Raw genomic sequence first — 121,189 nt, forward strand, 5'->3', positions numbered from 1 at the left:
TTTTTATTTTGCATTTTGTTTTTAAACTTGTATTTTTATTTTCATTTTCATTTTGTTTTAAACTTGTTTTGAAATTTTTATACCATATGTATATGAAAAAGTTTCTACAGATTTCATATTGCATTTCTAATTAACGTATAACTTTTTATAATTCACAATTTGGGTATTTGGAAAATAAGTTTCTTCGGATTAAAGCTCATTGTAAATACCAATTCTTATACCCAATAATAGTATATTACCTATTTTTATTATTATTCAGGAAAAGTTTTTAATAATAAATAAAAATCAAAAATAAAATTTTGGCTAAATATTTATTTCACTAACAAAAAAATATATACAAGCAAAATAATAATACAAAGAAATAAAATAAGTACAAAACAAAATATGCATACAAAAATCATGCTTTAAATGTTACATTTCTATCTTTCTCTAATAGTATATTGGGTAATTCTTCAATATATTTCGGATTTTGTAATAATTCATTATATTGTTTCTTAAACAATTGTTCATTAACATACATATTAGCATGTGAAATCAAATAAATAATATAAACGTCGTTTCTTACATTTTCTCTTGACATAATAACCCATGCTTCCGCTTCCAATGACAGTTGGTTTGTCAGCAAACAATGATGTGCAAGCTGATTGTAAAAATTAAAGGCGCAGCCTTGACACAATAACACATTTTCAGGTTTCCAATTTAAAATACTTTTATGTACACAGTTTTTGTCCACAATATCAAAACCGCACTCACACTTTTCTCTTCGTCGCACTAATAAATCCATTGGTTCCTTTTGCGGTGATGGTGTAACACTTGCAATTGGTGTATCAGGTTTACATTCGTCCAATTCCTCAAATAAACGAAGAATTTCCTCTTCTTCCACCTCACTAAATAAGTTTGGCGATGGGGGCCTTACTTCTTCTTCCTCCTTTACATGTGACATTGGTGGTCTTGCTTCTTCCTCCTCTTCAATGAATAAACTTGTCAATGGTGGTCTTGCTTCCTCCGCATCCACATATAATGATGGAAACCTTGCTTCCTCATCCTCTTCAATAAATATATCTGGTGATGGGGGTCTTCCTTCCTCATCCTCCACATATATCAATGGTGGTTGTGCTGGTGTTGCTTCTTCCTCATTCATATATATCAATGGTAGTTGTGATGGTGTTCTTCCTTCTTCCTCCTCCTCCACATATATCAATGGTGGTTGTGCTGCTGTTCTTCCTTCTTCCTCCTCCACATATATCAATGGTGGTTGTGCTGCTGTTCTTCCTTCTTCCTCCTCTTCAATAAATAAATCCGGCGATGGGGGTCTTGCTTCCTCATTCTCCACATATATCGCTGGTGGTTGTGCTGCTGTTCTTCCTTCTTCCTCCTCTTCAATAAATAAATCCGGCGATGGGAGTCTTGCTTCCTCATTCTCCACATATATCGCTGGTGGTGGTGGTGGTGATTGTCTTGCTTCTTCTTCTTTCTCAACATCCAGCGTCCATTTCATTGCTGGTACTTTTAATGTTGTACCAAACAATGGTCCAGTATTTGATGCTCTCAATAATGAAGGTGATCCCACTGGTGATGTTGGAATTAAAACCGGTTCATGTCTAAGATGAATAATCTCCTCCTCAATAATTATTTCTGGAGATTGCGGAGCATCTAAAGACTTAAACTTCTTCAATGCCGGTTCAATATTAGAATCCATCTCAAATCTGCCTCTCTACTTAACTCTTAATCGACTCTACAGCGTTGATGCCTCTATGAATAACTTCTCTTCAAACCCCAGTATATAAGGAAACATTTTATCACCAACGTCATATCACATGATCATTATATTTTTTTCAAATATAAATTTCAAAAACAATCCGTGATCATAAGCACATGATATACGGAAAACACGTAAACAATATGCTATCATGTTGTAATCAAACCACATGATATTTTAAACCGACCTATTAAAACAAATATTATTTCGAAAACAACAATTTTTCAAAGTTCAAAACATCTATAATGTTAAATTCAGTTTTATTTATCATTGGTAATCTCTCGCTTGTGTATTTAACGCTCTGCCAATCTTAATTAGTAACAAGGATCTTTAATCATATAAGTTCAATACCCTATCTATCTTATTTCGTAGTACGTTAACAGTTTCTTTTATAATATCTTATCATAGCGTTCCCATCACATGTTCACAATACGTAAAATGAACATTACTTGTGGCAGTGTCATATAATGTTTATTCATGTGTTGGTGAACATCCCATCACGTGTTCACCTTATGCATAATCAAACGTGGTTAGTTATCAATCACATGTTACTTAATCATACTGTTGTGGCCCAAATTACTTATCACATAATGTTTAGTCATACGTCAATGATCCCCAATTACTTATCACATGATGTTTAATCATGTATCAAGGGTCAAAATTACTTCTTCTGCCATAGTCACATGATGTTTAGTCATGTATCAACGGTCAAAATTACTCATCATCACATGATGTTTCGTCAATCAACAAGTTTATCTAATCGTACAAAGGTCAATTCATCCGGGTTTTCAAAGCGCGCAAAACCTCAGTTCATGTCTTAAGTTCTTCGTTGATGGATGTGCGAAAACAAGACTCCGTCTTTAGTACGGACACCAACTATGGCTAAATAATGCAATAAAATAAAATAAAGTTATTTCCTATTTTCCCAAGTTCAATTCCTGTGTCCACATAAATATAATTTCATATTTTTTAAAAATTCATTAAAAAGGGGGAGGGTGTCCCTAAAAAAACGTGGTCCCTATACAGGGGTCAATCTTGGGTCCTGGGGGCCATTTCCAGGGGTCATCCATTGTGGTCCTGGGAACCAGGGACCATGCGGTAGGGAGCATCCACTGTGACCTTCGTAGTGGTCATTCAACCTTTCCTTTCGTCATCTATCATTGTGAAACACATCACGTGTTCTTTATCAATCAATTGACCTTTCCCCTTTCCTAACCCTATTGCATCACCTCCTTCCATACTCACTATCTGGCCTTATCCTTAATTAAACAAGCGATAAACTATCTCTTATCAAGGCGCGGCATCTCTTTGACGGTCATGATACTAAATCTATACTACTGACAGCCAACTAACCTGGGAACAACATGTCAAATATGTATGTACAAAGCTCTCCCGAGTGCTCTTTCTGTTAAGAAAATTGAAAGATACAGTTCCTTATGAGTATCTGAGGAATTCATATTTTGCATTTTTCCACAGCATAATTGGATATGGGATTTTGCTTTGGGGTAAGAGTAGCCAAGCACATGATGTTCTAGTTTTGCAAAAGAAAGCCATCAGGATTATTGTTGGAACACATGATAAAGAACACTGCAAACCACTATTTATCACGCTTAAGATAATGACAGTAGTTAATGTATATATTTATCAAGTGCTACTTTACACTAAGCAAAACCTGGCAAATATGACACTCAGAGATGAAGTACATACATATAATACTAGATTGTGTAAGAAAATTGATATACCCTTCACTAGATTATCGAAGATCAAAAATAGTTATTTAGTTATAGGACCAAAGCTATTTAATAAACTAACATCCTCCATACAACAGCTGCCATTTAAGGTTTTTAAGAAAAAGTTATATGACTGGTTAATAACGAATCCATTTTACTCGATTCAAGAGTTTATTGAATGTCAAGACATTGTGTCCTAGTTTGCAGTATCACTTTATTTCAAATATTAGATTGTTCATAATAATATTAACCAATAACTGATTGTCTGTATGTAATGATTATTTTATACATATATATATATATATATATATATATATATATATATATATATATATATATATATATATAGCTATGTATATTTCATTCGGACGTTGTCTATTGCTTGTAAAGCTCAATGACAATAAAATATTCTATTCTATTCTATTCTACACTTACGTAGACAATTGCTACTGCAGTTATTTACTGCTTTATGAGGAAGGTCTTATTTTAACACACAAAAAAGTCGCCGGTGTGTCTCAAACAACATCGCGTTCCTACCTGCAGCTGCTCCAAAGCACTGCAAACTACTTTTTAACTAGACGAAAGGCAGTGAAGGAAAAGAAATCTCAACAAATATTCTAATGACATTCGCTTATTGTCAACATATCTATGTATAGTAAATACAAATTTATAATTTTTGACTTTACGAAGTATACAATATAATTGTTCAATAATTAACATAAGCAGGCATTCATTAATTTATATTAATATAATAATTAATAAAACTAATAAGCAGGTGATTGATGACTCAGTGGTAGAGTTTTCATCTATGGTATTCTAACCCAGGACATGTGGGTATTCGATGGCTAATTTTGTGTTCGAAAATTTTCCCGGTGGTACTCTTGGTTCCCTTTCTTATATTTGTTCCATCATCACTCATTAACGAATTTAGTTTATCAAAACTCTATAGCCATATATTCATTCTGTCCGTCAGTGAAACAAACAGTCTCAAGAACTATCTGATGGATTACCATCAATTTTGGCCATGATGTACAGAGTCAATAGTTAAGAATCGAGTTCCCTGATGAATGTAATATTCAAACCGGAAGCGGTACAAATCAACCATTTCCGGTTTTAACGTTAATCATTATATAGTAAATATGGTAATAGATAGCGAGAAGCGGTTTCCAGTAATCGACATATATAACATTCATGTAGATAGACTGTTACCCAATTTGTACATCTGCTGAAAATAATGAGCTTAGGTATTTAGAGAGCATTTTCCGCTTTAGAAAATGTGTGCTTGGTAAAGAATGTAGAGAATTAGCTGAGTCAGGCACGTAGCTAGAATATGGTAATAGGAAGGGGGGGTCTGTCACGAAATACTATGGTTATTTACCAGGGGCTCAATCATTCTAAACTATTTTATTGGCTACATATATTGGTTCGTTTAGCCAAGATTTCTAATGGGAGGGATGATATGAAATACTGTGGTTACACACCAGGGGCTCGATCAATCTAAATATTTTACTGACAACATACCCATATTGATTGGTTAGGACAATAAAATGAGGATATGTTAGTAAGTATTTTAATAAGAAGTTATGAAAAAATCTCGAGTAAAAGAATATTAAAAAAGTATTGAAAAAGATATAGTCTTCCGAGGTCATTCGAACGGTGTCGAAAATTTTGCGCCCTACCTCAAGAACAGGAAAAATTGCGCCTGCGGTGTACCTCCACCGGGAAGTTTGAGCCCTGCGAAATGAAAGAACCTATTCGAGCTTACGCATTTGCTCGGAGGGGCTGACATTACAGCATAAACAATCTTCTCCCCACAGCCATGCCATTTGTGATTTATTTTCATTGTGGCTATATAAGGGGAGAATAATCTTCAATATAAGCCAAAAGAACACAACGGATCAACGCAATCACTGCTTCTTCCAGAGATGATTTTGGAGGAACACTGGCCTCCCCAGAGCTCTCAGAGTGTCCCCTCGGAGGAGACCAAAATAATACGTTTATAATATAATAATAAATAGAATAGTACCAGCAGTGACCCCCTCCGGAATACTAAATGTGCCCCCCGGAACATTTTTCCTGAAAGAACAACTGAACGCAATTTTGTGTTTCAAGTGTAATTCCAGCAAGTAAACACACTGTGTATAGTTTTCTTGATAATATTACTGACCTGATTTTACATTCACTTTACATTTTCTTTTCTATATTTTTTGTCCTGAAAAGCCAAACAACTCGCAAGGATTGTGAACAGAGATATCTGGGTAGAGCCAAACAGACTTTTGTAGATTAAATTATACTCTTTGATTATATTAATAAATAATCATATATCAGTCATTTATTCTTTTATTGTAAATTTTGTAGTATAATGAAAAATTGTATTTGTATGGATTGCCCTTTAGTGAACTAAAATTGTATTTTTTTTTTTTTTCATTTGTTCGGAATATTATAACGGATGGAGTAACTCACTGAGACTATGAGAGGCAAGCCTAGTTCAAGTGTGAGTGGAAGTTACTTTACACAATACAAAAATAAGTTGAATTGTAGGGCGCTAACATCCCAGTGCAAATATATAGCCGGCGCATTTTCCCCTCTTTTTGGGGTAAGGCGCAAACATCCCAGTGCAAATATATTGCGAGCGCATTTTTCCCTATTTTTGTGGTAGGGCGCAAAATTCTCTCATTCAAGGAAAATATAATGTCCGTGAAGTTAACAAGCCACTTATGTCAGACCCCAGTTTCGACTTTAAACGTCGCAAGTGCTACGCTAATGTTCGCTAGTGACGCAAATCGTTAGTACTCCACGATGTGCTTTCTAAATAATAGATATGTCTTCTAACTGCATGCCAACACGCCCACTTCTAAGAATCATCTCAAAAATGAGGTTAACCGTTAGAGCAAGTAAGTGCTCATTAGTGCCATTAACATTAACGTTAATGCCTCAATCGTACGGCCCTTTGAGTAATAATAACACCACGCTCTTTACTAGTCTCAATGCGTCCCTATATTCTCGCGAACATAATGCGCAATGTGGATGCCAAAGTTAGTTACTTTTTTTTTTTTTGCAACTATTGTTTATCTGTTATTGTTTATTGTTAGTCTGCAAAGTAGTCCTTACATTAATATGCCATTGTCCTTGATAATCATAGCGATTACAAGCAATTTGTTATTACTGTTAGAAGATATCAAAAAAGAACAGATTAATAATAATAATAATAATAATAATAATAATAATAATAATAATAATAATAATAATAATAATAATAATAATAATAATAATAATAATAATAAGACTATTCTAGCATAAAAGTTATCAATTTTATCACACTGGCAACAAGCGACGCATATTTTAACTTCATAAAAATTCGTTTCTCACGATTTTCTGGAAAACTACGTATGATAACATCTTCATTATGTCAAGTTATCTCAGTGTGATATATGTCTTACCTCTGGACAATATCACAGTAAAACAAAAATTAAATATTAGGAGTACATCGTACTTTTGGACTACATCTCATTAACCATGGAAAGATTGAGTAGTGTATACTTTAGGATGTAAGTTTCAGCTTAACTTGCATCATATATTCTTAGGATTACAAAAAGGAAATTTGTTCGTTTGCATTTAAACAAAATTCTTAGGATTACAAAAAGAAAAAATATTTTTTCCGAATTCCGGAACTTTTTCAAAATCCGGAATTTTTCTGAATTCCGGATTTTTTCCGAAATCCGGATTTTTTCAAATTCTGGAATTTTTCCGGAATTGGCCATCCCTAATTTTAAGAGTAACTGGCATTGTTCACTGAAATTGCTACAATATTACTTCAAACAAATGTTTTTTTTTCACTTACAAGAAATATGAATGGACAAAAAAAATCGGAAAGAGTGCAAAATTTGTTTATCACCATCACTGGGTGAATTGCTCAATGTTTATTATTGGTTCTTTATCTATTTATATTCTTGTATTACTCAGGGTTGGAAAAAAATATATTTAAAAAATAACAACATATGTGTTTAAAACATGACAAAGGTGTTCAACATGTTTTAACATTTTGAACAGTTTAAAACATGATTTCAAACATATTTCAAAATCGTGTAATAATGTACTTATTAAGACATTTTTGCTCTTGCAACCGATCTTTTCATTTATTTTATTCTCGTTAAGACTACACTGTTTTGGGTACAGAATATTACAGTACATATTAGTAATTCTCAACTTATTTCATATCACGACCACCCTCTTGCCAGTGACTCTCGTTAAGTACTTTCTTGGTTGTAATAAGCCTTTTAGGTAGATTTTATAATCTACCTAATATAGAGATTTCACACAATCTATCAATATACATAGCAAAACAAAAGTCCTCACCATCCTTGTATTGAGAACGGGTTGAGGGAGAATGATTAAACTTTTTCTAGTTATGCCTTTAGGGGCTAAGCTTGCGTTTCGTGGAAGCAGGTGAGATGTTTATTGCAAAATTTGGTTACTATTTTAGAACACCGATGCTAATAAAATTTATTTTAAAATAATAAATTTTCGAAAAGTAATGTTTGAAGCACACTTTATGTTGTGATAACTTTAGATTTTCTGCAAGCCTATGTAATTGTTTTTTTTTTTTTTTTTTTTTTTTTTTTTTTTTTTTTTTTTTTAGTCTCTAATTTATTGAAGGAGAATAATATTTGGGGCGTTCAGAGCACAATGGACCCAAATCCATTTCCAATAAAGTTCAGTTTATTGGAACTCATCCCCTCCCGGAATTTCAGATACTGGGGCTAATAAGGCAGTTTTAGAAATCTTTTGACAACCAAAGTCCAACAGAAGAAGCTTGAGGTCCTAACACCGAATAAATACGGAAAACATACAGATAATTAAAACTGGAAAGTTACTTAGGCCCAATTTCCAGAATTTTAAGCAGGCCCGAAACTCGAAAGTAGACACACCTTTGGAATCCTTGGGCCAAAAATATACAAGAGTGCAACATAAGCCTATACCATCTTACGGCCAATGAAAATGGATTATATAACTGATCAAAATCCATATTTATTCGGTGTAAGGACTTCAATTTTTTTTATGTTGGACTTTGCTCAGCAAAAGGTTTCTAGATCTGCATTATTGCCCCAAAAATCTGAAATTCAGGGTAGGGGGCGGATGACCTCTAAACGAACGCCCCTCTCTAGAGGCAATTATATAACATTTTAGATTGTACCTTGTCACGTAGGTTTTCTTTCTTTCAACTCGGATTCGTGGTTTTGAAAATATGGCTTTTTCCGTCGATGCATTCTTTTGGACACACCCTTCATTTGTTTAATGTAATTATGCATCATTGACTATGCCATTCGGAGCTTGACTTGTTAATCATTCCCACGCTGCAGCGTACACAATATAATGTTAATATCTTCAATTTATGAGCGAGGGGAAAATTAGCCCTCCTCCCCCATTCCATCAAAGCCCTTGTCTAGCGGTTGTCCTATGAAACTAGTCCACACCCTTTCACGTGGTTTTTGTTCAATTTATTAAGTACCCTTGGCTACGAGATACTACGTTTGCTGAGCAAGTGAACCTTTCTGAAAATGGACTTGGATCCATTGTGCTCTGGCCGCCCAATATCAAAAAAATATTTTATAAAAACTGAGTTGGTGCCAAATTTATCCAGCAACCCATGTTTGTACGAAACACATAAAATTAGTTCGTTTAGTTTGATTATAGTCATGCATCAGTAGCAAGGCTATATGAGACAGGGCTTTTTATTTCAATTGGGATCCGAACCACTAATTTTGAAATTTTACGTCGGATCGCAGTCAAAATCTACACAGCAAATTCCGAGGTTTCGTGCCTCTACTCTCAAAACTTAATGTTAAAACAGCGACTATTGTAGCGTGCTGCATACATACGGACAGATGAACAAATTGAGATCAAATTGTCCCAGACATTGACGTTCGGAACTGATGTTATAAGAAGTATAACGCTTTAATGGTCAGTTACGCGGGCCACTGTTATATCTTGCGCTTTCTCGCCTCGTCCTTTCATACAAGCTATACGAAGGTGTAAAGTTTTTTAAAAAATTTAGAGCTGTGGTGGGGAAGAGAAATAAAAAATAATTATAACATAATGAAAAATAAATTAATGATACAAAATTAATTCTTACCTGAAGTTCCCAGTTGCATCTCAACCAATTCACTGACGTTAGAATCATCGGGAGCAATTTTCGTATCAACACTTTTACCGTTTGTTTGGGTTTCCCGTTTTCTCACAGCATTGCATTTTTCATAATGATTCTTCATTCTTTGAACTAAACCAACCATTTCTTTCTTACACGTTTTGCAACGAGCTCGTATGGTCGTTTTCTTATCTGATGGAGTTTGAGTTACTTTAATAAATTTGCAGCGCAATTTAGCAAATGTTTGCTTTCTGAATACAACACAAAAATATGTTTCCACGATAAATATTTTATGTATTTTTTAATATCAGTTCTACAAGTAGTCCAAACTTCGACTACAACACTTTCTCGCAAGTTAACTGAGAAGCATTTAAACAATACAAGTTAAAAAATAATTGGGAAAAAGAGACAAAATACATTGTAGATCACCACATTGACCTGCTGTAGCCACGAGCAATAAAAACATTCACATAGGAAGAAAATGGGACTTCTGAATGAAGAGCACTTTTTGACGATTTTCTTTGATTTTTTTTACAAAAATAAAATAAAAATGTTTAAAACAAGTCTTTAAAAATACGCGTGTTTAAAACAAAATGTTTAAAACGTATACAAAATTTGTTTTAAACAAAATAAATTGTTTAAAACAAGTTTTAATCATTTGTTTTAAACAAAACAACCCTGGTATTACTACAAGAAAAAGAAAAGTAAAACATTCATCTACGTTAGCGAGGTACCGCACAACAGAACTGACGTGAGCTTCCAGTACAAAGAGATTTTCACAATTTCATCGCTAGATGTCAAGCAAATGTTTTCTTTTAAGTGAGAACCAAATAAACATTGCACAAAGGGAACGAACACCCCCCCCCCCCAAAGGCTTCTAAGAAACTCATATGTAGTTGTAGGACTGAAACTGTAAACTCCGATGACTGTCAATCGTTCGAATGTCAACCTTTCAAATTTTACAGGACGGTATTCGTAGATGGGTAATACAATAGGACAAATCTTCCAACGCTTATGGTGACGACTTCTGAAGCACAAATGCTATAACACTCATTATGTATGCCTTTACATTGTGCGTACAAGATACATAAATCCCTTTAGTACTTTCACACATACTGTCTACAAATGGGTTTCAATTGATCACACCATGTAGTAACTAATGTCAATGGCAATAAATTCTTCTGTCGAACATTTGTTTTTGTTAGTTTGTTGTACACTCATGTCCAAAATGATTGTCGCATATCTATAACTATTTTGCAGGGTACTTTTAATACTGATACTATGTGTACAATCGGGAAATGTATATTTGTGGTAAATTTCATAGGAAAATAATTATAAACACGAAAATTAGAATGAGTAAAACAAAATGTTGCTAAATGGACAAGAAAGTTTTATTTTCGTTTTATTGTTCCTGTTTACTGTTCTTTTGACATGAACTTTCTCACATACATGTCTTTGCCAATTATACACATACTAACATTATAAGGAATACCGGACGAATTCGTTATCAAATTATATTCCTACAACAACATATTGATAGACATGCGACGATCATTTTGGACATGAGTGTACATTCGTCATAAAGGATACTTCATTTTACTCATGAACTTTACTGTAGACGCAAAAGAACTGAAATACAGGAAACTGGGAGAGAAAAATACCATAACTGAACTATTTACAACAGTTTATTATCTTCACAACACTATACAATCCAACTTGTGAACACAAGAAATGTAAAAGGCATTGGATATGAACTGGAACCAACAACGAAGCGACCTCCACTGACTACAAGTTCATACATGATCAAGGAGTGGAACGCACTGGCTTCCCGTAGGTCTTCTCCCAAAACTCAATGTACTCCTTCTTCCGCTGCTCCCTTCGCGCAAAGTATTCTGGGTATCGAGCCTTCTCAAGGGGATGCCAGTAATCCAACACCCAATCTGGAGGTGTCACTTCTCTCCCGAATGCCACGCCGCCAGGAGAAAATGGAACTAACAAAAGAAAGGACATCATTCTTTTATTATTATTTTACAACCTGTTAACAATTTTACAACGCAGTGGCATCAAAGTTATTAAACCATACAATCTAAGTTAGCTAAATATCCAGTAAATTCCTCGCTGGGTCCTGGTCTCAAAATAAATTGACGTCATCAGTAGTATTGAGGGAGATTTTTTTTTAAATATTTTTTAGCATCTATTCTGCGTTATAAAATTTTAATATTTGCAATTATCTTCAAAAGATAACGAAGGATTAATTTATAATTAATTAAGCATGACACTCGTGTATCTGTACTTTACAATTAACTAGTTGAAATGTCCATTCTTTGCATGGGTCAGATAAAATATCTCTGTAAACAAACTGAACAACGAAAGAAAAAATATCGGTCATTTTCTACTACTTTTACATATCCCAGTAAACGCCCCCTGAGACCCCCTGATTCGAATTTTAAAAAATGCCTCTGATCAACAGCCGATGGGGGTTATATTTAGAAGTCAACGTCTGTGGGAGTATCACCATTGATCTCAGCGACCGCGAAAACTATGGATTTGACACTATAGTACTCATGAAGCTTGGGCTCTAAACCAATCATAGAAATATTTTGCTTGAGCTCCAACACATCGGAAAACTTCGGTACAATTCGTGGAGCCGTTTCCCGAACGCACACTTGGGGAAACATCAAACACCTGAAATTCACCAACAATGTTGCCAAACTTTGAAGACATAGTAAATGAGTATTTAAAAAAAGCATTTAAAATTTACCAATAATAACACTGCACAACAATAACCACTGTAACAATTATTCTAAAACAGTAACAATAACACGAATAGTAACAACGAAAACATAACGCAAGAAGAAACAATTCACAAAACGGAACTTGGCGCCAATCCGACAACACTGTACTCTAGAGAGATGTCTTCTGTGTAGCGCGAGAGAGGACACTGACAAAATTTGATGGGTGAAGGTTGACGGCTGGAACACACCCTTGCGCTCTATTGGGTGGTGAAATTGGTAGATCTAGGTCAAGCTTCATGACTCGGCGCGAATACTATAATCTCGGTCATTTTCTACTACTTTTACATATCCCGGTAAACGCCCCCTGACACCCACCTGGTTTGAATTTTAAAAAAAGGCTTCGTCTTGGTCTACGGCCCGGACCGAGGTACCCGTGACCAAAATTTCGTAACTCTCGGTCTACTCATCTGGTCACCAGACAGGCAGACACACAAACAAACTCTCTATTTTATTTATATTACGTTATTAGGTTCTTACAAGCAGCAGGAGTGTCATCGTTAGAAAAAGATGAACACAGATACAATTTGTTAGTTAACATATAAAGGTAACCAAGAAAGTTCTGTTGCTCTTTCACCCACCACCTTCGAACAGGGATATGACACCTAGGATGTATCTGGAAGATCAAAAATAGTCTCCATCATCATAGACGACCTTCTGCCAATGTTCTGGAAGTCCATGGATTCCATCGCGATAGAACTTGGTGGACCGTGAAACGAAGAAAGTATCAAGTGCATTTTGCACCTTTACTAGGGATTTGAACTGGTGTCCTCTAAGGTGATTGCTAAAGGAATGGAACAGCTGACAATCGGACGATGCAATGTCCGGGATGTATGGCCGATGCAATAGTATTTCCGATCCAAGCCGTAGAATAGTGTCCCGGGTCATCCTAGCCACATGAAGCTTGGCATTGTCCTGTAACAGGAAGACCCCTTTGTGGTTCAGAAAAAAAAGTGCTAGCTCCCGAGTTTTAAGTTCTTTTTGAACACGGTCCAACTGGTGATAGTACACAGTTGCATTCATGCTCTGACCTGCTGGTAGCAGCTCCCGATGCACGATGCCGTGAGCAGTCCACCAAATACACAGAAGGACCTTCTTCTGGTGCACTGCTGGTTTCGGCTGTTTTGAAACCTGTTAATGGGCTGTTAACTAATGACAGCGCTGTGGAGCTTTGTACAGGATCCACTTCCCATCACATGTCAACACCCTATCCAGAAATGACTCCTTCCTCAGATGAGATAGCAAAGAAGCACAGGTGTATGCTCGCGTTCCCTTCTGGCGCAGAGTCAAATCATGTGGGACTCATCGACCCAACTTGCAGTGCTTCTCAAGTTGGTGGATGTGCTGCCGAATGGTTTCTTCACTCTCACTGAATTGTAGTCCCAGTTCCTCACATGTTTGGACACTGTTCGCCTCAATTGCTGCCCGAAGGTCTTCATTTTGCACATGTCTTAGTCTTCCGGCACGTGGTGCGTCTTCGAATGTTTCGTCACCATCCCTAAACTTGTTGAACCACCGATGCACTGTCCGCGTAGTCACGACACCCTCATCAAAGGCCTGGCATATCTTCCGCCCCGCTGCAATGGCGTTTGACCCCAGTTTGAACTCGTACAACATAAACGCCCTTATGAATCTCCGTGGAGGTCCCATGCACACTCTGTCCTTACGAAAGTTCAAGGTGTAACTGAACTGCCACAATCAGGTAGTATGTTGGATATACCCACACCAACAATTGACCTTCGTCTTATCTCCATTCGCATTCAACTCACGGTGTGTGGGCCAATTGAACAAACATAGACCTCCACAAAAAGCGTCAGAACTTTCTTGGTTATCTTTATACAAATCAGTGATGTAAATTTTCCGATTCATAAAAACATACTCCACTTATTCCTACGCCATTGTTTAGCTGTAAAATTTATTTCTAATAAATATTGTCTGAAAGAAGTTTCATGAAGTGAACACCTAACGATTCTTCATTTCTGCAAAAAATTTTCAAAAACTATAATGTATTCTTCCCTGAAAATTCACCTTTGATCTCACAAAATAATATTTTGTTAATTTAATACGCGTAAAATGATGTTTCTTCATAGTTTTAAACACAATAAAATCAAAGCATTTCTACTTATTTTCTGTTACAAATAACCTTCATAAGGAACTGGAACTTTTATGTAGTTATTTCATTACATAGGCAGTCGTATATGTGAAGATATAGTGAAATTTTCTGTTTTTGAAATAACTAATAAATTCACAAAAGTTTCTTTTCGTTTTCTTTTACATTTTAAACAATGGGATGGGATATTTGCACTCTATAAACTCGATTTATGTTCCCTGCACTTTACACACACAAACACACACAGACAGACAGACAGACAGAGAGAGAGAGAGAGAGAGAGAGAGAGAGAGACACTATGTAAGTTTTACTTGCCAACTCGAAATATTAGAAAATTTTCCGGTTCCCCAAAGTTAATTGGAAAATTATAATTTGTTGCTGTCTAACTTTCCTCCACGGGAATTCAGTCCTCTACAGGACTCAATGTGCAGTTAAATGTAGTAGAAAAGTTTCCTCCTAACATTACTATACATAATATTCAAAATTGTCCGGATTATGACAAGTTCTTCAACTTGTTTCTATATCATGATGAAAATTTTTCCGATCCATGAAAATTCCTTTCACTTGTCTCTACAGAGAAATAAAACTTTCCGATTCATAAAAAGTTGTTTTACTTTTTTGCTTCAAAATTATGAAAATGTTCCTACTTATAAAAAGTTTTTCAAGTTTTCCATACACGACAGAAAATTCTTCGATTCATGAAAAATTGTTTCACTTGTTCCTACATAGTACCGGATATTTTCTGAGCCATGAAAATTTTCAGATTCTTTAAATGATTTTCCACTTTTTAACGTTTCTATGCATGGAGTCAATCAATTTTACGGTTAATGGGGAACTGATACTTGATTACTGATATTTGTTTAGAACGGAAAATTTTCCGGAAAAATATAAGGGAAAATTTTTCATCTCACATCACTAATACAAATACAATACATAAATAATTTCTTCTAGAAAAACAAAAATTATTATTGGCATCGAACGTACAGTACAGCCTCGTTTAAATTCGGCTCTCGTTGAAGGATTTCAGGATAATCCGGAACAGATTTGTAGACACTTTTTAAAAATTTAATGTTCACATGGATAATAATTGTTAAGTATGATACCAAAAACATAACTACAGTACGCCAAACATTCGCTTTTTATTTTGATTGAGTGTACAGTTCCTAAATAGATTGTACAGCGGGGGACACTTCTAAATGGTACACCTTAGCCGTAAATCTCCATATGGCTGTACCATTTAGAAGTGTCCCCCGCTGTACAATCTGCGGCAAAAACCTGCAACATGAGCATATAAGTTTATTGAGAAATGACGAAGTCCTTTGCTCCAAAATAAGTGTGCACGGGAGGAGGCCGAGGTTTATCCTGGCGTGATTCGTTCCACTTAGACGTTATGTTCATTCCCTATGCTGTTAGTCGTAGTTTCACAATAAACTTACATCCTCATATTGCAGGTTTTTTGCCGCGGATTGTACAATAATTTACGTTAATACTGTACATAAAATGCTTTTTGTCGAGTTTAAGAAAGTTTTACTACATTGTCACAGGGCGTTGAAGTGGGCTGAATCACCAGATATAAATGGTTTTGACTTTGGTTTACCTTTTCGTGCGTGACTATGCTTTATTCAAACGCCACACGTGTTTGAAACAAAAGACAGAAGACCAATTCTTTGTTAAGAAATTATCTGAAACGTTATAGTAATAAAAAGTTATTTAAAGATTTGTTTTGTTTATTACTCATATTACCCGGATTATACGAATTTTCGATTTTCTGGATTGACTTTGGTCCCAGTTAGTCCGGATAAATGATATTATACTGCATTTTTTTAGATTTTCTCTAAAACTACACATCACAGTTTATCCTCAAGCGTCTAAGTTTGATGAACTCGAAGCGATGTATCGGTTGACATGTCATCTATTTGGACACTATTATAACTAAACAAGGGCCACGGTGGCTTAGTGGTAGAGCATCCACCTCTGGCATATGGGGTCCATGCTTCGATCCTAGCTCGTACCAACTGAGCTTTGTGGTGGACAAACACCGTGTGTATCTGTCTTCTAGGGCTTCTCCTGCCCCCCCCCCCCCACACGCACACACTTTCTTGATTCCACCATTTCATTCATTTCTCATCATCACCGTCTTCTTTAGCCTAACCGGCATAAGCGTGGGACGTAAAACTTCAAGATTTCATTTCATTTTTTAATTACTAAACAAAAATTAAGGGTTAATAATACTTTTAGCTGTATCTCATTAACCTTATTACGTACTCTCATAATGAAGTTCTTGAAATGTTTTTTTCATCTCAGTACGTGGCATGGTCCTCGTACAGCAGCAATTTTAAGGTTTAAAAAGAAATCAGCTCTCCTGCATTTTCTCGTAAACTACACATTCAGGTTTTACACGAACCCATATTTTTTTTCGATCAAACTCTTTGATTTGCATACTGGATTCAGACCTGATACAATTGTTAGTCTTTATTACACACACACTTAATGACTGAATTTATGAAAAAGAGTATTACGTATGAAGTACCGTATTTGCGCGAATATAGGCCGCACCTTAACTTTTGACACGAGATTATAGAGAAAAATAAATCTCGAATATAGGCCACAGTACTAAATTTACGAGAAAGTTCAATTATACAGTACTTTCAGATGTATCTCTCTCCTTCCCTTTCTTTAACTCCCGCTTAACTAGGAGGTGACCCATGAAGATGATGATCTTTGTGATAGTGACTCTGAGCAGCATTCTGGATCATCTAGCGAGGACGAAGAATCAGATCCTGAGATGCTAGGAAGTGACTGTGATAATTTGGGTGGGTACAAACAAACTGCTTTGCGAAACAAAATTGCTTTTCTTTATTCAAGAACAGCTACTGTATATAGATATATCGTATATATTATATGTACTGTTTAACAAAGATACGTATTGCTGTTAATAAAAGTATTAAGTGTACAAGTGTTTTATTTTTTAAATCATTTTTGTTGATTTTTTTAAAATTTAAATCGATTTTTTAATTTAAATCAAATCTTTCTCCTCGTATAATACAAGTCGCGAACTGAAGAAAAAACTTTAGAGATTAGTACTATATGTTAATTATGCCATTTAAGTAAAGGTATTGGGGTTGAGTTTTGAATTAAGCCCCAGTTGTTAACCTATTTCAATCCCAAACAATGTTTCTTGAGCATTAAGGCAAAAGTACAGCAACATTTATCAACATGACACTTTTTTTTTTCCACAAAAGTTACTTATAATTGGCAAGGGCATAATAAAAAAAAAAAAAGTCGGAAATAGCGTTGCGGCACGAGATATATAAAAATTTTGACTAAAGTTATATAATCGAATAAAAAAAAAAAGTTTCGGAAAAGGGATCGGACCCCTCTAAATACACCCCTATTATCTGGGAACAAACAGACGCGCACCCAAAAGAATTTTCGTCTTAAATGTCCATGGTGATTTCCTCGCTGGAATAGTTAACGATTAAAAAAAATCCTGCCACGAAAACAACAAGGCAGGATTTCCCAGTTTCCCGTTGAAAACGGGATTTTCCGTAATCATTCTCTGCATAATACTCGTTTTCATACTGTGCTGTACATATATTTGAGTTGATTTTGAGTTTAAGGTCCCGTTCAGCAGCGATGCTATATGAGACTTGGACATACTGATTAACGTGGAATCCGAACCACATGAGCTCCCGCCGGGAATCGAACCCGGATCTTCCGCGCCAAAGGCGTGTACGCTAACCGCTTAGCCACGGAGAAGCTCAGTACACATATTTGAGTCTCATTATATTATGATTATTATTATCTTCCATAATCAAAATAACAGAACAGAAAGGAGATTTTACTTATTTTCACTTTAATTTATTTCGGAAAATGATTTAAATGAATGATTTTTATTTAAAAAATCAACTGATTTAAATCAATCCACCCTGAAAGTAACTGCAGTAACATGTAATTTCAACACACAATTGTATTAATTTCAATGCACAAGATACGTATACTTGTCATTTTGAAATTGATTATTTATTATCTGAGAGAAAAATATCGATTATAGGCCGCACCATGATATTTCATGCCAAAATTTAGGGGGGGGGAAAGTGCGGCTTATATTCGCGCAAATACGATATTTATTTGAACATTCCGGCTACATAAAGAACACAAGGTTAAAAGGCTCGGGATCTTACAGGGAAAGAAACATAAAATACAAAGTAATAGGAAACAACGACCTATCAATCTCTGTAGAATTAAATGGCTCCGTAGAATACACCGAAGATTTCTACCTTCTTGATAAACACTAGCCAAAAGACATCATTTAACTCCCGAAACACTAAATATAAAATGCCTTAACCTAAGAGACATAGACAATACTGCTCCATGATCACAGGAGACAAAAAATAATCTCCTGGGGCGTTTACCTTCCTACTTTATGAAAAAGCGATACAGAATAATACGCTTATGAAAACATTTTGGGTGAATTTTATAATGTAGCAAATTACCAGATTACATAATGGGAAACAACAATATATATATATCTGTGACACTATATATCATTCCTACTTCTCTTACCAAGTTCCTGATTCAACAATATTAGCGTTTAACGAAAAAAAAAAAAAAAAAAAAAAGTCCAAACATGAAAAACACGAATTAAGTATATCTTGAGCTCAACAAAATAGTATGGATGCGTAATTTTCAAAACTCAGAGGGAAAACAACCCTTTTGTAAAAATGAAAACTTATGTAAGATAACTACGTCACGTCTTAAGATGAAAATGATTCTGACTGAAGTATACCCTCATCAGTTTTATATACACCGTGTTTCAAAAAGAATGGCCTGATTTTGGACGATACATCGGACGTGCCACCAAGGAAATAACTGTTGTTTGAATGATCGTGTCCTAGTTTCAGAAAAGCACCGTTAGATGTCAATCAATGTGTCTTAGTTTACAGTCAATCAGAAGTAAGATGGCATCCGCTCAAGTGTTTGCAAAGACTGAGTCAGTGATTTCGGTCCAGCGTGTTTTCGTCAGCGTTTTGGCATTGATCCGCCTGCACCTAGAAACATTCATCGTTGGTATCGCCAATTTGAAGAGACAGGATGCTTGTGCACAGGTAAGAATCCAAGTCGGCATCGCACTTCCGATAAAATGGTGGAAAATTAGCTACCACCGAGATGTGCTGCTGGTGGTGGACACGCAGAGCATTTGTAATCCCTTCCGCGACCGATTTATTTATCCCATCTACTTCCTCAGTCCGAGTTACAACTCCGTACAGCTAAACATTATTTTTTACAGCGCCATCAGTGAAGTTGTGTGTTACAGAAATGGAGCATCGGAATTTAGAGCAACGTTGTGCAATAAAATTTTGTGTTAAACTTGGTGAATTCGCGAGCGTGACTTTTGAAAAGTTGAAACAGGCCTATGAGGAACATTGCTTATCAAGAGCACAAGTTTTCTGCTGGCACAAATCATTTTTGGAAGGCCGAGAACACGTTGAAGATGAACCTCGCTCAGGGAGACCTTCAACTTGAAAAACTGACGAAAACATTGAACGTGTGAGGGCTCTTGTGAGATCAGACCATCAGGTCAACAATAAGGATGATGAGTGAACAGTTAAATTTAAATACTTTCACCGTACATCAAATTTCGACAGACGATTTGAACATGCGATACATTTGTGCCAAAATGGTGCCCAAAAATCTCACAACTGAACACACTCACACGACCATTTCCATTACCGAATTTTTGACCTGAAAACGCATTACTGTTGTTCCGCAACTGCCCCTATTCACCTAATTTGAGTTCTTGTGACTTTTTCCTTTTCCCGAAATTGAAACATGTCCTAAAAGGACGTCAGTTTGGAACTCTGGAAAATATTCAAAAGACTGTGACCGACCAATTTAAAGCCATACCAGTTGAAGACCTCCAGCGCTGCTACCAAGAGTGGGAACAACGACTCCACCGGTGTTTAGCTGCCCAAGGGAACTACTTTAAAGGGGATAACATTGTTTGGAAAACACAAAAACTTTAGTTAGTACAAAATCAGTCTCATTACTTTTCTAACACATCTCTATAAAAGTATATATCTGATCTAATCCGTTTCCATTCTGTGTAATTACAGCAAGACAAGAAACTATTAATATCCATCATTAAGAAGTGCCGTATTGTATTTTTGAAATACATTTTAAATTGCCCTTCTACCCGCTTTAAGATATCCATTTTAATGAAAGTAACACGGTAAAAATTGGCTTAATCCAAGTGCTATGTTCAAGAATTCATTTTAAAGGATTCAGCTGTTTTCGCGTAGTAATCACAGGGACATTGTCAATATTAATGTAGTGGATGCTAGGACATGTCCACTTATTTTTATTGGTTTACATGCCAAGTTTTATTTTCCTAACTTGAAAGGCTTCTGAGGCACTATTTTTGGCATAAATTTTGAACCCCTCCTACCCTTAGGATACGTATTTTAATCAAACCGATACAATAAAAACCCAGTTTGAGGTAGGTACTATGTTGAAAAATTCATTTCAAACGGATCAGCCCATTTTCTCCACCCCCCCCCCCTCTCTCTCTCTCTCTCATATTATATATTTATCTATATATATATATGTAAGCGTTGCATATACAGTAAAAAGGATATCGTATTTATTACCACAATATGTACAATTCTGAACCAAAAATTGTAGGTATTCAATGTCACATGAATTAAACTTTCCCCTGTAGTCCTTTGTACGATATGAAATGTTTAAATTAGTAGATTGTCAAAATTCTGGTCCTGTCTTTAATTATTAAAAAGTTACATACTTTGTTTAAACTTGCATTATTAAGATCCTACCACCAGACGGGATTAAGATGCGAGTTTCAGTCTTTCATGCGATTAGTATTCAACAATAGTCAGAAATATCGTCTTTTATTTATGTTTTAAGCAAAATAAATTTGATTTAATTTTTTTAAAAGAATCATTCGATTTAAATCAATCAACCACGCCACTGATCCTCTTAATTTCTTTGAATGTTTTTAAAAGGTGATTTCAGCATGACCTCTTACAGAAAACACTCACATTTCTTTGGCTGGTAGTGTTGATTCTTCCAGAGCTCTTCTTCGCCTTCCGCCAACAGTTTCTTCACCTTAATCATGTCTGTCTCACGGCGGTGCTCCTCGAACCTCTGGCGTAGAAGCACCGCCTGATATCTGTAACAAGCTCTGCAAAAGAAACAAACAAACAATAAAATGCAATTCCAGCTTTAAAAAAAAAAAAAAAAAATCTTAAGCAACTAGGAACGAATTCAATCAAAAAGATTTCGCTCTTCTGAACAATGATCACATACATTTTCTCAGAATGTCAAATGGACTGTGCAGTATTAAACTATTTCCAGTAAGAGAATCTAAGATGAACGCAACAAACTCAAAACAAGAGTAATTAAAGACAAGTTCTGACCAAAGCATATATTATTTATTATTAAATACAGAGTGTTTCAAAAAGAACAATCTGATTTTAAAAGTCAATATGTATTGATAAAAGGGATAAATTGCAAAATATTCAAGTTTTAGCTATGCAATTGCAAATTCTCTGTGTGTCCACCAGTAGCAGCACGAACATCTAGACGATTGCTAAATTCGTCAAACTTTACACAATGTATGCGTCTGCAGCAGTTATGGCGGCTGTTATTCTGTTCTTCACTTCTATGTCGCGAGGTAAAGGGGGAATGAATGCAGGCGGATCAATGAAAAAAAACGCCGACGAAAAGCACGCTGACTCAGTCTTTGCAAACTGCAGCATACAAAACGCCTTCTGTTGAGCGGACGCCAACTTATTTCTGACTGCCTACAAACTGAGAAGACGCATTGACTGATATCTAACGGCAATTCCTTTCCGGCACGTCTCATGTTCTGTAATTATTACCGTGCAAAATCAGGTCATTCTTTTCGAAACACGGTGTAGTATATGCTTTGGTCAGAATTTGTCTTTTGCTTTATACAGGAAGTTCCAAAGCTAGAATGAGTGGTAAGAGTAATTAAGGATCACACTTACAATGATGACTTGGAAAAGCCACATAGTTACATAACTAACTACCAGTCAGATCGTCAACAGGAACTCAAAATAGTTGAAATAGGAATGGGTATTGAGGTAACGAAGATTTTATGTCGTTCTAATACGGAAGTCCTTCAGCTCTTTTACCGGTGCAATCATTTGAAAACTCTGCAAACCCTATGTTCTTCCCCTCATGGGTTTAAAAACCACGATTGCACCTGATACCTGAGACTCCGTGATTTCAGGCCACGTTTCTGAATAACTACTTGTTCTTTTCTTTCGTCTACACAGTAGTCTTGTATTAGCCTGCGATAAATTTTCACGCCATCTTAGGAAATGGTACAGCTTGAGAACCACAGGTCTAAGTCATACCGCACTCAGATCAAATAATAATTGACACTGTCCTATACATAATAGAAAATATTTTGCCGATACTTTACTACCTAGACTATAAGTGGATGTAATTTCTCTAATATCTCCTTTACCTTCAGCTATTTACTACTGCAATTACAGAAGATGTGCAAACTAGGGTACCGGTACACACTTCTAGATAATAAAGACCAGTTCTATGTGCTACCATATCAATAAGCAGTTAAAAGCTAAGCTATCACGAAATCTTCAGGATAGACATTTGCTAAGCCTATTATCCTAGGACCAGCTTACTGAAATACAAACTTATTTCGAGTGTATGTCCATTCATCTTCAACTCGTAGCCACTGCCTCAGAAGTGAACAATCAATCTTGACTACAGCTGGCCCACTGTGCAAATGACCACTATGGGGAAGACACAGCGCTCAGATTCGATACCCGTCACAGACGAACAATCGCCAGAGATCACTTTTCCACAGGATTAAACAGAAAGCGGAAAAGGCATTCAATCGATGTTAAGAACTGAACAGAATTTGCGAAATAGAAAACAGAAGGAAACTCCTTGATTTCTGCCGTGCACAGATTTTTGTTAAGAGTGATTACGGTAGACACCTACCTAACAGCTGACCAAAAAAGTTCGTGTCGTTTGAGCATAGAAAAGAAAACAAGCGCATACAAGGGGTTTACACAATATTTATTCAGGAAAATAGTCTTCATCCGCTTCCACAACCTTCTCCCATCTAAGAACAAGTGCATACATGCCATTTGCGTTGAAATTTACATCCTGCGACTCAAAAAAAACTGCGCCACTACGTTTTCAACTTCTTTCCGAGTTTTGGACTGCCAAATGTGCATATAATTGTTCATCGCCAAAAAGAGATGGTAATCTGATGGAGCAACGTCTGGGAAGTAAGAGGGTGAGGCAAAAGTTCCCACCCAAGCGACGAGATCACTTCCAGGTCATCCTCGCTGTGTGAGGTTTCACATTGTCTTGATGGTACAGAACACCTTTTCTGTTCAGGGTTACTACTGCTGAGTGAACATCTTTTGTGATGGTCTTGCCATTTTGCAAAAACTCAAAATACACTATCCCAGCAGTAAACCAACATACACATAGCATTACCTTACGCTGATGAATATTGGGTTTATCAGACAAAAGCATTGAGTCATTGGGTAGCAACCAACGGTACGAGCAATTCTTATCATCATACATCACCCACTTTTCATCACATGTCAAAATACGGTCCAAAACTGGACAATTTTTGTTTCTACTCAGCAAGGATGAGCAAATTTTCAGCCTCTGATGTCTGTTCGCGGCGGGACCTACTTGCTCATCTTCCACGATCGTCCAAGCCTATGCAAACGTAAATGAATGATTTGATTACTTACAGCAAACCGTTGAGCGAGTTCCTAACATGTCTGACTCGAATCCTCTTCAATAGCTGCGTTCAGCTGCTCCACATTAAGTGATTTTGGTCTCCCAGATCGAGGTTTATTCTCAACGCTGTAATCACCACTCGAAAAGGTCTTATATACCACTTACGTGCGGTTCGTTCGCTAACTGTAGCCTCTCCGAATGCCGAGCAAATTTTTCTTGGTGCTTCAGTACCTAAAGGCCATACCACGTTTCATTAAAATCAGAAGATTTGGCAGAGTTATCATGAAACGGACGAAAGACTCAAATGCTGACTGCCTCGCTACACTCACTTCAATTGACTGATGTTCTGAGTAATCAAGTAGCAATCATTGAAACATTTAGAAACATAGAGAGTACAATAGATGTTCATTTTACTCCGACCTCTCACCCTCGCAGTGACAGCCCTCGCCCTCGTTCACCCTCACCCTCGTGCTGGAAATCTGTCCTCGCCCTCGCGCAGGGAGTTGCCCATCACCCTCGCAGTGAAAGTTGGTCCTCGCCCTCGCGAAGGGAGTTGTCATCATATCATTGCGGGCGAGGTTATTTGAGGATGAGGAAGCCCTCGCGAGGATCAGATCCTCAATTTTCCAGCCTATTTGCTGAATTATTTCCTTAACATACGTCCTAAACAAAGAAAACTAAACATACCATCGTATAACTTAATCCAGATCACCTAAAATGGGACAAATCATTGACTACTCCACGCTTAATATTACCATGAATATGTCCAGATAAAATTTCAATAGAATTTCCTTTACAGCTTTCGGTGCAAACTGATATTGCCCATGAGACGAGACGAGAAATAAGGTTTATCATCTAGTTTCGTAAATTTTATAGGTCTCGTCTCGTCTATATTCTCGGAAAGTTGTTTATTGTCTCGATTCTCGACGACTTACTTCTCGTCTCGTTCTGTAAATTTACGTAGAAAATGTATTCCTTTATCTAGAAGTTATCAGAATCTTTCTGCGTCACGAGAGGTGTAAGAAGGGTGTGTCTAACAACATTTAAACCATATTTATTATTGAAATATATTGTGATTTGAGTATCTTTAAAGGCTCATAAATGCTCTTCATTCTGATCGTACAATTACTTTTATCAATTTATACATTTTACGCACGGATCATTTAGCACTAAAATAGTGTTTGAGACCTAAGACTTGAGTGAACTAGTGTTGATCACGAGATTCGAAAAAATTCCAAGAAATGCGTATTAGTTGCTGAGTAAGTAATATTGTCTATTGTCTAATAATAATAATAAAAAAGAATAAGAACATGTGTCCGACCGAACTTTATTACTACTGCAAAAAAATCTGTTATTATTAATTAGTTCAAGAAATTATCATATTTAATGTATTTTAGCAGGACAGTATGTCTTTAAACACATAATTAAAAGTAGAGGCTGCTCCTGAGGGAAGTCATATAGTTAAAAATTTAAAGCTTTCTTGCTTCAATATAAGGGGAGAAAAGGTAATCTCCTTTGGTGCAGGGCTCTATTGGGAACACTGTTACTGGACCCCAGGTTCCCAACTACCTTGTATATATATATATATATATATATATATATATGTGTGTGTGTGTGTGTGTGTGTGTGTCTTTAAGCATATAAAACTTGGTTTTGGGTGGGAGAAGATAAAAACACAAAGAAATCGCACCGAGGCTATACCACTCGGGTCTTCATGGACGTATCGTATCACTTAATATCTATTTTTACAACAAAAGTTGCATCAACTTCAGAACATATTGCTTGGTTTCAGAAACTTAATACAAACTATTCATTTAATAATTAAGCGCGAGCCCGAGCGGAAGCAAGCGCAAGCCTCAATAAAATAAATGAGCCCGAGCCAAACTGAAGGAACTGAGCCCGAGCGCAAGCCAAACTGAGGGAACTGAGCCTGAGCGTAAGCCCAGTGCAAAATGGCCATCTATGAACAAAAGTCATTCCGTCAAGTCTTCTTCCACCTGACTCTTTAAACATGACAGTGTAGACACTTTTTATCTAAAAAGTCTCTACCACAGGCAGGGCAACAATGAGGCACACTCGCTCCTAAACCTAGAGCTATTTCTAACCGGAAAAATTCATGAGAAACATATATTCATTTGCATTATTATTTTTAATAATTATGTGGAAGTAGACAAGAGAAATTGTGTACTGCAATTAAATGAAAAGAATGACCAATCTATAATCTTGCTACGACATCAACTTTTCATCTACGGGACATGGCAGATTCCTCCAAAAATGATCAAACACCAAATTCAAAATAGTTGTTGTTAAGGAAGCTTGTTCTCCTCCCTCGCGTGCTCTAGTTCTTGCGAAGGAAACTGTTCCTCGCTATCGCAGTGGAAGCTGACCCTCGCCTTCGTACACTCTCGCCCTCGCAGTGACAGTTGGTCCTCGCTCTCGTTCACCCTCGCCAACGCGAAGGGAGTTGTCCATCGCCCTGGTCCTCGTGTTGTTAATTTCTCCTCGCCATCGCTGTCGAAACTTGCCCTCGCAGTGACAGTTGGTCCTCGCCCTCGCGAAGGTAGTTGTCCATCGCCCTCGTTTCTGGAATTTATCCTCGCCCTCGCGTCATTGTGGGCGAGGGAATTTGAGGGTGAGGATGCCCTCGAGAGGGCCACCCTCGCGTGGGTGAACATCTCTGGAGAGTACATTCCATGGACAGATGAATAATGGTGACTTCTGGATGCTGTTTTACATTAAATTCCTAAAAGCTAAATACGTGCTACTAATTATCAATAATGATTGACTTTGGTTTAAACCAGGTTTCTTTGGTTTAAATAATTTTCACTATGTATTTATATCACATATGGACAGAAATAAGTTTGTTTCGCCTTGATATTATGCAACAACCAGGTTATGCTGGAAGGAATCACATAAGCTTAAAGCGGAATCCAAACTGCTTCTCGGCTTACTCCGGGAGATACTCTCCTCCATTTGAACTCGAAACCGAGACTATTTGGCTACAAATGCTATACGTCTGCTGACTCGCTCACGAAGGACTCCTAATAAAAATACGTTGTACTGATCTTTACATACTTGTTAATATAATTGTCAAGAGTTATTTCAGAAGAACAGAAAGATAAACAATTGCACAAGTGAAACCATTATACAGAATTACATATGGACAATTTTAAAATACTGCAGAGTACAGAAGAACTAATTTAGTCCAAGTTAGTTCACTATGACTTTTATTAGTCCAAGTTAAAACAAAAAATACGACGACTTAATTTGCATATCAGTAAAAAAGTGAATAAAGATACGAATTATTTGAGTCCACTTTGGCTCTGACCCACTTATACATAAATAGATACTAAAGATACTTTTGATTTCCATAAATGCCCCTCGTGGGGGTTTGTATGACCCCCTCCCCCCCAAAAAAGTACGGCATTTCAATGTATTTTATCAATAGCAAACATTATTAAAACGAAACAATATTTAGAATTCTTCTTTGATTGCAGTTGGATAACAATAATAACTAAAAAATCATAAAAGTAACATTCATAAACTAATAATTAAAAAAAAAAAAAAAACAGAAGTCGCTTTTGTAGTATAATCCCTTTGAGTAATGAATGGGGAATTTAGGTCTGAATATAATACGAATTATATACGGAAATGAAACGTGATTACCACAAATGTGTGTTCATCAAGATTTTAAGAGCACTTACACTTTTATGAACATTAGTTTTTTTTTTTTTTTTTTTTTGGTTTAAACCAACTCGTTTTTTTGAAGAAAAAAAAACAGTTGGTTTAAACCAGTCAACTCTACTAGTTGGGTAGTTAATTTGGAGTTCATGTGCGCTTTTAACATAGACATTACATAAAGCGTGTGCACCCATATGTAACAGCTGGTCTCGGCTCACTGAACCGTTTATGAACTCCGATTAAAAGGAGCCGTAGATCCGGGCATCAACTCCGATCAAACTCTCAACTGGAGTCTAAAAAGAATCATACAAGATACAATCATTAACATAAGATAAAATATGACCAAAAAGATTAAACAAATTTCTTCGTTTGTTACATCCACCGTCTTAATAAATTAGCATAAATTAGTTTTTAAAAAGATCAAATATAGTGCACGAGAATCGTGATTCATATTTTCTGGTTGTATACAAGTGTTTTGCAGTCTCGTAATTATAGAATATCCAGTCTCAATCCGACAGAAAAATTAAGCCACTGCATAGCTGCACAGAAGGTTATGTTCTTTTTATATTAACAAGTTCCGTTTGTTTATAAACTCTGATAACCAATAGGATGTAATAAAGGACTTCACTAGGGCCAAAGCTAGGAAAAGAAATTTTGAGGATTGAGTTTTACTGGAATTTTGGTTCCTTCTGTACATGCACTCTTAGCAGTGTGATCGACAATTACCACCATCTTGAATTCCAGTTCCGAAACACCGTTTCTCCAGTGATGCCAAGACAGAAGTATTTCTTGTACATCATAGTTTTCAACAGGGCCGACCTTACGTGGTGCGGGGCCCGATTGGGAACATTTTGCGGGGTCCCAGGTTTACAAGTAACCAACCAAAGTCTGTAGAACCAATATATATATATATATATATATATATATATATATATATATATATATATATATATATATATATATGGGGCTCTCCCTGTTGGTCTAGTGGTTAACCCATGCGCCTGTGGTGTACATACTCTTGAGCCCAATTCCCGGTGGGAGAGCACACAAAATTTAATTTCATTATCACTCCCTTTCATTAATCATCCACCTCCTAAGAACAAATCCTGGGACGTCAAATAAAAAATATATATTTTCATTTCATTTCAAAAGTTTAATAGAGATTTTGCACTCAGGATGAATAACAATCAAAATGTGAGCATAAATAGTGCGTGAAACTTAATAGAATTCTCTTCAAAAAGATACAGCTGTTAAAGTCATATATATGCTCGGAGAAATATATAACGAGCATTTCATTATAAAACTATATATATATATATATATATAATGTGTGTGTGTGTGTGTGTGTAAATTTATAACTAGCAATATTAGTATATCACATCTGAAAAGGACATAGCTATATGATAAGTTTGTCATATGACACCTCCGCAACACCTTGCATGTTTACTTACAAGCTTGATTAAGAAAAATGATTAATGGCAAAGACAATTTCGAAACATTTTCCCGTTTCTATGTTGTGGAGTCCTCTTCGAGGATGAACTAACAGTAATCTCTCATCAGGGACGGGTCCCATTTCCCTTCATGACGTTTTTCCATCTGCAAACTGTTCTACTGAAAACGCTCACCCTGTTCATTGCTTATAGCAGCTAATTTTTCAGAGAAATAGCTAAAATGAAAATGCAGACAGTGAATGAATTTTAAAATATGTATTTCATCCTTGTGCCTCGTAATTTTTCAAGTACGTTCTGTACACCAGAATTTCATAGCTTTCTTTTCTTACAAGTAAACCTATCGATGTCGAAATCTAGTTTCTTGACCAATCTTGGCAGATTAGTGTACGAAATGAAGAAACGAGCGTAAGCAAAATTTAAAGTGCTTCTGTCTGTACAGGGCCACAGTGGCCAAAACCTGATTGATTAGAATAAGCCATAACAATGTGTTTCAAGTTTGAAAATTTCACTATTTGTAAAACGGATAAAGAAATGGAAAACAAAAACACATTAACTGATACCGGAAGGAAGTAAACATCTATTTAGGGTATGCTTATCGTGGCCGCCATCTTGAAGTCGGTCATCTTGTATCTCGCTCGACTTTTTTAACAAGGAAGGGGGTCATGTAATATATCAAATTGAGTTAGAATTTTACGAGAAATACAGTGATGAAGTATATGTTTCCATAAGTTTATATTTGTAAGACATAATGAAATGAACACTGATATGAATTCGACGGTTCGAAGACTTCTTAACAGCTGTATCTTTTTGAAAAGCATTCAAGTTAGGAAAACGTAATGTACGCTAATGAGAACATCGTAGGTAGCTACTTATGAAAGGTACAATGAGCTTGAAGTTGTTATCGACTGCAGACCAAATGAAACGGTTATGAGACGACCACAAACCTTAAGGAACTGATGGAAGATGGATGACATATTTTCCATTGGATTATTCGAGTTAGAAGACAAACTGTCATAAGCAGACACCTATTCAGTACGCACTAGTATACATTCGGTTATCCTGACTTGATTTAAAAAGAAAATACATCCACAGGATTTTTCGCAGGAGGTCAAAGCTTGTCCGCTGGTTTTGTATTTTTAATATAGCTATACTAAGAGACAGGATACCGGTATGCAAAGAAATTGCACTGAGGCTGGTTTATTTAATACCATCTCGGTGTTCCCGGTAGTATCAGACGACATAATCAGTAAGAACGCAAGGAACTTTTACTTAGCGGGATAAAGGATAAATAAAATAAAAGAGGGTGTGCACCCAGAATAATGATACTTTTACACAAACTCAAAGAAAACAATATTTTTACGCCCAGGGGTGTGTGTAAGGAAATTTGGGGTAGTATTAGGGGTGTTGGGTGTGTGCAGAATATTCCCTGGACATACTATATATTTTTATAACAGAAGTTGTAAACGTTAAAAAAAAAAAAAAAGAAAGAAAGAAAAATAAAAGAAGCTACTGCAGCATTAAATTCAGAAAATATTTGCTTATGCCCGGAAACTTAATACAAACTATTCATTTACTTGTTAGGAAGAGGCCATACCAAGGGCGCCGATCCTGGGGGGGGGGAGGCAAAGCTCATGTGGGCCCCTATTGTATTTATGAATATACAATATTTGGCATAATTTGAATGCAACTGTCTTAAAATCCTCGTATATATATATATATATATATATATATATATATATATATATATATATATATATATATATATATATATATATATATATATATATATATATATACCTTCTGCATCTGAATGCCCTCCCCCCAAATTTAGAGAGAAATCGGCGCCCTTGGGCCATACCCTCCCTTGTGGAGTCCATGGATGTGCCTGTATTGCAATACGTTGTTGAGTGTACTTTGACAACCGAGAGTAGCAGAGCCATCTTAATGGTACCATAGCTACTTGGACGGGGGCCCCGCGAGCAGCATGGCGTGTATTAGGAGCAAAACTTAATCATAGGGACCATAACACACTTATTTGCTTTACGGCCAATATGCTGTTAAAACGGCACTCGAGAGTAGATTAGACTGGAGAGTACAGTAGAAGGCACTAGCACGGGGCCCGATTGGGAGCAATCGGTCCAGTCGGCTTAAGGCCGGCTCTGGTTTTCAAGATTCCTTAAATTTTGTAGCTGTTAATCCTGTTTCGTGTCTTGTCTTGTCTTCTTCACTGTTAGCAGTGGTTGATAAACGCACCAGACTTCAAAGTCCACATGTGCTGAGAATGAAGATGAATAATTTATATTACTTCTTTGAAAGGAGATGATTTGAAGAATGGCATAATTAATTTTATTGAATTATTTTTAGTTTGCTATTTTTTTTTTCGACTGTATCCTTGCTTTCCTCAAAAAGAATGAATTGGAAATATTCTGTTTATAATAGATTTTTTTAAATAAAGATTTAGTCCTGCATTCAATAAAAATTGTATCAGAATCTTGATTGAAGTCCAGTTACTACTAGCCAGAATATATTTATAGGGGAGAGAGTAATCATGAAGTTGTTGAAGTTGAACAATCAATTTTTGCCTCATAGACTGAAGAAAATCACATACGAAAATTAGGTGGTTGAGCGTGCCAGTGTCTTTATCACACCAACAGTGAAAGGTTTCTTTTTCTGTATTTGAAAAGATTTTGATGCAGTTAATCACGTGCCAAGTACTAATCTATAATAAAGTAAAATTTCTCGTCTGGTCCAAGTTTCTATGTAATTACGAGGTTTATCTTGAATATTATCCAGAATATCCCAATAAAGTTGTCCAGGAAGCTGCTATTTTCTGTCTTTCCAGGTAGATAGATCTGAATGGTACTTTGTCGTAATTGTATTATATAGATTATTTGGTGGTAACTTGAGATTAACGCATTGTCGTTCATGACATGCAGTTTTAGTCGCTAAATCAATAATATTGCCATGTCTGTCAATATTTCCATGAGCTTTCATGAAGGCAAAAGTAATTTTGTAGTTACTTTTGGACATGGAGTAATATAAGTATTTTATATTGAGTATATTCCCTGAAGTTTTAGAATTCCAATGAGTTGTGGATAATCAAGTTACCACACTTAATATGTCTGTACAAATTATAGTTTTGACGATATTTTTGTTGTTTAACCCTTTTAAATTCTGGCCTTTTTTGGCGTTTTTCTTGAGTCTCAGATAAGCAGCGACAGTATCATCCCTACTTACCCTAGGATCATGGTTCATAGCTCTTTTTTTTTTTTTTTTTTTTTCAGAATGGAACAGCTTTTCGAACAGTACCACTTACATGTCCCTATGATGTACCGGAGGGGAATACTTGAGGGAAAATCGGGATTTTTGAGATTTAAAAAAATGCCTGGGGCCCACACAAAACTCAAATTATTTTGAAAAATACTACTTAGTGTACTAAACAACTGTACCAAATTTTGTTCTCATAGGTTGAATAGTAAGGGAGGGATTTTTTTTTTTTTTTTTTTTTTTTTACCTCTGTAGGAAAGCATCAAAAATGCACCCAAAATAGGCCTAAAAACACAAAATGTAACTTTAAAATTTCCTGACACGTCCCTATTTATCCTAGGATCATGGCTTATAGCTCGTTCTCTTCAGAATAGAGCTGCCTTTTCAAAAGTACTATTCGTATGTACTCCCATGCGCAAAAAATATTGCGCGTATACTGTAACTCACGATTTTTCGCAATTATTCAATTTTCCTTATGTTTATGGGTAAAATTCAGTTATTAGTATGTGGAGATAATAGAAAGCAATCCATCTAAGGAGATATTTCCAAAAAATATAATAAAATAATAAAAATATAAGCAAAAAACAAAATTATGTTCGGTTTTGTGTATACTGGCAATAATGTTTTCGAGGGACTTTTTGCAGTAGCACAGCACGATTGCAGAGGGAATAACTTTAGTTGAATGAAGGAACTGGAAAGTGGACTAATATATTGCATTTATTGGCTTAAATCTAGGGTGTAAATTGTCTACCAAATATAAATTAGCTTCTGTAACCAAGATGTTATACGGAAGTATAGAAACAAAGAGAAAACTGTTGTCTTAAGTTTGGAAGTGACATGCTCTATAGCCATGAGCATTTATTTGTTAAGAAAAAGACAGGCAACAAAAGGTAGTCTGTGTGGTCAAGTGGGTAGAGTGGCGGACTAGTAATTCTTATATTGTTTTGACACCAGATCGAATCCCATGCGATCCCATCCAATTTTTTCTTTATAAAACATTGTAGAAAGTGTATAATTTTTATGTTAATAAGAACCGAAACAATATAATAATGAAATAACTTTTTGTTTTTTCTGATGACATATTTATTTAGAATTAGTGTATTATTACTAATAGCGATTGTTTTCAGTTTATGGTATGATATGGTTAATCATTCCCTCTCCGTCAGCAGAAGTAACTTCAACTCACTGCGAGTGTCTGTGAGTCAGGAACAGTAAAAAAAACAAAACATGCGCGACCTGCTGCCTTACACACAGCGTGGCGAACACAGTCACAGCGATAGCTCGTTGTCATGAAGAAAAAAAAAAAAAAAAGCTGATGTTAAATTACTGTTCTAGTGTTTCAGTGTGTGTGTTTCTTTTTAGAGTATTGACTCTCTCTCTCCTTTTGTTTCATATCCACAAGTGCAACAAATGCAATCATAAGTCTGTGTAAGGAAATAAAGGATGCTTTCTTTAAACAAAACTAAATTAACAGCTCTATTTGTGAGGAACACGAATGCTTCCAAAAGATGCCATGGGTATTAATTATAATCATACCAAATTATACAGTAGCGTGTAAAACTGATAATAAAATGATGTAACATGCATAAGTTTTTTTTTTCTAGCGTGACAACACATTAAACATAACAAATTAAATTTTTGGGATTACAAATTATCACCTTACGTGTCGGTATAGGCCTATTCGTTTTCACAGTCGAGCGACGAAAGAAGAAAGTGTGGGGATAGTTATAAAAACCGAATACCAGATTTCAATGAATTCAAGCTACAATGCTCCTACATATCGAAAAAATTATTTTTCGATGTCTGTCCATCTATTCGTCTCTCGGTTCGTCACGCTTTTACATGCACTCAAATAGAGGCCATACTGTTCAACGTATCTGGACCGAATTCTAGACATAACGTTTTAATAACATACTATCTTTCGAATTTTATATCCTTCGACACCTAAAAGTAAGGGTAATTTACTGAAGGATTAAAATGTAAAATAATTCAATTTTCTCAAGAAAAAAAAGCTGTGACGATTTTATTTACTTTTTATAAATATATATTTTATTAACAAATATCCACCGTATATGAATATTTTTTCTGAGAAAATATATATGGTGTAATTTACTGTATGGTATGCGTTCTTTTTCCACAATTTTCTCAACCACATTTCATAAATAAACGTATTATTAATAACCTAATAATATGACAACTCGTTCGAAGGAGTAGTTTACTCTTAGGGTGAGCTTTCCCCCGATGGTTTTCCCATTAATGCCTCAGGCAATTTTGTTCATATTTCGTAAAGAAATGTTTCATTAATAAACTAAGATACAGCATAAATCGTTTATTCCGTTAACATACAGAAGAAGTGGTTTTCTCAAGGGTTGATTTTTTTTTTTTTTTTTTTTTTTTGACAATTTTCTCAGTAATAACTGAGACAAATTTCTTCTAATTTCAGTAAAAATATTGTCTGTAACACTCTTACAATATGCATAACTCGCTTGTTCCGGAAAGAAAAATCCAAAAGAGAGAGTTTACTTTGACAGTGAAATTTTTCCCGACGATTTGCTTAAAAATTATTCGATATACTGTCAAAATTACAGATAGAAGAGTTTACCTTTGGGGGTAAGCTTTTAACGATGACCTTCCTAAAAACAACTCAGGAGAGTTTGTTGTTCATATTTTATAAATACATGTTACATAAATAACCTAGCTATATGGTATAATTCCCTCATCCGGAAAATTTAGAAGTGGTATAATACTTTTGACAGTAAGTTTTACCCTGCGATTTTCTCAAGAACGACTCAGGCGATTGTGTTCGTATTTCATAAATAAATGTTTTATGAAAACACTAACAATATAGCATAGCTTGTTTGTCCTGAAAAGATCCACAAAGGATAATTTATTCTTGGGGTGACTTTTTTCATGATTTTCTCAGAAATTACTCAGACGCTTTTGCTTATAGTTCGCATACAATTATATCCTTAATAATTCTAGTATATGGATCAAGTTATTTCTAACCAAAATATGACCAATGGGTACTTTACTTTTGGGCCTGAAGTTTCTTCTAGCAAAGTTTTCCAAAATATTATTTTATTCGCAATTTCCCAAATAAATGTTTCAATAATAGTTGCAGCCTAACACGAGTCAGTGTAAGAAATTCAACCGAGAAAGTACAGTGCGTTTGCTCCGTACCCTTTCTTAAATGTATTTTTAATGTTACACCTAGTCACAATTTTCCGAACAAAATCGAAACCTCTTTTTAAATGTGCCTTGTTGTGGTCAAATGGTTCAAGTGCATTGGTTCTGGATTTGATTTCCAGTGAGAGCTAGTATATTTTCGTCCAAGAGATGTTACACGTTTCTTTAAAGTGTTTAAATAAGCCTAACCAAGCTAATCAACAAAGAAATAATACAATGTTACGAAATTATCGTAGAAACATTGTTAATATTAGGTAGGTGCGACTGAAATGTCCAAACGATGATTGTCAATTCCAAAGGTAAAAAAGTGAAAAATACAATGCCAGGTTAATCAGTGGCCTCTAGGTAAAGCTATCCTACTAACATAAGAAGTGATTGAGACGCCAAAAAATGTTGTAATCGCTGGGAGACATGTTAGGAGAATACAGAGGTGAGAGAGAGTTTAATACTGCGAATCATGGATAGTCTTCACTTTCGTTTGAGGGCGAATATTGAAGTCCGTAGGCCTACATAGGTTTGCATTGAAATGAACATTCTTTGTTTTCGGCCGGCGGGAGCTCAGGTGGTTCAGATTCCACTTTAATCAGTAGGTCCACGTCTCATATAGCCTCGCTGCTGAAAGAGACGATAAACTGAAACTCAATGTCTTTGTTCATAAATTTCTTTGTGTATGGTTTTGCATATACGTGGCATGGATATTAAATTTTGATTTCTACGCCATATGTATCTAATTACATACACACCTATAAAACGAACACAACAAACTTGGAATATCTACATTGTTTGCGTATGGAAAATCATCACGTTCTGCTGCACAGGAGAGCCGTGTGTATGGAATTCCATACACGTGGCAATCAACCTATTAAGAAATGTATAATAATAATAATAATAATAATAATAATAATAATAATAAACAGAAAACGATACGATCATTTACATAATTTATAAACATAAGTTAACATTTAATAAGCATATAACTGCAATGGAATTAAGTTGTTTCTCTCTCTCCCTTAACGCAACAGCCCTTATTGTGCTAAGGCGTAGAAGAGAACTTGTAGCACTCACGATTTGGGGCGGTGTGCGTTCAGAACATCGGATCCCTTTGTTGTTAGTCCTAGCTTTCTAGACGGATGCAGTTATTCCCGATAGAATAGACTTTTGCATTATCCCTCAATGTGATACTTGTGGTTGCTTAACCGTATACAGACAGCTGTCCATAGAAGAATCGTTGATAATAATAATAATAATAATAATAATAATAATAATAATAATAATAATAATAATAATAATAATAAATAACAGAAACTCGACAAATATTCTTGCAAATAATAGGAAACAGTTTGCGTCACACTGTTCACTTTGCTAGACACACCAGTGTGCTGCGTTATACCAATTGTGCCACACTGGAATATAGGGTATGGCTTTTTAATTTTTTCCAACTATTCCAACTGCTTCAATTGAAATGGATCTATAACAATAAGAGAGTGAATTTAGTCGTCTTACCCTTCGATTTAGAAATAAGGTTTGCGAGAATTTCATAAAAGAATAATATACTCAGAATTGTATATAGTAGTTTGTTTTATTCGAAATTACATACTTCCTACAACTGTTTTTTGATTGAAATGATTTGAAATGAAACCTTTAAGTTTTACGTCCCACGTTATGCCGGCTAGGCTAAAGGAGACAGTGATAAGAAATGAATGAAATGGTCGAATGAAGAAAGTGGGATAAAACGGGAGAACCCCGAGAAAACTCACGCACACAGTGTCCAGCACAAGGTTCACTTGGCGCGAGCATAGATCGAACCAAGGACTCCATGCACAAGAGGAGAACGCTCTACCACTGAAACACCGTGGCCTCTGAAATTGCCTAAAGGAGAAAGGGACTACTTTATGAAAACTTGATGACAAACACATTTGTTAAAAAATACATGCTTTTCGTGAAATATTGCTTATAGACATGGGCGGATTAAGGCTTTTGGGGACCTAGAGCCGACTATTTTAAGGGGGCCCTATGTTAAGAATAGTTCCAGTGCATACATTTTCTTTGCTGCCTTCCACAGCCTCATAGGTTTATGGAACTACCGAGAACTATGCTGTAATATTTGAATGTGCTCCAAGTTTACAATAATTAGTTTAGTTAAATCCATTATTAACAATTAAATAATTGCATTCATTATTAACAGTTAAATGCTGCTGATGGAAAGACTTAAATCTAGCGATACCGCGAGCGTGACGAGCGGAAAAAAATTAGCATCGGTCTGGAGCCTATAATATAAGTTGATTACTATATTTTACTGTTAAACAGAGGGATTTTAAAGAGCCCTCTGAGCTTGGGGTCCCGAAGCCTGGGCTCCATTGGCTCCGCTCTTAATCCGCTAATGCCTATAGATTATAAATTAAAGGGGACGGGCAGGGTCCGTTCTAAAAATTCCGGCCCGTGCAGACCGCTAGCCCCTGTGTATATGCTATCTTTGGAAATACAGTAGAGTTTCGTTTATCCGACATAAAACAGACAGGCAGAATGCCGGATAATATGGGTGTGTTAAGGAAAGACCTATTAAGAGTCAAACTATGATATAATTTTACATATTACTCATCTAATAATCATGTTTTGCAAGAAACAAATATAATGCATTGACTCAGGGACGTATCCAGCGTGAGGTCCTGGAAGCTGTCCCTTTCCAAACCTCAAACACTTTTTAATAAACCTACTTTTTCCTTTTGAGGTTCTTTTATATCAGATTACTTTGAGTCAGTGTTCAAACTGTGGGCAATGAGTTGTTGTTATAATTCTAGCAAGTAACACTTCCCCAGTGTAACACTCCGATTTTGATAAAATTTGGCAGGTAGATACTACACATAAAGTAAACAAATAAGTGCTTTTTTATTTTTTGCGGGAAAACGGTTTTAGGGGGCAAAAGCCCTCACCCAAAATTTTGAAAGTTGACGCCCGAAAGGCAAAAACAAGTGGACCAAAGTGAACGAAATTGTGCACAGATATTGCAGACGTAAAATTAGGGAATACGTATTTTGTATTTTCCTGGAAAAAACGGTTAGGTGGGGCACAGACACCTCCAAACCTTTGATCATGAAATATCAAAAGTGCTAGTAACATGTAAGATGTGTGTAAAGGACATGAAGAATTGCAACGACACTTTGTGTATGAACAATACGCAAAAAATAAACGAATACGGTTTTTGTTTATTTTCTGCGGAAAAACGGTTCTAGGGGGAAAAGCCCCCACCCAAAATTTTGAAAGTTGACACCTGAAAGGTAAGAAAAAGTGAACCGAAGTGAACGAAATTGTTCATAGATATTTTAGACGAAAAATGAGGGAATACGGGTTTCGTATTTTCCTGGAAAAAACGGTTAGGTGGGGCACAGACTCCTCCAAACCTTTGATCATGAAATAACAAAAGTGCTAATAACAGTATGTCAGAAGTGCCCAAATTTACATGAAGAATTGGAACAAAACTTTGTGTTAGGACAATAAGCAAAAAATAAACAAATACGGCTTTTTTTATTTCCTGTGAAAAAAAACGGTCTTAGGGGGCAAAAGGTCCTACCCAGAATTTTGAAATTTGACGCCCGAAAGGGAAGAAGAAATCGACCGAACTGAATGAAATTGTTCACAAATGTAGAGGTAAGATGAGGGAATACGTGTTTCGTATTTTCCTGAAAAGAAAAATACTGTTGAGTGGACCGTGGTGTTGAGTGTCGGAAGGAGTGGACCGAAGCCAATGAAATTGTCTATAGATATTGGATATGATAAATAAAGCCTCTCCTGTTTCACAAGTGTCTCCATCAGATTTATTCAAATTTGGCAGATCAACAACAATCACAAACAGTATAGCGTATTTTATAGTATTTCACGAGGCAACTTTAACCCTTACAATGATTTTCCGCATAAACAAAAACACGTGCCGATTAATTTCCTGTTTGCTGTTGATGTGCCAAAATTGATAGGGACATCTTAAAAACACGAAAGTCCTTATTTTACATACAGTCTATACAATATCTACACACAATTTCATTTGCTTCGGTCCACTCCTTCCTGCACTTTTACGGTAATATTTTTTTTTCGGAGTGGCTCTAGGTTCCAACACTGTTTTTCCGTACAAATTAAAACACATTTCATTTATTGTTTTGCAAATTGTCCCTATACGAAGTTTCGTTGCAATTCTCCATACTTTTAGGAACTTCTGACGTATACTTATTTGCACTTTTGATATTTCGTAATAACCAACTTAGAAGATCCGTGCCCCACTCAACCTTTTTTTTTTTTTTTTTTTTTTTTTCAGGAAAATACGAAACACAATTACCTCAATTTACGTCTAGAATATGTGTGCACGATTTCATCCAATTCAGTGCACTTCTTGTTGCCTTTTTGGCCTTAAATTTCAAAATTTTGGGTGGGGAATTCTTCCCTCTAAAACTATTTTTTCGCAGAAAAAATACCGTATTCGTTTGTTTTTTGTGTATTGTCCCTACACAATGTGTCGTTCCAATTCTTCATGTAAATTTGGGCACTTCTGACATACTGTTATTAGCACTTTTGATATTTCACGATCAAAGTTTTGGAGGGGTCTGTGTCCCACCCAAACGTTTTCTTTTCTTTTTTCCAGGAAAATACAAAACCCGTATTCCCTCATTTTACGTCTACAATATTTGGGCACAATTTTTTTCATTTAGATTCACTTTTTCTTGCCTTTCGGGCATCAACATTCAAAATTTTGGATGGGGGCTTTTGCCCCCAAAAGCCATTTTTTCGCCAGAAAATCAAAAAAACAGGTATTCGTTTAGTTTTTGCGTATCGTATATACACAAAGTGTCGTTGGAATTCTTCGTCCTTTACACACATCTGACATATTGTTACTAGCACTTTTGATATTTCGTGATCAAAGGTTTGGAGGAGTCTGTGCCCCACCTAACCGTTTTTTCCAGGAAAATACAAAACACGTATTCCTTCATTTTACGTCTGCCATATCTGTGCACAATTTCGTTCACTTTGGTCCACTTGTATTTGCCTTTCGGGCGTCAATTTTCAAAATTTTGGGTGGGGGCTTTTGCCCCCTAAAATCGTTTTTCCGCAGAAAAAAAGAAACATGTATTCGTTTATTTTGTGTAGTATCTACCTGCCAAATTTTATCAAAATCGGAGTGTTACTTGTAAGAATATACCGTAATGCCATTGAAACCAGGTGAAATTAAAGCACACTTTTAAATGGGATTATAATTTCGTTTCCGTTTTGTTTATAACATTACTGTATTAGAACGCTACACTCATAGCCATTTGCTATTTTTTTATGTGATATACGTAGCAGACAGTTTTCCTTACATGTCTCTAGAAAATATTTTTTGATTTCGTTTGTGTTACAATGCAGTTTGACCGGTTCATAAATGAAAAGTAAGAAACGTTTAAGAGAAATACAGAACTGTCGCATTATTATTATTATTATTATTATTGATATTTTTGAAACATTAGAATTACATGCTTACGAGAATTCGTGTTGGGCCCCCTCCGAAAAGAAAAGCAGGATACGTGCCTGCACTGAATGATAAACGTATGAGTCATGGTATAGACGGGCGTGCTAGGCGATCGAGTCCGGAGCATCGAAAACAGACCACAACTTGCAGTTCTTCTTGCCAATTGATGCTGCTTTTTACCTGCTATGATATGTCGGATAATAATGTGGAATAAACGAAGGTCGAGACCATGGCGTATTGGTGTTTCATGCACCTAAACCTGTAAAATATTTGTGCCGAAAACATCTTTCACTCACTAGCTAAATTTGTGGGTATGATCGCACATCTTCCCTTATAAAGTATAGTCTTATAAAGAATATATATAGCATGCTAAAAACCTAAAGACCAAATTCAATAATTTTCTATAGTTTTCTTTTTTAACAACGGGAAACTTGTTTAATTCATCACGATTAATCACTTTTGATACTAAGATGTCTGTTTCTGTCTATATATATTTTTCATACTTTATTGGAGACAATTTTTTTTCATGAAAAGAGGTTGATAAAAGAAGCTATACAACAGCATACACCAATTCTATATAAATACGTCATCAGAAAAAACAAAAAAGTTATTTCATTATTATATTGTTTCGGTTCTTATTAACATAAAAATTATACACTTTCTACAATGTTTTTTAAAGAAAAAATTGGATGGGATCGCATGGGATTCGATCTGGTGTCAAAACAATATAAGAATTACTAGTCCGCCACTCTACCCACTTGACCACACAGACTACCTTTTGTTGCCTGTCTTTTTCTTAACAAATAAATGCTCATGGCTATAGAGCATGTCACTTCCAAACTTAAGACAACAGTTTTCTCTTTGTTTCTATACTTCCGTATAACATCTTGGTTACAGAAGCTAATTTATATTTGGTAGACAATTTACACCCTAGATTTAAGCCAATAAATGCAATATATTAGTCCACTTTCCAGTTCCTTCATTCAACTAAAGTTATTCCCTCTGTAATCGTGCTGTGCTACTGCAAAAAATCCCTCGAAAACATTATTGCCAGTATACACAAAACCGAACATAATTTTGTTTTTTGCTTATATTTTTATTATTTTATTATATTTTTTGGAAATATCTCCTTAGATGGATTGCTTTCTATTATCTCCACATACTAATAACTGAATTTTACCCATAAACATAAGGAAAATTGAATAATTGCGAAAAATCGTGAGTTACAGTATACGCGCAATATTTTTTGCGCATGGGAGTACCTATGATGCACCAGAGGAGGAAATGCAGAAATTCGTGTTTTTCTTTAAGAAATCCCTCTTTTTAAATTTTGGGGCCCTCTGAAGCCGCCCCTGTGTTAACGCAGACATCAGAAAAAAATCAGGAAATAGCAACTGGTATACTGAGTCCATGTACAAAATTCCAGGCTCCTATCTTGAAAAAGGAGGGATTCTTTTAAAAAAATCCCCACAATGCCCCATTTCACCTTAAATGACCCGGATTAAATACCGGTATAAAAATTTTCTGAGACGTCCCTAATTAACCTAGAACCATGACTCATAGCTCGTTCTCTTCAGAATAGACCTGCCTTTACAAAAGTGCTATTCAAATGTCCCTATGATGCACCTGAGGGAAAAAAAATGCAAATTCTCTCAGCTTTTCTTTAAGAAATCCCTCTTTTTAATTAAATTTTGGGGCCCTCTGGAGCGCCCCTGTGTTAACGTAAACATCAGAAAAAAAAATCAGGAAATAGCAACGGGTATGCTCACTGCGTGTACAAAATTCCAGGCTATGGTCTTGAAAAGTAAGGGAGGGATTTTTTTTTAAATTTCCTCACAATGGACCATTTTACCTTAAATGACCCGGATGAAATATAAAAATTTTCTGAGACGTCCCTAATTAACATAGGACCATGGTTCATAGCTCGTTCTTTTCAGAATAGAACCTTTCAGACGGTACTACTCGCATCTCTCCATCGTGTATATAAAGCGAGTAAATCGGGAAGAAAGGGAATGTTTTACAAGAAAAACCCTTTTCTCGCTCTGGAGCTGCCCCTGTGTTAGCGCAGACGTCAGAAAAAATTTCAGGAAATAGCAACTGGTATGCTGACTGCATGTACGAAATTCCAGGCTCCTATCTTGAGAAATAAGAGCTGAAAAATATTTACCAATGTGCTACGCATATTCCCAGAATAGTGCACATGCCTGCTTATACAGGGCCTCATATAAAAATTTCCTGAGACATCCCTAATTAATCCAAGACCATGGTTCATAGCTCGTTCTCTTCAGAATAGAACACACTTTTACATCGCATATTTTAAATTTCCTCATATACCAGAGGTGGGAAATTTGAGATAAAAGGGAAATTTCCCTGGGAAAAAACCGCATTCCCCACCCTTGTCGCCCCTATGGACTCCGCCCATGTTACAGAGCTGAAAAAAATATGGTAAATACTAGGGTATACTGTGAATGTTCGTACAAAATTTCAATCTTCTAGCTGCTACAGTAAGCCCGCCAAAAAATAATAAACTTAGGTGTAACAAAAAATATAATTTTCCCCTTATGACGTCATTACCCCGAGATGCAAAAACCCCCACGAAACAAGTTCTACAATGCTTCTATGCTTGAGAAAACACAGAAAACCCAAGGTAAAAAGCTTTATTGGTTCAAGCCCAAAAAGAAGAGACTGCTCCATGAGAACTATATAAAATTTAAAAGGGTTCATGTACAACAATGCTTGTCGAATGGAAATGCTTCTTCTTCAAATATTGACATGAGTTTAGGTAACTTGTATTTTAATGTTATCGATCTACCTGGAATGTATACTGCTGGACCAACATTGGAATTCGGGAATTCCTGTATCGTGTGTTCGATAAGATCTTCCTTAACCCCAAATATATTTAGAGATGCAGACGTAGCTTCTGGTCACCTATACATCACGGAGTTTCGTTTAAAATTATTGTTTTATAGTTTTGTAAATTTCCCCGAAATATTTTTAATCTGCACATTTCTATAAATACGCATTCCCATTTATCAACTAATTGTCCTAGTTTAACTTAGCCCAGCCCATACGGGGAATACGCCAGTTTGCACTCTTGTCTTGGCATTGGAAGCTCTTACGTTAGAATTTAATGGCTGGCAACTATGGCTATTTAGTCAAGTTTTTTTGACGGTTCGCCCATATGGAAACCAGAATAAAGTTTTTAGTAGGCTCTAACTTTCTTTCCCACTTATTGACTCCAATGCAATCTGCCTCATTAGTTTGTATCTAGAAGATTGTTAAAAATCTTCATAACATGTAGGACCAATTTAATAAATATACAGCTGCAGTTTAGGGTAGAGACCTGCACGGGCCGAATATTTCGGCCCGAGCCCAATAAAGCCCGAACGTACCTAGGCCCGGTCCCGAAAAGTTTTTTAAAATTCTTGGCCCAAGCCCGGCCCGATAAATTTTAAAAGTTTTTGGCCCGACCCCGGCCCGATAAATTTTTTAAAAAATTAGCTCGAGCCCCAATCTTTCTCAAAATTTAGTACTAAATTTGACCTAACCTCAGAAACCTTTTCTAAACTCTGGTTTACAACCTGACGCTTGCCTCCCGAATGGTACCATTGCCTCCTAGAACTTTGCCTGTCATCGGGAGAACAAAATCTCCACTCCCTGTAACAAAAATCTAACTTAATTGTTTTTAGCATAAAGTGAAGATGGCAATATTGTTTAGCGACAGACAAAACATTCTCACCCCTTTTTGTTATATTTTGAGTTCAGTGAAGGTCAAGATCAGAGCTCAATTTACCGCATAATGCCTGCAATCCTCTATAGTGAAAGTGGAGCCGCTAAGCAACACAAACTGTAAATAGCTATTGCATTTTTTGTAACATTTTTCACGGACACACTTCTTTAACGTTTGGCTTTATTCCAATTATCGTTTAACGAAAGTCAATAATTATTAAAAAATTGCAATTGATCGGCCCCAGCCCAGCCCGACCTGAAGAGAAATCAGTGTCGGCCAGCCCAAGCCCGGCCCGGCCCAAAGGAATAACAGTCGGCCCGCCCAAGCCCGATTGCTTTACGACGGTATAAAATAAGTGATTGCATACGAAAGATAATTCAGCTGATATTTAGTCTCCCTCCAAATTTTGCAAGTATAAGATCTTAAGTGTCACGTAATAAAATATAGTTAAGCGATCAGAGGGGGTTATAAGCCCCACAAAGCCCGTTTACAATTTAGACTAAAACAAGGTAGTCGGTCTGGAAGCATGAAACGAATTGGGGGAGATACTAAATGCCATCCCATGACTATTAGATGCAGATTTTCATTGCCAGTGTATTTCTGAAGTGTACAAAACCTTTACTTTATAAGTGTACCGTTACTCGTAGGAAACAATGACAAATGCTACCCTCGCTTACGCGCACATCCACAGTCGTTGACGTGCCTGGTCCTTTCAGATAGACTCACGCATTGGCCCACAGCTTCGCCCTGCGTTGACTCTGTTAGATAGTATTCGTGATTTTTAGTGACCGCCTAGCACAGGTTGTTTTTTGCGCTATAGCTTTTATGCTACACATCCGGAAGCCGTATTTATACGCAAATCGTAAAATAATAATAAATTTTCAACAATTGCTTCTGTTCCCCCCCCCCCTACTTGAATAGTAGCTAAACTAAGATATTTTCACGTCGCCTATCGGAAACCTTTTGGAGGACACGAAGAGATTAGTAAGAGAATTATAATTTTTCGACAATTCTTTCTAGTGGTTCGCTAAAAGTAAACCAGAACGCAATATCCGACTACTTACTTGTCTTCATACCATGATTCCAAGTTTCTCAATGCTCTCTTGTACAAGCTACAAACTCTTCTTGTGTGAGATGCTAATTCATTGGGTATATAGGACAGTGCCATTTTGATCTCACACACTTACTCAGTGATGCCAACCCGGAACTTTATAAAAATCCCATCTCGAAAGATACAAATTCCCATTTTGCTTTTAAATTTCCAACACGCTATACATGTCCTACAAGCATGAGAAAATGACCTAAAAATTGTGAAACTTATAATTAAGTTTGTAACTGCAATTTTAAAAGAATACAACAAATATACAAAGTGATGGACACCATGCCCGCGATACCAGAAAAGGACAAGATGCTTCTACAGTTGTAATATATATGTTTCATTTTTATAAGAAAATTATATATAATTATAATTGACTAATCATAACAAATGCAGCAAATTCGTCAGCGTAAAATTGCACTTATTGTAGACGTCTCGTTCTCCTATGTGGCTTGGTGTATTTGCATGTTTTATATCTTATTCTGTACGGATTGTTGTGGATTTATGTAACAGAGACCTCATCCAGTAACAGTCTGACTAAACGCAACACAAAACTTACATTTTAGTTTGCGATACTCGCCATAGAAATTAAAATTGCTTTCTGCGTGTTTTGCGTTGTAGTACGTTAATTTTGATAATACTATTACAAAATTTTATAATAAAAAATAATTGCCATGCTGACTGACACTAAAAATATATTTTACTTTGAATAGACCACTATGAAATGAGGTTAAAGATGAACGTTGATTTTAAAATGTTGGGGCCTTATGCAGAGTCGTTTTGACGTTATATTAGTGCCATACTAAAGAGTTCGACTAACATATGTTTCTTGCAGTAGTCAAGCCTTTAGTATGACGCTAATATAACATCAAAACGACTCTGCATAAGGCGGGTGGTGTTTTGTAGTTATGAAGCCCATCCTTTTTTTAAGTACCTTATACGTAAGTGGCTTACTAAAATATATGTAAGCAATGTGAAATATATTTATGGAAAATTCGATCAAAGACAAACAACCATTTAAAATTACAGTTTCGAAGTTTTCCTGTGCCTTGCTCTCTACAAAACTTTGTGTTGACAGAAACGGAATGAGGCCCAGCGTGTGAAGAATATTATATAATTCCTTGAGGTATATTCAGGCAGCTTTAGACTATGTACCTGGCACTACTCCAGCACTATATAATCGTGTCGTCTGTAGCACAGAATATATGTTGTAATAGTTTTACTCTTTTTAGCTGTGTATCTTGCTTCGGGCATTAAATTAATGAATAAGTTAAATGAAGTGTTTGAGTTTAGGTATGAGTATTGTTTATCGAAGTGACAAAAACGGGCCAAGTAATAATTAAATGACATTGAAAGTATCTAATTTTATTGGGCATTAGTGCTGTATCGCCGGACCACACGAAAATCGAGAAGAATAGGGAGTATTATTTAATTTCTCCTTCAAATTACTAGGTGCTGGCTCACTTGGTAGTGAGTATTGTTGAAAATGGTAATAGTTAAGAACAGCTACTTCTCATCTCCCGTGCACGAGGATACATCTTACTGTTGCACTACCTAAACACCCTAAGTACAAGGGCAAGAACTCAGTCTATTACCTACTTTTTAACATCCTAGATAGTCAATGAATAATTCCTGAAAGTGTGGCGTTTCTCGTCCTTCCCTAACTGGGAAGTACGGCTCCTTAACTTTAACCTTGAAAATAAAGTGTGGGCGTATGGCGTAAAATGTATAGTGCATAAAACGCAAACCAACTCGTGCTAGGTAGCCACTAAAAAGCACGAGAGCTATCTGAGGAAGATCGGGATGGGCAGTGCGTCCGTAAGGAGCAGGCGCGTCAGACGCAGTGGGTGTACTCATAATCGAGGATAGTGAAAAGACATTTTATATCGCATAGAATGCATTGCTTATGTGTTGTATAACTTTGGAGAAGATACTAAATGCCATGCAAAAACAAAGTACCAGAATGTACTAAATTAGGTTAGGTTAGATGTTCCTCTTTTCTGTAGTTTCAATTCGCTTTCAGACTTCCGACAAACTGTTCGCTTGTTTAGTAGACTATGTCTTTCACACAATTTCAAAAACTGATACTCGTTATTTTGTATAGCTCGATAAAACTCAAACGCGATATGTTAATCGTGTAATTTACGCACCATTTCCACGCTGCCTTTCCCACGAGTAAATCATAACAAGAATATCTCTCCGCAAATAGTCCGTTCCGCCTCCACATACTGTGCCATTCGCATCATCTAAAACAACGACGATTTTCTTAACTTCAACTATTCTGTTCGTCTTTCACCTGCTCTTCCCCAAAAAAGAAAATAAATTCTGCAACTCACCTGCTAAAGTTCCTAGAATTGGTCCCGCGATACACCACTTAACCCTTTTATTTTGTAGGTATCTCAGTTCAGTTTTTCCTGCACTCAGATACAGATACAGTTTGTTGAATTAGTAAGAGATGGATTGATTTCAGGGTAAATTTATAGAATTTAAGAAACATGGCTCTTTTTTTTTGTTTGTTTGTTATTTAGTTGGTAGTGCAGTTTAAGAATACATTGCCAATTTGTGAAAAATTTCAGGTAAAATCTTAATTTCAAAAGAAAGCGTATTTTTACGGAAGTTATTCATGTTTGAAGACGGACGTAAGGGTTATCTATGAACATTAAAACAGCGTCAAATATTTTCTTTTTAAGCTTATACTTACTGTCAATAACGCGCCTATTCCCACGGACGTACTCCGTCAAGGGGCCCTGAGACGGAGTACATGCAACAAAACTTAAGATGACCACCTAGCATAGGTTTCTGTGTAAGTTCTTTTTTTTTTTTTTTTTTTTTTTATCGGCGGAATCAGCGTCTTTCAGGTACCATCGACCTTTTTGGAAGGGCAGATGAGCGAATGGAGATCAGGGCTCATTCCTATCCTTAGGGAAGGGGGGGAAGAAACTGTTCTAAAAGGCTGATGAATCACAAGGTGATCAATGGCATGGAGATGTGAAAAGAAAATTAAGAAATACCACATCTTCTTCCCAGGAAGAACAAAAGAGAGCAATAAGTACAGTCATGGTTGTTTCTGAGGTAAAATAGTCCCCCGTTCGGATCTCCACTTCGGGAAGAATCATCAAAGGAGGAAACAATAATAACCTTAATTTCAGCTTAGTAGCTTGAAACGTACAAACTTCACGACGCGCAGGTAACTTGAAAATTTAAAAGTGGAATGGATAAATGTAAAGTATATATATAGTGAGTTTGAGTGAAGTGCGATGTGCGATGGTCGGAATAAATGATAGTGTTATAGTTTTAACAACGTATCATTGCCTTCATCAGATATTACACCACACATTACAGGCACAGATAATTACTTGATGTGTAAAGCTTATTAGACACGATCAACTTCTTGATTAGTTAAGCTTAGATTAACTGTAATAAAGCTGCGATGCATTGTTTGTTTCACGCTGGTTATAACCGCTACTAGGAGCACAAGAAAATTGATACTTGTAGTCTTACATCCATTATTTTCAGCTATTGATATGTAAAGAGGGTTAGATGCAATTCCGAAACATGTGGATGAGTCATATTTGTTACACACTAACTAATGTCAATAAAATCCCGACTTTCATTCTCATATTGGTTACAAATTATGATATGATGCTGTTGTTCGTTAAGACTGCCTTTATCCAAATTTAATTTTGGTTCTGATCAAATAGGATTCGTAGAGTAGTCTTTAAGGAATGATGAAGGGTAAAATAAACAATCCACGCAACAGGAAGGTAAATAACTTTTATTTTTTTCTTTGTACAAGTTGCGTGAAAAATAAAAATTTCTCTCACTATGTAAGGTTGGGTGTCCCCAAAAGTTGTAATGAAATGGTATTTGTATATTGGGAGACGCTTGGCAATATTCTATGTTACTTTGCCTTTCCTTACTGTTTATGAACGTACTAGCCAAGACGTAAAAGACAATTTGTATTTTAGCATGGGTCACCACTTCTTATAAAATAAGAAAAACTTACCAATGAGTTAATTTTCCTTTACATGTTCAGGTTCGTTGCTTCAGGACTTGTACTATTATGATTTCGTCGCCACAGAACACCTTATATTAAATCTAAACAATGGTTATTGTAGAAAAAGAAGAAAAATACATATATTGCAGTCATTTCTGAAGGACAACCAAGTATTGCGCTACGCAGTTAATGTATTTTTTGTGTTAAATACTGTATTATGACTAAAAAGAAGGTTAATGTTCTTGTACATAAGCAGAAACAAAGCATTAAAAATCGAATTCATGCAGCTTTTTAAAAATATATATATTAAGTATATTTTAGTTTCCTCTGTGTTAGTATAGCTTTATTACTCTATAGGATTGTGAGCGAGAGGCCATGATGGATCACCCAAAGGAAGGGGCGCCTTCAGCTGGACTGCAGAACGTGACGTTGGTGAATGAGCACTCTACTGAAGACTCTGGGGTCTCCCTCATTACACACGACCTGGCGAAGGTGAAGTTCGGAGCTGAAGGAAGGAAAAGTGACACCGGCCCATCTCTTAGTGCATATTTTGGCTCCAGCGATGGACCGGATATCTTTGATCAAATAGTTCCCCCAACGCAAGCGAGTAATTCTGCGATGATGACCAGTGTGAGCAGTGCTTCTCAGAATGTAGGGAAAGACAAGGAGCATCCTCAAATTCCTAAGCAACTTAAACCTATTCCAGACACTTCGCCAGTTACGGAGAATCCGAACGCAAAAACTGGTCGCGATGAAGTGGACCGAGCTGTTCCGTCAGTTGTGTGTACGAAATCTGAGACGAAAGAGGAGCCGGTTGTTTGTAAAATATTTTCAGAGATATCAAGTGACAGCAGTGATTCCAGTAAAGCATTTTTTGATATGATAAGTTCTGGAGCGAATACTGTCAGCCCCATGTTTCCACCATCTTCAAATGTCGTTTCTCCAGCACAGTCATCACTCGGTGTGGATCTGAATCAGCCACCACTTGGTGGCAGTAGTTGTAGCAGTATGGTAACGTCACCAGATTTTACTCCTGATTCGTATTTAACTCCTTCTCCGAGCGAAGATGTCTTCTCGAAGTCGATCCATTTAAGTGAGTCGGATCGACGTCGCGATGCGTGGATTCCTTGTGAACGGACGCGACAAGCTCTGATAGCAATGGCTACGAGCCCTCCGGGAACTTATTTTCCAGAAAGGGAGCTGCTTACAATGCCTGGAGTCGTCTTAGAGGAGGAGATGGTGAGAATCTTCATTCATTATCTTTTTGCCTTTTATTGTTGTGTTTCGCTGTCTTTTATTGTTTTATTTCCTGAGCTTCTAAGCAAAAGTATCGTTTTTCTTTTAGTTAATACTATATTTTCCGTAAATTACTTTGCACTTTTGTCTAGTTGAGAATGACCTTTTACAGTCGTTAGAATTTTTACGTAAGGTGTTTAGATATTGTACTGGACACAGACTTCACTCATAGGAGCAGAGTTGCAAAAATATTTATTGGTATTAATACTATTACTACGTTAATAAGTGATTGTAAATGCAATATTAATAATGTAGATATAATAAATAAATAAATGAAAAACAAAAGATACAGGAAAAGATGTACGAGGTTTGATTGGAAAGTTTTAAGACTGAGCTTGTAATTTAAAAATGACAATACTTACAAACTATTGCGTTGAATCTCCGTCAAAGTAGTTCCCTGCTGCCTGAACACACCGATTCCAACGGTATTTCCATTACTGAATATTCTTTCTCGTATGGGTGTGAAGAACTCTCTCCGTATTTCCCTGGATGTGTTTCAGTTGAGTCAAATCTCTTCCCTTTCAGAGACAGTTTTAATTTAGGAAATAGGTAGAAGTCAGCAGGGGCGAAATCAGGTAAAGAGGGATTGCCGGAGCACAGGAATGTTGAATTTGGCCAGAATATGGATCAATAACGCACAATATACGCCGATGCATTGTTGTGGTGGAGAAGCCAATTCCTGTCTTTCCAGAGGGCAGGCCTTTTCCTCCACAAATTTTCGCGCAAACGCTGAAGGACACTTTTGTAGTAATTTTGGTTGACTGTCTACCCACTAGGGGCAAATTCATGATACACGATACCCGTTGAATCAAAAAAAAAAAAAAAAGTCTTTATATTCGACCGACCTTGTCGCGCTTTCTTCGGTTGTGGTGAACCTGGGCTCTTCCTCTGAGAAAATTGGGCCTTTATTTCTGGGTCCTATCCATAAACCCGTTTCATCACCTGTTATTACTCGATGCTTGTTCAGGTCGTTAGCCTAATTGTAAGTCTACGATCCGAGCGCACTAAATCGCGAACTTTCCCAATGTTTTCCATGTTTTTTGACGTGGAAGGCCGGCCGAAGCGGGCGTCATCTTCGACTGAGTCGCGGCCATCTTTGAATCTATTAAAGCAGGTAAACACGTTTGACCGACTCAGACCTTTCTTTCCAAAGGTGTTTTTAAGAGTTCGTAAGTCTCCGAAGCAGGTTTCCCGGTTTTGACACAAACGCGTTGTTCCAGTTTTTTATGCGTTCTGCGTAATTAATAATCCGCCTTGACACACACACACGCCTGCACTCAACAGGTTGCTACGCTGTGCTGAACAAAAATATCGCAGTGATTCTTGTAGCACGTATCAAGGTAACACCAAGCCACCGCTTCCATGCTAACGGGTAATTACATCTACTCCTCTTCAGCAGTGGCGCCACCTGTCGTACAACTTCACACCAGGTATTAAAGAAAAAGCATCACGGCTCCTTCAGCACGCGTTAAGAAACAAAGCAAAAGTAAAATTGTTAACTGACAATACAAGGACATTACCTAAGACACTCATATATAAATTTAACATTTATTCTTTGGTAATCCACATCAAAACTTTTGTTTCAAATCGGAGAAAAGGATGGGACCTTGTGCGAATTATGAAAAATGGTTAGGAAGGTTAAAGGATCCCCAAAAATGATTAAATAACAGAAATGAGTGAACTTCAACACCGCTAACAGCCAGTGAAAAGAAAAAAAATGAAAAAATATGCCCATTACAATAGGTAGAAACGTTGACCAATTGCAAAGTTGTTATATGGACCATTTTGCAAAGTAGTGGTATTCGTAGAAGAATGAATGAATATTAATAACATGACAAAGCTTACCTGTGCATCTGTGATTCTCTTCTTTTAGTTCATGTTGATATTTCGACTCACTCTAGAGTCATGTTAACAACTTTTTAAAGGCTGGAACTCCTATAGTACCATCGTTGTCTGCATATGTAAGTCCTGTGAAGAAAATGAAGCTCAAAATTCCCGAACTCCGCTAGTCTTTAATCTTATTCACTATAACACTTCATTTGCAAAGATTGTCAGTCCTCTGACGTACGAAAAACTGCTATTTCTAGCTATTTGGTATCAAATGTTATTTCTTGATGTTAATTTTTACTTATCACTGTGCACACTGGTTTCTATGTAAATAGTTATCTAGATAGCAGTTTTTATTTTTGTGTTAGTGAGCCGTATATATTATAGAAGTTCCAGTCTGCAAATTGTTGTGGGCCGCGGTAGCTCAGTGGTAGTGTGTTCAACTCTAGTGCATGGAGTCCTTGATTCGATCCCAGCTCGTGCCAAGTGAGCTTTCTGGTGGATAAACCCGTGTGCGTGGGCTTTCTCGGAGTTCTCCCGTTTCTTCCCACTTTCTTCATTTCACCATTTCATTTATTACTCATCACCACCGTTTCTTAAAGATTTCATTTCATTTTCAAATACTGTGTGCGTGGTTTTTCTCGGTGTTCTCTCGTTTCCTCCCACTTTCTTCATTCGACTATTTCATTCATTTCTCATCATCACCGTCTCCATTAGCGTAGCTGGCATAAGCGTGGGACGTAAAACTGAAAGCTTTCATTTCATGACTTGCAAATGGTTGCGAGTATGACTCCAGAATGAGTCGAAATATCAGTGTAAACTAAAATAAGAGGATCACGGGTGCAAAGGTAAGCTTTGTCATTTCATTAAGATCCATCCCATAGTACCTATCAGTAAATTAAGGAATATATTAAAGATGGTAGAAATTAATTCCGCACTTGCGACTGTCTCAATATTTAGAAAGCTGTGATGTGTATGGCGTAAGAAAAGTTAAAGCTTTGCAAATTCTCCATTAAAGTAGGCCGTATGTATATTGAAATACAATATTTAAAAAAAAAAAAAATCTTCGTATTTTTTTTATAGAATAATAAAATGAATCGTCTGAGCATTACTTGTTTTTGTTTGTAGGTTGACACTGTTCACGAAGTAGTGAGTCACTACCTGGGAGAGGCGGAAGCTGCGAAGAGAAAAGTCCTTACAGTTAATGACGTCACTCAGGATGACAGGGGTCTGAGGGAGCTCATTCAGGTAGGTAAGATTGCTCTTTGGCAAATTTAACCTTCGAGTAGTTACCATCGCAATGGGATGTGTGGCAAACGAATCTTTGTAATTTGTGCAATGAATAGAAAGAGAATTTTAGAATCTTCAGTAAATTTAAATTAGACCCTAATGAACCATATTTAGGTACATTAGAAATGAAGGGTAAGGGGGAAAAAGAAGGAATGTCACAAAACTGCATTTTCGAGAAAACTGCGATTTAATATTGAAAACCGCGTAAGAAGAATAGGGTTAGTTACATCTTTTGCCTCTTTTTACATGGACATTTTTACATCTACGTATGCATGGCATATACAGTCAAATAGTACCAAGAGTCACCAACAGATAGGACAAAGCACATACATGGACATTCCTTGTTTTTTCCCCTTACCCTTCAAATATAATAATAATCCATAAAATACGCCCGTATCCTTATTTACTTTGTTAATAGTTGAATTTACGCTTTAATTAAAGCAAAGTTTAATTTCAATATTCAATTTATTTATTTATTTTTCTTTTAACAATATTTAATTTCACGTAATTTATAACTAAGCTAATTGTCAGATTAACACATCAAACTGAACAATGCTATGTGATAAAAATATATACCGTAAAAGCACAATCACGTAACAGTTTCAACACAATAACTGTGTCTTCATCAGACTTGCAATCCTTCCTTCTCAGAGAAGAAGCGGGAGTCTGATGGAGACACAATTAGTGTGTTGAAACTGTTACATGTTTTATATATATATATATATATATATATATATCACACAGTGTATTGTTATGAATAGTTTAATAATATGGATACAAAACCTAATAGAATAGTTATAAGTTAATTGATAATAATTCTGTGCTAATAAATTACGTACATAAAAAGAGAAGAGTCTAAAACGGCTGATTTCGAATTACACTTTTTCAGTGTAAAAATTGACACATTATTAGTGAGCCAACTTCGAATGGATAAATATTAATTTTGTGAGGACATTAACGACTGCTGGAAGCTGTGACTATTATTTTACGGTAATTTAATATTGTAAGATTGTCTATAGCTAAAAGATATTTAAGCTATCAGTCAGTTGTTTTTCTTGGGACGAGAGGACGCCGAGGTTTGCCAGTTGACACTTTGCCTCTTCATTTCGGGTCGTACTGGAATATCCACGTTTTGTCATCCGTGATAACGTTGCCCAAAAAGTTGGGATCATTTCCACACATTTACAAAACATCGTCACAAATTTTCACTCGATGAGATTTTGGTCGTCGTTCAATACTTGGCACAGGCTTTTCGCACACTTTCCTCATGTGCAAATCCTTGGTCACAATCTCGTGGACGATAGTTTTTGGAATATTTAGCATGTCAACCATTAAACGAACACTTATTCGATGGTGTGTTTGTAAAAGGTTTTTCCATACGGGTCACATTTCCGTCGTTTGAGGAGATTGATTGACGCCTACCACGGGCTTCATCGTCAATCTCTTCACAGCCTTCCAAAATGCCTTGTGCTGTCTGTAGACTTGCCTTTGTGATAAACTCTCGTCCTCGAAGACCTGTTGAAGTATGTGAAGTGAATTGTTATATGAAGAAAAGAAGACACTCTAAGAAAAAGTCTCATGAGTTATTAATGTTAAATTGTCACTCTTTTACAAAGAAGCATTTTTTTTTTTTTTTTTTTTTTTTTTTTTTAACATAAACAACCAGTTTAACAAGAGGTTTGTTTCCAACTATGAAGCTTTACGCTAGAAGTACAAAATGTGTTATAAAATGATTCTATCTTTATGTGAGTAACTTCCCTTGTGAACAAGACTACACTCGAACAATGGTCGAAACTGTCCAGTAAAAATCTTAAGAGATACAGTCAACGGAATTACTGTTTCCACTCATCATTTTTAATAGTATTGATGATTTTACACAGAATAATTACAGTAGAGTTCCTAAAACTCGGCAATCGATAAACCGGTAGTCCGGATAACCCTGTCACACCCTGGTAAGGCGAAGAAACCCCGCGCTCAGACCCGTTCAGGGGTCTGTCTTATCAGGTAAATTACTGTACAGTGCGTACTCATTAATTTTCGTTTTCATGTATAGCAAAGGCTCTATGCCTTCATAAAGTACGTACTTTTCCTTTATTTAAGGATAATTGGGGCAGTTTATTCTCTATTGTATTCTCAAGCAATTAATACATACAAGTACAGTACTGTATTTTCTGAGGAAACATTCGTACTTACTCTGTTTTAACCCCGCTTGCGATAACCCGGCATTTTTACAAACTCAGCCATTCTTCGGTCCACATTACGCCGAGTTTTCGGGACTCTACTTTACTAATCTTATAGGTTGAGAAATGCATCTTGGATAAATATTATCGCCATATTTAAAAACAATAGATATTTTCTTAAGAATGGTTGCCGGCTAGAGCCTGTCTATTTCAGGTGTGCCCTCGGGAAATATGCGAACTATACTTCGGCCCCACCCTCACTACCCTCTGACGGAAGAAACCCTCCCTTTCCTTAGGTAAAATAATGAATTACCTCATTTCTGTTGTCAGTTTGCCATTCAGTCGTTTGGTCTTGACGAGTGAAGATCGTAGGCTACTTAGAGTGGCTAACAAAACAGAGCACAGCGAAGTGCATAAAATAATTCATTTTGGCAACGCTTCCGCATCCAGCAATTGAAAGATCTCGGTCGTAGCAACGTGTCTCTCCTCTTTCGATGAAGGTACGGGAAATCACACATTGACAGCAGCGCCAGAAGAGGCACAGTTGAAATAGATAGGCTCTATCTATTAAGTTGTTTTTTTTTATTATTATTTTTTGTAACAATTTGAAGATTTTGATTGAAGTGAAAAAAAAGTAATTATCTCGTGAGTGCGTGTAAACTTCAACAATTTCTTAATAATGTTTGTGTTTGTGTTAGTAAAATTTGTTATCATAATGTCCCAGTCGTTGTGTGTACTGCCTGAAACTACACACATCAATTCGTAAAGATCTGACGGATCGTTTTATGTGTATCACGTACATAATATTCAAAGTGTCAGATTGTCAACTCTGAAATTCAATTGTTTTTTCGCACTTGTTTGTCTTCCATAGCAAAGTTGGTCATCGTGACTTGCTTAAATGCAAATTCAGATTTTCTATGCTGTCGATTAATCTTGTATATTACGTGGTCATACCCTTCTTGATTGTCTGTTAAATTCTTTGAACAGTTCGCATCTCTGCAACTTTGGAATAACAAGTACGACTATTTGTTTCTCATAAATGTAGCTACTATCTATATATATCTAAAAGGAATGTTTGTGTTGTAGGCTGGATGCTACAGGGCAGCCATCAACCTTACTGGAAGGCTTCTCACGATCTATGGCCAAGGGGCTGGTCGCGCTGGTCACCCGAGCAAACATACTGCACATTCCATACAGGTAAATAAACATAATCGTAACACTTTACGATTATTGGAAGGAACACAAAAAAATTGATCCTTATACTTTCAGAGTATCAAACTCTGGTTTTCAGATTGTCAGGCATATACTGTACCACTGAACCATTAACACAGTTAGTTTCCTTATATGATTTCCAACTTTCTCTAGCACCCTGGCACTGTGAAGAGAATGGTTATTAACTCGGTCGACAGCAGTATACGCACAGGCGCTACGAAAGAACCTAATTGACTAGTATGAAAGTGTTCTGTCCTGTCATGGTCTTGGTCTCAACATGAAGATATATAGAGAATTACGAAATGAACGAATGAACGTCGATGTGCGTTTGTTCTAACTCATACCTTTTACCATAATCGTTGAATATCTCCTTTTGAAATATTCCTGAAGATTTCTACAGGATTTTACAAGTGAAGGGTTGACAATGAGAAATCACTAAACGAACATATTCGTTCAATTCGTATGTCTTGAAACAAAAGCTTTTTGGTTTATTCCTTGGAAATCGAGGCTTTGTTATTATTTATTTCCTGGTACGTACTTAAGTGGCTCCAGATACGACCATGACTAACGTAGAATAATTCATTTTCATTAGTGTATTTCTTACAGAAATATTTAAATATTTTTAATAGGAAGATTTTAGTTATTAATGTCGAAGGGGGGAAGGGGTAATAAAGAGTGCTACTTCGTAATAGCTTGATTAAATATTTATTATGTAACCTAAATATTTGTTTTGAATAATTTCACGGCATATTAAAAAAAAGTGTATAATCATCTAAGTTTAACGTTTAACGTAGATTTAAGGTTATAACTGCATCTTTACAGAATCCCTGCTAGAAATAAGCATTTTTTTACAAACTATCACAAAATTGCGTAATTCTTTCTAATTATTAATTAATTTTTAAAAATATACATAAGTTCTTCACAGGAAAAGACTTTCAAAAGATGATGATTCAAGTGCAAAGATTTCACAGTATTAAGTGTTTAAATTAAGTGCCGCGTGAGACCACGTTGGTGTCATAACAATTTTCTTACGGCCACGTGGTGCCAGGTTGTTCTCACACAACTTCTTGTTAGCTTATGATCTGTGATGAGTCACTGATCTTACCTTTTACATTAAAAGCTATTGCAGTATATAGTAGTAGGCCTGGTAGTACGAAAAAACAGTCTCGACCTGTGGAATTGTGAGTCCAACGTGGTCTGTACTACTGGAATAGATAGTGTTAAGGAAACGGTATCATGATTGTCCTTTTTTATCTTCTTCTTTCTTGGTACGAGTAGTGTGCTTGGATTTCTTTTTACTTGGCTGTATGTCTTTATCACTACTCTTAATTGAAAGGTGATATACATATCACAGAAAAATGACTCGTTTTCACTATTGTCATCTTCATCGGATAACCTTTCCCCTAGAGTTCATATATCCGCTTTTCTTTTTCAAAAGCACCCGCCATTTCGAAGAAAAGCTTGGTATGGCACGCATGCGTAAAAATTGTAGCACAGTAGCTTCTTCGTACTATTATTTAACAAACCTCGTTATCCAAAGATCTAATTATTATTCAGGTCACTCAAAATTGAGGTGAGATAATAATGACATGGAGTAAAAGTACAACAAAACGTGCAGATGTTGCCGCTATACTTAACTCGTTACTAACCTATGCGTTCGTATTTTCCCGGGAAAATCCGGACACAAACCGCTAAAATTGACGTGGTGAGATGTTAATTACACGTGGTCAGTATGGCTATTCCGGGCGGTGGTCTGTTTGAGGACGCGTGAGACCAACGTGTTATAACAAAAAAGTATCAATGCTGCATAGTACCGATAATACAGAATTACCGAAAATGAATAAATTATTAGTTAGAAGGACGCACAGAAACCAAAAATGAAACATTTTCGGCATAGCGGGATGTTTTTCTTGCAATATAGGTGGTACTTAACCTGTTAACCTCATCATTGTTTACCATTCACACGAAAATCCTAAGAAGTAAGATGAGTTGCATGTAAATTGCCCAGATCTTCTTAGTTAGGTTTCAGGGAATTACAAAACAATACAGTGAATAATACGTTAATAGCAGTACAGAAAAACTAAAAGAAATGAACAGTTTTATGTATTTGGGAAGGAAACAAGCAATAATGGAAGTGAGGAAGAAGAAATGAGGGAAAGGAGGAAGATTTTACGAACAGATAAAAGGGCTATTATGGAATGAAAGAATATCTAGTAAGATAAAATTACCACTGTACAAAATAAATGGGACGGCCCAGCGGAGACATGGGTAATGACCGAGAAAGAATGGAGAAGGCTTGAGGTGTCGAACATGAAATTCCGAAGAACAATTTTGGAAAGAGCAAGAAGGGATAGGATAAGAAATGATGTAATTAAGTAAAGAACTTGTGGAGCAAATCTTAACCCATTGGCACATACATTTTCTGGCAATTAAAATGGAATCAATCTTTTTTTTTTTTTTAACAAAATTAAATACACTGCACGTTATATTTTATTATCGTCAATTAGCCGCTTTGCTACATAAGAAAAATTAGTAATATGCTCCTTTAGTCACTTTTTATTATTACTTAAACGCTCTCTCATAGACAATGTTTTTTGTCTTAAAAATTAAATAGTACTACTGTGGGGCTGAATTTGGATTTGAACAACATCGAAAGTGTCACTGTTCATCTCAGCGACCCCAAAAAACTATAGATTCGACACTAATATCGGTCATTTTTTGATCATTTTATATATGTACCTCACTCTCGCCCAAGTTTCACCTTTAAAATGAAATGGTAAAAACCATCCCAAGCCCGAACCTCATATATGTTGAAAATTTGATTGAGATTGATGGAATGGTTCAAGAGTTATTAAGTCACAGACATAATTACTTTCATTGATAGATAGATAGATAATGAGTTATTCATTCATTAATTAATTACTAATAGGGAAATCCTGTATACTCATGCTATCTAATAATGGACAATCAAAATACAAAGTGATGAGACATTCCACATGCGTACTAACATTTGAGTTAGTAGGAGGGAAACGGCATGGAAGGATGCAGAACGGAAATTTTCGTTAAGTTTGCGCCAATGAATTAAGAGAAAGAATACGGAAATCCAAACTACGATGGTTGGGACACTTAAGAAAAATGGAGATTAACTGTATATCAACGCACATGAAAACATGAGAAATGACAAACGACCAAGAGGAAGACAGAGAACAAGGTGAAAGGCATGTACGAAGCAAGAGGTATAAGGTAGAGCGAGTGAAGGATGAGAGATGCTGAAACGATAAAAGAAGGTGGAGAGGCCTCGTGAATACTCATACCCAGAAGGTTATTTATGAAATTATTCCTGTTCAGTTTATACCTAGAATTGACTTTACTGTTTGGCTATGTTCGCATGGGTAAATCTGGATAAATGTATGACTACATTTGGCAGAGTCTTTTAGTTGTGCGAGTCATATTCTACGTTTTTGATCGACTCTTTTCTAATCAATTTGCTGTCTTAGAATTAAAAGTGTCCCACAGTGCCCCTAAAACATTGAATCGAGAAAGACCATTTATAATTCTTATTTTTGGTAATATTCGAAATAAAAGGACAGGAAAAAAATCATTTTCCGCTGCAAACAATTGCAATGTACATAAGAATTACCAATTAACTAAAAAAAAAGTATGTGAACAAGATTTGACCAATAATTAGTTTTTGGATTAGGGGCCACAAAATTTATGAACGTCCCCTAAATCGAGTTCTCGTATTTTCTATGGGATAAGTATATCATAATGAGTTAAGTGATAGTTTGGCTTTGGCTATACTATATATAGTTCTCCAGATATAAGGCCTACATGAAAATTTTTAACTGAAATGTATTAGATCTTTTGTTAGTAAGACTATTCATGGCTTTGGATTAATTGTTTTAACAAAAGAGACACTGACCAAAGCTTAAAACTTTACTTTATTTTAAATTATAATTTGTAACTGTTTCGGATATCTAGCATATCCTTCTTCAGCGGGAGTGTACTGCCATGAGAGGAGCGACGTGGATAGGAGTACAAAGAGAAATTTCATAACAAATATGATAAGAAGAATAGAAATGATGGAGGACGAAGAGGAAGGAAGGAAGGAGAGCATACAGAAATTCTACAGACAGTTAGAGAAGAACGGTTACAGCAAGAAAGAGTTAGAGAAGGAAGAAGAACGCAGGAAGAGGAAGAGAGGGAGAAAGAAGAATGAAGAAGATGAGAGTGGAAAATGGCATGGCATAGAAAGTATGGGAGAAGAAACGGAGAAACTGAAGAATTTATTGAAGAAAGGAGGGGTCAGAACTTATAGAAAGAGTGGAGAAACTTTATTAAGATCAATAAAGAGGAAGAATAGAAAAGGAACTAAAAAGATTAATGAAGAGGAAGAAGGGGTCATTTACAGGGTATGGTGTGAGGACTGCGATATGTCATATATAGGAGAGACAGGAAAGAGAATGAAAGAAAGGATAAAACAACATGAAGATGATGTTAGGAAGAAAAAAGATACCAATGCCATATACAAACATGTTAAGGAGACGAATCACGCAATTAATTGGGATAAGACGGAAGTATTGGAGATGGAGAAAAGAATGATAATAAGGAAGTGGAAAGAAGCGGATTGGATAAAGAAGGTAGGAAGAGATAAACTGATGAACTGGACAGGGGGATTACCAATTAATGAATCATGGCAAGGAAGTTTGAATAACATAGAGAAAAAAAAATAAATAAATAAATAAATAAAAATAAAAAAAAAATAATAAAAATAAAAGACCCTTATAAGAACCAAAAATAAAGGAAGTGATTAAATGGAAAGTTAACACGAAGACTTATAGGATGTGCTGAAGGCCTCGGTAAATAAGAAAAATAAATAAATAAATAAAAATAAAAAAGTACAACAATGACTCTATATATGACTGTTAAAAGAATTTAAAATTTTTTATAACAATGAATATATATATGACGGTTAAAGAATTTAAACTCTGTTATAACAACATTTATATATATGTCTGTATTTTCATTAATTTCGATCGTGTCTGAAGAAGGATATGCTAGATATCCGAAACAGTTACAAATTATAATTTAAAATAAAGTAAAGTTTTAAGCTTTGGTCAGTGTCTCTTTTGTTAGATCTTTTGATCCAAAAATTGACTCATAACTTAAACTATTAAGCAAGAAACAAGTTATTATACAAACTCTATAAGTTAGTTAGTTAATTAAGGTGATATCCAACAATATTTCATATCTTCATGTTCCCTGAAGACAGGCACACCCAAGAAAGAAAGAAATTACAAATAAATAAATAAATAAATAAAATAAAATAAATGTAAATGGAAGTGAGTTAGTATAATATAAAACTGTAAGTATATTTTATAGACTCATGAACTATTCCAGCTTACAAACTTTTTTGTACGTTTGACAGAAGATTCATACATCTAAGGAATCTCAATAATCAGATACGTAAATGATGGGAAAAAGTGAAAAAAAAGTTCAATTGTTTATTGCCGTTAACAGAAAAACTTAGTAGTTTTTGAAATATTTCATATACTATGCAGTATATCTATCTCCTCGGAACATGAAGGTAAATATGAAAAAATAAAATAAGTGTTCCTTGTGTTCTTTAAGCACCTTTGTCAAGTAAGTATTTGTATATTTGTATAAGAGATAATGAAATATGTTTAATTTGAAATTCCCAGCTATGGTTCACGCGAATAGCGTTGCACGTGAAGCTTCGGTCGTTCTCTGTCGCTGAAGTGGAAGCAGAGCCTTTTGGAGATTTGGATCGCCCTGATCTCTACTTCCAGTTCTACCCTGAGCTCTACGGAGGGAGGATAGGCTCCATGGTGCCTTTTAGTTTTCGTCTGGTCCTCGCTGAGCTTCCTCAGTACACAATGAAACACCAGGAGGCCCTCAATCGACTCCACACTCTTTTAGGCACAGTGCGAAAGGTAATGAGTAAGACTATGTTTTCTCCCTACTAATTTCTGAATCACAAGATTGTATTCTTGGACACAAAATTTAATAAATAAAAGATCCAGATTGTTTTTCAGTGCATAATATAGTAAACTGTTCATTTAACGGATTAAATGGAACAGAAGTGTCTTAAAACGGAAAGTTCGTGAAATCACGAATTGTGTTACTTTTTTAACATAGGGTATTACACTTGAATTATACTGTATAATGTAAATGTAAAATATTTAATGTTCAGGCGCTCCTGCTTCCTATATTCGACTATTGTGTCGTAGCATATAATGACCTATCAACTGCTCTTTCAGCTAAATTGGAACGTATGTACAACACACGCATTCGATTTATCTTTAACCTCCGTCGCCAGCCCGGCATTGAATGGACTTGGCTGGCTACCGCTCCACCTTCGGAGGAAACGTCACATTTTAGTAAAAGTGTTTAGTATCGTTGCAAACAAGACCCCTCCATATTTAAACAATAATTATGAATTCGTTGCCGCGTCACTAGAGCAGATAATTCTTTGCTACTTCCTAAACATCGCACAGAGACATACGACAAATGATTCGTGTCTACTAGTATCCATCTCTGGAATAGTTTACCCCTGGTCTAAGAAACTTGAAATCAAAAGCAAAATTTGCCCTAGAAACGAAAAGCTTGCTAAAGCAGAACCTGTCCAATTAACATACCCGTTCTCAAATAAACATAACTCAAGACTTTTGTCAGATTCTTTGCAACTGCCATATTTATATAGTTTTGTGTTGCATTAGTTATTCTTATATTTTGTTGTTAGTAAATATGTATGTGTGAGTGCGTGTGTGTGTTTTGTAAGAAAAGGCCTTACGGCCTTAACCTTGCTGCCGTAGAAAAAATGCAATAAATAAATATTAATAACAGAAAACTCCTTACAACTACGTATTAGAGGGATGAAAAAGTACTTAAGCTTCTGTTGCTTTCCCGCTGAATGCTGTTTCTTAATAATCAAGGATCGAAATTGCCTAAAATAATCAAATATATCTTTCCGAATTACATGTACTATAGTTAATATAGATATTAATGAAATTCGGACTGTTAAATCCGAAGTCTGTTAATTTGATAGTTTACTCTACACTTGACGTGTCTTAAATGATTATCGTGCTAACGGTGAAATGTCACATGTCAAATTTTCACTAATTAACCTCCTTATGTCATCGTTCTTTCTCTCCTCAATCGTAGGTTGGTAGGCAACATAGAAATTTTAAAACTTTTCTCTCCCTTAGGAAAGCTGTTTTATACTTTGATAAGGTCTTTTCTCATAACTGCATCTAGATATTTTATTCTTGATCTTCCTCTTCTTCTACCTTTCCCTCTATGATCCAATCGGAGTGCGAATAAGATGGCCAAGCATGCTGTTTCTTCTCTTTCCTATTTTCTTCATGATCTGTCGTCCTTCATTAGCTTCCTTTAGCACGTCTTCATTCCTTTTCCTTTCGGTCCATGATATGCGCAGCATCCTGCGCTAACACCACATTTCAAATGCTTCCAGCTCGGGTATTTCAGCTTTTCTCAGTGTCCACGTCTCTGAACCGTAAAGCGCCACGCTCCATACCCGAGTCTTAGTAAATCGTTCGTTTTCGAATGTCCAACGACACATTTCTTCATGTTACAGTCCTCTTTTCCTATTGAATGCTTGTTTAGCCTGCGCTATCCTTGAACTTACGTTTTTTTCACTTCTTCCGTCTAAGGATATTAGACGTCCTAAAAAGGAGAACGTCTTCGATTTTCTCTCCCTCTAACCTTACGTTTACGTCATAGGGAATAAAAAAGTTATGCAGAAAGTAAATTAAAAAGTACAAGAATCTGTATTATGTAATAATGAAATAGTAAAAAAAAATCCAAATCATATAGAACAATGTACTTCGTTTGGCACTCGTGTATCTCTTCTGTTTATTTGTTAAATATTGAAAACGCAAGATATACAGGGGTGCAAAGGTAAGTACGTTGTATATGAAAATGTATCACATAGTGTTTATTAATAATTAATCCAAACCATAATTGATTTGTACATCGAAATGACTAGAACTTGATTTGGAAATAATCAGGCATAGAGTAAAATAGTGAGAATAAATACGAAGAGGGTCTGATAAGTTCTCGGCCCGACCCAGAAGGATTTCAGTTAGAGACGAAAGTTTTAGGTTATTCAACGTGTTCTCCCAGAGGGTCAAAACATTTGGCATATCGTTGCTCCAACTTCTATATTTCCTATTATTATTATTATTATTATTATTATTATTATTATTATTATTATTATTATTATTATTATTATTATTATTATTATTATTATTATTATTATTATTATTAAAACGCCTCTTTGAAGAAAAAACTTTTGCAGTTGCTATAACCTCGTTATCATTGCTAAATTATTTGTCCTTTCAGAACTTTTTTAATCTAGGAAAGAGATAATAATCACGGGGTGCAAGGTCTAGAGAGTAGGGTGGCTAGGTAATGGAGTGAAACCCTAGGCCCTTCACAAAATCCATTGTTCTTCCAGCTTTGTAAACAGAAGCATTGTCCTGCAGAAACAACACACCTCTTCTCAAGTTTCTCTGGTGCTTTCCTTTAATAGCGTTCTTTAACTTAGCTAGAAAAGTGCAGTAAATACTCTGGTAAATACTATAGTTTGTCCCTTTGGAAGGTAATCTGATGACGAAATACCATTCTTATCCCAGATTATTGAGGGAAGCACCTTGCCAATGTGTCTAGCCTGCAACCATGGATTTCCTTTGTTGGCTTCTATTGCAAGAAGAACCTCCTAATTCCTCGCAACTCCTCCTCGGTGAATTACACGTTTAGCTGCGTCATGATTCAATCAATGACTATAAAGAAAAACCGTTAGTGCTATGATCGTCCCAGCTGGCATTTAAACTTTAAAAAAAAAAAAAAAAAAAAAGTTTCAAATGCAATGAATGGTTTCACAATTATATGTCGGAAGAGGGTCGAGCCGAGAACTAATCAGCTCCCTTGTAATATATCACAAGAAAGTAAAGAGTATTTCTTTAAAGAGTAAATAAATAAAAATAACTGAAAAACATGCGTAGGCTGTAAGTGTGTTATTTACCTTTCATTCTTCTATATTATAGCTCATTTTACGTGTACCTTCACTTTTTTTTCTTAGTAGCAAAATTTTTAGATATTACATGTCCAATGTGAGTAGGAGAATAATTTACCGTACATAAAGAATACTATAATTCGATCGATCTTAAGCATTTAAGGAACAATAAATCTCCAGCTGTTTATTCTTCCTTCTGTGAATGGAAAATAAAACTTTACAAGATGAGCAGAATATATCCGTTTTCCGTTTTAAAATCTCTTCACAGAAGATGAACTGAAATTTTCAATAAGATCAAAACCATTTACACGAAGAGATAATGCAATTGATAAAAAGAACCAGAACTTCCCATAGCGAAATGAATACAGAAAGTTATATCTAACTGGCAACAGTGAAATTATTTCCAGCTTGTAAGGTCTCTGATTATCATCTCAGTTGCTGTATTCTCAAATTATTTTTAAACACAGTGTACAAGTCTGTCATTCTTCAACAACCATCTCAAGGTCCTGTCGTTACCATTCTCCAACCTGGGATGTTGTTTCAAAATAATCTGTAAAGAGTTCAGTTGTATCTATCTAACCGAGAAAAACAAAGTATTCCTTGTTTCCTGACTTGGTACCATCCCAGCCTCCAGTCCAGTCCCCACAGAAACTCATTTTATCCTGTTTCTCATACTCACCACATTACGTGAAACCCTGACCCCACCCTAAAATCATTCAATAATGCAAAGTGCCCTCCTCCCCCCGTAACTACAGAGAAGCTCTCGAATAGTTTTCAGTCATCATGTAAATATAAATGCAATCTTTTAGGCAACATACCCTCACTGTATTTAAACATTTAGATAGCCGGTATGTCGAGTCAAGATCGTAATAAAACATACCGCCTCTGCTTTTTTTTTCCACTACGAACACTGCTTACAAGAGTTGTAAATGCGCAGGAATCGGAGTAGGTGACTGCCAAATAAAATGTGAAGTTTTCTCTAATGGACTCTTGGCCATTGCACAGGGGGCGCGGTGGCTCAGTAGTAGAGCGTTCACCTCCGGTGCTTGGGGTCCCTGGTTCGATCCCAGCTCGCGACGTGTGGACTTTGTGGTGGACAAACACCGTGCTCGTGGGTTTTCTCGGGGTTGTTCCGTTTCCTCCCACTTTCTTCATTCCACCATTTCACTCATCTCTCATCATCACCGTCTCCTTTAGCCTAACCGACAAATCGTGGGACGTAAAACTTAAAGATTTCATTTTTCTTGGCCATTGCGCCCTGCTTCCGTCCGTGTTGATTGAAGACGCTCTTTTTCTTTTAATACAGCAACAGTACTTTTGAAGAAAACAGGATTTTTTTAAGACTTAAGGGAAAAACCCTCCTGGACCCTAAAAGGCATATTACGATAGGGGAGGGCGCCATGATGGTCTTTGCCCAGGGGCTTAAGGTATGATGTCTCCAATACAGTTCTACTCGTCTTGGATGATAGTTGGAGGAGTAAAACAAGAACAGATGGCCTTCGTATAAGCTAAGAGAAAAATGTAGTTTTGATCATTTCAAGAAACAAATAAATCTGCGAGAAAACCGTTGAGAAAATGAGAAACTTTCATATAATGAATTCAGAAGTACCGGTGGCTGTCGAATGAAAGAAGTCACTAGAGAACTAAGCAAAAAGATAGATCATAGAAAATCATGAACCATCTAATAAGGGATTGAAACACTTAGGAAAACGTGAAAATGACTTCTAGTGTTATTAACTGTGAAACTCTTATGGACTAAATTACTGTCGTCAGGTCTTGTTAATTTATTTCCAATTTCATACCATAATTTTGTCAGTATAACATCGTTTTAAGTGAAAAAATAAAATTAGGCGTGAATATTCACGATAATTATGATGTCAAGATAATTGCATTTTTATTATTCCATTGTAGGTATTCTGCCATTATTTGCAGGTAACTTGATCCAACTAAGAAGCTTCTATGCTCCACGGCCTCCCGCTAACCTCTTCGTCTTCACGTACGATTTCTTTGTTTTGATATCGTCCATTAATTCCAGTCTCCTTCGTCCCCTCCCTCGCTTTCCTGCCACCATACCCTGTAGCATGTCTCTCATGATATAGTTCCTTTTTACCCAACCAATTTCTCTTCCTCTTCTTAATAATATCTAAAATTGCTCTTTTCTCAGTCATCATTTCTAACACCTTCTCATTCATTTTTCGCTCGATCCATCTGATTCGCTCCATTCTTCTCCACACCCATATTTCGAAAGCTACGAGTCGTTTCTCATCATTTTTGTCTAATGTGCATGTTCTGACCCATACAGCACAATACTCCACACGAAGCATTTTATGAGTTTTTCTCAACTCTCCATTCAAAGTCCCACAAAATATATTTTCTTCCTCCTAAAGGTTTCTTTCGCCATTCCTATCCTTGCTTGTATTTCACGTTCACATTTCATATTATTACTAATAATACTACACATGTATCAAAAACTAGTCATGTGTTCTATTTTGTCCCCTCCTAGTTCTATATTTCACACCGACCCCTTCGTTTCAATCACTATGGCTTTGTCATTCGGACATTTATTTTCATCTCATATTCTTCACAGCCCTTCAAGTTTTCAAACATCTTATTGACTTTCACTTCTGATTCTGCAATAAGCGCCATATTATCTGCAAACCGTAATATCTTCATTTTTATATTTGATGTTAATTTATTTATTTATTTCATTTAGATGACATTAAAAACAACGACTATAAAATAACGTCGTGTAAAATTTAACGTGTGATATGAAAAAGAAATTTCCAACAGATGTGTACTACTACACGTTCCCAATCCATGGCTCAATTAAAATTTGATATCCTTACTCCTTAATATGTTGTTGAGTTGTGCACTTCCTATACTCGATTACTAATAGTAGCTTTGTATATTGCAGATTCTTCAGAATTTGGAAGAAGGCTTGTGTGAAGATGGTAGTCTAGCGGAGCTTAGTCAAATAGATCGAACTGAATCCAAGAAGCTGTGGAGTTCTCGGGAGCTGAGGGTGCTTTACTCCATTGCCAACTGTGCCCTCTATCAGAAGGTATGCAGTGTATATCAATGAGAGATATTGTGATTAGGATCGGGCTGTTACATGCGTATTGTACGGTGTGGAGCAGTGTTCCCAATCTTAAATCTATATAATGAACCTAGGTACATTACATATAGAATATAAAGAAATGAATAATATACGTTAACCGAAAACTATAAGTAATCGTATCGTTAGAGCGTGAAAATACACTAGCAGTTTAAAAAGACAAAATGAGCAATAAATAAATGTAATAAATTCTAATATCTTCTGTTTTAAGGTTTCTCTCGCCTCTTCCTCGGTGCTTCTAAACTTGACATATTGATGGAATTTTTCACTTTGGAAAATCATGCAAGTCGAATTAAGTGCCTTTTAAAATGGAAACCTAGTTCATTTTGTTCCACATTTCTAAGTTATAATGATAAAATTGTCATCTTTCGAGAAAAAAAAAAAAAAACTTGGAAATATGCTCTAATTAAACTAATAATTATACAATGTCTTCACTTGTAGAATACAGTCCATACAAGGTAGCAGATGTTAACTACGTTGATTATTCTAAGAAAATAGATATGAAAATCGTAACACTAATATTTACTCACTTCTTCTAGAAAACATTTCTTAAGTTACAGAATAAATGAAGCACTAATGTCGCACCTACTCTAGAAATCAGATTTTATGAAGCAATTTTAGATTTTTGAACCCATAAGTACGAATCCAATTTATCGGCATTACTAATTGTAGAAAATGTGTCATAAGTTTGATATTCAATCAGAAAATCTGGGTCAATCGAAAATAAAATACGAGAGTCCATCCACCGCGAAGAATGTTTATTCAAATTGAATGTGAATTTGCATTTGGTGTACCACAACACGCCTTTATTTTTAATTAACGGTGGCAAGATAATTTTATCTATTTGAACATTAAATATGCTTCCTAAATACTAAATATACCAAACAAACCAAATCACTTCGCGTCAGTGGCGGCGATTGGACGTTAAAAGTGGGGGGGCAAGTCATGATCTGAATATTTGTATATCACTGTTAGTTTTCCTAGTTGTTTTTAACACTGTGATGAAAGGTTGTATAACTAATAGGATACTAACTGTTTTAGTTAAAATACCATATATCGTATTTAATGTTTTATTAAGTAAATTGACAAGAGCAACGCAAGTAGGTTCTCATAAATAACGAAACTGTTAGAAGAGATTTGATTGCTTGCTCATGGACATCTTACAATTCTGTCTGGAATATTGTGATCAGATTATTTAATAACAAATTTGGAAAACAAATAAATAGAAGAGATAATAGCAATCATAGTAATGAATAATGAGGCTTGTTTTGTAGAAGTTATATTGAAATTGGGAGTTTTAATGAACAACATATATTTTTAATTCCACGCATGCCATTAAATGTATGTTATTATTCTTACATGAAAGACAGTAAATACTACTGGCATATCTGTATCCTATGACATTTAAAAAAATACGCAATTGCAATGTTAATTTCTTTTAATTGCAATTAAAACGCAATTCCTGTAGCTTTTTTAACTCAACGGGAAGACAAATAACCAATACGTACTCACGCAACGACAAATATTATATGGCACCATTTTTTCTATGAACCAGTTATACATACAAAAACTTTTCATTTCCAAATGAAACTATATACATTAGAGGGTCACTTCAAAAAGTGGAGGGAGCAACTGCCCCTCTCCCCCCCGAATCGCCGCCCCTGCTTGGCGTAACAGTCCAATTGTGGGCCTAAGCATCCTCCAACGCCAACTGTCAGCAACCAGCTGAACTACGTCCAGTCTAGCGACGAGCAGGTGGTCGTCCTCTCACTAATCGGCGTATCCTCCAACGCCATCTGTCAGCAACCAGCTGAACTACGTCCAGTCTAGCGACGAGCAGGTGGTCGTCCTCTCACTAATCGGCGTATCCGGAGCTTTCTAGACCTAATAGTCGTCACGTTTTTTATTCACGCGACTCCCCAGTTTTCCTCACGACGCTGGGTGGAGCACCGGCCGGAAATCAAACCCGGGACCAACGCTCTAGCCACTGGATTACAATGTCCCCAAATATTAAATATGCATGAGTAAATATAGTACCGCTTTGATTCCATTAAACCATTTGTTTTTCTAATATATTCCAAACATTGTAACGAAAGTAATTTAACCTTATTACTTTTAAAATAGCAAATTCTAATTTAGATTACCTTTTTGGAGTGAGCTGTTTCAGCAAGTTCTACACTAGCAGCTTACTAAGTGTCGTAACAAAAGCTTCAAGGACCCTCGGGTAAACTATCGCCATCAGAAGTTTCTCCCTAACATTAATTCAGTATCTTAAAACTTCAGTTTTCGTTAGATATTTAATAATCTTATTTTTTCTTGTTTTAGGATTACACGCTTGCTGTGAAAATTCTTGAGATCCTGATTGAGAAAGATGTTGTTCACCAGCGGGCGCTGCAGTCTGCACTGGGCCGCCTGTACCTGCAGCTCGGAGACGTCAATGGTGCTGAGCGACATTTTAGCATCGCCCGAGAGATCCGAAGAGCGGGGTTTGCTGCTCGGGAGCCTGATATCCGAGAGCTCATTGACAAAGGTCTGATCGCTGTGGCTCAAAACGCTTTTCAGGAAGGCTTTGAATGCTTCCAGAAGGCCTCGCAGTTAGATTCCACCAACGTCATGGTTAGTCATTTTATTTTTCATTCACCTCTTTTCCTTTTCGTAATATATATTTAACTTACAATGAAGATAAGATTATAAACACTTGTGACCTGTCATATTGGTTACTAAAGCAAACGCCAAAAATATAGGCGGGTTGCGCGCGCAGCAAAAAGAAGGGTGGAGAGAGCAACAGCCAACTAGCAACGTACGCACTTGCCACATTTATATTTGTCTTGCTCAGTCACTGTCAAGGTTTCATGTTTCGTGTGCGTGTTGAAGATTGGTTACAGCAGAACGCAGGGTTTGAGCTGTGGCTGAGTAAACGGCTGTCTGCTTACTCCTGCAACAGGAGGGGAAGGAGGTGGCACATGACAAGGGAGAGTTGACAACAGTGAGCTGTAAGGTGCGCGTGCAACCCGCCTATATTTTTGGTGTTTGCTTTAATTAAAATTACTTAAATAAAAGATCAATTATAAACGGTTAATTTTCACGTGTAGAGAAAACAAGATTCATATTTTTTTCTTCAATTAAGTTTTACAAACAGATGGATGAGTCATCCTTTATAAGCAGGTAACCCTTTATGCTTGTTCTAAACATGGCGAAATGAATCATTTTGAAAAAAAGAAAAATATATTCAGCTCAGAGATATACTGAACAACACTTATTTAGCGACAACGCTAACGGTTTTTGTGTATGAAATAAATATGAATAATCATCTTGAACTATATACGGTTAGAGAAACAAGCAAAAAGGCTAATACTCACCGCAAAAAATAGCAGTTTTCTTCTACATGTAAGAAGCAGCGCTTTCGGAAGAACCTACTTCTATCATCAGCTTGATTAAAATTCAAAAAGTGAGATTTGTGGTGGACAAACACAGTGTGCGTGGGTTTTCTTGGGATTCTCCAGTTTCCTCCCACTTTCTTCCACCATTTCATTAATTTCTCATCATCACCGTCTCCTTAAGCCTAGCCGGCATAATTGTGGGACGTAAACCTTACAGATTTCGTTTCATTTCGTGTTTTTTCATCCCTAAATTATCCACAGTATATAGGGGATTCCCAGATGGATTATGTGCCTGAACAATGTCATTCTATCGACCGATTCTAAAAACTAAAGAAATTAAACCTAACTATAGCGTCAACTTTATACGAAAGAAGGAGAATTCCCGACACATGTTTACAGAAAGGATACTGCGAACATTCAGTGTACTCATAGTTTTTCAGCACATTGAAATAAAGCAAAAGCTAATATTTATGAAAATTTTCTGTGTAAGGGCTATAATTTTGCAAGGAAATGGACATAACTAAAGGATGTTACAAAAATTTGTCACGATATTTTGGGAACAGATTCCCTACACCAAAATAAGAAAAACGTTCATATGGACCTGTGCTCAAAAGTGGATAGTTTCGGAGTTATAGTTGCGGAAAACGTGAAATAAATGAACTTTAAAAGTTAATAGCTCCACTATTATGGAGCCTGTCGTAGTCGGGTCAAGACATCACTGAGGAACTGGTATGTGGACTATCCAAATATACATGTTTAAGAATGTATATTTGGCTTCCACCATCACAACATGGCTTTTGAATTAAAAAACAATAAGTATGTTTTTGGATTATTCATCGACCTATCCAAAGCTTTTGAAACCATTGATCATGCAGTTCTTTTGAGTAAGTTGCATGTTTATGGTATTAGAGGTGTAGCCCACAAATGGTTTCATTCTTATTTATTTAGTAGACAACAAGCGGTACAGATATCAAAATTGGTTCCAGATAGGGTTCAAGCAACTTGTTCTTCTTTATCAAGTGTAATCAAAGGTGTTCCCCAAGGTTGCATTCTGGGTCCTATTTTTATCCTGCTATATATAAATGATTTGTTAGAATATATGTATCCAGCAAAATGTGTTCTATACGCCGATGACATCAGTGATTATATCAAGAAATTAAATAGAGGAAATCTGCCATTTTTACCGACAAATTGGTAACATGGTTAAGAGCGAACAGATTAATTATAAATCATGATAAATCGGTTCTCTTACAATTTTATTTTCCAAAGAAACCGTATATATCATTTAGAATAAAAATATCTTCTCATTCTCTCCAATATTCTTGCAGGACAAAGCTTTTAGGTGTAACCATAAGTGACGATCTCTCGTGGTCTGCTCACATCTCCACTTTAAACAAAAAGCTAAGTAGCGTGTATTTCGCCTTATATAAACTTCAAGGTACGGTGTCGAGAGGAGTACTTGTTAGCTTTTATACGCCAAGCAGGGGCGATCCGGGTAATCCCCCCTTCCCCCCCCCCCGAAAAGGAAACTTTCTTATTTTATATAGAAATAAGATTTTGTATCCCAAGAAAACGTCCATTTAAATAGCATGGGAATTTCTTCATCTCCTTTAGACTCCTAAAAAATTAAAAATATTCACTTTTGGCAATTTTCCTGTCGGTTAGACCTGGAAATTTTTATTTCTGATGATTCACTTAGATAACACTAACGAAAACGTACAACCATACCGAATGTCAAGTTATTATCCAATTCTAAGCACCTAAAATATGAGATTATAGGTTTAAATAAAAAGGCCCATTTAAATAACATGGGGAAGTTCTTCATCCCCTCTTTAGACCCCATAAAAATTAAAAATATTCACTTTCGGAAATTTTTCTGTGGGCTTGTCCCGAGAAGCTACAATCATGCGAAATTTAATCATTGTAACTTGGGGGTGTAAAATGTGTTCCATATAAATAACATGGGAAAGATTTTTCACTTCCCCATAAAACCACTCTAAAGTTTGAATTTTCTATTTTTACTGATTTACTTAGGTAGTGCTAACGAAAACGTACAAGCATACCGAATTTTAAGTTTTTATTCCAATTATAAGTACCTAAAACATGAGATTATAGGTCCGAAAAAAGACCTATTTAAATAACGGGGAATTTTTTCATCCCCTCTTTAAACTCCCTAAAAATTAAAAATATTCACTTTTGGAAATTTTTCTGTCGGTTAGTTCCGGAAAGCTACAATCATGCCAAATTTAATCATTGTATCCCTACAGGAAGTTCTCAATAATTTGTCAGCTCATGTAGTTTTATATATAGTTAGGATAAACCCCATTCCAGAGTTTGGAACTCTTAAAAGTAGCTCTAAGTAGCAGTATTAGAACCCATCCCTCCCTCTCAAAAGTCCGTCCTGGATCCGCCCCTGACGCCAAGTTTAATTCAGTAATTAGCTTCGGAATAATACATTGGGGAATTGCTGAAAATTGTTTAAGCACTTTCCGATTGCAAAAGAAAGCGATTAGAATAATTTTCGGATTACCAATAAAGTCGTCATGTAAAAAGTGTTTCATAGAAGCAAAAAATTTAACACTTCGAAGCTTATATATTTATAAATCTATTGTTTTTACTGTGAAGAACATGCATCTTTTTACCTTTAACAAAAATGTTCATAGTCATAATACAAGACAAGACAGTGGTATATTTGTGATGCATCAAAAATATGCTAATATAAGCAAAACTGTATATATGAATTGTGTTAGGCTGTATAATAAACTTCCTATGTACTTAAAAAAATATGACTAATATTATCGCTTTTCGTAAGAAGTTATTTAACCTACTTGCTGTAAAATACTATTACACTATTAAGGAATATTTAAATAACTCATTAAATGAAGAATTGGTAACAAACTTGCTTCTGAGTACATGCCAAGTGTGGCATAAATGGTTTCCTAATTACCATGTAAATGATCATGTTTATAACGTAACATATCCTATTTTATGGTTATATATTTTAGTAAGACGCATTAAGTGTAACATTATGTATACCTTCTGCTACCTGATAATATTTTCTCTTTATTTCATTGACAACTCTAATGCTTACATGAGAATTTATCGTGTTTTCTAAGCTAATGAAACAGGCAAACAAAAGAAATGCTCCAGTATTTGCACACCAAGTTTTAGTGAGGTAGATGGAGAGTGATCAAGTACTCCCAAACAGTTTCTCTAAAAATGATTGTGCAAATACCGGAGGTTCTGAAAGATTGGATAGTTCACATACTAGTTCCTCAGCGATATCTTGACCCGACTACGATTGGTCCTATAGTAGTGGAACATATTTTTGTAACACCCTGTAAAATAATGAAATGAAATTTCTATTAAAAAATTGATATTGAAAATAATTACATACAAAGCGTATTACAAAAAGGTTTGGAGAGACTCAAATTTCATTGGTTCATCCTACATGAGATAACACAAATGACAAAAATTGAGTAGGGGTACCTTTGTTCTTACATAGGAGCCCATGATTTACAAGAAATAACAAGCGACATGGCATCAAAGCGGCTTTAATTTCTCTAGGAGGAAAACATCTTAGGTTTACATTTTTAATCCATTAGGATTCGTTTCAGTTGAACAACAGGGACCGTTAAGCGGTATAATATAACTATTGATAGTTTCCACTGCGTCTAGAAAAGCATCCAAAGGCATTACGGAGGCTAAAAAAGACATTAAATAGCACGAAATATTTCATACCTCCATACTGTTCATTCAACAATGCTTATCACTACCTAACATATGAAAAGAATCTCTGAGACACAATAGGTTAATTAGAAAATCGCTGATCAATATTACTTGTGTTGTTTTGCAGATCATCAATAACATGGCGGTGTGTTTGTTGTACATGGGCAGATTGAAAGAAGCCCTGCAGCTGTTGGAGGAGGCCGTGAACTCGAATCCCACTTCTGGCCTTCATGAGAGCATGCTTCTCAACATCTGTACGTTGTATGAGCTAGAGAGTTCGTACAGCAACCAGAAGAAGCTGAATATGTTGAAGCTCCTCAGCCAATACAAAGGGGATGGCATTTACGTTGGCTGTCTTAAGCTACAGATGTGAAATTTAGAATTAATTATATACGCTTTTAAATGGTCACTGGAGATGATAACTTATGTAAGATATAATTGTTATTATATTATTTATTGTTATTATTACACAGGAATATTTTATTTTTTTCTTTCTTACTTTCCATTAAAGTGAGTACCGCTTCCTTTCCCATTCCTTGTCGCACAGTAATTGAATAAGGATAGATATAGCTAAAATTACATTATTTTAGAAGGCAGGTAATAAAGTTGATTGGTAACAATAAATATCACCTCCGAAAGTACAGGTAACGAAATGTTGCTATAAAACTTTTTTTAAGTGAAAAAAAAAATGAAATGAAATATTTCAGTTTTACGTGCCACGGTTATGCCGGTTAGGCTAAAGGAGACGGTGATGATGAGTAATGAATGAAATGGGGGAATGAAGAAAGTGGGAGGAAACGGGAGAATCCCGAGAAAACCCACGCACATGGTGTTTGTCCACCACAAAGTCCACTTGGCGGGGGCTGGGATCGAACCTGGGACCCCAAGCACCAGAGGTGAACGCTGTACCACTGAGCCACCGCGGTCCTTTTTTTAAAGTGAATTCATATTATCAATGAATACAGAATGCAGAAGGTAGTGTGTCATTGATCAGAAGAATATGTTCCTTACTAGCTACATATAACACAAGACGAATTTGAAAAGTACTTTTTCTTTTAATAATATGTATGTCATCACTCCAAATTATTTTAATATAAGTTTAAAACAGCTGTAGATACTTTACCAAGCATATCCAAAATCTCCGGTTTACACTAAATATCAAGAAGAGTTAAGTTTCTTTTCTATTTTCCATATGCAATGAGGACTTGCCATTAAATGCGTCTGGACTAAATCTTGTAATGAGTTGTGCTTTATCTGAAAATTATTTGAACGCCGCTTTACAAATGCATTTTGCAAAAGAGGGCCCAAGGAAGGACTGTATCAAATGCCACTTTATAGGAAATATCAAGTTAATGCTTTCACTCAGTATTTTACATTTTATGGCAAAGTAACGGATAATTCATGACAAGGGACTCAGTAAGAGCTAAAACAATGAACTGCGACGTAAATTATGAAAAATTAGAAATGCCGTTAATAATACTATTTTTCTAAGCACGCACGCACTTCTAAGGAATAAAACAATATTTGAAAAAAATCAGGGAAATATTTAGACGATTGAATAGAAGTTTGCTTTGATTCATTCTTCTTCATCAAGCAGTGACGTTTCTAATGTATACTCACTCTGCTACCTGTATGACATGTTTCATGCACTGCACGAATATAGTCTTAAGAAGCCGCCTTTCCGTAGATCGATGTCTCTCTATTGCACCCTTTGACGTCGACGCTTGCTCCACACGTTTCGTGTCCACTGTCTGTGTGTTTTATATGTCGCCGTGTCACGGTACTCCTACCAACATAGTACCATTAATTCCAACACCAAGAAGAAATGGTCAGAGCTCGATGTACGAACGATTACAATCTCAACGGGATTGCGAGACCAGTAGTTCTTCTTTCGGTCTACTAGGGTTTGTATATGCGTCATCCTGTCGTAACAATATAAAGATATGACTGCTTCTTATATCACGGCACGCTACACGCGAATGACAGTGATGTGTGTGTATGGAAGCAATGGATAGAAGAGAATCTTGTGTGGCAATGATCGGACAGTAGACTGTCAATTTCAATTTCTCTGCATCGGTGACTATAGATCGTCGTCCAGTTATTGGATACTGGAGTACAGTAATGGATGTAAATTTGCCTGAAGTCTGAACTCTGGACTGGCAGCATGCATGTCTTCGGCCTTCTTCAACCGATCCAGAACCACGAACTTCACAGACTATAATAGTGAGTGCAATCTATCAGCGTGCATTGTCAACGGAATAGAAGGTATGATAGTACAACATGCGATCTCACCTGGTACAGTCCGCAGCAAAGAACCTGCAACATGGGCATGTAAGTTTATTGTGAAACGACAAAGTTCAAAATAAGTATGCAGGGCAGGACGCTGAGGTTTCTCCTGGCGTGATTCGTGCCACTTAGACATAATATTGATTCCATGCGCTGTTAGGCGTAGTTTCACAATAAACTTACATATTCATGTTCCAGGTGTTTTGCTGTGGGTAAGAGAGGTTCTTGAGATTGAAGTCATACAGTTTCTTTAGATAACTCTAGACGTCATTTTTCAGGAAGACAATGGCCAGTCGTATGCATCGCGTAATGTAGGTTTTCTTTGAAGAACGACGGATACCGCTGCTTCTCTCGCTTGCACGATAGCCTAATATGACTGCCATGTAAAGATAGGGTTGAGCGGCACATAACTCAAGCTGACGAAGTTTGTTACCGTTTTGTTTCAGTTGCCCACAAAGCTAATGTGATAAAGTGCCATATCCCTGCCAACACTTAGTCAGTTGGCTAAATGCTTAGTACTGTACTTTTAGTATGGGAGACCCGGATTCAATCCCTGACTGATGGAAATATATGTGGTTATGCTGTAGGTCCTCGGTGCTGAAACGGAACGTGAAACCAACACAGAGAAGAATGGTCGAGTTCCAATATTATCTGTCCACTTTCTTGTTAGACATGATCCTCCCATAGTGTTGGACTTTCGGGTAACTATTTAGGCTGGAGGGCATAAACGCATTTAATTTCGTATACAGTCACGAGTAATTTTCGAGTTTATTTCTGGAATTTATAGAATAGATTTTCTTCACATTAACGGCAAGCTCTCGTCAAATCGCTCTCACGCTGAAGGTTTTGAGACAAAATATGTAGATACATACCCACATCTGCTGACGAGACGTGTTCAGCCAGATTTAGCTTTCTAGATTCATCCAATGGCTGCATGTAGATCGTAAAACAAAATTAGAGCAATGATTTCAGCTGCATACACCCTTCCACAAACTAAAGCGTTATAGATACCTTCCGCTGAGTCACTGATAATGCTATGTCAATTGTCAGAAACCTGTTAGTTACACGTCGAAGGAATACGTGAAATTCTGAATTCAGTGCTACGTAAACTTGATAGAATGTCATGGACTAGTCAACTGCCCACGTGCCATAGTTCAGATAGTTTTCTGGGCCACGGTGGCTCAGTGGTAGAGCGTTCACCTCTGGTGCTTGGAGTCCCGGGTTCGATCCCAGTCCCCGCCAAGTGAACTTTGTGGTAGACAAACACCGTCTGCGTGGGTTTTCTCGGAGTTCTTCCGTTTCCTCCCACTTTCTTCATTCCACCATTTCATTCATTACTCATCAACACCGTCTCCTTTAGCCTAACCGGCATAACCGTGGGACGTAAAACTCAAAGATTTCATTTCAGATAGTTTTCGCTGAATGACTTCCCTCAACGACGAATATCATTACAGCAGAAGTCGGTGTTCATGTTTTGGCCTTCAGGTGACAGTTTTTCTAATACCAAATCTAATGATGGGCACTCTCTTGGTCTGGGATCTTTCATTGCGAAGACCGTCGTTCTAGATCGAAATCGTTATCCTCTGGGTCATGGGTAAGTTGAATCTAAAACCTAAAGTTATTGGAAAATCCATGACGATGTATTTATACAATTTAGTTGAACAAGAGCTGATCGTGATTCCTTGTCGTTTTGGTCATCTTTTTTTTTTTTTTTTTCGTAAATTTTTGGCAATGCTCAAGGTCACCAAGTATCTCCCGCCGAGATTTCAAGGAGCAGTAGCGTCATTGAGGAAATCACATGACAATCAAAAAATTGGTAATATTGTACACTTCGTCGTCGCATCTATTAGTTATCTATTTTGCCACGAAGGACACTATTTGCGGCAATTATGAAGTTCATTCGTAACAAATTCATTAGATACTTTGTAGAGTTTAAGGCTGCGCCTCCAGTGAAACCAAATACGAAGCGAACTCAAATTCCTTCAGTGGATCCGAAAATTTGCAATTGCAAATTACAGCAAAGTCCCTCTTTCTAAAGATACAGGGCAATGGGCACGGGCATTCCGTTAACAATTTGCGTCAACAAAGGCAAAATTTGCAATTTAGTTGGCGATAATCGGCCTAGCAGTTACGAATTTTTGCATTGCTGTACGCAGAATTTTGCGAGGGTTGATACAGAATGACTCTTGCAATCTAAATTTTATGCTTGAAAATTCGAATCTTAAGCTTTTGAGAAAGCGATAACAAAATACTAACATTTTGTCACGTAACTAGGAAGAAGCAGTTTGCTGTATTGAGTCAGAATAAAAATTTCTATGGAGATTAAGAATCTCCTGTTCCGTTTCAAGGGGGTTTCCTCTGGGGAGCCATGAAGGCGCCAATATCCACTTTATTAATATTACTCTATAAGGTGTGTCAACTATGAGAAAATATATAAAATGTGAGACTTCCACAAGAAAATTGGTTTAACATATTTAATTCATGAGTTCTGCCTTCAGCGGAAGCCTGTCTTCATTAATACGAACACTATTGAATTCACTCAAATATTTTGATCAAATATACATAATAAATACAAAATTATATTATTCTCGTCTTTTCTAAAATGAATATTTGCACATAATTTACTCGTATTTTCCCCTAACATTGCTTGTAGAGGCACTTCCTAAGCTGAAAACTGCATCGCTTCGCCTGCAGATGACTCCTATTGGGACGATTTCAAATGAACAATCCCAGCAGGTCAAGATCATTTGCATTCTCAACTTTTCGTTTTCGCCCAATTCGCAGGTTGGATCTAGTGGAGGCATTGCATTTCGCTTAAAGGTGTTGGAGAAATTCGCGATCGTTTTTAGTGTAGGCGTTCCCTAAAATCAATCTCGAACTTTTATGTACCGCCTCTACGTTTATATTTAATTTTACATTTTCTTTTTAACTCAAGAATGTTTTAAAGAGCAGTACGATAGATAGAGTAGGTATCTGAATTCCTCGTTTTATTGACTGTCAATAGCTTAAAAGATACGAGAGGATCCGTGGGTCTACAGCACAGCATAAAGTTCTTTTATAAAGTATTATCAAGAATGAATTGGCTCCTTGAGAAATGGCAGCCAGTAATCTCTTACCAGCTGATTGCAATTTGTCTCTTTGTATTTTAAACGTCATTGCATAGTTAGTTACCCAACTAAATTATATTAAATTAACGAAAATACAAATGAAATGTTTAACGTTCCACGGTTACGCCCTTTAGGTCAAGGAAGATGATAAATAAAGCAATTAAATGATGAAAGAATTGGGGAGTGAGAAACTGGGAGTACCCCAAGGAAACCCTTAAACACGATGTCCGCAAACGTACCAAACGTACTTGGCGCGGGATCGAACCAGAGACCCTACTCACCAGACGTACGCGTTCTGCCACTGAGCCTAACGAAAATACAGTATCTAACAAATTTAGCATCGTTCAAAAAAACGCACTAGCGTCCCATGTTTTCTAAGCCATGCAATAAAAGAAATACAAAAGAAATTACTACTTCCTTCAACTGATAAATACTGGGATCAAGTGGACGCACTGCACTACTGCAGGTTGGGAATTGAAAAACTCCCTTTTATCTACGAGGGGATTCAGAAAATAATACCTCCAAGCCCATTACTTGGCCAATAGTACTGCAAACATTCTGAACTGTTTATCATAAATGCACTGATGTTTAAGCTATAGAATGTCACTTGTTTCATCTTCCTATCTCTTCTCGTTCCATAGTAATGGAGCAATCCATGGCATCCAGTTGTGACGTCCGATTGAAACAGTGGGCTGTCATTGAATTTCTGACTGCCGATGGTTGTGCGCCCAGAAACATTCATCGCCGGCGACGAGTCGTGCATACATCATTACGACCCGGAAACGAAGCGTTAGTCGATGGAGTACCACCACACGTCCTCTTCTCCGAGAAAAAAAAAAATAATAATAATTAAAGTTGTCTCATCTACTGGCAAAGTATTTGTTGACATGCTGACATTCTGCCTCATCCTACCAATAGTCCAGATCTTCCGCCCTGCAACTTTTGGCTCTTCCCCAAACTTAAGGATCATCTTAAGGGCCAACGCTACAGTTGTGACACGGAGGTGAAAGCAACAGTTCGGCAATGGTGACGCCAACAGCCACCACAATTCTTCGCCGACGGCAAAAGTAAATAATTGTAAAGCGACTGGAAATGCATAACTTATAGACAGAGGAAAACGTAACTCGTCAAGCAATATTAGTTCACCGAAAGGACTTGTGCTGAGGATAGTAATAACCATTTACCGAAACGTACTCAGCTAAATAAATAAAATAGCGTTTTGGGGGTAACTGATATTTTAACGCGCACAAAATAAGTTCACTCTGATGCATTGATATAAATTGTTTTATTTTATCTTGTGATCATTAAACAAACAAAATCTTAAGTTAATTTCTACATTCAAATAAAAGTTATGAACAATTTACAATTTAATAACAATAATAATAGGCAGATAATACAAACTGCTTATCATCACAAATACTGAGTGATTAGACACTTTTCACATCATTGTTCGAAAAAAAAAACTAACAGAGCAAAGAAAATGTCTCTACATTGAGAAAAGGAAAGAAAAGAAAAAAAATACACGGACATTTATTGGTCTTATTGTAAAAGTCTTTCCGTTACAAATTCCTGAAAACTCCTCCAAAGTCTCTGATTGATCGCAGAATTGCCATCGTTCGTTCGTTGATTCTCATTAAACGTCTTGACAACAAAAACACACAATACACCATCACAATCAATTTTTGTCGGTTTCCCTTATCCACTTTCTTCTTCAGTTTTCTGCGTCTCAAGAAATTTTGGCTCTCTATTTAAATAATACGAACTGTCCAATAGTTTCACATTATAATAAGGAAAGTAAATAGGTAAAAATTCATAAGTATTTCTCATGCTAGATTGATTTTACACTTTGGCCACAAAGTCCCGTTACACCTTGATAAATGCTATGTAAGTTTCCCTCTCTTGAAGGTGCACGGAATCAAAGACATATATTAGTTTCATCATGATGGGGCACCTGCCCATTATGCCCTCACCGTATGTGAATATCTTAACAGAAGTCTTTCCTGGGCGTTGGATTGGTCGTGGTAGTCCGCATCTGCCTGCACCACTTGCCTGGCCACCACAAAACCCAGACCTCACCACCTGTGTTATTGCGCTATGGGGAATCATAAAAGGGCATCGTTGCACAAAACTGTTACGATACCACTGCCGAACTGACAGAAGTAATGAAATAAGCTTTCACTCAAGTTACACCTGCAATTTTCCGCAAAATGTCGCACAGAACATGGTAGCGTATTATCCTTTGTCATGAGAATGACGGTCGACAGACTGATTCTTTGGACACTTAATGTTTCCTATCTCAATAAAACTTCTCAAAAACATTGTTGTTCATGTCATTCAGTTCTATGCGTGTAGTTATTTACATACGTTTAGTAGTTTATGTTACTTATTTTCAGGGGTGACGGGACTTTGTGGCCACCCTGTACACTCGAAAACGACCACTTCGTATGTGATGTACACTTGGAGATCAGAGCAACCTTTTGGAATCCACCAGCTCTGCTCTAGTTTTAATTTATGCACACTGGGCATAACGACTGGAACATACTGTATATCATTTGCAGTTAAGAACATGGAAACAATGTTCAGTCCAATGGGGAAGAAAAGAGAAATCTTAAGTATACATTTTCCGGTCGAAGTATAAATGACGCGATTTCGAAGTTCGTATTTAATGGTCGCTGAAACTGACAGCAACGGCCCATAGGCAAAGTCTTAACAAAAAAGGGGGATTATCAGCATTTACGCTTGGAGGGAGTTGAATTAGGATGATTCCTCCTAAAATTTTATGAGGTTCGACAACTGTACAATAATTTACCAGTTAATTCTAAAACACAAAACTCTCTTATAATATCAAAAACAAAAGACCCGGCGTAACAGCTCATTTGAGGGCCTAAGCCTACTCCAGCGCCATCTGTCAGCAACCGGCTGAACTACGTCAAGCCTAACGGCGAGCACGTGGTCAGCGCGCTGCGATGCTCTGTCTCTAACAGTCATATCAGAAGCTTTCTAGACCTAGTGGCTGTCACGTCTTGTTTTCACGTGACTCCCCAGTTTGCCTCACGACGCTGGGTGACGCCGAAAATTGAGAAGCACCGGCCGGGAATCGAACCCGGCACCAACGCTCTAACCACTATACTATAGTGTACCTTTATCATTAATCATTATGGATATCATTTTTTTCCCACAAAGTACAACGAATTTAGCTTTATAAATAAAATAATGCACCTTGTATACTGTGATTACTAACAGTGTAAAATTAGCTTTCTCCTTTAAACGAATACAGAAGGATGGATGGTTATTTAACGCTAGCCCCAAAGGAAGTCCTGGTAACTTTTTGCATTAACGCGCACATAATAATAATAATAATAATAATAATAATAATAATACTATTCTAAGTATACATTAAAAGCTGTATGAGGTATGTGTGAAGAGGGGTAATGCATGACACACATTAAGGGAACGGCAATTTTCGTGGGTGCAGAATTAGATCATTCCTTTTCTAACTGAAGAACCATCGACAAAACAAAATACCACATTTTATATACGAGGCTTGTCCGGAAAGTAAATATACAAATACATTTACACGTTAGGGAAAAATTGATAACAAAGTTGGCAACACTGGCATTAAGTTTATCCATACGACGAAAATTGGGAGAGATTCGTTAAGTGTTGCACCGAATTTTAGAAATGGCAGCAGCAATACCGAATCTCGCCAAGTGTGAAGTGCGCAGCGTGATCAATTTTTGCAGGAACAAGGAAAGGTCCATTTTGTGTACGGGAACGTAATGAGTCGGAAAAACGTGGCGAAGTAATGCCATATCTCCGCTCAAAGTCGCTGTAACACTCATGATGCAGACAGGAGTTGGAGCAGAATTTTTATAATCGTGGGATACAGAAACGTTTTCCGATGTTGAACGAATGTTTGGGAGATGGTGCCACTTATGTGGAGAAATAGATCTTGTAGCAGGGTATCCAGTATAGCTTTCTTTGCGTCCAATACATTTCTTGTTATATCTACTTCCCTGACAAGGCTCGTACATGCTTTGTTTTCAGACACAGTACGATTGGAGTGTCACTGCTTAATGAGGGGCTGTATGCAAATTGGTGGCCCTCTGTAAAATTAAAGAAAAGAACGGTCAAGATGATTACTGAGAATGCTTTATGAACACACTACGGAAGGACATATTTCATTCCATACAATCACTCAACTAAAAAGATAAAAGGTAAAACAGTATTCACTTCTTTATCTGAGGTCTCAATCGACACCACTATGTTGCAAGTATCGCAGAAACCATTTATTTAAGAATTAATTTAATTTAATTTTCATATTCTCTTCATCAAGAAACCCGATCATATTTTTTTAAAGACAAAAATTCTCTTCTTTCCAAAGATCAACCAATGTGTTAGGAAAACAAAAGCGTAAAATATACAGAAACAGAACAAGCAACAAGACATAAACAAGTCTTTACAATTTTCTCTTCCTCCACTACAAACTGATCAACCACAATTCTCAGTCTATTAATCGCTGTGCTTACTGCTTCGTAGGGAATGTTATTTACAGGCTATTCGCCGTCCAGAAGAAAGCTGAAGATCGAAAGTGGATATTTCACTGGTTACTCTCACTGTCCACCCAGCACTTGACCCCGACCCCAATTATGCCTCCCTCCTCCTCCACCTCCTCCACCACCACCATCTGCTCTCCGAGACGCTGGCGCCTGTCCAAATCCATGAATGCCTGGCCGACGATTCGGGAACCATTTGTACCTGGAATCATAAGGTTTATTAAATTTAGGTGAACCTACATTAAATGACTATGATGACAAAGATGCATTAAAACCTTTACAGGACGGACTGGGATGGAACACAGATTCCAACCAACTAACTTTTGTGACCCCCATGCTCAACCAGTAAAAGAAAAAGGAATTTTTTAAAAAAATGGAAAAATATACATTTTTTCGAAACTTGTGGGATTGTGGCAACACTATTACTTGTCGTACGCTGGAAAAATATTTTCATGTGTACACCATACATTGGCTACAATCATGTAAAAAATTTAAAAAATTAAAAAAAAAAATGAAGGGCGAACGTTCAATACAAAGTGAGAAAAAATTCCAAACGTGTTTCGTATGTGTTTCACCCCGTACATATTTTTCGAAATATTTTGATCTACCTTGACGCCCCTAATCGTCACAAAGATATAAGCCATACCTCGATGGAAAACTAATGGGACACAGGTGCCCCCGTGCCCAACTCGTAAAAGAAGAAGAAAAAAATTGGAAAAAATAATCTCGAAGTTGGCAACATCGTTACTTGTGCGCAAGAATAGCCATACATTGGGTATCAATAGTTAGGATGTTTGTTTATTTTTATTAATACCACTTTTTATGCTTGTAGCTCTTTTGGGGGGAGAGTTTCCATCCCTCAAATTCTGAGAGGAGGGGGAACTAAAAATATCCAACTTTTCCCCACTACCCTTCCGCTACTGGATCTCCGATGTGGACGAAATGTACACCGTTGGAAAGTTTCATCCTACCTGAAGAGGTAGAAACCTAAATCATGTCTCTAGGTTAATTAGGAGCAAAGCGATGGAGATTTAAACTGCTGACTCAGCTGCTGAGTCGTTCGTCCTGTATTAAACTTAGTTACAGAAGATAAAGCACGTGACCTACGGACACCTGCACAAGAGAATTTAACGACATGCAACAGGTAAGTACGTAGATTACTTTCAATTTATCTAGTTATTTCTAGAAGGTTTTCAGGGAATATACCGTACTTTCTTTAAATACATTAGTACGACCGAAAACTGGAAAAATCTCTTCTGGAATAGAAGAGCTATTACTATTACTCAGGTTGGGAGTGTACTAGATGCTACTTATGAATGTGCAGACACTTACACAGCGATAATCAAAAAGAACATCCTCACTAGAATATGTGATCTGATTGCCTCTGGATTTTTAATCTTTAAAAACATAAAAACCAAATATTCACGTATGGTCAATTCTGCTAATGGACGCTTATGTACACTCATGTCCAAAATGATTGTCTTCTTGTAAGAATATAATTTGAAAAAGATTTTGCAGGGTACTTTTAATACTGATACTATGTGTATGATTGGGAAATGTATATTTGTGGTAAATTTCATAGGAAAAGAATTATAAATACGAAAATTAGAATGAGTAAAACAAAATGTTGCTAAATGGACAAGAAAGTTTTATTTTCGTTTTATTGTTCTTATTTACTGCTCTTCTGACATGTTACGTATCGTAACTTTATATATATATATATAATAGAATAAAAAAATAACGAGAATAGTATTAGAGTTGCGTCTTAGTTTTCTTTTGTTAAAGGGTTAATCAGCGCCGCCAGCGGTTGACGAACTATACCATCATGTATGTGAAAGATGTGTAAGGCCGCTTCATACTGAAGTTGGTGATAGCAAGTGTAAAATATATCTAGTGTAGAATTGGATACTAAACAAAATCCACATTATTACGACGAGTTTGAGCAGATTTTGTAATGAGTTGTGATATTTCGCTCTTCTTATTAATAGAAATTTGATTACAACATTGATATAAGGTTGTTCTACGAATTAATACTAAATAGGAGGATAGAAAAAAAATGGATTTCTGTGACTCTGTGGACGTTTAAATGGAAGGTGTAAGTTTCATTAGAAGCATATGTTTGTGGTGGATAAAGACTCCAATGTTCAAGATTTGTTAAGTTATTGTACATTCGTTGGTTTATTTAATTCCTATAAAGATATATTCGTTCATAAGAGCTTATCATTTAACCCGAATGGAGAACTTAGTGATATATTTCTTAATGATCAGTTTTTTCAATCTGCTATTTCGCGGCAAGTAAGTAATTTTCCAAGTGAAAGAAAGCTTTATGTTATATGGTCTCCGCAATATTCTGATGAATTTAGTGAACTATGGTTTATCTCTCTCTGCTTCAGTTTCACAAGTTAATCAAACAAAACGTGGGGTGATTTCTCGACTGGGATCGCCTTACCCTATGCGACTGTCCATGCTTACTTCGGTAAGGTCACATGAGCACAGCGTAACAGACATGAAATTTGCAACATACATGTCTTTGCCGATTATACACATACTAACATTATAAGAAATACCGGGCGAATTCGTTATCAAATTATATTCCTACAAGAACATATTTACAGACATGCGACAATAGTCTTGGACATGAGTGTACATATTAATGATTTTTTAAAAAAAGTACTAAGCTTGTATCCTACAGTTTTTTTTTTTTTTGGTACAATTTATTTAATTTTGATAATCTCTGAGGTCTTTCTAAGTAATCCCTCTTTTGTTGCTATTGGTTTTCTTGAATTTTAATCCACGAAGGGGTCATTTTTCTAACTATAAATCTGACGAAACTTCAATCAATTTTTCGCAGTTTGTATTTCCTAGAATTTCACACAACTTTAATTTCGGACTTCAATCTTGAAAAATGACTTATAAGCTTATAAATGGCAGACACATATATACGAGGATATTCAGAAAGTAATGCCTCCAAGCCCACTACTTGGCCAACAGCCCATTACTACTGCATATATTCTGAATTGTTTATCAGTAATGTACTAATGTTTAAGCTATAGAATGTCACTTGTTCCACCTTCCTGTCTCTCCTTGTTCTATAAAGTAATGGAGCAATCCATGGCATCTAGTGGAGACGTTCGATTGAAACAGCTGGCTGTTATTGAATTTCTGACTGAGGAAGGTTGCACGCTTAGGAACATTCATTGTCGGCGATGAGTCATGGATACATCATTACGACCCGGAAAGGAAACGTCAGTTGATGGAGTACTGCCACACGTCCTCTCCTCCGCCAAATATTCAAAGTTGTCCCATCTGTTGGCAAAGTGTTGCTGACATTCTGCCTTATCCTGCCTATACTCGGGATTTTACGCCCTGCGACTTTTGGTTCTTCCCCAAACTTAAGGATCACCTTCAGGGCCAACACTACAGTTGCAACGCGGAGGTGGAAGCAGAGTTCGGCACTGGTGTCGCCAGCAGACACCACGATTCTTCGCCGACGGCATGAAAAACCTTGTTTCGCATTGGCGCAAGTGTTGCCCATAATGGAAACTACTGAAAAATAATGCCACCATTTGTAGCTGACATTGCAAGCTTTCCATTGATACCTCCATCGGTGCTATCTTCAAACAGAAATAAAGATATCACCTTGGAGGAACTACTTTCTAAATCACCCTCGTATATTACAAAAGTGTACAATAATTAAAGGTTCGTCATATTCATAGTGTTTGAGACCCTTCATAGATGAATATTCAAGAAAACGAATAACAGCGAGAGAGGAGTTTGTTAGGGAGATCTCAAAAGAGGATTGGCCACTTATATAAATTGTATAAATAAGGGAAGAAACATTCTTTCGATATACAAAGTTAGTACTTATTTTAACAGCCAATTCTGATTTATATTGGAAACCATACAGGCGTGGCGTTATATAACCCATTCTTTCTCACAGTACATGGTCTATATGTGTGAATGAATGAAACGAACAAACAGCGACTGGTCGTGAATCGAACCATGCCGGTGCGCTGATCTCTACGTTACCTACTCTGCTTATGGACAATATATACGTGAGTCAGGAAGCGAACTGAGTACTGTACTGATTGCACCAGCACGATAAGCGGAAACTTTGATCCCTTTTAACGTGCTATCAAATAGCATTTTAACCTGTTGTTTAGCGAGCCCATTCCGCAAAGTAAGGCCAACGGTACCTGCTGACTTCTTTTGTAAAAAAAAATCTGATTTCATCGAGTTACTTTCAAGTGTTCGTAGCTCAGGCCTTAGTTGACCGAGAGATACGAAACAAGAGGCGGACACACAAAATGAAACAAAGATTGAGAAAATATCTACTGGTGTCATCCCAACTGGCACATATCGGTAAAACCTGAACCATACATACAAAGAAAGTACTGCTATAGTGTGATGAAGCACGTGAATAGAAGAACAGAAATGAACTTTTATACAGAAACACTAACTTACACTGAAGTCACTGTGACTCACAACAGATTTTCTAGTGAAAACTTTGAAAGCATTCCTGCTTTCTTCCATGCTGGGTACATGACCTGCTCACCTGAGACTCTTAGACTTCATGATCCTAACAATGTTTGGTAACTTTCAGTCCATCTTAGTTGTTAATATCTTTCAACGACTTACCTGGTAGTCCTGTTATAAATACACAAAAACTGAATTGACGTCTCCGTAATATCGAGGAGTAAACACAATTGTTTCTTTTCATGTTTATCCTGCAATAAATACTAAATGACGCTGACTGTCACATCACAATTTTTTGCTAGACGTAATAAGTGCTATTGGATTTCGTTCGCGGAACTGACTTTGTTATCTGTTCACTTATGGCCTTTCTTTTGGAATACATCTTATTGTTTCATCAACTGTAAAGAGTGAAAACTTAACACACAACTTTGGGAAAGATACTTACAAAATTTGTGGTGTTTGAAGAAACTGTGTCCCTCCAAATTCCTGTGGATACGTGAACATGAGAAAAAAGTACAGGTGACCAACTAATATCCCAACGAGATCCATTACGCCTCTGAAATGATGGAAGACAGATTAACATGCCACATATTTTATCAGGTATCATATATTTAAAAAAAAAAAATAAAATAAAATAAAGTTTTAGCAAAAAATAAATGGTTTTACTCATTTAAACGTGAAAGATCTTCCATTTTTAAGAGTAATGCAAAAGAGATCATCTAATATACACGAAGGTCCTTGTTTATGCTCCTGGGTCTCAGAAATTTCCCCCGCCGTCATTTGCTTTTATCCAGATTATGTAAGAAAAAAGTAGAAGAGAGAAACCATTATAGTGCTCTCTCTTGTGAACAACTTCTTTCATACTGTTTTTCTTTTTTTTTTTTAAATGCCTTAGTATACGGCCTGTATACAGCGCCTCACTTTCACAACTTGAGGCAAGATTTCAGATCATTCTCACAACTTGTACAAAAACTTCAACTGAAAAATTGTTATAACTTGTGCAAACACCACCAGTAAATCTATCAAAGCTTTCATTTTTATTTACGGTACTTCCTTGCTTAAGGTACCATGTCTTCAACGTTAATTAAATTCTTATTATACAGGGTGTTAAAAAAATTTGTCACAATGTTTTGGGAACAGATACCTCACACCAAATTACGAAAAAAGTTTATATGGACCTGTGGTCGGAATTGCATAGTTTCGTAGTTATACGATGCCGAAAACGTAAAATAAATAAATAAAAATAAAAAATAAAGGTCCCTAGTTCCAAAAAAAATGAAAAAATGAAATCTTTGAGTTTTACGTCCCACGGTTATGCCGGTTAGGCTAAAGGAGACGGTAATGATGAATAATGAATGAAATGGTGGAATGAAGAAAGTGGGAGGAAACGGGAGAACCCCGAGAAAACCCACGCACACGGTGTTTGTCCACTACAAAGTTCACTTGGCGGGGGCTGGGATCGAACCCGCGACCCCAAGCACCAGAGGTGAACGTTCTACCACTGAGCCACCGCGGCCCGTCCCTAGTTCCACTACTATAGGACCGATCATAGTCAGGTCAAGAGATCACTGAGGAACTAGTACGTTAAGTATCCAAATATCCACCTTTCAGAACCTCCGGTACTTGCACAATCATTTTTAGAGAGGCTGTTGGGAAGTACTTGATAACTCTCCACCGATCTCTCTAAAAATTGGTAGGCACATACTGAAGCATTCTTAAACGTGGATATTTGGATAGTTCACATACCAGTTAGTTCCTCAGTAATATCTTGACTGGACCACAATAGGTCCCATAGTGGTGGAGCTATGAACTGTTGAAGTTCACTTGTTTCACGTTTTCGGCAGCCTATAATTCCAAAACTATATACACTTTTGAAGACAGGTCCATATGTACTGAGGAATCTGTTCCCAAAATAAAGTGACACATTTTTGTAACACCCTGTACAACATACGACCATTAATTGTAGAATGAAAACTAACAATTCCAAAGCAATTACTTTTCAAATAGTAGCAAAATATTTCTGCAAGAATTTAGTGAATAATAATAATAATAAAATGATTGTCATGAAATATTTGATACGCCCAATTTAAAAATGTCTTTTTTCCACTTTCTATGAATGTGTTATTCATGATTTTTAATGTGTTAATACCAAATTTCGACTAATTTATCCCATTTAATGTGTTCAAGTATTTATTTCACATTTTACAAAACTCATTTTGCTTATTTTACCCAGGTGTAGAAATTAATATAGGAGACATTTTGGAATTAGGCGACTCATTTGTCCTTTACAAGAAGAAAGAAGACAGATTATATATGCAAATCAGTGATAATGAAGCATTCCTAGAATAAAGGAAACTATGTTGTGGAGCTCTCTATCACAGAGCCACTATGATCTATTCCCTTAAAAGTACGATGGCAGTCAGTCCAATACGCGAACACTCTCTGGCTAATGAAGCGCACTGCCAAATAAATGAATAATAAACAGACATAACTTACCGTCCAGAGATGATGAGGTTGAAAGCGAAGAGCACCCAGGGCAGGTACATGGCTTTAAACTGCGAACCAAACCAGAAGTTGACGATCATATTTTTATGCAGCTGGCACCATACGTAGAGAACGCTTATCACCACGGCGTCCATCAAAAGCTGTATTTAAAAAAAAAAAAAAGGAAAAAAGTCAACAACAACTCTGATATTTCTTTTATACACATACACAGAGTTATACGTCTTTATCTCTCTTCGACATTTACTAGAAGCTTATCTATTTTTAGTGATAAAGTACAGAAGTTGATCCGTCTGTGTGTGTCCGATTTTGTCGTCTCACCTACCTTACGAAAAACCACGGGATCACTATCGACTGCTCTCGATGTAAGCACCACGTGTCTTGGCAATAGCCCTGCACTGAAACTTCCATTGTAGGAGGCTCCGTTGAAGTACAGGAACGGGAATCTTGAGTCACTCCTTCCAGCAGGCTTTCCAGAGATCACGTAAAGTGGTGACACAACGAGATGCAAGTGCTCTTTTCAGTAGGACAAACTCGCAAAAATCCATGAAACTGGCTTGAAGTAACTTCATTGTTACTTCCTGGAAGGGGATGCCGGTGTCTACTGCCATCTGTTGCAGAAATCTGTGCAGAACGATATATGAGTGTCTGATGAGGCCTCATCCATATGCACATGGACTTAATTTATTGCAATGCAGATTTTAAGCACCAGCTGAATCGTTAACTTGCCTTCATAGCAGTATTCCGCAACAACCAGAAATTCAAGAAACTTCCTTTCAAGATCCTTTCAAGATGATGGATAAGTCAGGATGTATTTTTGCGTCTTGTAGGATGTACGTTACGGCTCGAATTTTGCCACAATCTCATAGATAAAATCATGCTTCATCGAGTGTGGCGACAAACTCGCCCTTTCCCAGAATGGACGGCGTTCGTAGAGACGCCTGCTGTAGGTCTTCCTTTCCCTCCGATGGGCCGCGGTAAGGACATGTCTATGACTTTTAAATACTATCGGGAGCTTTGTCACGACGCTTTCTACTCCCCTTACTGGGTGATCAAAGTGCTAAAACGTCGTGGCGTTTATCCCGATTAATTATGTACATGATGATCATTGACGCTAATGTATATCCATTTTTCTTTTACCGTTTTTGAATCTGTGCCCTAGAAAACTTGGCGTGGAAAAGTGCTACGACGTAGCCTTTTCAAAGCTCTTCACCTTGGCAGCCATAATGCACACACTACACAGATTCGAATTTGGCCCGATATTAGAGGCCTTTGGCTTTCTCCTGCTGTTTGGATCAGTCGATTCTGTGAGCAGGGGAGAAGGTTTAGAATCGCACATATAAACGGATCAACCTTCTTATTCTGCAAAGTTGCGGAAATGAAACGTACGAAGACCAGCAAAAGTTGAAACACACTATATTTAATTGACAAATTTTCGGGGTCGCTGAGATAAACCGTGACAATTCCGATGCCGTTTAAATCCAAATTCAGACCCCATTGCCACTTTATATTCAAAATGAAACGTATTCTCCCCGTGCAAAGAACGGGTATTTTGCTAGCATTATATGTTAGTGTGCTAGCATTATATGTTAGTGTACGTAAGTTTTACTTGATAATTAATTCCCATTCATGCTATCACCATTACATTTTCTTTTTCTTACGTGTCTTGACAATGCTGCCAGTGAAGACAGCGAATATTCAACGATTCATGGCTTTTAATGAATTCGAACATCGTAAAGATGAGAAACGTCAGTGTGTACCCTTTTAACCTCCAAATAACTGGTACTGCAGTACGAAGGAAAATATCAAATAATAAATAATCTTCAGTTATTCTTTGTCCTGAACAATGGAACACAGTAAAGTTCCTGAAACTCGAATTCGATACGATAACCCGGCACTCCAGATAACTCGGTCACATCCTGGCAGGGCGAAGAAACCCCGCGCTCAGACCCGTTCAGATATCTGTCTTATAAGGTAAATTACTGTACAGTGTGTATTCATTAATTTTAATTTTCATGTATAGTAAAGATTCTATGCCTTCATAAAGTACGTACTTTCCTTTGTTTAAGGGTGATTGGGCAGTTTATTCTCTGTTGTATTCTCAAGCAACCAATACATACAAGTACACTACCGTATTTTCTGAGGAAACACTCCTACTTACTCTTTTTTTAACCTCATTCCCGATAACCCACCATTTTTACCAACTCGGCCACTCTTCGGTCCACATTAGGCCGAGTTTTCGGGACTCTACTGTATCAAGTTTGAACCTTTTTTTTTTTTTTTTTTTAAATAAATTTCTTTTGTGTATATATAAATGAAGTTATGAAGTTTCCGCCATTCCCCAATTTATACGGTTTCCCCAACGTTGTTAGGGTCGTCAAATCTAGGAGGCTTAGGTGGGCGGATCATGTAGCTAGAATGGAAGAAAGTAGAAACGCTTTCAAAATCTTGACGGGAAGACCATTAGGAATCGGAAAACGACCGTTAGGAAGACCTAGACGTAGATGGGAGGACAATATTAAGATGGATCTCGCAGAGATGGGAATACAAAGTAGAAACTGGATGCAGTTAGCTAAGGATAGAAGCCAGTGGAGAGCGGTATTGAACCTCCGGGTTCCATAGGCCATAGAGTTTGTTAGTTATATATAAATGAGAGAAATATAAATAGCAAATATCGCTAGTACTGTACAGGACAAAATGCTGTAAGGACTTACGGGGAACTCAGCAAGCAAGCCAATTATCACACAGCATATCCAGTTGAAAATCAGCATAAAAAAATAATCGGCTGGTCTGCCATCAAATATGCCTGAAAAAGAGAAAGAGAAATATGTTGAACACTTCCAGACATAAAACTCAAATATGGGAGATCCTACCTTGTATCTGGTGAGATACGCATTCTGTCAAACTTTAACAGATGCCATTATGTCACATTTTGTTGCACACATAATGTGTCTTGGGAATCTTAAAAGGGTTTTTATATTCCTGGTATGATTTGGTAACCGATTCTGTTACCTTCGGCAGTAGACAGCACTGAAAAGCTTCGGTTTCAGAACTAGATTTTACATTTTATTCAATTTAGTCCTTTTTTCCATAAAGATTAAAATTTTAATGATCATTAACTCGCAACTTGGCGTTATCAACATAAAAGCAATTTACGATGTTACTCTTAAGACGTCTTTCATACAGTTTGAACTGTTCCATTTCACTTCAGCTGCTTTCTTCTTCTTCCTTATTACAAGAAAAAATGAAATGAAATCTTTAAGTTAATTGTCCCACTGTTATGTCGGCTAGACTAAAGGAGACCGTGATGACGAGAAATGAATGAAATGAAGAAAGTAGGAGGAAACGGGAGAAACCCGAGAAAATCCAAGGGCATGGTATTTGTTCACCACAAAGCTCACTTGGCGCAACCTGGGATCGAACCCAAAACCCAATCCACCAGAAGTGAACGCTCTATCACTGAGCCACAGCAGCTCTCCCTTATTACAGGAATATAAAAATCCTAAAAGGATTCCTAGGGCACATTATAGGTAAATATTAGTTAATTCTATCAAATTGTTTCTATGTGCGCTGACATCTTTATCGATAACTTCTATTCGCTGCTATACCAAGTCATATAGAAGGTTCTTCCCTTCTGAGAGAAAAAAATTAAACAGTCATTTCTCCAAATTTGAAGAATCTGGAATTTAAAAAGAAAAAAAAATACAAAGTTGATCGCTTTACCACTATCTAAGGTTGTATTAATCCTGTTAATAAAACGAATTGAACAAATTTGTTGATGACATTAAAACTCTATCTGCCTACTGAAGAGCACGCACATCGAAACAATTTGATACAATGTCTGAGTTTAACTCGCCAGATATAAGGTAAGATCTTCCATACTTGAGTTACTTCCAAGAGTAACCAATATACATAATAAAATATTAAAAAACTTATCTCGTCTATATCTGAAAGAACTCATACATAACTGAAATATTATTATTCCGTTTCTATTGAACCAAAAATGACTAATTAAAACAGTTCATTTAACTGCAATTCTTATTTAAACTTTGAAAGTATGATTATCATAATGTAAACCCTTATATTTTTGTTTATTATTATTAATTACTACTAGCTGAACATGTGCTCTCTACACAGCACATCATTCACATATGAGCATTAATCTCCTTGTTATTCATCACAACATCTGTACATGTTCCTTTACAGACATAACTGAAAGACATATTGATAAAAATCGGCAAGGGATACACAGGGGAGAATTTACGATTACTTTTTCAATATCTCGCACCGTTTACAAGATTTGAGCCTACTTCCAGTTGGAGTTTCTAATTCATGTATAATCAATATTTTTCTTTCTTCTTGCATGCAGTATGTAATAAGAAAATACATTACATACACAATTAATTATGTCAGTGATGTATGGTGTTCATTGGGCAAAACACTCCAAACAATGAAGATTCATCTTAGACTGAAGAAATGGTTATCCTTCGCTTTTCATTATCATTTGGCCATGAAACGAACGCCTGAGAGATACAATACCAAGTATACAAATGTATGGTGTTGGAAGGTATAATTCGTAGGATATGATGCTTTACTTTCTTAAAATTTCAACATTTCAAGTATACTCCTACAAAACGTAATAAAGAAATAACGGCCATTTAAAAAAATACTCAATTAGAACTAAACAATCTACACAAAATTTGCTATGTCCCACCAGTTCTGAAGTAAAATCTGGCCTTTTTCTCAACATTTTCATTTTGGCACTTAGCACGGATTCTATAGTCAGTCTCCATTTTCTTCAAATGCCACCTTTGGTACAGGAAACACGAATTCGATTTCCAATTGAGTACATGTAGTTTGGATCTTGCGTAAAATTGCAGGTCCATGCTTTATATACTATTCGCAGGAAAGGTACGATCAAAAAAAAAAGAAATGAAATCTTTGTTTAACGTCCCACGCTTATGCCGGTTAGGCTAAAGAGACGGTGATAATGAGATGAGTGAAATGGTGGAATGAAGAAAGTGGGAGGAAACGGGAGAACCCCGAGAAAACCCACGAGCACGGTGTTTGTCCACCACAAAGTCTACACGGCGCGAGCTGGGATCGAACCAGGGACCCCAAGCACTGGAGGTGAACGCTCTACCACTGAGCCACCGCGCCCCCCAAAAGGTACGATCAACTACCAACAACCAATCTATTCAGTTACGAACATAATAAAGATGATCGTTTCAGATTTACGGCTAACCTTTACCACTTAAGATACATCACGATGCTACCACCGGTTGTGCTCGAGTTGCAAGCCCTGTCTGTTAGATATCGTCCTACATCTGAGTTTCCACTGAGGGAGAATTCGTTGAAGCAAAATTTGATCAAATTTGTTCTACTCCTCTTCACAAACTTTCCAAAGACCGTCAACGGGTCGTTTCAACACCGGGAACCACAGAAGTCCATGGATAAGCATCACAGAATTTCATAGGAATCTCTGTAAAAGGATTCAAGGAATTCCCGCTTCACATGCCCCTATGTATACCCCATTGTACGTAGACTCTGCTGTATGACGGGACGCCTTGTATTGGTGAATGACATCGCGAGATATGTCGCTACCATATACGGCTGAAATATTGAGATATTGTGCCTCTAGAATATTCGTTTGGTCATATACTGCAATGATTTAGAATTTTCATCCGTCTTGAGTCATTAATAGCAGAGCACGTACTCAGTCAAAACAACTAATCGAATCACAGGGACGACAGATCACACTCTGACAGATATCCCATGTCTCGTTCATAATCTCTACTAACTTCCAGTTATCGCCTGAAAGATGGTGTTCGTCCAGCTTTCGACTTCATGATATGAGAGGGACGATGCCTTATGCTATATATTGTATACATTTGAGCCTTATGCTTTTTCACTAGTTGTAACTCCCGGTCAGCTATGCGATTTAGGTCGTAGCTGCCCTTCTATTATACTTTCAGATGGTAAATTCTCACGTCGCAATAAAGAACGCATGCCTACGATGCCCAATACTGGAGGGTCCAGCACCAACAGGGGTGTCCGTTTTCTTACGATTCAACACAATGTTGATCCCTTTCCTTGACACACAGAAATCTTATCATACACTGTCTATTTATTTCGCTATAACTAAAAATTATGTCCGAAAGGGGCACAAACGTAGTCCTGCGAAAGGCATTAATTTTAGCAACAACATAACTACTCACACATAACAGCTGTCGTTCCTGCAACACAACTCTAGAACTATTCGCAATAATCTCTTGGGTTTAGTCCCAGGTTCTGCTACCTAACGATCGAATTTGTTACCATAAACCTGAAACAACCTTCTGTGTACTTAGAAATGATAGAGAAGATAACAAGATTGAAAATGATAAGTAACAACATCCTATATAATATAGATAATTTACATCCAACTTTTTTACTTTCTGTTCTAAAGCTTTGTCCACACCAAGAAACCACAATGTTAAGCAATAGAGTATATTACTCAAAAACGAATAGTACAAATGAAATAGGATCTTTACCTGTTTCAAGTCTTAAAGAATAATTATATAAAAAGTAGAGGTTGATCAAAAAATGGAATCCAGTGGATGGCGTAATTGGATAATAGAATAACGCTGTTACAGGTCGCCATATCTAGAAAAAACAAACACAAGCATTAAATAAGATAAAATATTTTGGAGAAATCATAAAAGCGACAAATAAGGGCTTATTTTAATCAACAGTCATTGGTACGTCATGTACCGTCCAATTGTAAACACTTCAAGATTTTTCCAACTAATGAAATCGCAATTCTTACATTTTATTATATTATTTCATTTATTATTATTATTATTATTATTATTATTATTATTATTATTATTATTATTTTCATTTGCTTACAGGATTCTTTGTTGGTTCTTTTTTCTCATAAAGTCACGTTTAGCTTTACAACCAGCATTAATTGTCGACAACACGACTATTCACTTTCAGAAGTTTATTACAACGAATACACTATAAAGATGATCTTAATTTTATAGTCTTGCTATGTACAAAATCCTTCTCAATTATAAAGCATAAATCCATGTTCTTATCAATCTCTGAAGCTTTTTGCAATGCATGACAATAGTTATTCAAGAAGGATCGCGGCTCTTGTCTAAAGGACGAAGTGGGTCAAATTTCGTAAATAAAGGAAAGGATAAAAAATGAAACGTACCGCGTAATCTCAGTATATATACATAAGTTAGTCGGTATTCGCTAATTGTGAGTGTTTTAGAAGGATCTTTATGATTACAGAGGTTATATCATGTCTGTAATAAGACTTCCTCGTAGAAGTCCTCAGTATTCCTGAAGTGCGTGGGATAATATAGTATTTCTAGTCGCTTATATACGACTACCTATTATTTATAGTAATATCTAATCACTTTAATCTAACAGAGATATAAGAACTTCACTTATACTTCCTTCACAATGCACAAAATATCACTAACTCTCTGAAATATAGGTTTCTTTAACAATAAAAAAGAAACAACAAAACGCAAGATGTACTCAACTGTTGCAAGGCTGCTAAGCTAAGTTTTATTTCTAAGATATTTGTTAGTAGCCAATACCCATGGAAAGAGAGTATCCCGATCACTTACCTGGAAATAATGTACAAATGGCTCATAAAACAACATGAGCGTAAAAGGTTTGACTAGTCCGAATCTTCCGAGTAGGGACAACCCCACTGTGAGTCCCAGCCACCATCTTGTGAACAGAGGCAGTCCTCTGAACCAATCTCCTAGGTCACTCATTTCTCTGTTGCGATTGGTTGCTGCTACTCCAAAAACAATTACGTTATCTGGAATCAACAAATTAAAATACTTCAGAAGACAATAGGCTTACATAAAAATTCTCCTCAGTTAATTAAACATTATTAATTGGTTATGAGCGTATGGAACACAAAAAACTAACCTGTTTTTTAAGCTTTATATTTCAGATACTTCCCACCGGTACACACTTCGTCGAGATTTAGCCTTAAGACTTTCTTCTATGCAGCTCTTTACAGTAACAATACTGCTGAATATATATACGAGGGTAAGTCAAAAATTATCCACAATGTAGCTATAACTTTTCTTACATTGTTCACACTGACCTATTTCATTGTTATGCTGTTGTGTTCATGCTATGAAAGTTTGATCCTAAATCTTTCATTTGTCTTCCTTTTGTTGCAGATAGATCATGGACGCTTCATTAGAAGTTTGCACCAAAGAGGAACAACAAGCAGTGATCCTGCTTTTCAGAAATCAGGAAACATGGTGGTCCTAGGTGTAGTTTATTTCGTTATTATTTTAAACATTGCATATTTCCTATTTTCATTAATTTAGGACTACGCTAAGAGAGGAAGCTGGCAAGATACTAAATTTATCGAGACTTCAAACCCGAAATATTACATATAATTACAGAAAGAATTACCGCAGGAACCATCATGATTTCTAACCGATTCCATAAATGAGAAACTGATTCTTCGGAACATTTAACCCTCGCACTACCTAGGTACTTCTTGTAACGCGGACTATCAGGGAAGGAGGGAGTCATTTTGTACCTACCTGTTTAAGATTAAATATATTTCGCAAAAGGAATATATTACAAAAAATCTACAGTGACTTAAGTGAACAGTACACAGCATACGACTAACAGCTATTGGCTTATGTTTAGCACAAAAGGTCTAGCAATTGTTTCTTTAAAAAAAAAAAAGTTACAATTTCGGTAATTTCTGTTCACATTAGGTTCGGTTAAGTTAGTTACATTATCTTAGTGTAGGGGTCCGGCAAAATTTCGCTTATTTCTACTAATATTATGTTACGTTATGTTAGGTCTACGCACTTGCATCATCCATTTCTCCTGTAAATTTTCTTTTTACGTGCCTCTGGACTCCTTCTGCCAAACATAACCCCAGCTATTTATTATGCTGTCATCTAGGAGTGACACTTCTATAAATGTCAATCCAACTACTACCAACAAGAAGGGGGGGGGGGTTCTTTGTGCCCACAACTTACTATAGAAGGCATATTTTTGGAACTGGGGGAGGGAATATTTTGCTTCAATTTCGTACTTTCTTGCTATATTTTCTGTATTTTTTGCTGGTTTAGGTAGGTTAGGTTAGTTTATGTTAGTTTGGGTTAGGATATTTGAATTTGGGGGACCAGAATTCTTTGCTTAAAATTCGTACTTTCTTCCTATATTTTCTGTTTTTGATGGTTTAGGCTAGGTTAGGTTAGATTAGAGTATGTTATGTTACTACTTAGTAATTACACTTAAGTGACATTAACTCATTCCTCCTGTAAACATGGTGGTTTTAACTGATTTTGGCCCACACTTTCAAAATTATCCCAAACAGAGAATTTATGAGACACTAACGTTGGATTGGCACCCCCGTACGGTATACAATTTAGATAACTTTTTTTTTTTTTCTAAGAAATGATTAGAAGAGTAATTAGAAAAAACATTCCAGTGGGCACAAAGTTACACCCGTTCCCGTTGGTAGCGCAAGGATTAAGGGACTATTCCAAGTAATCCATCCATTGAATGAAATGCCTAAAGTAAGGACTTCCCGGGCAAGCTTTACAATACATGGTCCAATCAGCAACATCGACAGGGCCTAAGTAGAACCGCTACAGAAGAGTAGACTAGAGTAGGGATAGTAGGGTCAGGTTAGCTTAGGGTTCGGTAAGTTTGGATCCATCTCCTTAAAATTAAGTCAATGTAATTTCTCGTGTCTGTGTACGGATACCAAATAGAGCGGGCATTGTAAAGTTCATCCGTAAACTTAACTTAAAAATTCAGTGCAGACTAAGAGTATGGGAACAGTTATTGAAAAGATTAAATGTCAAATCTCTTAATCCACAAAAGAACGGTGATTAAAGGAACAGCAAACATGTAACTCATGCATCAACCTAATTATAGCTTTAGTAAGTTTCCAAAATAGACTTCTGAACATTAGCTTTTGCGGCCTCCAAGGAACACAGAACGCATATTTCTCAAGTCTAATTTTACAAATAAATTACCATGTAAGTTACTTTGCCTAAAATATTACCGTGCTCTCTATATAACTATTCAATATATGGCATATTATTGTAATACTGACAACATTCGAGCTGCAAGATCTATAGCTGTAATTCAAGTACATATAAACTACAATAGAAATAGGTGTATCCTTCGCAACCGACAACTTTGAGTGCGTCTTGAAGATTAATTGAAACAGTAAATACTACAATACACTACTCTCGCGATGTTATCAATAAATACCTCTTGTTTACCGAAGACGTTCCGTAAGATTTCTTACCTCATTTATCCTTCTACTCATTCATCACGCAAACTGTTCGTTTAACAAAACTGCTTCATAAAATTACTAAATGGACTACTGATTTTTACCAGTTATATTATCACACGTGTCCCATCCTTCAATTGTGCAAGTTAACTTTTTCCCATTCCATCCGTTAGCTGACGACACGTCCTTCTACTAGTAATCCTGCAGTGAACACATTTCTTTTTCAGCAACTATATTAATTCATAAGACACTTTAATCATTCTGACCACGTGAGAGGCAGCGAAAAGCAAGTACCCTAATATAAAAATGAGCTGGTCAAGTATATGCACACCACATTTTACAAAATTTACAGGAATAATTTAATGTTCTACCTGGTAAGACATGTTTATAAAGAACAAATTTCTGCAGGCGGAAGAATTAAATAGTAAGTAATGCAATTGTATTTTGTTTACAAGTGTAGGGTTAATAGTGTAAAATTATTACAAGTGCATCATGACGGTTAAGGTTGGTTTAAAGGGACAAGTTTTGCCGATAGATGGCACTACAGTCTTCGTATCTCCCTTTTTTTAATCTTTCACGAAAATTCACGATTTCTCTTACAAATTTCAACTTACAGACTTCACATTTTTAGAAAAGGAACTTCATAATCTATCGAAGGCAATAATCCGTGCCGATTTTTATTTAAAATTTTCCTCATTGTTGAAATGGCTTGATTGTTCAAATGGATATCCAAATCTTTAACAATGAAAGTGTTTCAACAATGAAGACAATTCTAAATAAAAAAAATCGGCACGGATTGTTCCCTTTAATAGGTTATGAAGTTCCTTCTCTAAAAATTTGAAGTCTCTAGGTTGAAATTTATAAAAGAAATTGTAAATTTTCGTGAAAGGTAAAAAATACATGGGAGAGATAGGAAGACTGTAGTGACATCTATCGGCAAAACTTGTCCCTTTACACTAACCTTAAAATAAGTGAGTGGACATAAAGGGCCTTATGCAGAGTTGTTCTGAAGTATTATTAGTGCCATACTAAAGAGTTCGACTAACATATGTTTCCTGCAGTAGTCAAGCTGTTAGTATAACGCTAATCATACTACAAAATGACTCGGAATAAGGCCTAAAACGTCTAAAAGGTAGATACTAATTTCTGGCGGGGGAATATTTCTACACAATGTACAAAAGCTGTACTGTATGATTACAGATTTTGCGTTACTAATGTGAAACCGTCAAAAGTGCTATAAAAACTGGTATTACTGCGTAATATAACGTGTTTTCACTACCTTTGATTACATACATACCCACCTTCGCCAATGCGCCTGCTACTTTCAGACGCACCCCGCGCAGGCTTGCCACTCTGACTCTGCCTTGGCTCGGATAGATAACATTTGTGCTTTTTATTGGAAACCCAGCACAGGATGGTTTGTTTTCCACACTGTAGATTTTATGAAATATGTCTATATTTATACGGAAGAATTGTAATTTTTTGTGAAAGAATTGTAATTTTTCAACAATATCGTACTTCTGGTGGCCTCGTTGAACTTTTGTCTATGCTAAGTGGGATATTGTCATGTCGTCCAGCGTAAAACTTTTGAAGGACAATAAAAAAAGGAAATTATAAGTTTTCAACAATTATTTCGAGCGGTGTGCCTAAACTTGTCTTGAACAAAAAAAAGAATATAATCGTAACACATTCTTATAAGCTTTAAAGTTTATTTTTCCAGGCACTCTCGATACAATCCATAGCAGTGATGTTTTTTTTTTTTTTTTTCTTACTTTCTTTCTGACAATGCTTACATGAGATTTTCTCGTGCATTGTAAGCTAATGAAGCAGGGAAATAAATGAAATGAAATGAAATTCCAAGTGCGCCAAGGAAAGAAATTATCGCCCTGCGGGAGCATATCATCGATAACGCTTAAGGTGAATTACCAGTGTTCTACAGTATTAATTTTCATCTCCTTGCATTGAACTTTCCCGGAATTTTTGAACTCAGCAGTGTGATTGAGTTCGTTTCGTCAATCAACATCAGCTTAGAATCCCAGTAGGGGCCAAGTGGATTTCGCGGTGAACAAACACCATGTGCGTGGATTTTCTCGGAGTTCTCCTATTTCCTCCAAAAAAAATCCATCACTATCATTCTTTCATAGTCTGAAATAGTAATGTAATTTCCTTTTTGTTACTATGGTGACCGCCATGTTTATTTTTATAAAAACGCTTGAAACAAAAGGAATAGTATTATGAAGTCTACTATTTGAAAAACAATAGTTGCAACTTTTTAAATACAGGGTGCGGCAGAACCAACTAAGCAGTTTTAAGGAGCAATAAAATGTAAATCTGGATATATAGAAAAAAATGTTTTCATTTTCTAAATTAATATACCATTTTACATTTATTTAGTTTCGAAAATAATGTCCTCAAGATGGCGGCCGTTAGCATCAATACATTGTTGTAGACGATCCCGGCAGTTTCGAGCAGCTCTTGCACACATATCGCGGGGTTTGGCATTCACTTCGTCAATAATCCGCTGTTTTAAATCCGGTAGGGTGTGAGGGCGGCTTTTGAAAACCTTTTCCTTCAGATATCCCCAAAGAAAGTAGTCACAAATGCGCAAATCTGGTGACAGCGCAGGCCACTCGACATCACCCCTCAAAGAGACGAGGCGTCCTGGAAACATTTCTCTCAAAACAAGTGAAATTCGAACTTTGTGAGCAGTAGCCCCATCCTGTTGGAACCACAAGTCCCCCAGTCCATGTTCTTCAGCAATCTCGTCCACTCTGGGTTGCAGAAAATTTTTCAACATTGAAACATAAAGTGTGGAATTCATTGTCACGGACACCCCTTACTCCTCAAAAAAGTAAGAGCCCACCACGCCAAATTGTAATATGGCACACCACACTGTCACTTTAGGAGAATGTTGCGGTCTTTCATGAATAATTCGGGAGTTACTTTCAGCCCAGTAGCGAAAGTTTTGCTTATTCACGCACCACTAAGATGGAAACAGCATTGTTGTGTGGAATGTTAAACTGTCGCCGAAAAGTTCGTTGTGTAGCGATCACAGATCTGTTGTTTTCATAATAAGCGGTGCACCGGTCCAGACCATATTAGCTACTGAAATGGGGTCAACGACTGAACAAAGGCAGACCACGTGCAACTGCCTACTCCCACCACAGCTCTCGCGGTAATCGATAGAAACTGCTTAGTCGTTCTGCCGCACCCTGTAGTTGTAGAGTACTTTGAAGACGAAGTAAAGTTGGTTGGAAAAGATACAGATTAGGAATATATGGGCTACTATTTAGAATTAGAAGATTTATTCATAAAATTTAATAATTTACACACACACACAAATAAGAACTAAGAAACATACAGGTAATGACACATCTGCAACTAAAGTGATCAAGTAGATATTGCATTACCATGGTCTCAAGCTTCATTACCATGGGCGTCGCCAGAAACTTTTGCATGGGGGTCAAGAACTAATTAGGAAGTCATGCAAGTACATATACAATGTTGACTTTAGAAGAACTTTCCAAAGACAAAATCGTATGTTCCTTCCTTAATACTTCATAATAATTCCTGTTTTCAACATCTCCAAAGTTGAAAGAATCAAGGAGAGAGAGAGAGAGAATGCATGTTCGTGACTATGTTGCTACCGTACGTGCCTTTGGTGTGGGAGATTCGAGTTAGATTCCCGGTAGAAGTTGAGCTCATGAAGTTTGCATTCCATATAAAACTTTAGGTCCGCATCTCACCCTCGGGGCTTTAAAGGACACTAAACTCACAAGGAACCCTAGGTATCTATCAGAGCCCGATTTTCATGAAACTTTGTATATAGAGAGAGTACCTCAGGAAACACGTACAGCCAAAATTGTAGCTGCAGAGTCCAAGACGTTGGGACACTAGGGCCCGAGAAAGATCAAAAGTGGAACGTCAGTACATTAAGGACATGGTGAGAAAATGCAAGTTTTTTTTTAAAAAAACTAATCATTGTAGCGACACGAAATGAGCATACATGGATACGAGATGGTTGATATGATCTGTTAAAAGTTATAAAAAGAATATCCGCCATCTTGAAAGAGGTCATGTTGAAACTGGTGCGATTGGTGTAAATGAGAAGAGGGTCATCCGATGCATTAATTTGAACTTAAATAGCCACAAAAACTTGTTGGTGAAGTCTGTTGTGGGATTACATTATTCCTGTGCTTCTGGTAGAGTGGTTTAGGTACAAGATAAGCAAAGTGTATCTCATGCCACTCGAGCAGATGCAGGGTATGGAGCGCTATAGCTGGACTGATATGACGTTCTGATTTCTGTTCGAATTAATTTAAGTCTACTAAAAAGTTACAACTTAATGTCAACCATGCCATTATTATGAAGATTGAACCCGTCATATCAGCACATCCACACCTATTACATGTTGACTGTGACGCAAATGATGTAGTGCTAAAATTATATTTCGCTCGGTTTTCTAGTTCCACTGATCCCACTCATAGCGATCCATAATCTGCATTTACTTGAGTGTCATAAGATACACTTTGCTCATCTTGTACCTAAACCACTCTACCAGAAGCACAGGAATAATGTAATCCCACAACAGACTTCACGAACAGGTTTTTGTGGCTATTTACGTTCAAATTAATGCATCGAATGACCCTCTTCTCATTTACACTAATCACACCAGTTTCAACATGGCCTCTTTCAAGATGGCGGATATTCTTTTTATAACTTTTAACAGATCATATCGACAATCTCGTATCCATGTATGCTCATTTCGTGTCGTTACAATGATTAGTTTTAAAGAAAAACTTGCATTTTCTCACCATGTCCTTAATGTACTGACATTCCACTTTTGATCTTTCTCGGGCCCTAGTGTCCCAACGTCTTGGACTCTGCAGCTACAATTTTGGCTGTGCGAGTTTCCTGAGGTACTCTCTCTATATATAAAGTTTCATGAAAATCGGGCTCTGATAGATACCTAGGGTTCCTTGTCAGAATAAACCAACCCAAAAAGAGAAAACTTTATAACAGTACTGTGTTTCTTGATGTTTATTTATCAGTCTTTTGCGAAGTCATGCAACAACGAGACTGCTCTCGGGATCTCGATAAATACAAGAAAATATTTTTTATGCATGAAAATCAGAACCTAATCATTTTACATAAGTAGAAATTTAAAAAATAACACATGCAAAAATGTATTTACGAAAATATTACGGTTTTACTTACCAAACAGGAAAAGAGCAGATTTTATAAGATAAAATCGTCATCATCTTCGTGTTTGTAAATAACTAAGCCACCAGGTAGAAATAATTCCTTGTTTTATTTCATAAAGTTCACACAAAATGCACAAAATCTTTTTTTTTCTTCCTTAGCCACTTTACGAAACACAGAACAATCAAATTATAAAAAAAGCGAACACACAATATAAAGGAAAGTACACATAAAAAATCTCTGTATATAGATAAGCATTATTACGTGTCATATAGGTCTACTTCTGGAACAAGAATTGCATACGCCTTGGTTCTTTCCCAAAAGCATCCAACACGTTTGATATGAATTGTGTTTTATTTATAAGTTCCCGATGGAGACTCATCATACACAATCCTGTCAATCTTTCTTTAGAGATAGCTGACCTTAAACACGTTTTCACACGTCTTAGGTTGCTAAAACTTCTCTCAACACTACATGTTGTAACGGGGAGGGTAACCATTACTTGTATTCCTTGCTTTATTGCCGGATAAAATGTGGCGTGATCCATCAAATCAAAAAGAGATAGTTTGTCTAAACTGTCTGCATCTAGATTTCTGTTTTTCCATAAATCGTACCAGCATTCAGCTTGAGGAAGGAAATTGTCAAATTCATAAATCTCATTTATTTCATCCATCATCTTCATGAATTGTAGTTTAGAGATGTTTTTTTTTTTTTCTATTTCACGGGGTTACAGTGTCAAGAGTGAAAAGCCTGGACTGTGTTCTTCCAAAAATCTATTATTTAGCGACTGTAACAAAGAATCTATGTACGGTATAAATATGGTTCGCCGATAATGTTCTTCCGCATTTGTGTATGGAGGATTAGCACGATGAACTTGTCGAGATGCAAGTCTGGGAACTGACAGCTGAATATTCAGTTCATCAGCAACACGAATACACTTTTCGAAGATCGAATGAAATGTAACTTCAGCTGTATCTCTCTGTTATTTGAACATACAAATCAACTCCGAAATGTGTGATTTTGCAGCCATTAAGTTCAACTGAACTCCTTGCAAAATGTGTGCTACTTGCTCAAGGTACGAGGAATATTGACTGATAACTGACAAAGAAACAATAAAGGCTCTTGTTCCTGTACAAAAAAGACGATAATCATTGTTTCTAGTTTCAGAAAATGTAGAATTTATTGACAGTTCTTGTAACGCACACACTATTTCTATGAAATGTTCAGAAAATTTTCTGATGCTGCTGTATTTGGAAGTTCAGCGGGTTTCAGAAAAAAGTGGGATATTTGGAATATTTTTTCTTCTTAATGGGCTCTCGCGAAAGAAAATTGTGATTTTTTTAATAGTACCCACTGTGTTTCGTATGTAAGAAACGGAACATAGCTTATTAACGACAAGCTTATTAACGACGATTAAGCTTGTGTGATACGCAATGGTAAAAAAAAAAAAAAACACTTTTGGGGATTGTCTGATAATGCTTTGTATACCGTTACTACATCCAGCCATGGTGGAAAAACCATCGAAACCCTGCCCTACAAGTTCACACTGAGATAATCCACGTTCTTCCAATGCTTTTAGCATTATTCTAGAAATATATGCGGCGTTTAACTCTCCTAATGGAATGAAACCTACGAAATCTTCTCGCATCTGATTTTCAACAGTGTCATAAAACCGAATACCTAGAGACAATTGTTCTACACCCCCGATATCAGCTGTCTCATCTACAAGCACACTATAATAGTGGGAAGAAACAATTTTAGGCTTTATATCCTGTTCATATAAAGTGTTGCCTGCAACTGATATCAATTCATATTGACTCTTCACAGATAAGTATTTTGCATTTTGAGCAGCAGTTTCACAGTGTTGCTTTAATGTTATATCTCCTGAATCTACTTTAAATTGGAGGAAATCGTAGAAATTGCCAGATTTAATATTCTTTCCTCGTAAAAACAAATCATGTGTCGCACAAAAGACAATTGTCTCAATGATTAATGACAGTTTCTTTTCGGTTTTCCTCAACTTGCTTCCGAGCCGCTTCATCAATTTTCAAATCAACGGGCAAACTTTTCGTAGATATAACATTCGAAAATAACTGAGCATTCTGTGGACGCCCAATGTCATTCAGATTGTTCGCGTTGTCGAGTAGATGCAAAAACGTTGTTAGTACAAAAGACCCTCGCTATCCTCTTTTTACCGGAGATCGAAAAAGAACACACAGCTTGCACAATCCCCCTCGAAAGCTAGAATATTCTAGCCACGGAAATTCAACAAGCCACTTATACAAAAAGGAGTGTTTTCCTGGCATAACATCTTGTTTAAAATCATATGTTTCGGTCGGGTGGCACGGCGACATCAATATTTCATATCGACCAGTGTCCGACAAACTTGACTGCAAATTTAAGTCTACATAATTGCCAATGTCTTTTGGGTCACAGGACGTCTCCTCACCTAATAAAGTTGCACAAAGGGACATTTGGGGAGAAGGTCCGCTAACGATATGCCCTCCGGTAACTTTTTCTTCGCTCAGATTTTCAACACACAGAATATCACGTTTGTGTTTCCCAATTATGAGGACACTTGCTGTTTTAGAAAAACATCGAGTTTCATTTGCTTATGTTTATGCATGATTAATTTTTAAAAAGCAATTCTTTCTAATTCACTCACCTTCACATTAGATATTAAATAAATTATAAACTAAGGGGAAAGAAACCCACTAAACTCTGAAAGAGACCAGAGATCGAAAGTCACACAGATTTATCACTTTCCGACACTCCCAAGCAACTTTGAAGTTTTGAAAACGAAAACAGCCTATATGACACACCAGAAACACGGATTTCCAATAACTGCGCACAACCAACTATGCAAAACTAAACCTTTCTCTTCTTCAAAAGGGTCAATCTCCATCCTCCTCGCTAAAAATAACATTGTACTTTTAAACCGCGGGGTCTCATAGGAAAAAAAAAGCTCAATTTCTTTCTGCTCAGAACGCTACTAAGAACAAGGAAGACAATGTTTGACAGCATTAGAATCATTGTCCCTCCTGCTCCATTTGCAGTTTTGTCTTCTCGGTGGGGGCGCGGTGGCTCAGTGGTAGAGCGTTCACCTCCGGTGCTTGGGGTCCCTGGTTCGATCCCAGCTCGCGCCGTGTGGACTTTGTGGTGGACAAACACCGTGCTCATGGGTTTTCTCGGGGTTCTCCCGTTTCCTCCCACTTTCTTTATTCCACCATTTCACTCATCTCTCATCATCACCGTCTCCTTTAGCCTAACCGGCATAAGCGTGGGACATAAAACTTAAAGATTTCATTTCATTTCATTTGTCTTTTCGACCCCTTCCCCTCTCTGTAATCCATCAAGATTCTTGGTTTAAAAGGAGGCGGGGTCATTCAGGATCACCTTGATACAGCCAGAGGGCGAACAGGTGCAGAGGAGTCGGTGACATTATTGCCTTCACAAACAGAATTCTTGGGTTATTTTTAACATCAATATGTGTTAAATGCTCATACTTTTCCGATTGTTGCAAAGGTCAGACAAATGAGTCAGAGAAACACTTTTATTCTGCTTTACAAAGGAAACCACTGCAGAAGTATTAAAAGATGTGGCTCTTCATTTTCTATGGAAACGATTGAGGATAACTGCTTGATTCTTTCAACGTTTGAGATTTTGAAAACAGGAATTATCGTGAAGTGCTACGTAGGGAACATACGATCCTGTCTCCAGAAACTCCTTCTAAGTTCAATATATGTACTTGACTTCTTCAAGATCAAGGTAATATTAACTAGATTTCCAGGGGGTCCACCGACCCTTTCGACCCCCCTGCCGACTCCCATGTTCATTACCACGCGGAAACATTTGCTTCGCCGATGTCGTCTTTGTAATGCGGTCAACGGTTTACAATATCAGACTATGAGATGTTATTCTTGACAGCTGTCTCGTGTACACATACTGCATTGCATAAATACTGTACAAGGTACACTAGTAGTAATCGCGTCACTATAGGAAACTTTTTGGCCCCTGGGTCCCTGCCTCAGGACCCATGGTCCCTGGCCGGGGTCAATGACCTAGGGGTACATAGGACCACCCCCTCTAAATTTTGGCAGGGGTACCATGGCCCACCCCCTAAATTTTGGCAGGGGTACATAGGACCACCCCCCTTAAATTTTGGAAATTGCCAAATCTAAAAATTTGGTATGGTAGCCTAGGACCATAGTATGTACCTCTATCAGTATTGGGTGTCTATGTCGTTCCCTTTCATGGGTAAAAAATTGCCAAAAATTCAAATTTCGGGGGTTTTTGACCTAATTTATCCCCTTTGATGAGGTATTATTACCCTATATAGTTATATGGGCGTATACAGGGGTCCATTACCTTTCATAAGACATGGGTATATTAATGCACCCCTTGAAAAATTTGGGAGGGGTACCTTGGCCCGCCCCTTAAATTTTGGAAATTGCCCAATTTCAACATTGGGTATTATAGTACAGGACCCTAATATGTATTATGATAAATTTGGGTGGTCCACCTCATTCCCTTTTAGGGGTACATAGGACCACCCCCCTTAAATTTTGGAAATTGCCAAATCTAAAAATTTGGTGTGGTAGCCTAGGACCATAGTATGTACCTCTATCAGTATTGGGTGTCTATGTCGTTCCCTTTCATGGATAAAAAATTGCCAAAAATTTAAATTTCGGGGGTTTTTGACCTAATTTATCTCCTTGGATGAGGTATTATTACCTTATATGATTATATGGTCATGTATAGGGGTCCATTACCTATCATAAGACATAGGTACATTTGTGCACCCCTTTAAATTTTTGGGAGGGGTACCTTGGCCCACCCCTTAAATTTTGGAAATTGCCCAATTTAAACATTGGGTATTATAGTACAGGACCCTAATTTGTATTATGATAAAATTGGGTGGTCCATCTCATTCCCTTTTAGGGGTACATAGGACCACCCCCCCTTAAATTTTGGAAATTGCCAAATCTAAAAATTTGGTGTGGTAGCCTAGGACCATAGTATGTACCTCTATCAGTATTGGGTGTCTATGTCGTTCCCTTTCATGGATAAAAAATTGCCAAAAATTTAAATTTCGGGGGTTTTTGACCTAATTTATCTCCTTGGATGAGGTATTATTACCTTATATGATTATATGGTCATGTATAGGGGTCTATTACCTATCATAAGACATAGGTACATTTGTGCACCCCTTTAAATTTTTGGGAGGGGTACCTTGGCCCACCCCTCAAATTTTGGAAATTGACCAATTTAAACATTGGGTATTATAGTACAGGACCCTAATATGTATCATGATAAATTTGGGCGGTCCACCTCGTTCCCTTCCAGGGGCACAAAATTGCCAAAATATAAACGTAAGCAATACGTTATACCACGTGTTTGGTTTTTGGTCGATTTTATCCCCTTTGATGAGATGTTATTACCTTATATGGTTATATGGTCATGTATAGGGGTCCATTACCTTTCATAAGATATCGGTATATTTGTACAATCCTTTAAAAATTTGGGAGGGGTACTTTGGCCCACCCCCTTAAATTTTGGAAATTGCCCAATTTAAACATTTGGTATTATAGTACCGGACCTTAACATGTATTATGATAAATTTGGGTGGTCCACCTCGTTCCATTTTAGGGTACAAAATTGTCAAAATATAAACGTAAGCAATACGTTGTACCACGTGTTTGGTCTTTTGGCCCAATTTATCCTCTTGGATGAGGTTCTATTACCTTATATGGTTATATGGTTATGTATAGGGGTCTATTCCCTATCATAAGACATAGGTACATTCGTGCACTCCTTTAAAAATTTGGGAGGGGTACTTTGGCCCACCCCTTAAATTTTGGAAATTGCTCATTTTATATATTTGGTATTATAGTACTGGACCCTAACATGTATTATTATGATAAATTTGAGTGGTTCACCTCGTTCCCTTTTAGGGGTACGAAATTGCCAAATTTTAGTACAACCACGTGTTTGGTTTTTTGGCCCAATTTATCCTCTTGGATGAGGTCCTATTACCTTATATGGTTATATGGTCATGTATAGGGGTCCATTACCTATCATAAGACATAGGTACATTTGTGCACTCTTTAAATTTTTGGGAGGGATACTTTGGCCCACCCTTTAATTTTGGAAATTGCTCATTTTATATATTTGGTATTATAGTACTGGACCCTAACATGTATTATGATAAATTTGGGTAGTTCACTTTGTTCCCTTTCATGAGTAAAAAAAAAATTGCCAAATTTTACTACAACCACGTGTTTGGTATTTTGGTTCAATTTATCCCCTTGGATGAGGTCCTATTACCTTATATGATTATATGGTTATGTATATTGGTCCATTCCCTATTATAAGACATGGGTATATTGATGCACCCTTTAAAAAATTTGGGAGGGGTATCTTGACTCATCCACTCAGTTTTAGAAATTGATTAATATAAGCATTTGGTATCTTCGTACAGGTCTTCAATATGTACCACTATAAAATTGGATGGTCTACATCGTTCCCTTTCATGGGTAAAGAACTACCAAAAATCAATTTTCGGAGGTTATTGACCCTATTTAATACGTTATATGGTTTATTACCTCTATATGTTTATGTTCTTTTTTAAATTTTGGGAATTATCAAATAACAAAATTCGGTAAACGGTTTTCTAGGACCCATTGGTATTCCTCTTATGGCCAAATATTCAAAATTTAAAGGTTATTGACCGGCTTTATTATTGAATAAGTACAGGATTTATTACTTTTTCATAAGACACAGGTGTATTTGTGTACCAATCTTAAATTTTGGGAGGGGTACATTTCTTATTGTCATATCAATAATTGGTAATTGTTCTTTGGGTAAATCATTGTCAAATATGAGTATGATCACGTGATCAGTTATTAACCTATTAGGAGTCCAGGACATTGGTACATTGAAACTTTGTAGGATAATTTGAGAATGCGTCATTGGTTTTGATTATTCCCGCCAAATATAAACGTAAGCAAGACGTTGTACCACGTGATTGTCCTTGATGAGGTAGTGTACCACTATAAAATTGGATGGTCCACATCGTTCCCTTTCATGGGTAAAGAACTACCAAAAATCAATTTTAATACGTTATATGGTTTATTACCTCTATATGTTTATGTTTTCTTTTAAATTTGGGAATTATCAAATAACAAAATTCGGTAAACGTTTTCTAGGACCCATTGGTATTCCTCTTATGGCCAAATATTCAAAATTTAAAAGGTTATTGACCGGCTTTATTATTGAATAAGTACAGGATTTATTACTTTTTCATAAGACACAGTGTATTTGTGTACCAATCTTAAATTTTGGGAGGGGTACATTTCTTATTGTCATATCAATAATTGGTAATTGTTCTTTGGGTAAATCATTGTGATCACGTGATCAGTTATTGACCTATGATGGGATTAGGAGTCCAGGACAATTGGTACATTTAAACTTTGTAGGATAATTTGAGAATGCGTCATTGGTATTGATTATTACAGCCAAATATAAAACGTAAGCAATACGATGTACCACGTGATTGACCTTGATGAGGTAATGTACAGGGATACATAGCTAACCTTATTGAATCTTATGACTCATAGTCTTAAGGGAATATATGCTACAACACTGGCAAAGTTATTGTTGATGCAATTTGATTGGTTGATCACTATCTTTCGTGCAATCTGATTGGCTGATCACTATCTTTCGTGCAATCTGATTGGTTGCTGATTTTCAAATCTTTGCTGCATTCAGTTTTAAGTTTTGTTTAACATTTAAAAATCTTGGTTTCGTTCAACATTTTGCACTCACTGATAAATATGATCAAAACCGTTTATTTGTTAATCGAATAGTTAAAAAACCGGATAAAGTTTGACGGTTAACCGTGAAACGTAAAATTTTTTAGTTTGAAAAATTTTTTTGTTTGAAAGTTTTGTTTGAAAACTCTTGTTTCAAATTTGTGTTTGAATTTTTTGTTTCAGAATTTTGTTTGAAATTTATGTTTCAAAATTTTTGTTTGAAATTTTTTTGTTTGAAATTTTTTTGTTGCAAAATTTTGTTTGAAAATTTTTTGTTTAAAATTTTTTGTTCGAAATTTTTGTTTGAAATTTTTCGTTTCCAAATTTTTTGTTTCGATTTTTTTCAAAATTTTGTTTGAAAATTTGTTTCGTTTCAAAATTTTTGTTTGGATTTTTCGTTTCCAAATTTTAAGTTTGTGCACTCATTAGTAAAGAACCGGGAACTGTTTAGAACAAAAACCTCTGGCAACATTGTGGTGCAATTGTACACGTCAGAACATGGTGCAATAGTACACGTCAGAACACGATAATGCAACGTCATCAGTTTTGCATCATCGTTCGAGTTAGTTAGTATTCATGATAACATCATCATGGCTACTTGTCTGCAGTTTCTAAAACACACGTGATGTGATGAAAATCATTTACCAAGATTACTGATTTACAACAGAATGTACCTCATAGAATCTTAGCTAGCCAAATGATCCCTACAAAGTTTGGATTAAGAATCGTAGTGAAGCTTGAAAATGATAAGAATATAATTTTACCAGCAAGATATTTACCCATGGAGGCATCAAAACAAGAAGAACTGCTGCGTTTCTTAAATACTGGATCTGTATCTTTATGTTACAAAGGATTCTTGGGTCGAAGTCATCAATTTGAATTTAGTACATAGCCGGATTCGTCAGCAATTGTGATAAAATCATGAATCAGCACATTCCTTTGACGTCAGACATAGTTGTATGAATGTGGTTGGTCAGCATGACGTCAGCAACTGTGATGAAACCATAAATTCAAACGTCAGCACATTCCTTTCCAATGACGTCAGCCGTAGTTCTATAAATTAACCAATACACTGTCATCCCACGAAATCATTTGAGCAAGTGCTTTTCAGGAGGAAAGATGTGTACTTCTAACGATAAAGAGTTCATCTTCGCAAACTATTATCCAATAAATATATTTCAAACAAAACATGTGATGATTGGTATCAGTGCTAGAACATTTGAACCTGTGATTCGATTGGGCAAAGCAGAACAATTTGGTGTACAACTGACCTGTGAAGAATGGCAAATATTATGTTCACGAATCGACCAAATGAATGATTATTTTCATGATGAGCTAAATGTGACCATAGTCAAATCATTAGGCTCAAATCATGAAGTGGTGATGCGTACAGTCTCGAAGAGAAGATGGTGCTGTTACGTAAAAAGAGTACATTTCATGTCCCTCGCAACATGATGTATCTAACACAAACGGAATGGAACAAATTCATCAGCGTATTTCAGTGTGTGAAACATGCAGTGGAAGTGTGCAACAAAACTAGTATATTTCTAAAAAAGTACTATTTTGAAAAATGTGTTATGCATATTGTACAACATGTATCTAGATATTGTGATGGTTGTCAACATCGTTCTTGGGTGCATACATGTATTGATAAACAGTTTATTTGTGATCAAATGGACATTGAGTTTCCACCAATTGATATTGCATTAGACCTTAAAAAAATTCAATTGGAATTAAAATTATATGCTAAAGACAAACTAGTGCAAGAAGTTCAAAATACATTGTATCGACAATATCCAGAACCACTATCTGGTATGGATGTATGTGGAGTGTAATAAAATGATCCATTTCAATGAACTGTGTTTTTTTTCATTTCAAGTACAACCCCATGTTCTTACGTGTACAATTGCACCACAATGTTGCCAGAGGTTTTTGTTCTAAACAGTTCCCGGTTCTTTACTAATGAGTGCACAAACTTAAAAATTTGGAAACGAAAAATCCAAACAAAAATTTTGAAACGAAACAAATTTTCAAACAAAATTTTGAAAAAAATCGAAACAAAAAATTTGGAAACGAAAATTTCAAAACAAAAATTTCGAACAAAAAATTTTAAACAAAAAATTTTCAAACAAAATTTTGCAACAAAAAAATTTCAAACAAAAAAATTTCAAACAAAAAAATTTTCAAACAAAAATTTTGAAACATAAATTTCAAACAAAATTCTGAAACAAAAAATTCAAACACAAATTTGAAACAAGAGTTTTCAAACAAAAACTTTCAAACAAAAAAAATTTCAAACTAAAAAATTTTACGTTTCACGGTTAACCGTCAAACTTTATCCGGTTTTTAACTATTCGATTAACAAATAAACGGTTTTGATCATATTTATCAGTGAGTGCAAAATGTTGAACGAAACCAAGATTTTTAAATGTTAAACAAAACTTAAAACTGAATGCAGCAAAGATTTGAAAATCAGCAACCAATCAGATTGCACGAAAGATAGTGATCAGCCAATCAGATTGCACGAAAGATAGTGATCAACCAATCAAATTGCATCAACAATAACTTTGCCAGTGTTGTAGCATATATTCCCTTAAGACTATGAGTCATAAGATTCAATAAGGTTAGCTATGTATCCCTGTACATTACCTCATCAAGGTCAATCACGTGGTACATCGTATTGCTTACGTTTATATTTGGCTGTAATAATCAATACCAATGACGCATTCTCAAATTATCCTACAAAGTTTAAATGTACCAATGTCCTGGACTCCTAATCCCATCATAGGTCAATAACTGATCACGTGATCACAATGATTTACCCAAAGAACAATTACCAATTATTGATATGACAATAAGAAATGTACCCCTCCCAAAATTTAAGATTGGTACACAAATACACCTGTGTCTTATGAAAAAGTAATAAATCCTGTACTTATTCAATAATAAAGCCGGTCAATAACCTTTAAATTTTGAATATTTGGCCATAAGAGGAATACCAATGGGTCCTAGAAAACGTTTACCGAATTTTGTTATTTGATAATTCCCAAATTTAAAAGAAAACATAAACATATAGAGGTAATAAACCATATAACGTATTAAATTGATTTTTGGTAGTTCTTTACCCATGAAAGGGAACGATGTGGACCATCCAATTTTATAGTGGTACACTACCTCATCAAGGACAATCACGTGGTACAACGTCTTGCTTACGTTTATATTTGGCGGGAATAATCAAAACCAATGACGCATTCTCAAATTATCCTACAAAGTCTCAATGTACCAATGTCCTGGACTCCTAATAGGTTAATAACTGATCACGTGATCATACTCATATTTGACAATGATTTACCCAAAGAACAATTACCAATTATTGATATGACAATAAGAAATGTACCCCTCCCAAAATTTAAGATTGGTACACAAATACACCTGTGTCTTATGAAAAAGTAATAAATCCTGTACTTATTCAATAATAAAGCCGGTCAATAACCTTTAAATTTTGAATATTTGGCCATAAGAGGAATACCAATGGGTCCTAGAAAACGTTTACCGAATTTTGTTATTTGATAATTCCCAAATTTAAAAAAGAACATAAACATATAGAGGTAATAAACCATATAACGTATTAAATAGGGTCAATAACCTCCGAA

The 121,189-nt window shown here is 36.4% G+C and overlaps 3 protein-coding genes across 3 annotated transcripts; 1 reads left to right on the forward strand and 2 right to left on the reverse strand.

Moving 5' to 3' along the window:
• Window positions 1–11,301: 11,301 nt before the first annotated feature.
• Window positions 11,302–46,337, reverse strand: LOC145669778 (NADH dehydrogenase [ubiquinone] 1 beta subcomplex subunit 9-like). The gene is made up of 3 exons (XM_081738120.1): window positions 46,181–46,337; window positions 21,595–21,737; window positions 11,302–11,625 (listed from the first exon to the last, which is right to left on the reverse strand). The coding sequence occupies exons 1-3, from the start codon at window positions 46,282–46,284 to the stop codon at window positions 11,438–11,440; spliced, it is 435 nt and encodes a 144-aa protein (XP_081594246.1). The 5' UTR covers window positions 46,285–46,337; the 3' UTR covers window positions 11,302–11,437.
• Window positions 46,338–47,372: 1,035 nt separating this feature from the next.
• LOC145669780 (trafficking protein particle complex subunit 12) lies at window positions 47,373–77,764 on the forward strand. Its single transcript, XM_081738123.1, has 8 exons — window positions 47,373–47,505; window positions 50,567–51,448; window positions 54,461–54,580; window positions 57,889–57,999; window positions 63,717–63,968; window positions 69,987–70,133; window positions 72,513–72,803; window positions 77,424–77,764. The coding sequence occupies exons 2-8, from the start codon at window positions 50,585–50,587 to the stop codon at window positions 77,667–77,669; spliced, it is 2,031 nt and encodes a 676-aa protein (XP_081594249.1). The 5' UTR covers window positions 47,373–47,505; window positions 50,567–50,584; the 3' UTR covers window positions 77,670–77,764.
• A 9,055-nt stretch (window positions 77,765–86,819) lies between these two features.
• Der-1 (derlin 1) lies at window positions 86,820–104,731 on the reverse strand. The gene is made up of 7 exons (XM_081738125.1): window positions 104,536–104,731; window positions 101,852–102,051; window positions 100,757–100,868; window positions 96,938–97,029; window positions 94,218–94,366; window positions 92,167–92,277; window positions 86,820–87,447 (listed from the first exon to the last, which is right to left on the reverse strand). Exons 2-7 carry the CDS (start codon window positions 102,002–102,004, stop codon window positions 87,303–87,305), a joined length of 762 nt encoding a protein of 253 aa, XP_081594251.1. The 5' UTR covers window positions 102,005–102,051; window positions 104,536–104,731; the 3' UTR covers window positions 86,820–87,302.
• Between the last annotated feature and the right edge of the window lie 16,458 nt (window positions 104,732–121,189).

Source organism: Thermobia domestica, chromosome 2 (genome assembly GCF_964235325.1).
Source record: "Thermobia domestica chromosome 2, izTheDome1.hap1.1, whole genome shotgun sequence".
NCBI classification, from domain to species: domain Eukaryota; kingdom Metazoa; phylum Arthropoda; class Insecta; order Zygentoma; family Lepismatidae; genus Thermobia; species Thermobia domestica.

Excerpts from the sequence above, each read along its gene's own strand:
- LOC145669780 (XM_081738123.1), top strand. The coding sequence starts at position 50,585 with ATGATGGATCACCCAAAGGAAGGGGCGCCTTCAGCTGGACTGCAGAAC. Across the intron at positions 51,449-54,460 it reads TCGTCTTAGAGGAGGAGATG|GTTGACACTGTTCACGAAGT; the intron begins GTGAGAATCTTC and ends TTTTGTTTGTAG. Across the intron at positions 54,581-57,888 it reads GTCTGAGGGAGCTCATTCAG|GCTGGATGCTACAGGGCAGC; the intron begins GTAGGTAAGATT and ends TTTGTGTTGTAG.
- LOC145669778 (XM_081738120.1), bottom strand. The coding sequence starts at position 46,284 with ATGGCACTGTCCTATATACCCAATGAATTAGCATCTCACACAAGAAGA. Across the intron at positions 21,738-46,180 it reads GAATCATGGTATGAAGACAA|AGCTTGTTACAGATATCAGG; the intron begins GTAAGTAGTCGG and ends TTTCTTTTGCAG. Across the intron at positions 11,626-21,594 it reads ACACTACCAGCCAAAGAAAT|TTCCATTTTCTCCTGGCGGC; the intron begins GTGAGTGTTTTC and ends TTCTTTTGTTAG.
- Der-1 (XM_081738125.1), bottom strand. The coding sequence starts at position 102,004 with ATGAGTGACCTAGGAGATTGGTTCAGAGGACTGCCTCTGTTCACAAGA. Across the intron at positions 94,367-96,937 it reads GCTTGCTTGCTGAGTTCCCC|CTTTTGATGGACGCCGTGGT; the intron begins GTAAGTCCTTAC and ends TTTTAAATACAG. Across the intron at positions 87,448-92,166 it reads CTTCAAACACCACAAATTTT|GTACAAATGGTTCCCGAATC; the intron begins GTAAGTATCTTT and ends TTATGATTCCAG.